The sequence below is a fragment of the Cricetulus griseus genome, chromosome 6 (assembly GCF_003668045.3).
Source record: "Cricetulus griseus strain 17A/GY chromosome 6, alternate assembly CriGri-PICRH-1.0, whole genome shotgun sequence".
NCBI lineage: Eukaryota > Metazoa > Chordata > Mammalia > Rodentia > Cricetidae > Cricetulus > Cricetulus griseus.
The window spans coordinates 61,179,067-61,323,245 of record NC_048599.1 but is presented as its reverse complement, the minus strand read 5'-3'; the positions used below and the strand labels follow the sequence as shown (position 1 = coordinate 61,323,245).

Genomic DNA, 144,179 nt, shown 5'->3' with positions numbered 1-144,179 from the left:
TTCATTCCAATACAAAGTATCATTTCTTTTTTTTTCTTTTTTTATTAAATTATTAATATTTTCACATATACTTTCCCTCTCCCTCTCCCTCCCCCCACTCCCATTCACAAAGTATCATTTCTATATCATATTCCTCCTTTTTCCTTTTAAAAGTGATTGTGACCACTACCATTTCTAACTGACCAAATTTAAGTGCAAACAAATATTTGGATCACCTGGGACACTGCTTCAGGGGGTCCTGCACCATGAAACCATACCACTTTGGAAGGAATCCACAGCTGTTCACCCTCCATGGAAATAAAAGCAGAAATTTCCTTCCCACATAACCTGTACTTTAACAACTGTTGCTCCTTCCCCAGCAATTAAAGGATTCAAAGACAACACAATAGCATTCTTTTGTTAACAATCACACATTTACAATCACATTTCATACATACATGTGTCCCGCGCGATAGCCTCGCCAGCAAGAACCACACATGACATTCGGATCCTTCTGCAGTAAAGCTTTAATGCGTCTTGAGAGGAGAGCATAAGCTTACCAGAGCGGAGACCCTGAGCCAAGAATCCCGTCCCCTAATAAAGGCTGGCAGCCACCGCCTGGGACGTGTCACCCTATGATTGGCTGCAGCTCATCAGGCCATGACGCCACGGAATAGGCAGAGATCAAGGAAGGAAAATTACCCAGCGCCTGCGCAATAATCTTGTTTACATTCAGTGCCTGCAGGCGCCATCATTGTAATGGAGAATGCAGGGACGGCTCCCTACATACATGTGTGGCCACACAATACATACAGAACATACATAAATCTTTTGAACAAAAGTCACAAAGGAGAGGAGGTGTCAGGGATGGCCATCCTTACCATAGCTTGGCATCTTTGGAGGGTCTTGAGGACTGCTGCATCTTTGTCCATTCCTGTATGGTCTTTTGTAGGGCCTGGGTCTTTTCTTTATCTCTTTGGACATATTCTTCTTTCTCATCCAATGCGACAGATGATGTGGATGGCTTGCGATGAGGGCTCTGGGAGACTGGCTGAAAGTACAGGGCTATGTAATTCACATTGCCAGTACTCTTTTTTGGAGCTTGACTGTTACTGCCACTGGATACAGTGGATGAAGACATTGGGCTCTGCATAGGGACATGATACTCCTGAGATGCACTGGTGGACAAGGCAGGCTGGATCTGTTTTGGCACAGGTAGCTGGCTAGAGTATGAAAGGGCTGAGGACTTTCTTGCTCAGAGCAAGTGATGACTGGAGCAGAAGAGTGGAGACTATGACTGACTGAAGAAAGGTTTCTCAGGGCATCAGTGCTCTCTTTAGTCTGACTGAAGCTGCAGATCTGGCAGATGCTCTGGACTCACCTATTCATGTGAGCCTCTGTTTCAGCCACCCAGTAGAAGGTGTGCTCATTGGTAATGATATCAAACATAAACGTCTTTTGGAGCTCTTGTTTGTTGAAGGTCAGGATTCTTCCAAGCATAGCGCCCCAAATTTTTCTCAGGAGGCAATTTCTCCAGCCAGCCTGTGCATAACACAACGTTGCTGGCTGACTAGAGCCCGAAACAGGCTGGAGTGGACAAAAGCACGGGCTGCTGGGTCAGCTGGCTGCTGGTGGGTAGCTCTGGAGGAGGGATTCCTCAGCATTTCTTTAATCCAAAATTAAAATTAAATCTTACCTTGTCTCTTTAAACTTTATCTGTGTGATTGACTGTGATCTCTATTCCAATCCAACTCTCTTAGGAGTTGAGGCACCTCTTCCAGTAACTTTCCAATCCAAGTCTCTCCAGAGTTGAGGTACCTATTTTCTAGTACCTTTTGCAATCCACCCTCACAACTCCTTACTTGCTTTCCAGCCTTCTGAGGGTGATCTCTCAGGGTCTCCTTTCTTTCCCGATCTCGGTGAAACCTCCATTTGTGGCTGCTCTTGGCCACTAAGTCCAAGGTTTGGGCGAAAGCCTGGAGATTTGGATGAGCCACAAGACTCCTGGTCCTTTTCTGAGAGAATGTCTCCCACCTTTATTGTGGAGCAGCCTTATATACAAACTTACAAAAACCCCAAGTCAGAGGGTTCACAACAGGATATTGATCCCAGTGGGGTGAGGTCAGGAAAACAGGAGGTACCTGTGGTTATGCTGGAAAACAACGCTTAAAGACCCCATGGGGGCTGGGTTCCAACAAAACCCTCATTATTATCATGAGAATAATGAGTGTGAAATATGTTAAGTACTCCAAAGAGAGCTTATGAACTGGAGTTGATAATGGTAAGTAGACCCTCATTTTAATTTCCTTCCTTCCTTCCTTCCTTCCTTTTTCTTTCTTTCTCTCTTTCTTTGTGGGCTATTCCTTGCTTTTGGAAGTTTTCATAATAATAGAAATGTACTCACTCTGCTTTCACTACCCAGTGGCGAAATGCAAGGGTACATAATGATTACCCTGAATACTTTTTAAAAAGCAAGTCCCCAGGCCCATGCCCCACACTTCCAATTTTCTGAGTCTTAGAGTGACACTGATGGGATCTACAGGTCAGATGAGTATTCCTGGTGATGCTGATGCAGACTGAAGCCTGTGCTTCATTCTAGTTGTTTCTTTTTGTTATCCTTGTAGAGGTCAAATCTGGAATATGTTCTTTCTGTGTCACTGAATAACATCCCTAAATGCCACAAAGAATGGTTCTTTAGACAAAGCCTTCTGCAAACACAGGAAATTGCCAGTCCTATGATGCATGGTCACATGGTTGCAGATACTAATGCCTTGAATTCATGGTGTTCTACTAACATACCACCACTTGATGATACATCAGGGTTGTATTATCAACAATATATAAGGAACACTCCACTATGCTGCTAACTTTGAAAGTGGTGCCTATGTTGGGAGGGAGCTGGCTACAGTCAGAGTTAGGAATTCCCAAGCCTTCATGATACATCAGCAAATGACCTCAGTTCTATTTTTCTTTGATAAATACACTGGAATGGGGTCAATTACTTTGACACTTGAAAGTAGTCATCCAGGACAGTGATTCTCAACATGTGATTAGGGCCAACAACAAGGAGAGGACTTGTCATCAGGGCAAATTCTCAGCCCTTCCCCTCCTCTGATCTACTGGATTAGGAAATCTGAGGGCAAAGTGGGGGCAATAGTATCTGTGTGCTTATGAATGTCATGGGTGACTCTGAGGTGTGTTCTAGTCTGATAAGATCTAACTTAGAAGAACAAAATTATGTTTGCAACAACTGTCTAATGAACAACATGTGAACACATGTGTAAGGTTTAGAACCATGTGTCCCAAGAGATGTTAAAATATATTTTTCAATAGTAGACATACAGAGACATGCTAGTCCATGCTAAAAGGCACTTTGGAAGTCCAGTAGAGACTCTGGTTTTAGGATTACCGATAAGAAAATAGGAAAGGATGATGAAAGGATTTGACCTTTCACTTAACACTTTTCTGAATTATCTGGCATATCTTCTTTTAAATATGTACATATCATCTTTTATTTGGAACTTTTAATTTATTAACAATGAAAAACAAATGAGAGGCAACTAAAAGAAAACAAAGATAAATTTTTTTTCTGATGGGGGTGGGACATTCAAAGAAAATAATTCCAAAGAAGAAGGAGATAGATTTATGTAAGAATGTCATTATTTTACAAATGAAAATACTATGAATATAAGCAAATGCCTGCAAAAAATGAGCAAAATTACTTGACAAATCACATAGTTCCTTGGCAAGATAAAGGGAGATTGGCAATAGATAGGAAAATGAAGACTATACTACAGGTAATTATAAAAGACAAGGGGAAATGTAAATCAAAGAAACTCTGAGATTCTATCTTACACCTATCAGAATGGCCAAGATCAAGAACACAAGTGACAGCTTGTGCTGGTGAGGATGTGGAGCAAAGGGAACATTCTTCCTTAGCCAGTGGGAGTGCAAATATATACAGCCACTATGGAAATCAATATGGTAGTTCCTTAGAAAATTGGAAATCACTCTACCCTCAAGACCCAGCTATACCACTTCTGGGCATATACCTAAAGGATGCTCTGTCCTTCCAAAAGGATATTTGCTCAACTATGCTCATAGTAGCTTTATTCATAATAACTGGAAACTGGAAACAACCTAGATATCCTTCAACCAAACATCTAATGAAGAAAAAAAAAACCAGTCATAAAAGAATTCTATAATCATGAACTTTCTTAGTAAATAATAAATGCATTGCACTTTCCAGTCTGTCTTGGGAGTCCAGCAGAGTCTCCATACTGAAGCCTAACAAAGATATTACAGAAAAGGCAATTACAGGCTAAGTCCTCTCATAAAAAGGAAAACAAAACAAAACAAAACAAAAACATGAACAAGAGATTAGTAACCAGAAGGTTACCATGTGACTGAAATGCTATCTGGGTTTCAACAAGTTTTTTAGAATTTGAAATTTGCAAATGTTAAGAACAAACAAAGACCCACCAGCAAATGGAGAGAATGGAAAGATTTATCATTGGGGCGGGGACACCAATAAATAGTAGTAAACCTGGCTGAAAGGGCCTTTCTTCATGCTGATGAACAGAGCTAATGTTTTGAAAAGTATCATTAAAAACATGTTGGTTGATCACTGGTCCTTCTAGGCCAGCATCTGGAAGGATTTTACAATCTCAAAGCCTAAGAAACTGACTGATTTGGAAAACAAAATTGGTCATCTCTTCTGTGCAGGGACAATGAGACCCAAGATGGACCTTAGCCTGGGATTCAGAAATGGAAGGCCTGTGCCCAGAGAGACCCATGGGCTATCTTTGGAGGGGGCACCATTTTCTGGAACTTTGTGTCCAAGTAGCCAGTGTTGCCCCTGTTTCTCATCTGTATCTTTTCCCTGTGCTCAGCAGAATAGAACACTTTCAAGAAACAACTGGGCAGGAAGTGAGGGAGGGCTGAATTTCATCCCGAGAGCGTTGATTCCCACAAGCAAAGAGCTGTGGTGGAAGCCATCAGGAAACCTTCAGGGTTGTAGTGCATTATGAACTCCATCTGTTTGAGCATCCAAAAGCCAGTGGAGTGGAGTTGGGAAAGATTCCATTTCATTTCAGCGGATCCCAGCTAGATGAGAATCTGCTGCCAACTGGGAGCCAGCTACAGATATCATATGTGTATCAATGCACTGCACTTGGAGAGGGGCCAAGGGCAAAGCACACAATCTGCGTGAAACTCACTTCAGTGAGGATAAAACAGGTGAAATGTGAAACTAAGCTAATGTTAAGGAAAAAGGAAAAACAAAACAAAACAACAACAAAACTTACATTGTTCTCAAAACCAGGAGTTAAGAATACACCTCTGAAACAGGGTTTAAGAACCAGAATAAACCTGTGCCAGGTGGTCCACACCTTTAGTCCCAGCACTTCCTGGCAAGACAGAGGCAGGTGGATCTTTGTGAGTTTCAGGCCAGCACCGTCTATATAAAAGTTCTAGGACAGTCAGGGCTACATAGTGAGGCTCTATTTCATCAAAAACAAAACAAAATAAAAAGCCTAACAAACAACCAAACAACACACACACACACACACACACACACACACACACCGATAAACAAACACAAACAAAAAGGTGATACAGACATAGAAACTTTAAGAGACTATGGAATGCTTAACCCTCAAGGAGATGTGACACCACTCCTCCCAATGCTCAGGGATCAGAGCCAGTGGACGACAATGAAACAACATTTTCAGGACACAACAGGACTGTGTGTATACGAACAGACAACAGCTGTGACAGTATGCACAAGACCTGTGCAACCTCAAGCCACTTGGAATCCCAGCATGGACTAGAGAGGAACAATTGGTACTCTGTAGGAGCCAGGAAAGGGAGACTTAGTTTTCTTTAAGGGTGTGACTTTGGTAGATCCACAGTGCTCCAGTAGATGGCCATGAGGCCAAGTGTATCTAGGCAGCACTAGTTGGATTTGATGAATGGGAAAACAAAAAGAAAATCAAACAATAAAAAAGGACACCAAGTCTTGTGAGTAGGGAATGAGGTAGATCTGGGAGAAGTTTGGGGATGGGGGGTGAATATGATCAAAATACAATGTGTGAACTTTTCAATGAGTTAACAAACAAGGATTAAAATTAAGATTGGTGTGATTCTAAGATGTAAGAAAGAACAAACTCTAAAACTTAGGTACAAAGAATTGAAAAACTAAATTCATTTGCATCTGAGATGAAGAAACAAGAGCATTGAATGAAAGAAGCATGGGAAGCTAGGCCAGGTGTGCCTGTCCTGTCATTCCAGCCACTCATGGGTAGAAGCAGGGAGATCACAAGTTCAAAGCCAGCCTGGGCCACTTGGTGAAACCCTACCCCAAAATAAACATTTTAAAAAGTGAAAAGATGATCTTGTAAATAGTTCAGTGGTAGAACACATGCATACTAAGGGAGAACCCCAGCTCAATCACTAATGGTGAAAAACCAAACCAAAACAACGAAACAAAATCATGGGAGAATAGATGACAGAAAACCGAAACCTGAAAGTTCTGAAGTAATCATTGACTTGCTATTTACTCATGAAACATTGCTAAGTGCCTATTTATATCAAGCACAGAGTAAATACAGTAAAAATTGAGTATAGATACCAATCACAAACTTGGGGTCTTTAAAAGAAAGGGCCAGGGAGATGACTTGGAAGGGAAATCTACTCGCCACCAAGCCTGAGAACCCAAGTTCGATCCCCTCCCCTGACAAACCCATATAGTAAAAGGAAAACATGAACTCTGGCAATTAAAACAATTAAAGAAATAGAGACCACTTATTTGCTTTTAAAAAATATCTTTAAAGTCCTTAAAGTGGTTTTGTTTTTTTGAGAGAGTTTCTCTGTGTAACAACAGCCTTGGCTGTCCTGAAACTTGCTCTGTAGACCAGATTAGCCTGAACTCACAGAGATCTGCTTGTCTCTGCTTCTTGAGTGCCGGGGTTAGAGGCATGCACTACCATCACCAGACCTGAGTGGCTTTTTAGTTTATAAATATACTCTTATGCAGAATAAAACATATCTAAAAGCACAGATGTAACTAACTCATCCTCTATTTTAAAAACTGCTTTCATTTTTTTTGAGATTATAATTACATTATTTCTCCTCTCTCTTTCCTCTCTCAAAACCTTCCCATGTACCCCTCCTTGCTCTCTTTCAAGTACATAGCCTCTCTTTTCATTAATTGTTACATACAACCTGCTCTGTCCAAATAAAGTGACTTGTATGTACATGATTTCAGGGCCAGCCACTTGGTGTTGGATAACCAATTTAGAGGCTTCCCCTGGGGAAAGAGGATTTCTCCTGCTCTCATCATTCCTTGGCTGCTTGTAGTTCTTTATCTAGCGAGGGTTAAGGCACTGTGAGACTTTCCCCACTTCCATGTTAGCGTGTCTAGTGTTGCTGCCTATGTTAAGGTCTTATTTAGGGCGCTGTGATGCTGAGACTTAATGGGAGTGGCTTCTCTGACATGTCCAGGAGATCCATGTACATAGCAAACTTGCTATTGCTCTGGATCTTACCCTCTTTCCACACTTGTGCAGGAGTGTGGGGCACTTGTCTCAGGTGGGGCTGGGGATCACACGATTTTGATCAGCTGTGGATTTCTGTAATGGTCTCTGTTTCAAGAAGACATTTCTTTGATGTGGAGTGAGGCCTATACGTATATGTACATTTAAAGATAAATGTTTAGAATGTAGTTAGGGATTATACTGGTTTAATAAAGTGACACCTGTAGGGTCTCTTCCAAGATCTATGTATGACTCATTCATTATTCTCGTGCAGTTGCTGTGCATGGTTTCCGTCTTGTTGAGTGGGCCTCAAGTCCCACTCAACTACTAGAAATTAGAAAACTACTGGTTACTACTAAGAGATGCATACTCTACTGCTCCCTTAGGGTTACCATATCATGCTGGTCACTGATGGGGTTCATAAGTGTCACAGCTGGGTAGTAAAGTTGATTACTTTCCTCCCTTTGAAGTTTGCATGACACCTTCTGATACCAGAAATCTAGTCCTCTGGGAAACCTAGGAGCAGGCTTTCAGGTCAGATTCAACTTATGTCCTCTAGATCCTGTGTCCAATGTGCATAGTGTCTTCAGCCATAGGGACTTAACCTTCAATCTCTGCGAATCAACCAAGAACAATAGCAATAGCATGTAACGTTTTGATAGTCTCTTGGACACCCCTGTGTTGGAACCCAGCCCCCATGGGATCACTAAGAGTTGTTTTCCAGCATAACCACAGGTACCTCCTGTTTTCCTGACCTCCCCCCACTGGGATCAATATCCTGTTGTGAACCCTTTGACCTGGGGTTTTTGTAAGTTTGTATATAAGGCTGCTCCACAATAAAAGTGGGAGACATTCTCTCAGAAAAGGACCAGGAGTCTTGTAGTTCATCCAAATCTCCAGGCTTTTGCCCAATACTCGGACTTAGTGGCCAAGAGCAGCCACAAATGGAGGTTCCACCGAGATCGGGAAAGAAAGGGGACCCTGCGAGATCACCCCCAGAAGGCTGGAAAGCAAGTAAGGAGTTGTGAGGGTGGATTGCAAAAGGTACTAGAAAATAGGTACCTCAACTCCTAAGAGAGTTGGATTGTAAAGGCACTGGAAAAGGGGTGCCTCAACTCCTAAGAGAGTTGGATTGGAAAGTTACTGGAAGGGGTGCCTCAACTCCTAAGAGAGATGGATTGGAATAGAGATCACAGTCAATCACAGAGATAAAGTTTAAAGAGACAAGGTACTGGTAAGATTTAATTTTAACTTTGGATTAAGCAATAATGCTAAGAAAATTATTGAAGAGATTCGGGAAATCCGCCACTGAGGAATCCCTCCTCCAGAGCTACCCACCAGCGGCCAGCTGACCCAGCAGCCCGTGCTTTTGACCACTCGAGCCTGCTGCGGGCTTCAGTCAGCCAGCAACGATGTGGTGTGCACAGGCTGGCTGGAGAAATTGCCTCCTGAGAAAAATTGGGGCACTATGCTTGGAAGAACCCTGACCTTCAACAAACAAGAGCTCCAAAAGACATTTATGTTTGATATCATTACCAATGAGCACACCTTCTACCTGGTGGCTGACACAGAGGCTCACATGAATAGGTGAGTCCAGAGCATCTGCCAGATCTGCGGCTTCAGTCTAACTAAAGAGAGCACTGACAACCTGAGAAACGTTTCTTCAGTCAGTCATAATCTCTGCTCTTCTCCAGCTTAATTCAGAAGCTCCAGTTAGCCCCTGCTCCAAGCAGGGTCTGTGGCAGATAGTGAGGATGTGTACACCTTCAAGGCACCCAGCAACACCCTGTGTATGGAATTTGGAGACCTCCTAATGGAGTCAGTCATAGCTCCCCCACCACAGCACCACAAGACACCTCTGTGGAGGTGTCTCTGGGGGCGTCCAGAGGTCTCCAGCCTCAACAGAGACCTCCAGTCAGTGACTACAAGTATCCAACATGAGGTGAAGAAACTGCCTGGTGGTCTGCTAAATCTCTAAATCTCTGCTAAGTCATGGGTCTTTCAGACACTGCCAGCTCTGATGACAACTATGTGCCCACAAACCCAGATTCTGACATCCTCATGAACACAATTCCCCATCACTTTGCCAGCCGAGGAAGCGAGATCCAGCCACCCCAGTCAATATCCACCTCAAGCCTGGCCAAAAAGCAAAGCCAGTATCAATGAGCTTCCTTTCAAGTCAGCTGTCACCAAGTCTTGGTCCACAGTCAACCACACCTTTAACTACAGCTCCTCCTAGTACTATCGTTCCATCTCCAATACAGACTCCGGAGACAGTGAGGAGAATTATGTCCCCATGTAGAACCCAATGTCTTCATCCCCTGAACCCACTGGCACTAACAACCCAGCTCCAAAAAAGAGTCCATCCACATCATCTGTGACATCAGATGAGAAAGGAGAATATGTCCAAATAGATGAAGAAAAGACCTAGGCCCTACAAAAGACCATACAGGGATGGACAAAGATGCAGCAGTCCTCAAGACCCTCCAAAGATGCCAAGCTATGGTAAGGATGGCCATCCCTGACACTTCCTCTCCTTTGTGACTTTTGTTCAAAAGATGTATGTATGTTCTATATGTATTGTGTGGCCACACATGTATGTATGAAGTGTGATTGTAAATGTGTGACTGTTAACAAAAGAATGTTATTGTGTTGTCTTTAAATTGTTAATTGCTGGGGAAGGAGCAACAATTGTTAAAGTACAGGTTACTTGGGAGGGAAATTTCTGCTTTTATTTCCATGGAGGGTGACTGGTATGGTTTCATGGGGCAGGACCATATTTGTTTTCATTTAAATTTGGTTGGTTAGAAATGGTAGTGGTCACAGTCAATCACTTTTAAAAGGAAAAAGGAGGAATATGATATAGAAATGATACTTTGTATTGGAATGGATCCTCATTTGTTGATACTTTGTATTGGAATGGATCTTCATTTGTTGATATTAGTTAGGTTTTCTAGATATATAGATATTTCCAAACCTTTCAAAGACCTACAGAAAATGTGGCATTTAAATGGTTTAGGGTTTTTCTTGACAGTGAGACACAACTGCTCCTGGCACACCAATTATATCTGAGAGGAAGATGGGCATCCAAGAAACTCGTTATAGAGTTTGACTTTGACATGGCAAGACCAGCCATTTGGGCAAGAAGCTACTCTTGCCTAAACTGTTTAACTGTTGCTTTATAAACTGGACATGCAGGACCCACAGGAAAATGCCTAAAGGGTTCCTGCTTCATGGAGGAGTACAAACTGCCAATGCAGGACAGTTTAGAATTTCCTGCTTCATGAAAGAGTCTGCCAGACATTCTACAGGACACAGAAAAAAGATGACAAACTGCCAATGCATGTGGACAGTTCAGAATTTCCTGCTTTGCTGAGAAGTCTGCCAGACACATTGTGGCCTGTAGGCTAAAGATGGATGCCCCAAGGTTACCAAGAAACTTTGGGTGACTGCCTAGGAAGCAAGGTGTCTCTGTCAGTTCTAATTTTATATATTATCCTTCTATGGTCTTTGATGGAGTTGAAGATAGATAGTTATAGTAACACACTAAGATAGAATGGTTAAAATCTTATAGTTCATCCTTGATAACTGTTTTGTTATATATAAAGAAGGGGGAGATGTTGGAACCCAGGCCCCATGGGGTCTCTAAGAGTTATTTTCCAGCATAACCACAGGTACCTCCTGTTTTCCTGACCTCCCCCCACTGGGATCAATATCCTGTTGTGAACCCTTTGACCTGGGTTTTTTGTATATAAGTTTGTATATAAGGCTGTTCCACAATAAAGGTGGGAGACATTCTCTCAGAAAAGGACCAGGAGTCTTGTGGTTCATCCAAATCTCCAGGCTTTCGCCCAATACTCAGACTTAGTGGCCAAGAACAGCCACACCCCTGGCCAACACAATCTAAAGGGGTCTTCTCATGCCTGGTGTTAGGCCATTGGTTGGTGGGCTGTGACTGTTTGGGGAAGCATTGTCAGCCCAATTAGGAGGTTTTCATTTAAACAATATATATTTGTATACACAGACTTATATGCATTATATATAATTTTAGGTAGATAGATAATAATATGGTTTGTTATGACTTTTTCAGATGTCCTTACTGTTACTTTGTCTTCTTCTCTATTTCTGTAGTTATCTCCCTCCTCCTCCCCAGTTAAAGCTCCTCATACATTTCCCACCTTGAAATCACTTGTATCCTACTATCATTCCCTTCTCTATTGCTCCTCCCCGTCTGCCATAGACCCCTTTTACTTTCCTGGTTTATGTAGTTACTGCAGGGTGTGTACTCACATCTAAAGATTTGGAGCTAGGAACCTCAGATGAGAGACAACATGTGGTGTTTGTCTTTCTGGGTCTTGTTTACCTTATTCAGTATGATCTTTTCTAGTTTTACCCATTTACCTAGCCAGACCCTGGCAAAAAGCTGTGCAGGAACTGGGTAGGCAAAGAGGTTGCTAGAGGACACTTTCTTAGTGATCTATGCAGGAAAGTGCATGACCATCTTCGTTTGGTGCACCTGTTATTTTATTAATAATAAGTTATTTATAAGGCATTAGTTTTTTACTGTTGTTTTTCTGTTGTGGTGACGTGAGAGCATCTGACTTAGAAATATTCCTAAACTCTCATTATTAGTTAGCTAATCCTTACTATAATGAAGCAGCTGAGGAAGGGCACTTTATAAAGACAAGAGGCTCGTTTAGTTCACACAGGTGGAGGATGGAAGTCCAGACAATATGGTTCAGGCTCAGCTAAAGGTCTTGTCAGCTGTGCCGTGTCATTGTAAAATAGGTGTGTGAAATTCTGTCTATGTATTGTCTCTGTCCTTCTGCCTCAGTCAGGGTTTTTATTGCTCTGATAAAATGCTATGACTAAGAGCAATGTGGGGTGCTAAGAGATCATTTCACTTGCACTCGCATATTACAATCCATCATCAATCGAAGGAAGTCAGGGCAGGGACTTAGGGTAGAAACTAGAGGCAGGAACTGAGGTGGAGGGCATGGAGGAGGAGTGATGTTTACTGCCTGGATGGCCATGGTTTTGCTCAGCCTGCTTTCTTGTGTCATCCATAACCAGCAGCCCACCCACAATGGGCTGTGTCCTTCCACTAGGCAAGAAAATGCACCACAGACTAGCACACAGGTAAATCCTATGGAGGCATTTCTAAATGACTCCAGCTTGTGTCAAATTGATAGCAAAGAAGCTAGGACCCCTTCTTCCTGTAAAGCCATTAAAATTCAATCTTGGAACTCCACCCTTGTGATCCTGTATATGCATGATCATTCCTCAAAGGATCCCTCTCTAAATATAGTCAGATCAAGTTTCTACTCTCTTAATATTAATTTTTTTAAAGATTTTATTTATTTATTATCTACACACCAGAAGAGGGCACCAGATCTCATAATGGATGGTTGTGAGCCACCATGTGGTTGCTGGGAATTGAACTCAGGACCTCTGGAAGAACAGCCAGTGCTCTTAACCTCTGAGCCATCTCTCCAGCCCCTCTTAAGGATTAATTTAGATTCTGGTACCCACGTCTAATAGTTCTGTAGTTTTCTTGTGCCAACCAGTTGCTGTTAATTTCACCTGTTTTGGTAGCTGGTCCTTGGAGACACACTTCCTCAGTCCAGGTCCCTGAGATCTTGGGCCTGCTCAGATTGCAGGAGTGTCCTCCTTACTCTTTGTCTATGCACAGAGACCTGCCGGTCCTGTCTTCCTGCTGGTCTCTATGGACTGCTTTGTGATGCTGGCCATGAGCAGCCTTATCTGCAGCAGACCATCTGTCTGTGGTTTTCTGACTACCGCTACTCTGCCTGTCTCAAAGCTCCCCTGCTTTTTATTGCTCTCCAGGCTCCTGGACTCATCCATCCCATTAGGTCCTGGGAGGAAGGCATTGCTTCTGAGAACAGCGTTGCCAGGGAGACTGCAGCCTAGAAATAGCAGCTACTTTTCTTAGTCTCTTTTCCAGTTCCCACTTTCAAAATCTTTCCCCTTTTTTTCACAGCTTCAGGCTAAGACACAAAACAGCTGTGCTACTGTTTGAAAACTGCAGCTCCCATGTAAAATGCCCGGATCCCGGCAGAACGCCTTCTCAGCACTTTTTGTTTTTAGAGAAGTAAGCAAAGCCTATCTTTTTATTCTGATGCAACTCTGCATGTTTTAATTGCGTAAGTGATACTTTCTCATTGTTAGAAATTTGGAAAATACAAACAAAAGAGGAAAATAACTGCTGATAACTCCCAAAATGAGTGTTGCCAAGAGATAGTATTTCCACCATCTCTAAATTCTCTAGTTCATACATTTTAGCAGCAAAGTTTTGCCTTCAACCAAATTCACACTCAGAAGTCTAATGTGCCTGAGTTGGATTAGAGGTGGGGGGTCAGGGCCCGCTGCTCACCTTGACTGTCATCTTCCCACAGCAGACTCTCAGCCCTCTCTGTGATCCTCTTAACATCTTCCATGACTGACCTGCAAGGCACTAGCTTGCAGACACACTGCCAAAGGGCCTGGAAGGTAGAACACATGATATTTTGGGATTGAAGGGTCTTTTATTTTTCCATATTCTACTTTTTTATTTTTAAAAACCTTGTCATTTATGTGTGTGTTATGGTACACACAAATGTCAGAGGACTTTTGTGGAGGTCAGAGGACAGCTTTCAGGAGTTGATTCTCTCCTTCAACCACATGGGGTCCAGGGATCAAACTCAGGTCTTTGGGTTGGTGGGGAGCTTCTTTACCTACTGAGTCATTTTGCTATCTGTCTGCTTCTATTCATGTATTTAATTATCTATTTTAAAAGAGCACCATTGGCCCTAGTCCAAAACAAGTTGATTAACTTGGGACTCAAAAATTCCTGAGAAATAAAAAAATAAATAAATTTAAATATAAAAGAATTTCTGAGAAATGTGTATTCACATAAACTTTAGTGTGAATCTCATGCAAATTATTTTTTCTTGATAAGTTATATTTTTGTGGATCTCAGCAATTTTCTGTTCAGCACTGTAGATGAAAACTAAAATTTAATGGTGAAATAGATTAAGTGTTAAATATTTAAGAACAAAAATAGAGGAGAAAACTATTTGAACAGATTTCTTTCTCCCATTACTTTGAAGTTTGATGTTTGGTCTTGGTGTGTCACACACACAACACTGATTGACATTTTGTTCCCTTACACATCCAACTTGAAATTAAAATGTTGTTTTAAATTTGAGATCTTAGCATCACCATTACAAGGCAGTCAAATAACAGGACACTAAACTTAGAATCAACCTGTGTAGTGAGATATCCACCACGCCTGAATCTGTAGCGCTGACCACGCCCACTTGGGCGTGGTCACTGGTGTGGCCTTGATGGAGAGTGGGTTTAGGTCTGGGGTCGGAACAGGTGGCTCTGTATTGCTTCCGGTTGGATCACAGAGAGCAGCCAGGGTGAATCCTTGGAGCTGGAACTTGTGGTGGTCACCCGCTTCTTTTGTAAGTGCATTCTCCCCTAATGAAGTTACATTAACCTATTTTGAGACTAGTCCCGTGAATCTTGATCCCTGCATCCACAAACATGGATGGAGATGGAGCTGAATTCTTAAAATATCATGCTTTACTTATTCTAGTATGATGGGGGATGTCCTTCTGTATGCTGTCTTATTATATATGTTTCTCTTATTGGTTGATGAATAAAGCTGTTTCGGCCAATGGACAGGCAAGGTGTAGCCAGGCAGGAAGAATAGGTGGGGCTACTAGACTAGGAGTATGGTGGGAAGAGGAATGCAGAGAGTGAGTCCCCAGGGAGACACTACGTAGCTACTGGGAAGGTAGGATGACTGGGCATTCTCCAGTAAGCCAAGACTACATGGAGATTAATAGAAATGGGTTAATAATTAAGAGAGAGCTAGCCAGTAAGATGCCTAAGCCATCAGCCAAACAATTTATAATTAGTATACACCTCTGTGTGTTTATTGAGGACTAAATGACAGCAGGACTGGGCGGGACAGAAACTTCTGTACACACTAGTAGGCCATAAACACTGCTGGAGTGTTCACTTTCTCAAGTTTTTATGGTTTTGAACACTAGCAGGATCCCCCCACACACACCACCCAATTATCCTCACTAAATACATTCTTTAAAAATGTTCTCATTGCTTGGGGAGATGGCTCAGTGAATAAAGTGCTTGCTTCAAAGCATGAGGTCCCGAGTTTGCATCCTGGCACCTACAACAAAAGCCAGGCACAGTGGCACACTCCTGCACTCTCAGGACTGTGAGGCAGAGACTGGCAGACTCCTGGGGTTCCCTGGCCAGTCAGTCTAGCCTAGTGAGTTCCCCGTTCAGAGGAAGACAGAGTCTTGTAAAATAAGGTTGGAAAAGACAGAGGAAGACTCTTAACACTGACCTATAACCCACCTGCACATGCGCACACATGCACACACTGCACACATACTGAGCACCACCACCACCACCACCAATAATAATGTGATCACGCTTTGGTAATGCATGTACTTTTCTCATGTGAACAGAGCTGGGTTATTTGTTGTTTACAAGTTCCTATCTTGTGTTGAGTTTTCTGTATGTGGGGCCAATTCTTGGTGGGAGGTTCTAAGCTAAGTGCCTGCTCTAGGCAGAGACAGTCCAGCCTTGTGCTTTTGAACTGATAGACAATCAGCTCATCCTTATTCCTCTCATCTCAGTCTTTGGCTGTGGTGAGACGGGGTGGGGCTATGACTCTGCCTTCCTATCTCCTGTCTCATCACCCTGCCTGGGCATTTTTGTCCCCAGTGAATACACTGAATACTTCATTGATCTCTTTTGTGGTAGAATTTATGATAGAGCTTGAATGATTAAGGCAGGACACTTGCCCTGCCCCATCATGGATCTCTGTTCCGTTAATGTGGTTTGTTTTCTTAATGTATGATTGCCGCAGTGTGTGCTCTCCCATAAATAAATGTTTCTGAGAAGAGGTAGAATCCCTACAGATGTGATTTTGAAATCAGCTACACAGTAAGTGATAGGCTAGCCACGGCTACACAGCAAGGCCCTGTTTCAAACAGACAAATAGGCAGACGAACGGACCGGACGGACAAAGGAGTTGTCAGAGACAGAAATTAAAGTGTAACAGGAAGCATTTGTTGGGATTCTTTGAATGGACCAGGGCAGATCCCTCTGAGCCTTAGAGCTGTGGCGCCCTCTAGTGTCTCCACGAAGCTTCTTCCGCTGGGTTTCAGGCAAGGAGATTATTCAATGGGTGGGCTTCCCCTGCTGCCAGCTGGTTACTTCTGAGTTTGTCACAGCAAGCTCTGCATGTCTTTGAAATCAGTGGGATTCTGGGATTTTATTCCTTTTTACATGGCTTTAAATGGAAACAGATCACAGAGCATGAAACCATCACTAACATCCTTCTTTACCCCGTGCTGAATGCCCACTGTCAAAAAGTGTTTCGGGGTTGAGCCCACCGTGAGATGAGGTGCACCGAGCTGTGGAAGAGGGTTTGTTCAGAGCATAGGTCTTCACAGGTTCTTGTGAGTGTGCATCTTGGCTGATGCACCTCAGCTACAAGCTGCAAGAGAGCTAGGCAACTCTGCAAGCTGCAAGAGAGCTAGGCAGCCTCTTAATCTCTTGTAGCAACTTGCACATGCCTTGAGACCCGGGAATGCATCCCACTGAATTGCACACAAGCCTGTGGAGGGCTAGATTATCTTTTGTCTTTACAACTTAGGTCTCAGCATAACCTTTTACATATAGTATGCAATTAACAAACACTAATTGATAAATTAATGAATAGGTTTTTGTGAATAGACGACACCCCAATCAACTCTAGTTTCATATTGGAAATTTGTTATTTCCCTTGGATTAACCTTGATGTGGGATGTCCTTCTGTGTGGTGTGAATATGTGTTGCTTTTATTGGTTGATGAATAAAGCTGTTTGGGCCAATAGACAGGCAAAATATAGGTATTCCCTATATGTGGGAATTCCCAAAAAAGATACAGACAGAATGAAGGCAGAGTGGGAAGACATCATGTAGTCGCTGGAGATCACTGGTAAGCCACAGCTACATGGTAACACACAGATTAGTGGATATGGGTTAATTTCTAAGAGAGAGGACTAGCCAGGAATAAGCCTAAGCCATTGACCAAACAACTACAAATACTTATTAAGTCTCTGAGTCATTATCTTTTAAGTGGCTGCAGGGTCCTGGTGTGTGGAGAGAAACCAGGCCAAGCGGGACTGGGAGAAAAGTCTCCTCAACATGACCATCTGTAGTGTCAATGCATACTCAGGAAGAGTCCTTGGGTAGATAAAAACCATGTTGAATAACAAAGTATTACTGTTTTTCACCCTTTCTTGGGGGAACAAACTGAATTCTTTAGATAGACCATGCCTGCTTAGAGGGCAACATTGCTTTAATTTCTTTTTTAAAAAGATGTATTTGTTTTTATCTTATGTGCATGGGCTTTTTGCCTGCTTGTATGTATGTGCACCAGGCGTTTGCCTGGTACCCAGGGAAGTCAGAAGAGGAATGTTAGGTCCCTTAGGGCTAGAGTTAGAAACAGTTGTGAGCTGCCAGGTAGGAGCTGGGAACTGAACCCAAGCAAGAGCAGCAAGTGCTCTTAACTGTTGAGCCATTTCTCCAGCCTCTCTGTTCTAATGTCTGATGGGCTCCTAGGAGCAGCAGTGCTTCGGAATCTTGCAGAGGTCCTAGCAGTCTGAGCTGCATGGGACATGACTTTGCTGGCCCCCAGGAGATGATGTATAAAGAAAGACCTTGGGTTCTTCTGGCAGGAGTACTGTAAATGGGTCTTAGCAGAGACCCTACTGAACTTGAAGCTCTCTACCAACTCAATGGCATAATATTCTAAATTATCTGATGCAAAGCCTCACATTTTAGGATAGTCGAGTTTTTTGAATCATTTGTCATAACATTGCTTTGAAGAGATATAAAGAGTTTAAGTGAAGGAGTTTGAATCAGTGCAACTAAGCTGTAGCCGGAGGCTCACTCCCCCTGGGAAAAATGGCTCCGTTCTTGTTCTACAAGTACCCCTTGAATGCTCCTACACTATGGTGCCCCTTCCTACTTCTCACCATGCTTTTCCTCTTTCCTGTCAAATAGATCTCAGTGCCAGGCTTTGCTTTTTCTGGACAAAGTGCACCTTCTGCTATCCCCAGCACCCCCCCCCATGTCTTTCTCTCATATTGAGTTGACCTTCTGTTCCTCCCTGACCTTCACCTGATTATATGAGGCAGGGATGAGTGAGAAAGGAAAGACTGTCATTCTCCAGCCGTGTATGATGGTGCATGCTTATAATCCTAGAAACTTGGGAGGCTGGGGCAAGATGGTACCTGTGAGTTTGAGGTTAGCCTAATGATTTCACTCTAACCTGTGTGTCATGATCCTGTGTGATTGTGGTCCTGCCTTTTTATAAATGAGTGAATCAGTGAATCAACAAAGCCGTTCTGTCTCTAAACCCTGGCACTGGGCGCTCAAGAGTTCCCTGCACCTTCTGATGTAGTTCTTTTCTGCTTCTGGATGTCTTGGTTTGCTGCTGTCTTGCAATGCTGGGAAAGAATTTGAACTAGCTAACAAAGTGAAAGGGAGTGTGTGTGCTCTGAGCTCCCCAAAGGTCAAAGAGTCTGGGTGTCCTTATTTTTCTCACAGGGTGAGTTTTTCACCATCACCCCAGAAAGATGCTTGATGGATGGCCATTGTTTCTTGTTTTCCTGCAAACTAAGCAACAGGGGTGGTGATACAGGCAAGACATCAGTCCTGTCGGGCTGATTACTACCTCCTTTTCTATAGTGCTCATTAAGCCCTCCATGTAAGCACAACCCTAGTGGACTGGCTCAATAGCCAGAATACATCTGTATTTGTAATGAATATGTATGTAGTTTAGGACCTGCACTGATACTCATGTATGTATGTATGTATGTATGCATGTATGTATCTATGTATATATGTATATATATATATATATATATTTATATATGTGTGTGTGTGTGATGTATTTAGCTGATATATATGCTGTGTATATATAGCTGGGGTGCGATATATGTATAAAGAAGCTATAGAAGTTTCTTCCTATATTTGCAGGTGCATGTGTACATGTGTGTCTGTGTACTCTAATATGTGTCTATGTGTTTATGTATGTATGTCTGTGTCTCCGTGTGTATTCATGCATGTGGGCAGTCCGCAGAAGTGTTTCTCCAAATGTGAAGCACCAGATTGCCTCTGCTATATCAGAGAGGCAGGACAGTGACTGTGGAACGAAGCTAAGGAAACTCCTTCCCCACCATCCACAAGCCTCTGAATCCATTCAGCTACTTATTTGATCTTCATAGGGCCATTAAGACAATTAAATGTATAATGCATAGCACACTTGTCTTAGTCAGGGTTTCTATTGCTGTGAAGAGACACCACGACCACAGCGACTCTTATAAAGGAAAACATTTAATTGGGGAGAGCTTACAGTTTCAGAGGTTTATTCCATTATTGTGGCAGGACATGGTGGCATGCAGGCAGACATGGTGCTGGAGAAGGAGCTGAGAGTTCTACATCTTTTTTTTTTTTTTAAGATTTTATATTTTATGTATATGGTGCTCTGTCTGCATATACACATGCATGTGAGAAGAGGGCATCAGAACCCACTATGGATGGTTGTGAGCCACCATGTGGTTGCTGGGAATTGAACCCAGGACCTCTGGAAGAACTCCCAATGCTCTTAACTACTAAGCCATTTCTCCAGTCCCTGAATTCTACACCTCTGTAGAAGGAGACTGTGCACCACACTGGGTGGAGGTTGCATATATAATACTTCAAAGCCCACCTCCACAGTGACACATTTCCTCCAACAAGGTCACACCTACTCCAACAAGGCCACACTTCCTAATAATACCACTCCCTATGGGCCAAGCATTCACACACATGAATTTATGGGGGCCATTCCTATTCAAACCACCACATTTCACCAACTGACCCACAAAGGTTTGCAGCCATACCTTAATGCAGAAATGCATTCAGTTGAACTTTGAAAGTTCCCATAGTCTACAACAGTCTGAACTCTGTTTAGCAGTAAAGTTCAAAGCCTCTTCTGAGACTCATGCAATCTCTTAACTGTAATTCCCTGTAAAATCAAAATAAAAAACAGATCACATACTTTCAACATATAATGGCACAAGTTATACATTACCACTCCAAAATGGAGAAACGGGATCCTATTAAGGAAATACTGGATCAAAGCAAGACCAAAAACCAGCTGATGTCAAAGTGCTCTTCAGATCTCCAATTCTTTTCAGCTTTGTTGATTGCAACACATTTCTTTCTCTTGGGCTGTTTCCACTCCCTGTTAGCAGCTTTCCTCCGCAGGTATCCCATGGCTCTGGTATCTCTAACATCTTGGAGTCTCCAGGTTTCATCTTCACAGGTTCACACAATGGCCTCTCTAGACCTCCATTCAGTGACACCCCAAACAGACACCTGGCTTTGGTAGCTTCCTTAGTTGTGGAGGCAGATCCCATAGCCCTTTTTTCTGTCCTTGACTCTAGAGCTAGAACCACATGGCCAAAGCTTGTGAGGCTGGAACATGGTCACCTCCTTCAATTGCATCTTTATCAGCTTTCTGTTTTTGATGGTTTCCTTCACTACCTAATCTTGGCTGTCCTGGAACTCTATCTGTAGACCAGGCTGACCTTGAATTCAGAGATTTACATTCATGTACACTTACATGTAATGTGCACCCACCCATGGGCCTTCAATATGACCATCTACATGTACACTTACTCTCTCTGTCTCTGTCTCTGTCTCTCTCTCTCAAATAAGCCTGGGATCCTCATTTATTTTATTTTAATGTTTTATTAGTTCAAATTAGGAACAAGCTTGCTTCACATGTCAATCCCTTCTCCCTCTCCCTCTCCTTCCCCCAACTCCCCACCATCCACATCCCCCCTCCGCTCCCCATGGAGGGTATGGCGGCCCTTTATGGGGGCTTCCCAAATTCCACAACATCATCCTGGGCCGGGCCTAGGCCCTCCCTCATGTGTCCAGGCCAAGAGAGCATCCCTTCATGTGGGATGGGCTCTCAAAGTCCCTTCTTACACCAGGGAAAAATACTGGGGATCCTCATTTTTAACCTGGATAAAAAGTTTGTTTTTTTTAGACACTGAACTGAATATTATACATTGACTACAACACCAGTTAGCAGCTTAAATTCACTAAAATAAATCACTATCTCCTCTCAACTTTATGCTGTATTTTTATAATCTCTCAAAGAAATACAAGACAATGTCATTAGCAGTCATCTACTCGATATTTACTTGTATAATGGTCACTTTTCATGTCTGAATCTATACACATGCATTCTGTCTTTGCACTAAAATTTAATGTTGAAGAGCAAATACAACATTGTTTAGGAGGATCTTTAGCTTGGGTTGTCCAACATCTGTCCTCTTTTTCCCAGTTGCTGCTTCAGTGCCCCTTTCTGCTTCATGTACACAGAGGATGCTAACTTGACTTCCAGATTCAGGGACGAGGTTTGCACCAGCTAGCATAACTTTTTCTTCTGCCACCTTCCCCACAATTAGTACAAGAATGGACACAGCACCCAATTTAGACACTTAAGAAAGAAGCAAGGGGGGTGGATGTCTGCCATTCCTTTGCAGCCACTTCCCTTCTCCTCCAAGTGTCATCAAAGTAAATCCTCTGCTGTAAAGGAGACAAACATCAGAAATGTCTTTGTCAGGGGGAGAGAGCTGAGAGAACTGTGGAAAGGAGAGCCAGGGCCTTGAAGACATTGTGAATGATCTGGGGCCCAAAGCATTCCTCAAACCTGGGGTATTCCTGGACTGTGAATTGACTCGAGCAGACACATCCCCACTTCAGCACTGGCCTTTTCAGAATGAACCTTTTGCTGCCTGGAGCACAAAGACCCTGAAGTGTGCTACAAGCATAGAATAGGAATCAGCTTAAGACAAATACAGAGGTCTGGCCTAGTCCTAGCAAAGGCAGATGAATGCATGGCTTCCTGAGACTGGAGAAATGCTCAGCAGTTAAGAGCACGTACTGCTCTTTCTTTGAGAGTTTGGTTCCTACTATCCACACAAGACCACTTACAACCACCTGTAACTCCAGCTCCAGCGACTACATTGTCTTTGGCCTCTATGGCACTGTATGCGCACATGCCCACCCACCCCCACATAATTTAAAATAATAAAAGTAAATCTTAAAGAGACAAAGCTTCTAGGCCTTTTGGCTAAGATCAGGTACAGAGGGCATTCAGCGGTTACTAAGAAAGCCTATTGGTGCCCAAGTTGGTTAGTGGTGGCTGCCATGCTATACCCATGCTACACAAATTTCCTGTTCTTTGTTATTGACATTTAAAGTTATCAGCAAAGGAATGGGATTTATTAATGCACTTTCATGCCTATGTGTCATTATACTTTGTTCTAATTTGTTCCCCCACCTCTTCTCCATGCTACCCCAGCCCTTTGGTTGGCTCCCTTTCTTTTCCCAAATCGTCCCCCTTGTGATCTCATGACACATGAATTCCATCACCCTCTGTCCCCTCACCTTAATGTCTTCCTTTCCTCTCATGATCACCTTTTGAGTTTCATCTTCTTGCCCCCTCCTCCACATATAATTTTAATTTAGGATCTGCATTTGGAGGAATACAGTATGTGTTTCTGGGTCTGGCTTATTTCACTTAGCATAATGATTTCCAGTTGCTTTCATTTCCTGCAGCCCAATCCGGAGAGAGCCCCAAAGCCTTAGTTGAGAGCCTAGTAACAGTGGAGGTGTCTCTTTGGAGGTTCCTGCAATTCCTCTTCCTGTGGTTTTGTCTGTGGCAGCCTAGCTAGCTGCTACTGTGTGTTGCCAGTGTGTGTCCCTCCACCATATGTGAACCTTGACAAAGCAGCCGGAGATATCTGCAGCAAAGCAGTGGGCTTTGGGCTGGGGAAGCTGGGTGTATAAGTCATGCAGTGGTGTGGAATTCTCCACATCTGGTTCATTTTTTAAAAAATGCTGCTATGGTTACTGCGACACTGGAGACTAAATATAAAAAGGGGCAACAGAATTGCAGTTGATGACCAGGTTTTCTAAGATTTGAAAACACCATCTGACACTACATTCACACCAAGCAAGGATGAAAAGTGCTGAAATCAAGTCTCATTAGAGCGGAGGATGTATAGACATTGGTTGTGCTGACAATGCATAGCTCAACTGTCTGGTTTTGAAGCCGGCTTGCTGGATGTCACATGACCTGCGTGACAGTGACAGATCAAAGCTGACACCGAATACCCTTGCAGTGGGCTGCAGGACTGGAGACTTTCAGCTATACACTAAGGTCACAACGAAACATTATTTGGAGCATCAGTTGTTAAGAAATTATGTGGAGACCTTGGCACTTCACTAAGCCTGTCGTGCACATCCATCAGGTGACACCTGCACTGTTTTTGGCGTCACACCTAGGTTCTATTTGCATCCCACTGTTTTCATTTCTGCAAAGTCCAACAATGCCTCCTTCATTGAGAAGGCATACTTGACTCCGAGGCCTCCTGTGAGGCTTACAGTGCTCTGCTACATAGAACGTGGTCAATGCTGGAGATCACAAACTTGGGCTTGCCTGAGATTGGAGGTTTAATCCAGCAGACAGAAACCTCTGGGAATAGCATACATCTTAGCCTTAATGTATTTCCACATGACCAGCACCCACCCCTCCCCACCAGGGTGACCAAAAACAAAGGAAGAACTGCACAAGACCTGTATTATATTCATTTGGACTGTTACTGGTTGTCTTACTGGCCATCATGTTTAAATGTATTGACTGCTAAATACATTATGCCATAATGAAACAGACCTTTTTGTAAAATTGTATTTGTGTACATGTTTTGTTTTATTTTTCCTTTAACATTCATGACTGCTGTTGAATGAGATGCATCAGTGGCTGTTTTAAGATGAGATTTTGTTTTGTTTTGTTTTTCGAGACAGGGTTTCTCGGTGTAGCTTTGGAGCCTGTCCTGGTTCTAGATCTGTAGACCAGGCTGACCTCAAACTCACAGTTGCTGCCTCTGCCTCCCGAGTGCTGGGATTAAAGGTGCGTGCCACCAATGCCCGGCAAGATGAGTTTAAAGACGTTTGTTATTTGAAACCACCAGTAGAGTTCCTTTCACAATCCCCAAACACTATAAATTATGAATTAAAGAGTGTACATTAAGAAACTAAATTGTTTTCAAAACTCTTTTACTGAACTACAGTGACACACAATAAATGAAACACACATCAAGCATGCAGCTTCCTAAATTTTGACATAGTTACACATATGTTCAGACACCAATCGTCTGCAGATGCTTCCTCCGCAGCCCCGCTGTCCTCATTTCGCCTGACAGCGCTGCCTCTCAGTCTCTAGGCAACAGCTGATCCCTTTCTGTCACCATGAGTTACTGTGTATTTCTTCAGATTTTATGTAAATGAATTTTTATGAGGCACTGTTTTTAAAACCAACTTCTTTCACTTTTTATTAGTTTGAAATTCATCCATATTAACTTAGTTATTGCATGATTTCTTTAACTGGTGTATTTGTGTGTTAACTTAACACAAGCTCAAGTCATCAGAGAGGAAGGAGCCTCAGTTGAAGAAATGCTTCCATGAAATCCAGCTATAAGGCATTTTCTTAATTAGTGATCAGTGGGGGAGGGCCCAGCCCATTGTAGGTGGTGCCATCCCTGGGCTGGTAGGCCTGGGTTCTATAAGAAAGCAGGCTGAGCAAGCCATGGGAAGCAAGCCAGTAAGCAGCTCCTCCCTTCATGGCCTCTGCATTAGCTCCTGCCTCCAGGTTCCTGTCCTGACTTCCTTTGATGATGAACAACAATGTGGAAGTGTACACCGAATAAACCCTTTCCTCCCCAAGTTGCTTTTTTTTTGTCATGGTGGTTTTTTTGTAGCAATAGAAACCCTAAGACAATTGATAAATCATACTCCGCCACCATTTGTTCATTCAATTTACATAGTAATGGGCATTCTTGTTATGAAGTCATTTCCAGTTTGGAGCAATCACAAATACTGCTATGAACATCTGAACACAAGTCTTTGGACATAGGCTTTGCTGTCTTCTAGCCATAGAGTGTAGAGATTTGTAAGACAGATGCATTTTCAGCATTCCAGGGAGCCATGAGCTATCTTCTGAAGTGCTTCAGCATCACTGGCTTGCATTTCTCCTGGTGATGTGTGACTTCAGGCCACTCCATTTCTGGTTTAAATTTGATATGGCCAGTCTTTTTGAAAAGCTTAGCAATTTTGAAGGTACATAATGGTCTTCCATTATTTTTAATTTGCACTTGTGAAATATAATTGAATACAGTTTTGTCTGCTTATCTTCTTTGGTGAGATGTATTTATTTAAATAATCTTTTGCCATTTTGGAGACTGGGTGTTCTTTCAAAAAAATCTTTGTGATTTAATGGTTCTTTTAAAAGGAAATTTAAATTCTTTATTGATTCTTTGGAAGTTTCCCATCAAGAGACCCAAGAGTTCTGCTTAATTCCTGGTTCCCCCACATCCTTCCCTTCATCTCTGCAATACCTCCCACACAGAAAAGAAAACAAAGCAAGCAAGCAAATAAACAAAAACAAGAACAAGAACAAAACAAACAAACAAAAACCTCTTTGCTTCTCCTTCTTCCCTGCCTTCCCAATACCTCTTGATTCATCCTGGTGCCATTGGAGCTTCAGTGTGTCACATCGTGTACCCCTTTGTCTTTCAACTTTACTAGCAGATGTTCATTACAATGCGTCACTGGTCTGGTTCAAGGCCTCTGGTTTCTGACACACCATCATCACCGGATCCTCACCAGAATTCCTCTGGGATATCCCACAGCATTACCAAGTCGTGGAGATCCTGCAGGTATTGTTCCACAGCACCAGTCCCTTCACAAGCCCCAGTGAGTCCTAGATGGTGTAGGTATTAGAGTGTGCTGTGGGCCTGGGTGGTAGCTGAGCGGGTCAGTCTGGACCATTGGAGTCACCTGCTTCAGGCAAAGGGGGGAAGTCAGCTCCCTACACCCACGCCCTCAGGGTCGGTTCTCAATAGCCTGTGGTGAGGGGTGGGGCCATCTCTCCTGAGTGCAGGGACCAGTTCTCCCATAATGGTCAGGGTCAGCTCTCTTGCTGTGTTGTCCAGTGAGAGGCAAGGCCAGCTTTCCCTGGGCCAGTGGAGAGCAGGGCCAACTCAGCATGGGCCTCTGATTTCATCTCTCATGATTCCTAAGGGCCCTTGAGGTGACAGGGGCCACAGACCCTAGCTGCAGCTGGACCATGATTCCAGACATAGCCCTCTGCAGCAGCTTGGGCCTGGATGACATCCTGTCTCTGGGTGGAAGCACTGACCACTCAGGTTGGGATGGTTCTGACAGCCATGTGGCCCCAGGACACCACCAAGGCCTCAGGTTGTGACCCGAACCCTGGGCTTCTATATGACCTTTGGTGGAAATATGGGATTCAGATTTCAGCATAGACCCCAGCTGTGGCAGGACTATGGACCCAGACATGGCCCTCAGCAGCAGCCAGGTCTAGATGTCACCATTGCCCCAGGTGGTAGTGGAGGTCACTCAGATCAGCACAGGCCCCAGCAGCAATGTGGCCCTCAGACACCAACATGACTCCAGACCTTGGGTATCTGCATGGCATTTGATGGTAACATGAGCCTCAGACATCAGCACAGAGCCTAGCTACAGTAGGATCATGGATCCAGACATGGCCCTTAGCTGCAGCTCTGGCCCAATGTCACCATGGCATTGGGTCGCAGTTCACGTCACTCAGCTCTGCATACATCGTGGGCCTTGGACAGCAACCTAGACTCAGGTGGAACCTGACCCTGGGCATCCTCATGACCCTTGGTGGCAACAAGAGCCACATATGTCAAACCAGACCTGGGCCACTATAGGGCCATGGACTGAGACATGGTTCTCAGCAGCAGACTGGGCCCAGATGACAATGGCCCTGGGTGGCAGCACAGGCTACCTAGATCTGTATAACCCCTGCTATGACATGCACTCTAGACTCCAACAAAGCTGAAGGCTGTAGCCCAGATCCTGGGCCTCTGTGTGGGCCCTAGTGGCTCCCTGGGCCACAGACTTTAAACACAGACCCCAGCTACAGCTGGTCCACTGACCCAGACATGGCCCCTGGCAACAGCTCAGCCAGGTAGACATCCTAGCTCCAAATGGTAGCCTTGGCCACTCAGATCAGAATGGCTCTGGAAGCAGCATGGCCCCCAGACACCAACAAGGCCACAAATTGTAGCCCAGACTTCTCGTGGCCTTTGGCAGCAACATGGGCCATGGACATCAACACAGACCTTGACTGCAGTAGGACCATGGACCCAGACATAGTCCTTGCCAGAAGCCTGGGTTTGGTTGTCACCATGGCCCTAGGTGGTGCCCCAGACCACCAGAATCAGCATGTCCCTCAATGACAACAGGAGCCTGGACATCAACACAGAACTTGGCTGATGTAGGATGAGGAACCAAGAAATGGCCCTTGGCAGCAGCCCAGCCCTGACATCACCATAGCCCCAGGTGGCAAGGAGGCCTCTAATACTAGCCTACTCCTCACCATCTTCATTCTTCCTTTCTGCCTCTTTCCACATGCATGAACCAGACTGCTTTTCTTTCTCTCCCATTTCTCCAACACCATTGCAAGTATTTTCTCCAAGTCTGTGTTTGCTTTTTATTTTCTTAACTTTTTTCTTTTTCTTCTTCTTTTTTTCTGTGTAGCCTTGGCTGTCCTGGAACTCAGTCTGTAAATCAGGATGGCCTTGACTTCAGAAATCCACCTGCCTCTGCCTCCCAAGTGCTGGAATCAAAGGCATGTGCTACCAACACTCAGTTCATTTTCTTAATTTTTTGAGAAGCAAAAATAAATATTGATAAAGCACAGTTCATCCATGTTTGCTTTCCTGAATTGTGCATTTAGTGATACATCTTGGAAATCTTTGCCATCTGTTCTCTTACAAGGTTTTGATTTTTGGCTATATTTAGGTCTCTGAGTCACTTTAAGTTTAGATTTGATATATGATAAACTATAGATTTCTGGATAGTTTAACTGGAGAGACAAATTTTAAGAGAATCTTGTGACAGAGACAATTCATTGTCTTACCCAGTCATGTATTATTCTTCCTAAGCACACAGGAAGAGTGCATCTCCCAGTTTTCTTACACATAGATAAATATGATTGTCGTATCTACACCAGTGGTTCCCAACCTGTGCATCTCAACCCTTTTGGGGTTGAATGACCCTTTTACAGGGGTTGTGTATCAGATATCCTGCATATTAGATATTTATTCTATGATTCATAGCAGTAGCACAATTAGACTTATGAAGTAGCAATGAAATAGTTTTATGGTTGTGGGGGCACCACAACATGAGGGACTGATTGCATTAAAGGATCACAGCATTAGGAAGGTTGTGAACCACTAGTCTGTATAATATTGAGAGACATAATGTGCTAGCCTTCTAAATTTCACCATGCAACTCTTTGCCTGATCGTGCACACTCCCCGTATATCTTTTAAGGCCGAACTCTGCTGCCATGTGTCCAAAATAGCAGAACCACAAAAGGATTTCAGATCCTGAACTAGCACACAAAAGACCATTATTTTAGTTGTTTACTGCTACATAACAAACTACCCCAAACCTGAGTGATTCCTATAACAATGTTTCATTATCTCTTTGATTATGAGTTGACTGTGCTTTGGACCTTGCACAATTACTGGCATTTGTGGCCTAGGACTACTGTTGATCATCTGATGGCTTGGCTGGAGATGCCCAAGATGATGGCTGTGTCCTAGGATCTTATCTGGGTTCACCAAGCAGTATGTTGACACTTGGTCTCTACGTGTGGCCCCAGAATTTCAGCCTGGTTGGTGGTTGGGTTTCTAGAGGAGGCATCCCATGCTCAGTAGCCTGATACATATATATGTATATATATATATATATATATATATTATATATATGTGTGTGTGTGTGTGTGTGTGTGTGTGTGTGTATGTATGTATGTGTATGCATATATGTGTGTACATATTCATGTATGTATGTATGTATGTATGTATGTATGTATGTATGTATATCCAACTATTTAAACCTGGTAGGTTCAATAACATCTCTACCATATTCTATTGATCATAGTGGTCACAGGGCCTGGATCAAAGAGGACAGTAAATGTTACTCTTGATGGAACAGTGGCAAAATCCCGTCGCTGAATAGCATGCATGTGTCACAAGCCTTTTAAGGGATACCATATTTCATGTCTTGTCATCAGAACTTTTTAAAATGTATTGATGTCAAGTGTGAAGCGAGAATTTATGATTGTTACAGGTTTCTGTTCTCTTCACTTAAAACATAATAATGCTCAACTTTCTCCACAATGCTTATTGTCCTACCACTTACATTTTCTGGCATTACTATTGCTACCCAGCTCTCTCTCTCTCTCTTTTTGCATATTTTTTTATTTGAATTAGAAACAAGATTGTTTTACATGACAATCCCAGTTCCCTTCTCCCTCCCATCCTCCCCTACCACCCCCTCCCAACTAAAACTCTCCCTATCACATATCCTTTCTGCTCCCCTAGATGGTGAGGCCTTCCATAGGGGGTCATCAGAGTCTATCGTATCCTTTGGAATAGGGCTTAGGCCCACTCCCATGTGTCTTGGCTCAGGAGTATTCCTCTATATGGAATGGGCTCCTAAAGTCCACACCTATGCTAGGGATAAGTACTGATCTACTACAGGAGGTCCTGTAGATTTCCGAGGTTTCCTCAATGAAATCCATGTTCCTGGGGTCTGGATCAGTCCCATGCTGGTATCCCAGCTATCAGTCTGGGGAGCAAGAGTTCCCTGATGTTCAGGTCAGCTGGTGGGTTTCACCAGCCTGGTCTGGACCCCTTTGCTCTTCACTTGTCCTTCTCTGCATCCGTTGCTTAGATTGTTAGCTGGTGTCATCTTTGCAGATCTCCAGACATTTCCCTAGTGCCTGATTTCTCTGTAAGCCTAAAATGTCTCCCTCTATTATGGTATCTCCATTCTTGTTATCTTCTATACTTCCCCTGACTCAACCTTTCTGCTCCCTCATGTCCTCTGCATCCCTCCTCTTCTCCCCTTCTCCTTCTTCTAGCTCCCTCCCCCCTCTTCCTGTGCTCCCAATTTGCTCAGGAGATCTTGACCCTTTCCCCTTCTCCAGGGGACCATGTATGTCTCTCTTAGGGTCCTCCTTGTTTACTAGCTTCGCTGGCAGAGTGGATTGTAGGCTGGTAATCCTTTACTCTATGTCTAAAATCCACATATGAGTGAGTACATACCATGTTTGCCTTTTTGTGACTGGGTTACATCACTCAGAATGGTTTCTTCTAGTTCCATCCATTTTCCTGCAAATTTCAAGATTCCATTGTTTTTTTCTGCTGAGTAGTGCTCCATTGTGTAAATGTACCACATTTTCTCTATCCATTCTTCAGTTGAGGGGCATCTAGGCTGCTTCCAGTTTCTGGCTATTACAAATAGTGCTGCTATGGACATTGTTGAACAGATGTCCTTGTTGTATGAATGTGCTTCTTTTGGGTATATGCCTAAGAGTGGAATTGCTGGATCTTGTGGTAGACTGATTCTCTTGTTGTATGAATGTGCTTCTTTTGGGTATATGCCTAAGAGTGGAATTGCTGGATCTTGTGGTAGACTGATTCCCATTTTCTTGAGGAGTTGCCATACTGATTTCCAAAGTGCTACCCAGCTTTCTTACATCATGGTTTAACACTTTATTTTCCATTTTGTTTCCTCTTTGATAGATATTTTGCTTTGTACCCCCTTCTCTTAGTTGTTTGTTATGTTTGATGGTTTACTGAATATGTTTATGATGCTGGTGTACAGTCTTGGTATACTACCATAAATTATTTATTTTATAATGATGAATGCTATAATTCCTTAACTCTATTTGTTAATTCTGCCCCCAACAGTCTCTGTATTTTAAATTTCACATGACATTATTGTTTCTGTTTTAAACAGCCAATACTTTTCCCATTTTTCTCTTCTTAAGGGTGCTTTCCATCACTTTTTACACTTGTGTGTTTTCACCTGTCATTATTTTCTTTTCACTCAAAGAACCCCGAGGTCCCTTTTGACATGAGTCTGCTGGAAATAATTTATGCTAATTTTTGCTTCTCAGATGTTTTTTTGTGCCTTTTTTTTCCCTTTTCTTCTTCACCTGCCCCCTTGGCTGTTCATTTGTTTTGTGAGACGGTGTCCCACTTTGTAGCTCTGCCTGTCCTGAAGCTCACTATATAGCCCAACTTAGCCTTGAGCTCACAGAGATATGCTGCCTCAGCCTCCAGGATTAAAGGTGTGTGGTGACCGTACTTTTATTTCTTAAGGTGTTTCTGCTGAATCTGAATTTGTAGATACAGTTGGTATTTTGTTACTTACACATTCATAAATGATCAGCAATACAACACAAATCTGAGTATGTATTTGAGGTGATTCTGGACAGATGAAAACAACTGATCATCTATTTGGTTCTACATTCATGATGAAATAATACTCTTTTTTGTTGTTGTTTTGTTTTCGAGACAGGGTTTCTCTGGCTTTGGAGGCTGTGCTAGAACTCGCTCTAGGCTGGCCTTGAACTCATAGAGATCTTCCTGCCTCTACCTCCCAAGTGCTGTGATTAAAGGCGTGTGCCACCAACACCCAGCAGAAATAATACTCTTGATTTCTTATTAACATCAGAACACTGCTGAAGATATTAGCTCAATGGGCTTATTTATACACATGCTGTTATTTTCTACTGGAGATCATTATTGTTTTTTTGAGAATTCTTGTTATAAAAAGGGAAGAGTGTGTGTGTGTGTTTGTGTGTGTGTGTGTAGGGAGAGCCACTGGAAAGTTGGCTCTTGGTGGCTTCCAGAGGACCTGATCTGATGCCCTTTGCAGTCCTCCAGGGCACTGGCACACATGGCACGTATATACACCATAAATAAAAATTAAAAATCTAAGGTGGGGGAGTGTCCAACAGCTAAGTTTGAATCATGATCTTAAAAAGATAGACTTTAACACGTGGATAAGATCTAACAGAAAAGAGATACCTTTTATGTTTAAAAAAAATGTCTATTGTTACAAACATGGGTTCTTGGTAGCACCAAGCTTGGATTGTTTCCAGGCCTGGGTCCCACGTGCTCTTCCATGGTCGCCATGGCTACCTGCCCCGGAACCTTGGCGTGATGACGCTTGTTTCCGGCGGGATTTTTAGAGTGACGAACAGTTTTGGTCCAAGCGACCATGAGAGGGCCAGAGCTCGGGCCCCAAAGTAGCATGGAGGGGGACGTACTGGACACCCTGGAGGCCCTCGGGTGAGTGTTCTCGCGGACCGCTTCCCCGGGGAGGTACCCTGGCCCTGCGCGTGGCCGCTAACGCCGGGCGCGCGCGCCTCCCAGGCCGGCGGTGTGTGGGGCGGTGCACAGGCCTCTGCGCTCCCGCTACCCGCGATCTGGTGAGCCGGCGGGACCGAGCGGCTGTGGCGAGAGCAGGCCAGGCTGGCGCGGGACTGGGTCCCGCTGTGCTGCCCATCGCCTCCACCTCGCGGCCGGCTCTCCCCGGGCTTCGAAGGCCTTCTGTGTGAATGTATAGCCCGCGCGCGCCGCACCGCACCGCACAGCAAGTCGCCTCTGGACCGTTGTTGTAGCATGCCAGTCAATCTTTGGCTTTCCCTGGGCTCAGGAGGACTCACTCCAGCTTCTTAGATTGGAGACTCTCTTAGTTGAGTGCGAGTCCCAGTATCGAGCTTTCTCTACTCCTGAATGCACGTTTGTGTGGTAGGCAGGGAGAAATGACAGTTTTCAGAGCGACATTAGCTGAAAGGATCTACTCTCTGTTGCAATTTAATAATTCTGGGCGCTAGGCGCTATGAGGGAGGACCCCAGTGGTGGCTGCGATGAGGCGGTCTGGACACGCAGTATTACTCCCTCCCATCCTGGTTCTCTTCACAGCGCTGCTCCTTTTTCATGTTTGTCTCGTGAACTTCATCCAGCTCCCGGAAAACAGGTTTTGTGTCAGCTTTCTGCACTGATGGATTCCTGACCGCATACTAGAGTGGGTCTCTCACAGGGAACATTGACTTGGTAAATGCGCGAAGAAGTAGTTTAAAGGAGGGTGCATACATGTAAGCAAAGGTCCAAACGGTTGAGGGTAGATAAAACAAATCTCTTACATCACCGTTTGCCTCTTTACATGCACTTTCTTTTTATGGTAACTGTAGTCCGAAACCTTCAGGCCCCGCCCCCTTACTTTTGTTCCCTCAAACTTCTTTGTTCCACTAGCAAGTGTTACTTTTTTTTTTTTTTAGTTCAAATTAGGAACAAGCTTGTTTCACATGTCAATCCCTTCTCCCTCTCCCTCCCCTCACCCTCACCCCTCCCACCCCACTCCGACCCACCCCTCACCCCATCCACCCTCCATTCCCCAGGCAGGGTAGGGCCCTCCACAGGGGCTCCGCAAAGTCTACCACATCTTCCTGGGCTGGGCCTAGGCCCTTCCCCATGTGTCCAGGGCAAGAGTGTATCCCTTCACGTGGGATGGGCTCTCAAAAGTCCCTTCTTACACCAGAGAAAAATACTAATCCACCACCAGGGGCGCCCCAGAATGCAGAGGCCTCCTCATTGACATCCATGTTCAGGGGTCTGGATCAGTCCTGTACTGGCCTCCCAGACAGTATCTGGGGTCGATGTGTTACCCCTTGTTCAGACCAGCTATGTCTGTGGGTTTCACCACCCTGATACCGACCCCTTCGCTTTTCATTCCTCCTTCTCTGCAACTACGTTCCAGAGTTCAGTTCAGTGTATATCTGTGGATGTCTGCCTCTGCTTCCTTCAGCCGCTGGAAGAGGGCTCTGAGGCTAGGGCACACGCCCCAGCCAAGTGCTACTTTTATTACACTCTGATAATGCATATTTTGCTGTTACCCAGCATAATGGAACCTTGCGTTTGTTTGATCTTGAATAAAATGTTTGTTAAGCGGGGCGGTGGTGGCTCATGCCTTTAGTCCCAGCACTTGGGAGGCAGAGGAAGGCCTGGTCTACCGGATCGAGTTCCAGGACAGCCTCTAAAGCCACAGAGAAACCCTGTCTCGAAAAACCGAAACCAAAACAACAAAGTTTGTTAACTGAAATAACAGAACCAGGGATTGTTTCAGGGCTATTTGTACTTTTGTGAAATTGTCTTACCTCTCCTGGGATTGTAATTATATACTAAGTTAAAGTAGCCGCAGTGTTTAAGCTCCAGTTTGGCTCCAAGTCCGACATTTGAAATTTTTGGCATCTTGTAAGTCATTTATGAAATGGGAAGACAGTTGTTGGTTTTATCCTTCTTAAGCTTATTGTTCCTACTATAGTGTTTAAGAAAGTGATATTTGCTGTGTTGTTGACATTTACACTAAGGAACATTTGTTTACATTCAATATGAGAAGTAAAACAGCTTGCACACTTTAGAATTGGGTTTTCCTGGAATGGTGAAGGACAGGATTGTGAAGTTTGAAAACTCCCTTTATGATGATGAAATGTGGAAATGTTACTGATTATATATGTTGAAATTGATCACCATCTTTAGATCTCCATGAAGATTGTGAATAATGTATTCCCATCAGTGAAAGTGCTTTGGGTTGTCATGTAAAGTAAGAAATTAATGGAATGACTGAAGTAGGAAAACTGGGAAGATGATGCAGCAGGTTACAAAAGAGAACCAGTTAGGAACCAGTTTCCTCTTCTGTGAAATGAGCATCCGCATGCAGATAACTCCATGCTTTTTAGTTACAGTGGTCTATGATTTTATCAAGAGTCCAGCTCAGCTAGTTGGTCTGGTTGTACATTGCAACCTTGCACATAGCTGATGAAAAGGTTCTGGTCTGGCATACACTACTGACTCCCCGAGTTCTCATCTTCAGAGGTATATTATAAATGTTACAGATGTTCCAGAACTTTACAGTCTAGGTTGAGAACCACTGTTTAGTTCAGACATTTATGGAGCATGGCTGTGTCTTGGACACTGTTCCCAGGAGTGAGTGGTTGTGGCTGCCCTGCATCACCACCAAGTCCGAGTATCAGGCAAAAGCCTGGAGATTTAGATGGGAAGACAAGAAGTCCAGTCCTTTTTTGAGAGACTGTCTCTCACCATTATTGTGGAGCAGCCTTTTTTACAAACTTACAAAAACCTCAGGTATAAGGGTTCACAACAGGATGTTGATGCTAGTGGAGTGAGGTCAGGAAAACAGGAGGTACCTGTGGTTATGCTGGAAAACAACACATAGAGACCCTGTTGGGGCTGGGTCCCAACAACTGGTGAGCAAAACAGACTGGTGCCTAGCTTTATGGAGCTCACAGCTAAGTGCAAAAACATACGCCTGTCAGTGCTTCAGAGGAAAAAGCAGGGTGTTAGAACAAACAGCTTATGGCTTAGTGATAGTTCCTGAAGAAATGATAGTTCAGCTGAAGTAGGAAGGATGAGTAGAAACTAACTCAATGAGATTAGATGGGGAAGAAAGATGGTATGTTCTGAATGTTAGAGTAGATATGAAGACCTTGAATCCTGCCGGATCATGCTGTGTTAGAACAAAAGGAGGTAATATGGCTGGGAGGCAGAGTGTGAAGGAAGGACTGAAGAGTTGGAAGAGGACTAGAGCATGCAGTACAGTACCTTTACAGCTAGCTATGTGGTTCCTTTCCTTTATCTACTAATAGGACCTCCCAGACAATAAGATGTCTAACTTGAAAGTTCTGTTCACCAGAACATATTTAATGGTTTGGGAAAGACATGATGCTGCTTAGAGCTAGTGGGTGCATCATAGTGTAGAGGAAAGGGCATTAGTGATGCATCCTTAGTATTCAAGGATTCGTTTCTTCAGTCAGATGGAATCACCATGGAATCAAACTTGGATAGGGAAGACAGTGACGATAGGAGGGAGGCAGGAAGTACGAAGAACACAGAGGAACTGACTGGCATGCAGGTAGCAGTGAGGTCAAAGAACGTTTGTTGATGAATGATGTAAAAAGCTGGAGATAGGAGGTACCGTCAGGGAGGGGCATGCTTGAGTTCATGATTTGGGAAGTATAATAATAGTTCTAGTGGTGGCAAAGTCCAGGGAGAGAGTGAGGGACTTGAAGTGGAGAAAGTTGGTAAAAAGGAGGTTAGGGAGTTGAAGGCTCAGGGTGTTAGATGGGTCTTGTTTGTGGGCTTTGGAGAGACCCAAGATAATGTAAGAACAGGGGTGGAGAAGAAAATTGACCAAAACGGTGTTAGATGCACCAGAGGCTCACAGCTGGAAACCTTAGGAGAGACTGGCCAGAACTGTGGACAGCAGGAGGTAGGTGTGAGAGCAAGGAGGCCAAAACTCCCAAGGAGCTGGGTGGTAAAGTAGTGAACACTTCAGGGCTGGGGTAGCCTGAGATGAGGTGGAGATGGTAGGGGAGCTCTTTACAGATTGGACAGCATGAGTGTGGAAAGCTAAATTGGCAGCAGGACCAGTAGGGTGGGTTAATGGCAGGAAAAAGAGGGCTCGTATTGCTTAGGCTGGCTGATAATAAATAAATAAATAAATAAATAAATAAATAAATAAATAAATAAGGGACTGGAGAGATGACTCAACTTAAAAGCACTGACTGTTCTTCCGGAAAACCCAAGTGCAGTTCCCACATGGGGGCTCACAACTATTTGTAAATATAGTTCCAGGAGATCTGGTGTCATCTTCTGGCCACAGGTACCAGGCATTTTCCTAGTGCACAATCAGTGCAGGCAAAACACCCATATTCATAAAGTAATAAATTAGAAAAAAGAAAAAAATAGGCCTGGGTGATGTCTGTTTGAGGAAGGTCCACAACATTTTAATGGACTAAAGCCAGGGTTCTTTTATCTATCTTGAAGCAATGTCAAACTAGGAACTACAGTTCCAGTGAGAGGTGGTGAGTTCTCTAGGTATCTGGAGTAACAGTAGCATTTCCCCAATTAAATAAGAATGTGAGAATGCTAGCCTCAGTCAGCAACAGAATTTCAAGAATAAACCTCTTAAATGCTTGCTGTAATTTCTCATAGAGTTCTACAACCGTAAGAAAGTACCCGGGACTCTGCTCCTACAGAGGGGCTGCTGGTGGAGGCTACCCAGAGACTAGGAAAGCAGTTTCTAGACTGCACCCAGCACTGCTGACTCAGACTGCATTTGGACGAGACACTCAGGAGGCTGCTCTAGTCAGATACACTGTTTCTTATCCAACTTTTTATTACCCCACAGAATACCCCACAGAATATTTTTAGATACAGCTGTGTGTGTGTGTGTGTGTGTGTGTGTGTGTCTGTGTGTGTGTGTGTCTGTGTGTGTGTGTGTGTGTGTCTGTGTCTGTGTGTCTGTGTGTCTGTGTGTCTGTGTGTGTGTGTCTGTGTCTGTGTGTGTGTGTGTGTGTGTGTGTGTGTGTGTGTGTGTGTGTGTGTGTGTGTGTAAGAACCCTGGGCAGTAGAGATTAGCCAGTTGCTATGTTTATGGCCATCCTAAGTGAGTTTCCCACTTGGCTCACCTGTAAAGTGAGCCCAACAGTATTATGCACACTTGGCACTGGCCTAGCATGCACTGAGCAGTTTACAGATGTTAGTCACTGATACGGTGCATTACTAATCCACATTCAGGTTTGCTCGATGAGTTGTTTTCTCTGTTTTTACCTATCCAATGAGCTGAGATGTTGAAGATTATGATTTTGTTTTTCCTTTTCTCTAAAGTTAGTATTTTTGGTGGTTTCATCAGTTTTTATTGAAGCTTATAATTGAGATTTCAATGAAAAGTGACCTATGTATAACTTAGATAATCACCTTATTGTAGAAATGAATGCAAGTAGGGAAATGAATGTTTACTCCTAAGTCTCAGTGAGAGAGAGGCTTTGTAAAGCCTAGAGGGAGGAGAGATATCTAGAGGGGCAGCCTTTAGCTGGTGCAGTGTCCCAGCCACAGCTCTGCCTTGTTTTGGCTGCATCATCTCAGTTACTGTTTATTTAGTTACAGGTGTTGACAGTGGTTCAAGAGTTTATGTAGAGTGTTTGGGGTCCCATCTGGGCTGAAATCTGAAGCCATCACTTACCTGTTGGCATTAAAGAATTAGATTAACATGGACTTTACAGCATTGCTACAGATATTATAATTTATAAATATGCATTTCTAGCCCTGTGCCTGACTTGTGTTTAAATACTATTAAGGCTTAGTTTCTTTATCTGCAAAATGTAGATTTGAAAATATTCTTCACGAGGGGCTGGAGAGATGGCTCAGTGGTTAAGAGCACTGGCTGCTCTTCCAGAGGTCCTGAGTTCAATTCCCAGTGACCACATGATGGCTCACAACCATCTGTAATGAGATCTGGTGCCCTCTTCTGGCCTGCAGGGACACATGCAGATAGAACATTGTATACATAATAAATAAATAAATCTTAAAAAAGATAAAATCTTAAAAAGAAAATATTCCTCATGAAAGACAACTCATTTTTGACTCAGCAGGTAAAAATACAAAAGTTTGGTAATTTTAATGAGTTATGGAGGAATGGGTATTGTTGATACCTTGATGGTAAACGACAGTAGAGAAAATTTATGATTTATTATCAGTAAATTTTGGATTTATATACCTACTTCACATACCTGTGTACTCAGGTTGCATAACAAGTTCTCTGTAGCAAAGGTGACAAATAGGAAAAGTGTAAGAAGCCTGCAGTGACATGTCTGCAGTGACCCTGTGTGTGTAAGAAGTCTGCAGTGACATGTCTGCAGTGACCCTGTGTGTGTAAGAAGCCTGCAGTGACATGTCTGCAGTGACATGTCTGCAGTGACCCTGTGTGTGTAAGAAGCCTGCAGTGAAATGTCTGCAGTGACCCTGTGTGTGTAAGAAGCCTGCAGTGACATGTCTGCAGTGACATGTCTGCAGTGACTCTGTGTGTGTAAGGAGCCTGCAGTGACATGTCTGCAGTGACCCTGTGTGTGTAAGAAGTCTGCAGTGACATGTCTGCAGTGACCCTGTGTGTGTAAGAAGCCTGCAGTGACATGTCTGCAGTGACATGTCTGCAGTGACCCTGTGTGTGTAAGAAGCCCGCAGTGACATGTCTGCAGTGACTCTGTGTGTGTAAGGAGCCTGCAGTGACATGTCTGCAGTGACCCTGTGTGTGTAAGAAGCCTGCAGTGACATGTCTGCAGTGACCCTGTGTGTGTAAGAAGCATGCAGTGACATGTCTGCAGTGACATGTCTGCAGTAACCCTGAGTGTGTAAGAAGCCTGCAGTGACATGTCTGCAGTGATGTCTGCAGTAACCCTGTGTGTGTAAGAAGCTCGCAGTGACATGTCTGCAGTGACATGTCTGCAGTAACCCTGTGTTTGTAAGAAGCCTGCAGTGACATGTTTGCAGTGATGTCTTCAGTGACCCTGTGTGTGTAAGAAGCCTGCAGTGACATGTCTGCAGTAACCCTGTGTGTGTAAGCGAGGTACCTAACAGCACATAGCAGCTATCTTTTATCTCAAAGAGAAAAAAAGTATGTTGATTTTTGTATTAAAAATAATTGCAGGACAGCCCCAAATGAATATATATGATTATCTAAGGGGTGGAAGTCCAGTAGAGGAGATAAGATTCAGATGGCAAACTAGGAATGTGGTGGCAGGCACCTATAGTTCAGCACTGAGGAGGCAGAGGTAGCCAGAGTAAGAGTTGATCATCCTGTACTCTGTAGTGAGTTCAAGGCCAGCCTGACCTATACACTGAGGCCCTGTTTAAAAACAGACAAAAACATAGTTGGCTAGATTTGTGTGGATGTACCTCATTTTGAAAGTTAGGCTTTAAAACTATATATTCTGTATAATTATACAGCAAAATCATAAAAGTGAAATGAAAACAAAAAGCAATTCCTAAAAATTACAAAGCAAACAAAACTGTGTTTATCAAACTATTGACTAGGTGAATGGTCTGGGAATGAACTCATATTGTATTTTGAATTAAAGCTACCTCCCTGATAGAGAAATGTCTTCCTGGATTGTCAGGAAAATAAGGAACTATTTACCAATCCTGGGAACAAGTCATAAGACTCACTGTCCATGTGAATAAGCTCCTACTAACCAGAGAGACAGGGCGATTTAAATCTCAGAGTGAAAGCAGAGTAGCTTCTGCTACTTTGAGTATGCTAAAATCTGTGAGTATATGATGCCTAAGAAAACCTTAGTTGCAGAGAGAATAAGTATAGAAAATTGATCTCTTTCTAATACAGTTGAGGTGATATATAAGGTATCTTGAAAATTTAGTGTCTTAGCTAATACAACTTGTGGAAGTATATAAATGATAAATCATGAAATAAATAATATATTTATATATAGTTAAGATCTCATAGGTCCTCTTTAGCTTTACTTCCTAAACTAGAAATTTGCATTTATGCTTTTTTTCACTGTAGTTCTTACTATTGGGACAATACAGGGCTATTAAGACCATTTGGTATTGTGTTATTTATTATATTTTAAATTGCTAGAAAAATGTGAAAAGGCCAAATACTAGTTACATAGAGTAAGAATAATCAGTAAATTGTACAGCTGTTCCACTCTGTCCTGAAAGCAGCTGTGATCACAAATCAGTATAGTTAATGTCTATATTCTGATAAAGTAATTATAAAAACAGACAGCAGGGCTTGGCAGAGAGGACTAGAGGGTTTCCCCCTAGAGAAAGCAAGAAATTAAAAAAAGAGGATTTAGAAGTAAATAAGAAAAATTAAGAGTTCTTCTGCCCTTCCCTTTCCTCTCTCCAGCCCTCCATATCCCACAACCTCAAAGTGATGGCCTCTCTCTCTCTCTCTCTGTTTACATACTAATATATAAATGTATCATGGGGTCCCATGAGATTTTTTTTCTCCCTTCCATGAGCATCACTGCTGGTACCATCTGTTCAGGTCTTATTTATGCAGCCATTTCTTTTTTTATTTTTAATTACTCATATTTACATATCTATCCCCCCATTCCCTCACCCTCCCATCCTCCCATGTTCTCCACCCCCCCAACCCCACTCCTCTCCAGGGATAGTGAGGCCCTCTACCAAGGACCTTCAAAGTCTGTCCAATTGTTTGGGGGAGGGCCTAGACCCTCCTTGCCTAGACCCAGTATGTATCTGGGCTTATGCAGCCATTTCTAAGAAGCAGTCTTACACCACCATTCCTTGTATTCTAGCTCTTATACTATGTCTGCCTCTCCTCCTTGATGTTCCTGAGCCATAGATGCAGGTGCATCTATTGGGGCTGGGCTCCTCCCAATCCATTACTCTCTGTGTTGTGTCCAGTTGTGGTTTTCTGTAGTGATCTCCATATGGTGTAGAGAGAAGCCCCATTTATCTGTGGGAATGAGGCTAAGAGTTAGAATGTAGTTAAGGAATTTTGCTGGTCTGGCAAAGTGATATTGATTCTAAGACTGACCTGCCAGGAGGCCCCAGCTGTCTAGGTTTTGAGTACCAGGCATGCTTTCCTTCCTATCGAGTAGGCCTTAAGGTTACTTAGACAGCTGTTGGTTACCACAGACATGAGTTTGTGCCTTATGGATATCTTGTCATGCTGGTCACTATCGTAGTTCACAGGTGTGGCAGCAGGGTAGGCCTATTGATTGCTGCCTTCCTTGGCAACTTGTCTATCTAGTACTTTCTGGTACTGTGGGAGCTAGGTTGCTGGAAGGAGGCTTTGGGTTAGATTCAGCTCTATGTCTTCAGCAGTAGGGGTTTACTTTCGACCTCTGTGAGGTATCCAAGGATAATAGAAACAACCTATATATTGGGGAGTTATCTGGCCTCCCATGGGGCTATGGATCTGAACAGAGATCAATGGAAGAAATAAAAATGGCAAGGACATAGCCCCCAAAATGTTCATCATTCTTAGCAGCTAGGGAAATGCAAATTAAAACAACTTTGAGACTTCCTCTCACCCTTGTTGGAATGGCTAATATCAAACAACTTTTCTTCATTTTTAAACTGTTGTTTCTTCCTTTCTAGGTATAAGGGTCCATTGTTAGAGGAACAGGCACTCTCCAAGGCAGCAGAGGGTGGACTGTCTTCGCCTGAGTTTTCGGAGCTCTGCGTTTGGTTAGGCTCTCAAATAAAGTCCTTATGCAACTTGGAAGAAAGCATCACTTCTACCGGTATGGCTGCCCTGCTGTGTCCACCCTTCTACTCACTAGGAAAGCAAATTGTAACTTTATCAATAGTGCAACCACTGTATAAGGAAAAATCATTACTATGATGAACCTCAGTACTGGGTTTTAAAAAGTTTGAATTAAATTTTAAAGCAGTCCAAAACTGATTCTTAAATTTGCCCCAAAACTGTAAGCCATCACTGCCTGTCTGGAAAAGGTAGTATGAATTTGCTATCTTAAAAACTGAAGCTTTTCACTATGACTCATTTTGAATTAAGTTTTAAAAATATGTATACTCTTCAATTTAGATATTATTCTCAAGTCTTTATCTAGGACATGGATTCACATGCCAATATTGTGATTATAAACTTCTTAGTATCTTATGCTGATCTTTTGCTTCATCGTCATCTGGTAACTGGAGTCTTCATGCATCTGGTAGAATTTCACGTAGTCTGATAAAGTGAAAAACGAGTAATTATTGGGTATTCACCGAGGTAAAAAAGCAGCAATCTTTTCCAAAGTGATTACTTTTTCAGTTAATTGCTTTCCTTGTCATACATGACAGAATTCATTTGAAATAAAATATCTCCATTTAAAGCATGATTCAGATTCCTCATAATTATATTAAAGATAGCAGTGAAGTTAAGTTCCATGATTGCTTTCATTATCTGAACACACAGAAGCAGCAGACTTGGACAGTTGCCCTTGAACCAGTTAATAGCTATTGCTCTTACAATGCTTTTGAATATTCTGGTTGGTATTACTCAAAATGTCCAGCTTATCGGATTTCATGGAGACTCCATTTGAAGAGACTTAGATGTAGAAATATTTCCAGTCCTATGATCATGTCCTTCATGTTCTTAAACCTACATGTCACTTTCTGTGTGCAGACAATTATGTGCTTGCTTCTCCCCAAGCCTTGCAGTTACCTATCTAAAGATGAAAGTGAAAGTGAAAATCTGGACCTGAATGTAAAATGGAAATCAACTGTGATGAGTTTTACAGTGGTGGATTATGTGCTGATTAAGCGCTCAGTGAATACCTGTGACTTCTTTTAAAGGGAGAGATGACCTAGAGAGCTTCCAGCTTGAGATAAGTGGATTTTTAAAAGAGATGTCCTGTCCATACTCGGTACTCGTATCAGGAGATATTAAAGACCGCCTCACGAAGAAGGACGACTGCTTGAAACTTCTGTGTAAGTTGTCTTCTCTTGAACATTTAAATGCAGGTGTTCAACGAATTTTTGTTATTTTCAGATCAGAATTTATACTCTGATTATTGAGACCTTAGATATCTTACATACTGAAAAGGCTTTTGTGTTTGACTAAAAGTATTGGACTGTCTTAGACATTCTTACATAAACAGCTTAAACTCTACTAGCATACCTTAACACTCACCGTATAGTCAGTAAAACCCCGTGTTTGTGCTTTATTTTAGTAAGTTGTTCTTTGCTTGACTCATCCCTGGCCATCTCTGCAGCCTTACTTAATTTTTAAAAATTCTTTGGAAAATTAGGCTGTTGTGCTGATTACTCTGCAGTGTGTCTTCTCTGCAGTGATGGGCACTGGTTGAAACATTTATTGATCACCTTCTCTTAAACCAGAAACTGCTCTAGGCACAAGGACTACATCACAGAAAATCAGATAAAATGTAGTGTGTGCCTTCAGAGTTCTTGACTGAGGCTTGTTTTTCCCAGGGAGGAGCATGTATCAATCTGTATTCCTAAAGCTGCTCTTAGGGTGCCCTTAGAGTATTTTGTTGGACTTTGTGTTGTTTTTAGATTCAGTGAACAATGGCTATTTGTCATTCAAGTTTGAGGTGTTCTATAGTTGCTCTTCTCATTGGTTCTTTATAAGATAGTCTTGATTTTGATATTGTTAATACTTGTTTATGTTAATTGGTTCAGCAATTGTTTTTCAAGAAATTCTCATGCATGTGTTAATGTTATGTTTCCGATTTTTTGTTACAGTGTTTTTAAGTACAGAACTTCAAGCTTTACAAATATTGCAGAAGAAGAAACATAAAAATTCTCAGTTAGATAAAAACAGTGAAATTTTCCAGGAAGTTCAAGCTGTGTGTGATGCCCTTGGGGTCCCCAAGTCAAACACTTCTGACATTCCACTTCTACTGAGCCAAGTGGAATCAAAGGTATTTTCTTTCTTTCTTTCTTTCTTTCTTTCTTTCTTTCTTTCTTTCTTTCTTTCTTCCTTCCTTCCTTCCTTCCTTCCTTCCTTCCTTCCTTCCTTCCTTCCTTCCTTGATTATCAATTTCAACAGAAACTTGTCTTACTAGAGGTTTATATTGATGGTAGATCCCTGGCCTACCATATGGAAGGTCCTGGGTGCCCTCCCCAGTACCAAAACAAAATACTCCCCCCCAAAGTTTTATATGTAAGCTAAGTTTTTGATTTATGTTTAATATGCATATAATTTAATTTGTAATTAATATTCAAGAATCATATCTTGATGAGTGAGTCCTAAGGCTTTGCCAGAGTTTTCCATGATAAAAATCACTTTTCAAATTCAAGGATTGCTTTCTTAGCTAAGGTTGTAATGCAATACACTGAAAGAAGTGGTTATTTTGCAAGGTGAAAGACACTCGCCTCCCCACACCCCATGGGATATTTGCACTCTGCTTTCTTTGGCAGTGAGCAAGCATACTTTGTTGATTGTTTAGTGTGTATTGTGTAGCAAATGAATAAGTAAGTACACTGATAGGGTAGTTAAAAGCAACTATAATCTTGTACCTCCTGCATTTTGCCTTATCGTGCCATCCAGACTATTTACCTAAAATAGCTCCTTGAGCCATTCAGTTCCTATCAGAAGTAAAAAATTCTGTGTTTTATTTTTTCTGCAAATGATGTTCCTACAAGATACTCTGCTGTGATTGAGAAAGACATTTTTTACTTTCTAACTTAAGCTGTTCAGTAATGTGACAGCAAATCCATGTCATTTACTGTTAATCATATTTACATGTTGTGATAATAGGTGTTTTTATTGCTTGCAACCTCCATGGGAGGAAACTGAGGTACTGTTTCCCAGTGTGGTAGAGCTGATGTTTGAGTGTAACAAATCTTTCTCTGTTCTGCTAGCCAGCTCCCAAATAATGACACAGAGACTTCTTATTAATTATGAAAGCTTGGCCATAGCTTAGGCTTATGTTTAACTAGCTCTTATAACTTAAATTAACCCATTTCTATTAATCTGTGTTCTGTCACATACTGCCCATCCTGCTTCTTCCATTTCTCTGGCATCTCTAATGCACCTAGATTCATCTTCTACTTTCTCTCTGCCTGGAAGTCCTGCCTGTACTTCCTGCCTAGCTATGGGCTGTTCAGTTCTTTGTTAAACCCATCTAAGCAGTATATTTTCCACAGTGTACAAATATCCCACATTTGAGTGTAGGCAGTCAGCTCCCAGAGCTGCTGCTCTTGGCTCAGTCTATAGCAAGTTTTTTTTTAAAGTCTCATTGCATTTTAGAAATCTAAAAAATTACAAATGTTTGTACATTTAGTGTCCTCTTGAGGGAGAGGTGGCAGCTGACCCATAGTTGTTAAGATATATAAAGTAACCCTACAGATAGTTATGGTGTTGGGAAGCTTACAGAAATATGTAACATGAATAAGTAAAAGATCCAGAGACTGATATTGGGATTCAAACTTTAAGTTGAATACCAGAAAAGCAAAGCAGCTGGCCACTAGTTCAGCCTGAATGGGTTGATCTGTCTCCACAAGCTCTCACCAAGCCTCGGACTGTACCCTCTCAGCATGGCTGGAGAATGAATGCCTAATACTGAATCCTGATACTGATTTATGTACCTCTCATGAGTCCTGGGATTAAAGGTGTGAGCTATAATTCTCTTTTAGACTGATTCACTTTGTGTAGTTCTGGGTGGCCTTGGACTCACAGAGACCTGTCTATCTCTTAATCCTAACTCCTAGGATTAAATGTGTGTACCACCACCTCCTAGTTTCTGGCTGCTGGGATTAAAGGCTTCTATGGCTTGTGGCTGACTTTGCTTTCTGAATCCTCAGGCAAGTTTTAATAAATCATAAATAATATATTACTACAGAAACAGCATGTTTTAAGAAAATAAATGAATTTGGAAATGATACCACATCCCATACAGTAACTATGTGGTCAGTGTAGAGGTAGATGGTTCTGAAGATGAGAAGGTTTAGAATTTGGGGCAATGCTGCAAGGTTCATTGTAAGCTAATGTTTAAGTGTAACTCTCAAGGTCCAATCTGCATGTCAAAATCTACCTATATTAATTGTACAAAGTAATGAATTTTAGTCTGTTTTCTATGTTGTGTAGCCATTATTATAATTATTGACTAATTTTAGAAAATTCTTAACACCAAAACCCTTGTTCCTGTTTACAGTCATTTCTTATTATCATCCCAGTTTTCAAGGTGATTTTGAATTTTTTTACATTCATTTACTTTGTTTTCCCTGCATGCGTGGATGTGTGCCACATGCATGCCTATTGTATCCCAAGGAATTGGGGTTACAGATAGTTGGGAACCACCATATGGTATCTGGTAATGGAGCCCAGATCCTCTGAAAGAGTAATGAGTGCTCTTAATTGTTGAGCCATCTCTTCAGCCTGATTTTGAATTCTTAAAGCAACATTACTGCTTCTGATTATTTGCTGTGGTTGTTGTATAAGACATCAAACCACTCTTTAGTTAGGAGGGCAAGCCCCAACTTAGAATGTTACTCTGCAGTCAGTTTCTTCAAGCTAAATTATTGTTATTGGAATGACCTGTGATGATACTAAAACATAATTGTCTAATGTCTCATTTTGAGACCCTAAATCAGTGGCCTTGTAAAACTGATTAACATGTTTGTGTCAGGACTGCAATAAGAGTTTATCCCATGTTGTCTTGTAGAGCAGTGAAATCAGAAGAAGTACAAATTACAGTATTTATTTGAGAAAAATTGATGGACTTAAATGTCACGGTTTCTCTCTTGAGAGTTTACGAGAAAATAAAGAGTTCCATCTTGAGAGGAAATTCCAACATGATTATACACACACCGTTTTAACTTCACTCTCTCTTACTCCGGCAATAATGCTCTGTGGTTCTTGTGCACTGGGGATCTGGCACTGCCAGGACCCTCTTTCCTGCTGGGTAAAGATTTGTTTTAGTTGTTTTCTTTAGCATGACTATTATTTGGTATTCAAAACAACACATCAAATCGGAATAAGATGGTTTTAAATTATATATGTGTATTTTTTTTGTAATCTTTCATATTTACTTTTAGGTGAAGGATATTCTCTCTAAAGTCCAGAAAAATCATGTGGGAAAACCACTGCTGAAGGTTGATTTAAGTTCAGAACAGGCAGTAAGTGTTCCATTTACTAATTTTGTAACTAAATGAAGGCATACCTGTGCTGGTTCATTTTTAACGTGTGTTACCATTGTGAAGAGGCCCAGCTCACAGCTTTAGACTCAACGTGTAAACCGCAAGGTGCCAGCTCTGGCAAGTGCACCTTTGGCCCTGTCACTTGCTGATGGGTAGGAAGGCTGGTGTGTGTGCATGAAGAACATACCAGATGAAAAGTCATGAGGCTGGCATCCCACCGTCCTCTTCAGGGTCATTCCTACAGTGCACATAAAACTTCTCCCTGCAGACTCTGTACCCTTTCCTATTCCCTCTCAACCCCTGCCACCTTGCAAACCAGACCTCCAACACAGGTACTTTCTAGGGGACAAGCAACATCCAGTCCATTGCACTGGTTTCCTTAGTATCTTGGAGAATTAGAACAGATATTCTAGAGTAATCTATCATAATACTTTATTCAAGTTATTAATTTAAAATATCTACTTAGCCCAAAATATTTATAGTGGCCAGTACATTAGCAGAGCTGTGATTTGAAAAGGGTAGTTTGTGAGGCCAGCAAGATGGACAGTTATTGGCATGTTATTTCCTTAATGAGCACTGCTTAGCAAATTGATGTTTTACTTAAATAAATATATATAATGAAAGGTAAACTTCTTTAATAGCTTCTGACCACTATAAATGTTTTATCATTAAATGTTATTTAAATATTTTTCCATATCCTCATAGGATCATAAAATAATCATTAAGTATGTTATTATTTAAAATACAATAATATTCAAATTTCTCTCAAAGAGCCTAATCTTGTGGTTTCATCACCAAATTTTCTAGGAAAAACTGGAAAGAATTAATGATGCTCTTTCCTGTGAATATGAATGCCGCCGGCGGATGTTAATGAAACGATTGGATGTGACTGTGCAGTCATTTGGGTGGTCTGATAGAGCTAAGGTGAGACTGCTTTCCCACTGGTGTCCTGTAGGTGGTAGTGTGGGGCAGCTCCTATCCTGCTGTCTCTTGCTGTTAATACCTAGGCCACTTTCACACTTCAATTCTATTCTGAGCCACATGTTCAGCTTACCACTGCTCTTACATTCAATGATTATAGTCTCATACAGGTTCATGTTTGCTGCTGAGTTCTTCCCTGGCTTTCTCCTTTGGTTTTAATTTGCACGGTTTTATTTACTTATTTTAAAGTTTTTAATTTTTAAAAAAGATTCATTTATTTATTAGGCACACAGTGTTCTGCCTGCATGTACATCTGCACACCAGAAAGGGCACCTGATCTTACTATAGATGGATGTGAAGCCACCATGTGGGTGTGGGGAATCGAACTCAGGACCTCTGGAAGAGCAGCCAGTGTTCTTAACCTCTGAGCCATCTCTCCAGCCCACGGTTTGATTGCTGTTAATGTAAAATGAGTATTTCTGTGAGCTCAACAAGGTAGAGATAGTGAGTAACTAATGAAGAAAACAGTGTGGAAACAGGGTTAGGTAGTACTGTAGGTGCCGGAGCGGGTTTCTTGTTTCTTAGGCTGGGTGATTGTGGCATGTATGCTCACTGAAGAGAGTTGTGGGATGAAGCCATTTCCAGCTAGCTTTCCAGATAGCTTAGTGCCTTTAATCTTTACCTAGTGTCAGCCTGGGGTTCTCTGCTCCTCACTCATCATAGTGTAAATAGGGGCAATCACAGGACCTTCTTTCCTTCCTTTAAGGACTGCCATCTTAGGCTCTGTGGTGGCCAGTACATGACAGTCATTGATTGCCATTGTTTGTCTAGCAGCTTTTAGTCCATACCCTTCAGAGGGTGAGTCTGGTGCCTGTTAATTCAACTTTGACCACAAGTGGAGTTCTGATTGTTGTTATTGTAGGAGCAATTGAGCAATTGAGTTGTGACACTTGGTGTCACATACCACCGTGATTCATAATCTAGAAGCTTGGTTTCCACCATGGCGGTGGTCAGAGGAGTCTAGTGGAAGATAGGCCATCCGACCTCATGAATGGCCTAATCCTGGTCTCAAGGTTTGGGCTTATAGGAATGAGTTAGTGGTTTGTTTACAGTGCAGCTGTCATGAAGTTGACCCCTATGTAACACAGTTTTTCTCTTTCCATGTTTTCTATTTCATTAATTCTCCCCTGATCTTTATATTCCTTGCCATCTGCAGGGCTTGGGATTGGCTGCTGGTTGCTTTTCAGGAGCCTTGAGATGCACCATAAGGTTGCTGATTTGATATCCGTCAGTTTTTTACTGTGAGAGGGCTGCCTTCCTTTTTAGAGCCCCCAGAGGTTCTGAGAAGTTGTCTTCTCATTGTCATTTATCACTAGGAATTTTAAATTTTCTTGTATTTCTTAGATGATCCACTGCTAATTAAACATGTTTAGTCTCCAAATCTTTAATTTTATTCCACTGTGTTCTAATAGGACATAAGGGATTCTCTCTCTCTCTCTCTCTCTCTCTCTCTCTCTCTCTCTCTCTCTTTTGTATTTGTTGAGACTTGAAATTTGGGTCCTATTATAGGATTGGCTTTGGAAAAGGTTCTATCTGCTGCTGAAAAAAAATCTGTATTCCTTTGTTAGGTGGAATATTCTATATATATCTATTATGTCGAGTTGATCCATAGTGAATTTTAGATCTGAATTTCTTTACTTGCTTTCTGTTTAGAAGACCTATCTAAATACGAGATGGGATTATTGAAGCCACAACCCCCATTATTGTGTCAGGACTTATGTGGCCTTTTATGCCTTTTAGTGTATGAAATTAGGTTCTTCAGTATATTCAGTGCATAAATGTTTACAATTATTGTATCTTCTTGATAAATTGTTCTCTATATAATGTCCCTTTTTATGTCTTCTAATTAGTCTTAGTTTGTTTTGTGGAATACTTTTTTACACTGTAAAGATGTATTTCTGCCTAAGGCACCTTTTGATTGGTTTAATAAAGAGCTAAATGACCAATAGTTAGGCAGGAGAGAATAGGCAGGACTTCCGGGGAGAGGGGGGACTCTGGGAAGAAGAGAGGTGGGGATTCCAGTGAGAATCTGAAGAAGTTAGACATACGGTAAAAAGCACAGGTAACTGAGCCACATGGCAGAATGTAGATTAATAGAGACAGGTTAATTAAAGTTATAAGAGCTAGTTGGAAAAAAGCCTAAGCTAAGTACAGGCTTTCCTAATTAATAATAAGTCTTGGTGTCATTATTTGAGGGCTTGTGGTCCTGACAAGAAAGTACTACTACAGGTTTGAAGTTTACTTTATCTCATATAAGGATAACTATGCCTGCTTGTTTGCAGTTTCTGTTTGCTTGGTAATTTGTTTTCCATTTTTCATATCTTTGCTAGTTAAGTGTTAGTTGGAGATAATACATAGTTGGTTCTTGTTTTTTTTTTTTTTTGTTGTTTGTTTTTTTTTATTCGAGACAGGGTTTCTCTGTGTAGCTTTTGAGCCTATCCTGGAACTCGCTCTGGAGACCAGGCTGGCCTCTGTCTCCCTAGTGCTGGGATTAAAGGCGTGCGCCACAGCTGGTTCTTGTTTTTTAATCCAGTCTATATCTTTAGTCTATATCTTTATAGTGGTGAATTGAGGCCATTTACATTTTAGGTTATTATAGACAGGGACTTACTATTTCTCATATATATTCTTAGTGATGTTCTGTTTTGCTGAATTATTGGTATTTCTTTTCCTTTTCCTGTGTTAGTTTCAAGGGTTTGCTGTGTTGGATATGGTTGTTTCTTTCCCAGCTCTAGTTCATTTATCTGAACTGCTCATGTATTCATGTTATGCCTGCCTGCCTCCCTCCCTGCCTCTCTCCTTCCTATAAAGTACTCTAATAAGAATTTTCTACAATGCTGGTATTTGTTGTGAATTGCCTTGATTTATATGAAATATCCTTATTTTTTTCCACTAGGTTTGGAAGATGGCTTTGCTGGGAATAGCATTCCTGGTTCCTTAATTTGTGTATCTGTTTCTTTGAACCTTTATATGACCATTAATTCTTTGAATTATTGCTCAGATACTCAGCCATCTATCTCTGTACCTTTGGATTGCCTCATAGGTGTGTTGGTCGGATGGAGATGGGTCCTGGATGGTGGCTGTGTCATAGTATTTGTGTTTCTATGTTGTATTATGTTCATCTGTTGGAGTGGGCTTGCCTTTATTTATTTGACTTCCTCTTCCTCCAGTCCATTTAAATGTGTTATATTCTTCCTAGAGCAGTGGTTTTCAACCTTCCTAATGCCTCAACCCTTTAATATAGTTAGTTCCTCATGTTGTGGTGATCCCCAATCATAAAATTACTTTTGTTATTTTATAGCTGTAATTTTGCTACTTTTATGAATCCTAATGTAAATATCTGATATTCAGGATAGCTGATATGTGACCCCTGTGAAAGGGTCATTCAACCCCCAAAGGGTTGAGATCCACATGTTGAGAGCTGCTGTCCTAGAGGGATGTCTCTGTGAATTCAGCTTTAGGGACTGGTGAAACTTGGTGTTGATTGTCCAATGGAACCTCTGACATGATTTCCATCTTGGCTGTACACCCCAGGACCAACGAGCTGCACAGTAGGCATGGAGACAACCATATGGAGTCAAAACTTTGGTCTGCCCTTGGAATCTATGAGCCCACTAGGGGAAGGATAGCAAATGTCAGACTCACTGAAGCCTGTGTACTGTCTGGGGGCTGTGGCTAGAGTACAGGGCTGGAGTAATGTTCTGGAACCACAGAAGTATTGGTTTTCATTCCTATAGTGATCACTGCAGAAGTTAAAACCTCACAATCATACTGACTTTAGAGACCCCTGGAGTCAAAGCTTAGACCCTGCATGGGTCTCTGAGGCTGCTGGAGATGGGAACTTGGTCCCATGGTACTCCTGGGTCCCTCTGAAGCATCTTTCTCAGGTACTGTCTGGACCCACTGGAACAGAAGGAGAAGGCCTGTATCTGGTCCCCTGGGAGATAGAGGCCTGGATGCACAGTGCTTTCTGTACCCTCAGGAGCTGGGTCTGGGTGCAAGGTGCACTCTCTCAGTGTCTTTTGAAGATTATTAAATTTACCTTATGATGCTACAATTTGCTTAACTCTTAATTTTATACCTTTCCCTATATTATTTAACATCAGCAATTTTTATATATAATTTTAATAACTTTCATAATTTACTGTAAATTTCAATGTATTATGGTGGATTCCTAAAATGGTGTTTGCTATGTGAAAGGTTATTAGTTTTAATACTTGAAGGGGTAAATACTCTCATGTCTCACTTTATCTTCATACTGGAGGTCTTTCTTGCTAACTTGATAGATAAAAGGACTAGCTTACTAATTTGTTTCTTCTTATCAGGAAAATTAAACTTTTTTCATAGACCTATTAGTCATTTGAATTTCCTGTTTTCTATTTGTGTCTGGATGCTATTTCCAGGTTTCCTTTTGATTGAGCTTTTTTTGTTAAGAAAGTTCACTTATCACTTTAAGAATATTCCCCAGTTTTCTCATGATTCTAGTTAAAACCCTTTGATGTAATAATATATGGAAACTTTAATCTGCACAGTGTGGTAAACAGCTCTGCTCTCTGGAATGTCTTTTGGCGAATGTGTACTTCACCGTTGATGTCATCACTGATGTTCTGAGTATCCACCAGCTCATACCACACCATGGGAAACAATCTTTTCTTTTTGCTCATTAATCTGTGTTGCTTCTTGGATTATTTTTACATTCACTTATTTATGAGCCTCTAAATATTCATTTTCTGTCTTGCTTCATCAATCTTTTTTTCTTCCAAGTTTCAGTTAATCAGATAGCTAAGACAGTCGATGTCCTTGTATTGTGTTCAGGGTGCAGTTCCTGCATTAGCATGTGCTACAAATCTATCCATCCCTCTTATATCTGTAAGTTAAGAAAGCTGCAGATGGGGGTAATAAAATAACAATTCTGGAAGGGTGTTTTGAGGATTGAATAACTCCTATCTTGAAAGCATTGCAGCACATTTAATAAATGTAAGAGTTAGCTTTAAAAATGATAAATTCAGCGGGGCGTGGTGGTCACGCCTTTATTTCTGGTACTCGGGAGGCTGAGGCAGGTGGATCTCTGTGAATTCAAGGCCAGCCTGGTCTACAAAGTGAGTTCCAGGATAGCCAGGGCTACGTAGAGAAACTCTTTGTCTTGAAAAAAACAAAAAGATGAATTCATATTACATTTTAGTATATGGTAGGACTCTTCTTTAAAAAAATACTTTAAGTCATTCTTCCATATTTAGGTTCTGGATTAACATTAGATTTTTGTTTATTTTTTTTTTCCTTTTTAAAACCATTCCTAATAGGGCTACAGTTGCTCTAAATGTGTAAGTTAAACTGAAGGAAACTGACAACAGCTAGTATCCCCATCAAGACATTTGATGGTCCTCACCATTTCTTCAATTTTGACTTTTGTTTCTGCAAGATTTATTGTCTGTTTTGTATTGTGTTAACATAATAGTATTATTTTGTTTTACTTATTTGTATTATTTCATTCTATTTATTTGATTACAAACATTGTGTCAGGTATTGGGATGCTTCCTCTCTTCTCTATTTCCTTACTTGTATATTATGAATTGTCTTCTTTCTAAAGATTATGATCTCTACTGCTTTTCATTCAGATTTACTTGTGCTAATTTTCCCCCTCACCATCATTTAGGCAAAAACAGATAATATAGCAAGAATTTACCAGCCCAAGCGGTATGCCTTGTCACCCAAGACAACAGTCACATTGGCACATCTGCTGGCTGCCCGTGAGGATCTGTCTAAGATTATCAGGACAAGCAGTGGCATCAGCCGGGAGAAGACGGCATGTGCCATTAATAAGGTCAGTTTTTTTTTTTTTTTTCAGCCTGCTGGAGAATGATTAACAACTTTCTGGTTTGCTATTTTAAAGAATTTAGTCCATTTTTTTCATTTATGTTCATGGATGAGAAAAGAGTGGCAGAGGGCTTATATCCATCTACATTTATTTATCACTTGTGTGCACCTTTCGGTTTTTGTAGTCACGAGGTTAACCAAAGCTTTCTGAATTAGAGGAATTGAGAAGTACTTTTTCTAGTAGATATACCAAATATTTGCTTTACCCATTTGATTAGTAAGAATCTGCAGGAATTTTTGCCACTACTTATTTGATTTATTAAATTAAAACCTCTTTAGCATTGTCCAACTCTTAATGACAGTGGTGTTCATGAAGTTCAAGATGTCTGTGATTTTGACTGAGTAATGGCAGAGCTCTCCAGACAAATCCAGAATGTCACCATCAGCTTGAGTAGAAAGATTTCTGTATCAAGTAGAGCATCCACAGGCAATTTTATGACTAAAGAACAAAAGTATCACTAACAGTGGTGCAGGTAGTTGATTTGAGATAGGATTGCTTGCCTATCCTATGGCATTTGGTTTCCCCTCCCTCTCCCCTCCTGCATGCTAGGTAAGTGCTCTACCAAACCCTCATTTCTGTCCCTCCTCATTGCTGTCCCTCAGGATGGGTGTTTAAAGACAGTCTTTTCTGAGTTTTTACTTTATAGTTTGATTATTTGAGGGAGAGCTTATGTGCTGTTTTGGGGCAGCATCTCTGAAGTGCTTGTGTTTTTAATGGCATTTAATAAAGATCTAAATTGTAATTTTTTAAAAATAGATTTAAATGCTATATATTATCTACTTTTTATTTATTTAGAATAGCCACATTATGATCTTAGGATGAGACCAGTGTTAAAACACAGAATTTGTTTTATGTGTACCTTATACACATAGTATGAGGGTAGTTTTGTGCCATATTTTTTTTGGTGTGCCTGTGCTTCTACTGTGCAAACCAGGATGTCATTTGTAGAATTTTTTACTGTGCTCATGTTGGTGCTCAAAAGTTTTCAATTGTGAAGTAGTCAAGTCTTGGATTTAGAGTTAGGTTGTCCGTGCTGTAAAATTATAGTAAGTGCATCACTGATCTTAAGTTCAGGAGAATCCTTCTCTCTCTGTCACTTGTTATGTGACAAAGGTACACCGATTTGGAGTCTGGACAGATCAAAGTATGGATACCATCAACTTCCAACTAGTGAGTTTTATTGGGGTTACTCACAGGAATATGAGTGAGGGTTTACTCACAGGAATATGGGTGAGCAGAAATGTCTCAGAAAGCTATATCACCAAAGCCCACCCCAGCATGGTGACAGCTCACCAAAGCTGGGAACCTGGAGCACACTGTACAGTCTGCGGGCAGCTCAACAGGTGTCACAGTTTGAGCCTTCTCACAGCACCTTGCTGGTCTTCATTTCCTCATACAGTGCTGCCAATCTCTGCTTCTTCAGGGCAGTCGGGCTTGTCTTTGCAGCTCAGCTCCTGAGAGAGATGCTCAGCACTCTTCTGTTTACATATTTTGGGAAGGAGGGACCTAGTGACTGGTTTGTTTTAGGGACTTCTTGCAGCTATTTCGAGTTGTTTATTTCCTGTGTTAATGAGCTTCCTGTAGGATGGAATGTCTCATTCTGGGAGGAAACTGCTACAAAACATATGACTTATGATTATTGCTGCATGTTATATAGTCTTTATATGCTGATGGACTAAACATATCTGAGGAATGCAGATAACCCATATCTGAGGAATTTGGATAACCCATTGCCAAATCAACCCTTGTGTGAAGTCAGAGTTGTATTAATAAGTGGGTATGAAGTTGACTAATGTAGGTTATATACTTTGTGTCTTTAAAACATTTTGCTAAAATAGTTCTTAATGTGACAGATACTGTGCTTGTCATAAATTTTGCTAAACAAATTTAAATGAGAGAAAATTAACAAGACTTTAACTGTAGGGAATACTGCTATAGTTTGTTTAAAAATAATACTGTACTCTAAGGAATTTTGTCAAACATCACACATATTTTCAGTCTTAATTCATACTGCATGCAACCCTTTAATGAATTTAGCTTCATTATTTAGAAAGAATAACTTTAATATCATCTGAAACCTTTATGTAAATTTTAACTTTGAAAAACAGAAACTTAACGAAAACTCTTTTTACACAGGTGCTTATGGGCAGGGTGCCTGACAGGGGAGGACGGCCGAACGAGATTGAACCACCGCCCCCTGAAATGCCCCCTTGGCAGAAGAGACAAGAAGGCGGAGGGAGGGGTGGTTGGGGTGGTGGAGGTGGAGGTGGTGGTAGAGGAGGTGGTGGGGGTGGAAGAGGAGGATGGGGTGGTGGAGGAGGGGGAGGGGGCGGAGGAGGTGGGGGTGGAGGAGGGGGGGAGGAGGTGGTGGAGGAGGGGGTGGAGAGAGGAGGTTTCCAGGGCAGGAGGGAGAGTGGTGGGAGAGGGGGCTATGGTGGGAGAGGGGGCTATAGTGGGGGGGCTATGGAGACCCATATGGAGGAGGAGGAGGGGGAGGAGGAGGGGGAGGGTATAGAAGGTACTAAGGACTGCACGTGTTAGAGCACTGCTAGATACAACGTAGGATAGTGTTCCGAGGAGCATACTTAAACATCACCCGGAGGTAGATCATGGTAGTGTCTCCGAGGATGGCTGTCTTGAATACAGAAGGCCATTTTATACCACCAGGTCACCCTGCAACATGATGTTTTCCATATTCTGTGTACTCAAGCATGCTGTGTCTTTTTAAAAAGAAAAAAAAAACACCCAAAAACTATTTTTAAAAATGTAAATATTTATTACCAGCAACTTGGAAAATGGAATGTATTTTATTGTCATGATTGAATTTAGACTGGTATTTTGTTCAGGGTTGAAACACACAAATGACCCCGACCTGAAACAGAAAGGACTCTAGACTCATGTTTCCTTTGTATTCCTGTGGTCCTGTCCTATATTGTTAATTCTATTTTACAAAACAGAGAAAGTATCTAATATTTGTGCTTAGTAGGCAGTTGTCATTTTTTTTAATAGGATGAAATTCCTGCCGTTAGGTTTTTATTAAATTTCTGTTAACTAAATCCAAAGTCATCTTTATTTCACTATGTATACACGGCTTATTTTCCAGTTGGATATGACACCTGTGTGAATGACTGAATCGTAAGACCCAGTGGTGGGTAACTACAGTGAAACAGTGTTCCCTGGGCACGGGCAGTTACACATATGAATTCATAGCAGTTGTGACGGCATTCACAAGACTTAGCTATGTAAGATCAAGCCAGACAGAATCCCAGCATGGGGTAGGGGGATGGTCCTGAAGTCCCACCCCCTAGCTGAGGAGCTGTTGGCAGTTTTCTTAATGGATGTGGGACAGACATGAGACATTGCCTACACTCCGGTAGATGTCCTAAGCATGCACATGGACACAGGACTAAGTGGCCTCCCTTAAAGAAAACAAAAACAAGCACATGAAGTTGAGAAGGGAAAGTATGTGGTGTTGGGTGGGTGGGTGGAGGGGGGAGATAGGAGAGGAATTGTAGGGAGTAGATTTAATACATGTGTAGAATAAAAGAATTGAGACCAAAATTACTCTAAAGGAACAAAGATACATACTGATTTTACTTGATGCTGTGAAAAAAAAAACCTGTTCCTACTAAGTACCCTTGCTTTAGTTCTAAAAGGCAGGGTGTATCACAGACCATCATCTCTAGCATTAGTATATCAGAGGGTGTGTTAAGGTATCCTTTGGGAAACACCAACTCATTGGAACAGCCAAAGGCTTGCCGATCAGGAGTTGTGAATTTGCATTCTTGGGGACAGTTCACCCACACCCCCATCAACAGGGTCAGTTTTACTGTGATGCCAAGGTGAGGACTGGGGCCTGCTCTCCCAAGTGCTGTAGCTGGTGAGGGTCTGGATCAGGTTCCCTGCTTGCCACAGGTGGCAAGAGGGTGGGGGGGCATTTTCTCACTCATGCCACCTTAGTGGTAGTTGAGGGGCAGTGCTGTAAGCATTATAGCCCAGATGGGAAAGTATTCTGGCAATCAGGAGCCACAGAATAATACCACAGGTCACAGTAAGCATAACAGCTTAACAGCCCTGCTCCAGGGAAAGGCTTCCCTAGTGTAACAGCTCTGCTCTAGCAGGGGAGGGCTTCCCTAGTGAAGTTGTTACAGTTCAGCTCCAGGAGTTTCCATTTTGCTAAGGAAAGTTTCCTAGGCGAAAGTGTTACAGTCCTGATTGGCTCTGGCTCCTGAGACAAGTTGACAAACTGTTACTTTTCTCCTCTGTTCCATTCCTGTAAAAGAAGGTCTCACCCAAATCTCATTCAAGAGATTTATTGGGAGGGAAGGGAGAATGGCTGCCTCTGCCAGGGTGGAAGAAGACAGCAGCAAACTGAACAGACACACAAGGTTTATATAGGCATGCCGGTCTCCTGCTCAGTGGTAATGGCTGGTGTCATCCACTTTTAAGGTAGGGTTTTCTCTCCATTTAAACATGACTTTACCTGATTACAGGCACACGCAGAGGTGTGTCTCCTAGGGGTTCTAAATCCAGTGTGATGGTCTGTGGAGATGTTCCATCACAGCTGCTCACTCGTGTAAACTCAGTGTGAGCTCCAGGGCACAGTTGTCTATAACTTTTTATCTGTGACAACACATAACTGGCTTAGAGACCCAGGCCTTAGCAGAACTGTAGCCATAGCACAAAGACCAGAGCAGGATGCAGGCCCTTATTAACCCTTTAGTCCGAGGGATGTGACTGCCCCTCACCTTAGCCTTAGTTACAGGAAGAGCCATAAACACCCGCAGCACAGGGAGACACCAGTCAGAAAGGACAAACAACTCCAGGTGTCCTTCTGCTGAGACTAAAATGTTTCAACTTTCCTACACCCAAAATAGTCAATCAGTTCAGTCCAGACATTCCTAATCAGGGTTTGATCCAATCCCAAATCTAACCATGCAGTTTTGGAATCTCCCAAGCCACTGGCCACCCCTTGTCTAACCACAACGAAATCCCCTGCTGCTCAGAGAGGCCCTGGTTAACTCACAATAAAGATTCTACTTTCGCATTGGATCAGATCTCATGGTGGTCTTTTGCGCTGGGGTAGGGGTGGGGGCGCGACGGGGATGGGACAGGAGGGGACGTCCAGACTTTGGGCACAACAGGCCTTTAATTGGCAAGTGTGTACTATTTTATCATATAGTAAACGATGATAAAATTTAAAATAATCTTCAATGAGTAATAGTAAGTACTGTGTGTGCCGCAGCCACTGACGTGTTTTCAAGCTAACTCTTTGAAAAATGTGGGGCAGAAAAACTGTTGTTGTCCCTTGTAAACTTAGAATTTCTATGTTTGTATTTAATTTTTTTTTCATTTGTGGTAACTGAAGCAAAAGCTTTTCCATAACTAAGAAAACACATGTATCGGTAGCTGTGTATTCTGAAAAGTAAAACATCATAAAAAATACTTATGCATGAGTAAAGTATTGTGGAATAGAAAAAAAAGTTTGTTGAAAATTTTTACATTTTTTCTTTTCTTGAACATTAGTTGCTGACAGGGATGACTTACAGCTAATTTTTATCTTTTTGAGAAAGGCTTTTGCTATTCAGACTATGCTGTTCTTAAACTTGACTCTCAAACTTTGCATCCTCCTGCCTCAGCCTCCTGAGTGCTGGGATTACAGGCCTATATCATCATGTCTGTTTTTTTACTTTTAACTCTAAAGATTTATTTGAATATGACAGAGGCATTAGTTTATTTCTATTGCACTCCTTTTGTTCCTTTTGTGAGTGCTGTTGGGGTTGTCCCTGCAGCCACTGGCACCCTTTCCTCAATTGGGCACTTCTGAAATCACAGTGGAGTGGAGCCAGCTCCGTGTACCCAGCCTGTGAACCTCGCTGCAGAGAGAAGCTCTGTTTTCTGCAGCCTAATAGCTTAGGTACAGTTACTATGATAGCCTTTGCTCAAAACTTGTTTTCAGACTGTTTGCTATTCAGTGACTGATGGGGAATGTCCTTCTGTATATATGTTTCTCTTGTTGGCTGATGAATAAAACACTGTTTGGCCAATAGAGGCAGGAAGATAGGCAGGACTAGGAGACAAGGAAAATTCTGGGAAAGGTAGGGAGAGAGAGACGGGAAGAGAAGCCTTGTAGTGGAGGAAGGAGTAACAGGTCCGGACCCTTCTCTGGTAGGATAAGATCACATGGAAATACTTAGATGAAAAGAAATGGGTTAATAATTAAGGCAGAGCTAGCCAATAAGAAGCCCTAGCAATTGGCCAACAGTTTTATAATGAATATAACGTCTGTGTGTTTATTTGGGGCAAGGCGATTGCTGAACCTGGTGGGACAAGAAACACCAGCAACAAATGCTTGTGCTGGCGGTAGGGTGACTTGGGACATTTATGGTGGAAGATCATCACATGAGAATGTTGTAAATGGATTGAGTACATGGAGACTGGTGATGAATAGCATTTCACTGTTCACTAAAACCTAATACCTTTTTAGATATTTTCTCTTTGTTTCTTGGGTTTTTAATTTCATGTTTTTTCTATTTTTACACTTTCAGCTCCCCTTTTTTCCATGTCTTTGTCCAGCTTGTGGCACCTATGAGCACCTATGAACATGATCTTATAGAACTGAATTAAATAACTGAACTTTCCTCTGGGCTGAGAACATCAGTGCTGTTGGACCACATGGACTGATGTCAAAGCTGTTCATTTAGCTGTTTCCTTGTACTCTGTAGATTTAGAAAAACTTGTCTTATTAAATAGAAAATACATAATATCTAATTCAAAAACATCTACCAGTACTTGTGGCAAACATCAAAAGGATTTATAGCCAGAAAATGTCCTGAGCAATGTATGTCTCTTTACCATGTGATTTGCGGATTGGGAAAGAGGGTGGATGAGAAGAATTTTCGTCTTTCCTGCAGGGTCAGCTTGTCAGGGTGATTTCATTATATCATATGAAATACTATGAGCTTTTTTTTTTTCCTTCCCACTCCCAAGAACACTTAATAGAATGGAGTAGTTTGAATTACAGTAAAAATTCAAATGAAATGCATGAAGTTAAGAACCACAAGTCCTTGAAGTTGTAGGGATCCAAATGTCTTTTATCATATAAATAGTAGACACAGAAAACTTACAATAGGTATCAAAAATTTTACAGTCTGTACACTTTTTTCTTGCAGCTTTTACATTATACATCTTTAGACAGAATTTCACAACATGGTCAGTAAGGAGGTGAGTCAGTCAACAGAAAAGATGAGAAGCAACATCGCTATTATTGACAGGATCTGTCCTTGTTTTGGCAAACACAGATCTGCCCGAACATTTCAAGCAGTATAGTAAACAAAACTCTTGTGTAGTAAGCCCAACTTTGTTCCGTTGTATCAGTAGATCACACCTGCTCCTACAGCTCTGCAGGAACAGAGCCAGTGCAGACTCCAAACATCTTTAGTCCTAGCTGGACCATAAGAATCTGATGCGATTACTGCCTCGTGCTGTCTTTTCTCTGGGTTCTGCAGAGCATAAGATCACCTAGCCGTGATAAATGACCAGAGCCCTCTGAATTCCTATGTTACAGGCTATTTACATAAAAACTCCTTGGAGGTCTTTACTGGGGACAAGGAATAAGAAAAAGACAATGTTTAAAATTTTGGCTATACACTTGTACTGGTTCATAGCAGAGGAAATTATCCATAGTGAATAATATAAATTTTGAGGTCTGCCTTTACTCCATATAATTGTTCCACATTATATTACACCTGCTAGAGGTGTATTGCCAAGGGGTAGCTATGCTTTGAGAATTTCTGAGTTTGGATGTAGAACAAGGATAAAATTGGGTGTAAAGTGGTTGGTTGAATTGTCTAGTGAGACTTTAACCACCAGCCAGTTCTTTGTCACTAAAACTCCACCAAGAGGGACACAAATGGGCAATTGCCAAGCAAACTTTAGTGATCTTAGTACTTTAGGGGCAGCACCACATACAGTTCCAACTCCTCTGGAGACTGGGTGCTGCTGGCTGTAGGTTTGGAACTCATTTTGTGAGATGGTGCTCTCGGAAGTTGTTCATCCTGTGTATGGACCACAAGTTAGCATGGTGCCAGACCTTCCAAGCATGGAAGCAAAGTCTCCCCCAAAAGGACAGGATCAGATGAAATGTGTTTGAAAGCTAAAAGGAAGCTGACAAGAGAGTTTGTGAATAGCTTCCCCGGCAACAAGTCAAACACACTGGTTTTTAACCTTCATGATAGAATAATCAGAGACCGTTACTCATGGGTTTGCAAAACAATACAATTTATATTGTTAGCAGTTTGTCTTATAACGAACAGGACTCTATTTGTGAATTTGTGTAAATGACTAAAAGGTGTTTGCTTCACGTCTGCATTCTCTAAAGGAGAAAGTCCAAGCTACATGCATGCCTGCTACTGTATATACATATTCTGTACATATATGTACATGCTGTCAGCTGTTTAAGCCATCGCTTCCGTTAGCTTACTTCTAGATAGTAAAAGTGAAGACAGTTTAAGCACAAATTCCGTTCAAAAGAAAACCTTAAGATAGTTTTCAAAAGAGTGAGAGAGAAACTCGAACATGAAGAATTAAACACTGTCCACAGACCATTTCTTTTAAAAAGTCACAGATTCTTAATTGTACTCACTAGAGAATATCTGGACAAACATGTTTATGTTGTCTTAGCTAAGTAACTGTGTATGACATGGTAATTGCTGTTTGTGGATAGTGAGATTTAGTTTGTATTTCATGATGACTAAGACCCAGAGCTATGAGTTGACCTGCAATTGGATAATGTCAAGTTCAATTAAAAAGCCCTGGATTTATAACCAGGCTACATCTCTAGGAGTTCACTTCTAGATAGATATGCTGATGTGCCTACAAGCAAGGGAGGGAGGAGGGGGAGCAAGTGAGGATGGACCGGGAAGGAGGCTCTTGATGGGACCTGAGGTAGTGAAGTGGGGATCCGTTTCACAAACAAGGCAGGCATGTCAAAGTCACCACTTTTAGGGTATTGTTTCTATTATGAACAGACTTTGGGTAGAACAAAGTAAACACCTCAGTTTGCAGAAACCCTGGGGAAGGCAGCAAACAGCTTCTCCAGGGGCTTTTTATCGACAACTCAGTAAACGACTCAGTAAAGCAGGCTGCCCGAGACACAACCAGGAAACTATGGTCTTATTTTAGCACTCGTTTGGTATTGGTTCCCATAAAGAAAGGAAAAGCTTCTAATACGAATGCTCAAAGCTTTACATACTTGAGCTTTTCTTCCCATTGAGTCAACTGGCTGAAAACCAATGACTATGTTAAGAATATTCTAGGTTAAAAAAAAATTAATGACACAATAGTGACTGCTTTTCCCCTTTTCAAGACTGTTAATCCGAAGTTGCCTGTACCTCTGCAGTCAGTTTCTGAAGTGAGATCCCAGTATACTCCTCCACAGATTCTGTTCCTTAGATTTCTGGATTAAGAACAATCACCCCGATCCATCTGTGCTATGACATGATTGCTTTTTGCAAGCTGAAGGGACTCTATTTTCTTCTGTGCGTACTTCAGTTGGATCTTCAGGGCATCATTATCTGCTTTCAGGGTATTTATTTCCTAAAGGGAAATGAGAATAAGGCATGTTAATAGAGAGGCTGTGAGTGGGAAGTCACTTACAGTATCAAGAGTATTAGATTTGATTGGCGTCTCCTATTCACTGTGGTTAAGAATTATAAACTATTTTCAAAGTAGTTATTTAGCTGTGAGTATAAAATACCACATTAACTATCATGGACATGTGCAAACAGCAATTACTCTTTGTCATGATATCACAGATGCAAGTGGCTAGCAGACAGAATAATCCACTCTTGGGAAGGGGGTGGAGGAATACACAACCTTTGGATAGTGTGTAGCAGACAGAAAGTGGTCTATGGTCTGGTCTGCTCTGAACTATGAAAGCAGTGCTTCAAAACTCTGCAAAATGAGATGTTATAGTTAATTTAACCTGGTTCAGCACCCCCACTACAGATAACTAATGTGCCTTTTTTGGGGGGAAGACTTGTTCTCATCCTCAAACTGGGATTTCGTGTTCTATTGGCAGTAATTTAACTATACAGCCATTGGTTCATCTCCAGGCTTCTGGTTTTGAGGGAAGTGTCCTCATGTCGGACTGACTTACATGGGCATCAGAAAATATAGGTGCAATGTCTGGTTAACTGGGTCCCCTCTGGGTTCTCAGTCTGAATCACCCAGAGTGCTCTCTACCAGCTTATGTGGGATTGAGCATTGCAGTGAGCTCACCACCGCTGTGTGATAATAGAACGCTGTCTGATAGTAGGGTAGCTTAATCCTCGTGCACACCCTGGAAATCAGTGGTGGCTTATAGGAGCAGAAAGTGCTCACACATAGTTCTAGAGCCCAGGCACATCTGACCCAAATGTCTTAATTTCCTTTTTTATTTGGTTCCATGCTGATTCAGTTATGGCATGAGCTAAAATAACACATTATTTTAATATGTATTAAAACACACAGCTGTAATCAGCTGTCCTTGTAGCATGCTATTTTAAATACTGGTTTAACGGAACTCCTTCCTTGTGGTGAGGGTTGTTGGATTAAACACTAGTCATTGCAGGTTCCTAATGGAAAAATAGGGCACACTGTTTCTCTAAAACACTCATGGAGAATTCTGGTCCTCGGGTCTCTGTGATTCAGGTGAAAGAAAAGAGAAGCAACTAATAAAACATCAGGAATTATGGCCCTGATGACTGGGTGGGGATTTTTTTGTCACCTGTTTCTCATAGTATTTTTCACAACTATATTACTACCCTTAATCGGCATGTCAGATTTGAAACCTCAGCATGGACTTCACAGAGGACCAATCAGGTTGCAGTATTTAACAACTGGCATAAAAAATGTCTGGGATTAGATCCTCACACTTAGGAGGCAAAAGCAGGCAGATCTCTGAGTTTGAGGACAGCCTGGTTTACAGAGTGAGTTCCAGGACAACCAGGGGGCTATATGGAGAAACCCTGTCTTGAAAAACCAAAACCAAGCCAAACAGCAATAAACAAAAACAAACAAAATGAAATGCCTTAGTGTCTCAGACCAAAGTTCCCCACTTATATCATGTTTCCTTTTCAAGATTTTTTTTTTATTCTTCTAAGAGGCAACATTCAGCAATTTCTCTTCCTAAGGTAACTCAAGGGTGGCTTCCTTCTGATTAACTTGTTTGCTAGCATGAATTTTAAAGGTACTTTGGGTAAAAGACATGCTTTCTTCCTGCAAACCTGTTGCTCTTTTGTCCTCCTGATACCCTGTTCTTCATTCCAGTCACCAAATCAAGTCATAGACATTGTCTAGCACACAGCTCTCTGATTCTCCTGGGGGCCTGGCAGGGAAGGAACCTCACTGGTAATAATGTTGAGCTGTTGAGTGTCCTGCAACCCTGCCGGTGGGCAACTTCACTGTCTATTATGCCAATAAGCACATTAAGCTAGGTCATGGTGGGCTATGTACTGTTGGGAGGACAGGCCTCCTAACATGATACAAATCTTGTTGTGTGAGGGGAAAAGGTCAGGAAAACATAGTAAAATTAAACACCATTAAAGCTAATGTCTCTTTCTTCTTTGATACTAAAATGGCTTAGATTACGTACATTTGGCAACTTTTCTCCCTTGTTTGCTTACTTAACCTGCTAGTAATCAGGTTCAATCTTCACGTTTAGGCTTTTCCCTATTGCATTTTACTTCAGCAGGAGAGAGAACAAAGGGAGGGGACAGTGAGAAGGGAGGCACCTGTTCCAGTTCTTGGTAGGTCCGGAGCCGGAGGTGAAGCTCCTGTTTCGGTTTTATAAGCGATTCTTTGTTCTCCCACTTGACAAATGCCCGCTTTCGGAGCAGCACTGGGCTGGGGCATGGTGACGTGGGACTGGGAAGCACAAAAAGAGCATCCTGTGGTGGTTTCCTTGGGGAAGACAGCACGAAGTGACCAGCAGGCACCTCGCCGCCCACCCAAGGGAACGACTCTGTCTGGGTGGTCTTGTGGGCAACAGTCCTCTTCAGCCGAACCGAAATCTTCTGTGAGGACACGCCCAGGAGCATGATGGTCCGATCCTTGCTCTCCTCACTGTGGTCCACAGCCTCCCCATTTTGAAATATAAAAGATCCCTCCTCAGGTGCTGTGGAGAGATACATTTGTTAGTGCTCTCAGACAATGATGAACTCAAGACTCTCAACATCTGTTTCAGATGAGACCTTTCTTATGTCAAGAGTTCCACTTCTAAGTGGTTTGTTTTAGGACATGCAATGTCAGGCATGAGTAGAAACAGAAGACTAGGGATTTTGTGTCAGGATCCATCCACACCAAGGAAAGAACATCTTTTCTTTTTCTCCTTTTTAAAAAAAAGATTTAAAAAATGTGTATGATGTTCTGCCTGTATTACGTATGTATGTGTGTGTGCATGTAGACCTTGGAGGTCAGAGTGAGTGCCCTTGGAGGTCAGAAGAGGGTTTGGGATCCCTTAGAACTGGAGGTACAGGTGGTTGTGAGATACCATGTGGGTGCTGGGAACTGAATCCAGGTTTCTGCAAGAGCAACACGTGCTCTTAATCTCTGAGTCATCCCTCCAGCTCCCAAAGCATCTTTTTCTATTTGCACAACAGTTACCTGGATAGTTACTGTTCCTGCCTCGACGTAGCAAGGTTTCCTAGCAAGTCTAAAGACATCAGGATAAACATATAGACAGAATGTCCTGTATGTGCTTTCTCTGGACTCTGGGGAGAGAGCTGTTACTCAGAGTTTGAGCCAGGTACTGGGAGTGCTACTCAAGCAGATGGACAGCAGGGACTCTGTGGGACTCACTTGTGTGATTGGTATAGATTAATGATGAGGCGGCAGGATTAGCTTTGTGGACGTGTATTCTAAAATGTATCACCCTTATTTGATTCCGCAGGGGTAAGGACAAGCCAGCCATCTGGTTTTCTTTTAGTCAATATTCCTGCCTGGAACTATTAACTGGAAGGAGTAATTTCCTGAGAAAGCAGAGAGTACTAGATGAATTTGAGATGGGTGGGAAGATAAATTGGAGGTCATCCAAGTTTATCTTTCGCAAAGATTTAGCACTAATTTGAGCTCTATGCAAAGTAATTAGGGTGCCAAGCAATAATACATCATTTATTAATAAACATATTTTGGATTCTGTTTATTTCATTGAATGGAGATGAAAATACCCTACTTTCCAGAGCTTGGGGAATAAAGTGATTTTATGTATAAGACAGGTTTTTGTATCTTTTGGACATACATTTGTATTAAAACCATACATTTTTTTATTGCTGAATTTAAAAAGGGATTGTTTTATGTCTGTGTGCAGAGGCATGTATGTGCCTGTCTGCTTCAGTCCTGGAGGCTAGAAGAAGGTCTAGGGCATTCTTTATTACTTTCCATCCAGTCTCCATATTCTTATCCTTTCTCATTCATGTGACAACATCCATCCCATACAATGCAGGACCTTCAGCAAATTTGACTCAAACATACTGAGTCACTCCACAGAACCAAGGCTGGTGCACAGGGCCACTTCCTGCTGACCAGTTCAGTGGAATGACTTTCAAATCCCAGAGACAGGAGTGATCAGGTGCTCTGACCCACAGAGCTGACCAAGGTCAGATGGCATGTCCTTTCTCCAGATGCCTTCTGAGTACAGCACCCCTGAGCTTCACAAAATGATGTGGGTTCTTTCCCAAAACTGGCTGCAAGTTAGTTTTGTCTAGTTTGGTAAAATCCTATGAGGGTTGTGTGATTCCACACCAGCCAACCTCACCAGAACCCCACTGGCAAGTTTGTCAGGACACTCTTGATTTAATGCTGTACAGAGAGACTCCCTTTCCTGTGGCTGGAGCTGGAGTATTAGGTATCAAGGCACCTCTTTCTCGTACTACACCCACCCCGGGTCTCTAAGTCTTATGTTCCCCTATTCTGCTGCTGTTTTCCCATTCAATCTAAAACTGTGTTTATATACCTGTTAAACAGTTATAAACTTTAGTGTGTGTGTGTGTGTGTGTGTGTGTGTATGTGTGTGTGTGTGTGTTCACCATGTGGATGTGTGGAGGTCATAGGACAACTCTGGATTCAGTTCACTCCTTCCATTTTTAAAAATTATTTTAAAAAATGTTTATATGTGTTTTGCCTGCATATATGTCTGTGTGAGGATGTCAGGTCCCCTGGCACTGGAGTTAAAGACAGTTGTGAGCTGCCATGTGGGTACACTGAAGCATCTATCTCTCCAGCCCCCTCTCCTTCCGTCTTTATGTGGGTCCCAGGGGTTGAACTGGGGTTACCAGGCTTGCATAGCAAGCACCTTAACCTCCGGAGCTATCTCACCAGTTGAGAAGCAGGTGAGAGTTAGGTACCTCTGTTCGGCCATCTTGAACTCCCCCTCTCCCTTTCCTGCCTTTAACACAGTCACACTTTAAACCAGTCAAACTTCCCAAATTATGCCCCCTCTATTGTTGAGATGGAGTCCTAGGCGTACAGAAATCTGAAGAGTGAATCTTGAGGATTCTACTCTCTTGTAAGATCTCTTTGTTTCAGAATATGAACAGTGCATACTCTTCCACCTGGCATTTACAACACGCCTGCCTGACTTCTACTTGTTTTCCTACTTCTCTTCTGCCACAACACCTCACTCATACCACAAGCACCACCTACAGCTTTTCTGCCTTTTGGCCCTTTGCTCCACCTGTCATCTCCTCATCTTCATCATGACCTGTACCACCTTTCCTTTGAAACTCGGCTGAAATTCCACCTCCTCCAAGAAGACTTTCCCAACAGCCCAGCACAGTGACCCCTCTAGTCTACACACTTGTCATTTGTGTCCCCACAGCCTACTTGGCCTTCACTGGCTTCCACTTGGCTCTGTGCTGGTATTCTGTCATTTCTCCCAATTAGAGGCGTTCTTCCTGCTTCTTTGCCCTCCAGACCTGGGGAGTCTCTGTTCTACTTGCTTCTTATTATTTCCTAATCACTCTTTACTTGCATTTGGCCATGTGCAGAGTTAGCTGCAATTCTGGCTTAGCCCTGGGTCGTCCTTGAATGATCTGGTTAACTTGGTGAATCCCCAAGCAGACCTCCAGGGTTTCTCCTTTTTTTCCCCCTGTATTTACTTTTCTGATTTTAGAAGTTTAGTCATTTTTCTTTGCCCGATTTCTCAAGGTTCTCAGTCTAGGGCAGGGTGTTAATTTAATGGGTGAGGCTCCTCTTTTGGAAGAAAACCAGGGATAATGCACATAGTCATTGAACTAGTAGGGGAGCCTACTTCCTGCTGCCAGGTCTAAGTGCCAGCCACATTGTTTTTCTGGGTTGTTAGCAGTGAGTCTGGTCACTTTTGGTGCATAATGGTCTCTGTTAAATTGCAGAAATCAAATTCTCAGCCATTTCTTTCTCCTTCTGGAAACAGAGTCAAGAAGACCTATGGTTTCAGCCTCTACTAATATTGCTTCAGTTTCTGCTAATGGTATGTTCTTTGGACATTTCTGAGCTATGGAGATGTTAGTCTTTGCTTCTGTTAGTCTTTGCTTACATAATATGTTACATTCACACTGCACATGTTATGCATGTTATACTTTCACTCTCTCTACCTCTCGCCCTCCCCATTCTTGGTTTGCGTTTAAGGAGAGAGGAAGAAAATTCACATGAGATGCTATCATGGCAAGAAGTCCATATCTGCACTTGGATAGGTGCCCAGTAGCATGATGATTGTTTTTTATTTTTTATTTGCGCAGGGTGGTCTAACTTCTACTCTGTTACAGCACCCAGAGAGTTAAAAATCCATGACCAGTCAGCCATGACATAGCAATTGAGGTAAAGGCTAACTGGAAATAAGAATCATGGGGTGATCTTCCTTACCCACCAAATTGACCCTTTCCTGTACATACCCATGACAAACGTCCCCAAGGCCTGCTTACCATGGAGCAGATCTTTGGTTCCCAGTGGGCAAAGGTTGGACATTGGCACCACAGAGCTGATGTTCTCTGTGGATACTGCTGGGCTCTTGATTCGCTTCTTGCACTCGAACACCACCAGATCTTTGCACTGTTTATGGCAGTTCATCCCACAGTCTGCGGACAAGACACCCTGCTCAGAAGTCTTTCACTCACTTCTCTAGCATCTCTCTCACAACCAAACTCATGCACTGCTCTCTTGTCAAACTCTGCTGGTCCAGCCTCTGGAGCTAGGATACCTGATGTTCCTAAGGGATCTATGAAAGAGCACCTCCTGATTCTTAACCTCCTGGTAAGCCCCAGAGCTTTCATCACTGCATCAATGAATCTCAGAACTAAGCAGCATCTTCTCATCATGGAGAGAAGAGATGCTGATCTGGAAAATTAGGTTCTGAGGTATCTGCTGAAAAAAAAAAAAAAAAAAAAAACGAACTGACTGGTCCTGTAGTAACCTTCCCCAGGGTGATTCCCTTTCCTTGAGCATCCGTCCTTCAATGCTTCTACAAGGAGCACAGCCATCCACAACTGAGGAAAGAGAGGTTCTAGTAGAAGGAAACTACCTGACTGGTCTTATAGGCATCCCTCTCTTGGCTGGCAGCAATCCCTGTTAGGGTGCTCTTTGGAAACCATTTTGGATACAAGGCTTTGAACTCTGCCAAGAAAGTTTGGACTGAATGGACAACTGCTATGCACAAGAAATATTACCAAGGAGAGCTCTTCAGACAAGGGAAGTGACCTCATTCCTCAAAGCTGAGACTTACCTTTACAGCGATAGCCTTGCTTGATCACTCCCCAGAGCTATGAGGCAAAGAAGACAACATGGCACAAGTCATTCATCTGTCTGCTGTGAGACTGTGCCTTGGCATTCATACTCTTTGTTCTACAGTCTATCAATGGGTAGACCCTAGTAGCATCCATTCTCTATTTTGGTTCCACCATCTATCAATGGGTAGACCCTGGTAGCATTCATTCTCTATCTTCACTCTACTGCCTATCAATAGGTAGATTCTGGTAGCATTCATTCTCTATCTTTACTGTCTATCAATGGGTAGACCCTGGTAGCTCTCTCATGTCCTAGTCCTCTGATAAGAATCCACTGGTCCGAGACAACTGCTACCTAGGCAAGAGCTCTCTGTACTCTGCACGATCCAGCACTCTGCAGGCCTGATATAGATGAACCCTGAGCTCCTGAGGACTGAGTATATAGTCCGGGTAAGAAACTTGGGTTTGGAGGAAACTATTAGTTGGATTAGGACATAGGACAAACAGCACTCAGGTAATCTCTGAGATAGTTTTTTTTAAATCAATTTAATTTTGGACAATTTCCCTCATGTATATAATACATTATAGTCATACTCATCCCTCCACCCATCCTCCTTTTTCCTTTTCCCATTCCTACCAAGCTCCACTCCTCCCAATAAGTCTCCCTCCCATTGCCATATCTTTTTAGTTTTTGTTCTGTGACATACTGAATTCAACCAGGGCTGCCATGTGGGGTATGGAGCGACCCCCTGGAACACAGGTAACTTAATTTCTTTTGAAAAGTGAAGAAAGGCATCTCCTATTTCTTATTTTCTAACATTGGAAACATTATGTAACACTTTTAAAAAGGTATATCTAATTCCACATTTCTGTACCATTTATCCCAGAATAATGAACCAGGGAAGAAAAAAAAAGCAGGAAGAAATTAGATACAGGCTAAACCCATACAATAGAAGACTATGTTTTCTGGGTGTTCTCTTGGGTTGTGAGCTGGAGTGAGAATGTAAGGACTTCAAGGACCATGCCTGTCTTAACTCATTTGAACTGTCCTGTACACACACACACACCAACACTTACGCTCTAAGTTCAACTCTGACACTCTAAGAGTAACTTACAAAGCCAGCACAGTTGTCACAGAAAGTGGGCTTCAGGTAGGTGGTCTCTTGAAAGTTGTGAGGAAAGCCCAGGCCGAGCTTGGAGTAGATGGAGCTGGCCCTCATGAAGTAGGCTGTGATCTCGTCCCTGCTGATGAGGCCTTCCCTGAAGCAAATGACAGGCAGGGAGGTGAGGAGGGCCAGGGTGGTTTCTAGCCTTTGAAACTAACCTTCCAATTGACCTTCCTGTAGCTGCTTCCTTGAGTTCTCCTCCATAGTAAGGACATGGGACAGCACAGAGTGACAATGTGAGGCAGTCTGACTGCTCGTCATACCTGGTAAATGGCCAAACGGTTCAGTGTGTTCAAGACTTAAAAGGGAAGTGTTGTGAAGTGTGTGTAAAGGAAAGCAAAGACCTCATGCTACAGTGTCTGACTTGAGACAGGAAGGGCACCTGTAGAACCTACTGGCCATGCATTTGGTTTTCTGTAGAGACAAAGCTTTTAGAGCCATGACAAAAATGCAGGTAGTATTGATAGAACTATGAATTGTTTCCATGATTTGTAACACCAAAGCAGGAAGGAAGGCCAAGTGCTTTCTCCTAAGCTGGTGGCATTGGGAGTCTTGGAGTGTGAACTCTTCAGAAAGCCTATGGATTTCATGGTCTGCTGCCGTCCACACTGAAGGAGTGAGGCCTTCACTTGATAGTGGCTCCTTCTTCCAGCATGTGTCACGTAAGCCTGGCAGTACATGTGTTCACCAGTGACCACTTACATAGTCCCACACACCGTCCTCACCTGTCTTTGTCCATCACACAGAAGGAGAATGGAAAGCTTGCAGCGATCTTTTCAAATTCCTCTTGAGAGATGTACCCATCCTGGTCGAGATCGTAGTTCTTGAAGACAGACTGAAAAAAAGAGTTTCTTCCGTTTACTGAAGGAAACCAATCATCTCTTCCTTTAGCTAAATGACAAGGCAATGGGTACATAAAAGCTTGGCAGGGGCCTAAGTAAGAGCAGACCTTGAGACATACTCCCTAAACTGTGGTACTGGCACAGCAGGGCACATCCCAGGCATCTGCTGTCCCAGCCACTACAGGGTGCCTAGGTGTGCTCAACCTGTAAACATCAGTTGTGCCACAAACTGGCTACAGCACACAGCTACTCCACTGGATAGAGGATGACCATTCTCTCTCCACTCTGCCCTTCCTGCAGGGCTCTGATCCCTTGTCTGGGAAGCTCACAGCCTAACCCAATTGGAAGCTCTCTCTTCCTTGAGTTCTGTGCTCCTCCTTGTTCTGCATGTGTGACTGGAGCTTAAAGACAGCATGACAATATATCCCCTTCCTCAGCAGTTAGCCAGACCGAGCACTGAAAGTTTCCTATTCCCCTTTTTAGCATTATTGTATGCTGACATTTACCACATATTAACTAATAACTTTTAAACATATGTTCCCCTGCTAGGGCTAATCAAGGCAAACCCACCCCACTGGAGACCAGTGTGTTGACAGAATTTCCTCTGAAACATTCTATGGCCACAGTGTGTGGAGTGAAGCAGCTTTGTGCTCCCTATCATCATGGCTCCTTCTCCTCCCCACATCCTGAAATGAAAGCAGGCTGTCCCATGATTTCGTCTGCCGAAACGGGTACTTACATCCACCATCCTCTGGACATGTTTGCTGATGGTCTTCGGGTCAGGTTTGGGAGATACTCCAGAGGCCCAGTCCACTACAACCGGTGGCTTTGAAGGTGTTAGTGGCTAAAATGGAATAGGAAAATCCTTGTGACTAATGTGGGGTAGCAGGGCTCCTTCTTCTCCTGATACCTGACTGTGTGCCATGGCAGGAGACGAAAGCACACATAGTCAGAATCTGTCTGAGCTCGGCTAACAGATTCTATAGTGCTTTTCCCGAACCTCAGCGGCAGACAACTTCACTTTTCAGTGGGCCTGACCTCCAGGTCCCTCTCCATTAAATCTCTTGTCAGACCTATGAACAAAGGCTAACATGAACACGGATCATGTCAGTTGTGTCTGTGCTGCAGTCACAGTTTTAGTAGAGATGGATAAAGAAAAGCTAATCAAGACGGCAAGATGCACAAGGAAAAAGTCAGTCTGCATATGCCAAGAGAGAGTCTATTGCTGATAATTTGAAACTTAGCTGCAATTAAAATCCCCCTGAAAACAGAAGTTGCTGACCCTTCTTTTGAAATGCCTCTAACGCCCTGGACGTGGACTCTCCCAACCATTCTGTAGAGGCAATGTGACTTTGCAACCCTAAACAAAAGAGCTGATTTTGTGTGTGTAGGCGACTCTCTTCCAGAAGTCCTTCTTGTTTGGGAGTTGGGGGCCTTTCTAGGAGATGGAAATAATTCTTCTACTTACTTGACAGTAAGACAGGCAGGCTCAGATAACCTGTAATGGTCCTACTGTGTGTAAAGCCAGGGCATGGTGCTGTTAGGAGCCCAAATGGGCACAGGCAGTCAAAAGGTCCGGCACCTTCCTGAACCAGAACATCACAGGCCAATGAAACTTTTTCTTTCTACCATGCAGAAAGTTTCACAAATTGTGTGTGTGTGTGTGTGTGTGTGTGTGTGTGTGTGTGTATGTGTGTGTGTGTGTATTGTTGTCATCACCAGTCTTGGAAAAGAGATGTGGGGGCACTTTGACGGGAGGGGGACAGCACCGTGCCTCATGATACTGCCTCCTCTCATTTGAAAGCCCCGACAGGTTCTACCCCACCCCTATTAGGCACACAGTCATTTCCTGTTCACAAAGTGGTTCCTTAGTCTTAACAATAGGCTGTTTATGGATAAGAACTATGTGTTACACATATGTTGAGAAGTTTTCTGTGCTGTGCTCAAATCTGAGCACAGAGCACAAAACATACACTTAATAAGCAACTGAAGGCCAGCTTCTTGAGAAGGAATCTGAGGAGCTTTTTTTTTTTTTTCTTGTTTGTTTTGTTTTTTTGTTTTTTGAGACAGGGTTTCTCTGTGGCTTTGGAGGCTGTCCTGGAACTAGCTTTTGCAGACCAGGCTGGTCTCAAACTCACAGAGATCCGCCTGCCTCTGCCTCCAAAGTGCTGGGACTAAAGGCGTGTGCCATCACCGCCCGGCTTAGGAGCTTTTAAAGCTCTGTCATACTCAAGCATTAGGATGAGAAACTCACGGGGGCTCTGTGGTTCCTTGGTTCTCGGGCATAGGAAAGCTCGTAGATTTCATCTTCTGTGTAGTATAGATCCAGGGATAACTACAGGGGTTGAAGCAGAACACAGTTAATTGTTAGGATTAACTTTCCCAGAACTGAAGATTTTTTTTATTCTTGGTCACTAGTATATGGGAAGGGAAGTAGTAGAATGGACCTGGTACATAGCTAGTACTTAGTCATTATTCTCCCGTGGGGATCTCACCGTTAGCAGGTGCACCAAGTCCTTGTTGGCATCCAATGGTGGGGCCACCTCTTGCAGCTGGACCAATTCATTAATATGATTGTAAAGGGCCAGGAGCTTCTGGACGTTCACCTTCCCATCCTCCAGATAGTCAGGCATGGCTTCGTATAGGGAAATGAGGTCCTTGAGGTGCACTCCCAGTATGGGGATTTTGAAGTGGGTGCACTCCCCATAGGCTCGCCTGTAGTTGTCATAGTTTCTGCAGGAGGACAGCAGTTCAGTCATCTCACCCAGAACCTATGAAGCAGAACAGACTGGTCACAGACCCTGTGGGCCTAGTACGCTGCAGCCACCTTGCTTACTCTCATGACTTTACCCCACCCCTAATTTGTTGGGCAGAGGATGATGATGCATCTCATTTGTGCCTATTGCAACTCAAATTAAAACTCCAGCTACGTGTATAGTCAAAGAAGTATGTGTTCTTCGATATCACTACATAGTTTAATTTGGAAAAGTTTCATCAGTGTATATTAAACTGATTTGCTTTTAGAACTAATATAAGCACTTGACACACCAATCAAAGATACAGAAGGATATAGGAGATATAAGTGCTCTCGTAACCCAAAACTGTAAGTTGCCTTCCCTGGTGTCCTTGAAAGTTTCCAGAAGCATTGTGTGTAGTAATGTCTGGCTTGGGAGGTCAGCAGGCGTTGCCTTTGCTGCTGGCCTGGGAAGCTATGTTTTACTTGGGGAGCTGCAGTGGTGTAGCTCAGGTTACTATTCTGTGGCTCAAGATTCTCAATGCTTGAAGGGAGCAGCCAGAGACAGTCTTTTCAAACGCTGTTGATGTCAGTCACAGAACCCCACTCCCCAAGTGTGATGATGCCAGCTTTTCAGAAGCGAAGATGTGGAGTGACTTTGCCCATTGTGTTTTCACATGTAATGACCATATCAGACACCATGCCAAATTCTTTTTAATAAAATTGTATCTAGCAAGAACCATTTTTATACAGTGAGGAAGTAGAGGCTTGGACTGTGCCCACTCAGAAACTCTGAAATAGCAAGAGACCCCCCCCCCCAACACCCCTTTGTCAAATACTGTTGGAGAGTGAGCTATGTGAACAGCAGGGTATAGGATATATTAACTTTTGTTAGTGTTTCCGTGCTTTCTAATATATAAGCGATCTTTTCAGTGTGGTCTCAGTAGAACTGTTAGGGAATGAAAAGGTGATTGAAGATGATTCTGTGTACCCAGCCACAGTGAAGGGGTTTCTCGAAGGTCCAGCATGGTAATGGAAGGGAATCCTTGGAAGAAAGATGAATACATGGGATAAATGGGTAAGGATATCGAGACCCAAGAATCTTTCCCTAAAAAGAGCCTTGCCCTTCTAGTTTAGGATGTCTATGGTTTGTGACTAGTAAAGTCCCATTACATCATTAGCAGCCCATGCCATGCATGGCACACTGTATCATGGTGGGTGGTTCTTACACTAGCAGTCCTCTGCCGAAGAATTTAAAGAATATCCTGTGACATGCAGTAAGAATGTGAAGCATGCCATAAAAATGCAGCAAATGGCTGGGGGTGTATCTCAGTGGCCTAGCTCTTCTCAATGATACTGTATCTAAAGTGTACGTTTCCATCTCTGGAAATTCAATTGTCCGCAAAGTCTGCAGGTATTCTTGTTAGCTAGTGTTCTGGGCTGTCACTGTCTAGTGCATTTGACACACACTATAAGCAATCGAACTTCTATCTCTTTGGGGAAAACATTCTAAAGTGAGGAGAGCCGGGCAATGGAGTTGATGACGAGGCTAGTAACTGAACATTTCATGACTTGTAGACACAAGGCACATATTATTTTAAGTGGTCTGGCAGACGGGGGCATAGTGACACTGAGGCCAGGTGGAATCTCTCACACACTCTCACGTCTGTGACTCACCCATCCTGATTTCCTGAGGGTTTGCCTCCCTGCCTCCCCGCCCCCCAACACACACACACCTTTTTTTTTTTTTTCTCGGAACTAACTCTTGTAGGCCAGGCTGGTCTCAAACTCACAGAGATCCGCCTGCCTCTGCCTTCTGAGTGCTGGGATTAAAGGCATGTGCTACCACTGCCCGGCTTGGCCATGTAGTCTTAAGGACCCCAGAGGAGACAGCGCACTGACCTTATTGATCTCATGTGGTACGTGTGAACTTGTCTCCTTGAGCCTGGAGATGGAGCTGTGACACAGTCCTCCTATCACAGCCATCAATGTGTTGAAGTTCTGTAGCTGGTGGAGCTTCTGTGATACAGGACAGAGTACAGCAAAATCACAGTACATGTCATTACATGGGGTGCTTAGAAGCTGACATCTCTATGCTGCACATTTCCCATATAATTAATTGTTAGACTAACAGCCAGGAGAGCTGGGGTGTTTTCCCTTTTCATTGACCTCCAGACCAGATCTGAGATCAGCAGGGAGGCCAAGTGCCCCTCTCCTGTGGCGTCTGATCTGTGGACTACCATGTGAACTGTTGGTTTCCAAAATCATTGAGGCCATGCTTAACAAAGACTTCTGAACCCATCCCCTACATTCTGGCCCCTTGGACTGGGGGTAGGCTTAGAGACTAGGTCTCGTCTGTCTCTAATGAATATCAGAGCAGGTGGGCCATTTCCAAACTTGGAGAAACAATGGTGTAGACCATCCTAAGTCGGACAACACAATAAGCACAGTATTATTGTCTTTATCCTATTGCCAGGAAAATATGTTATTCCACTTATGCCAGTAAAGGATAATTGCTGGGGAAGAGAAGTTAGAACCTCTGTCCCCCAAACACTGAATATGCTATTCACGGAACCTTGATCTGAGGACCTAAGATAACTCAGGCTGGCCTGGCACTGCTTATATGCTTGCCATATGGCTAGTTATGAGAAAATAATGTGTCTCATGAAAAAACATTAAAGAGCTGAGTCCTGATCTTGAGATGTCCCACACAGCCTTCCACATTGCTCTTGGGTGAGAAAGGAGACGAGTTGCATATCTAGACCAGGAGATAACAGAAGGGGCACAAATCCCATTGTGGGTCAGAGGGGACATAACTCTGACAGACTAGTCTCAGGGTGAAAGGGCTAAGTCATTTACCTCACGGCCTAGGATAATTGTCTCAGTTCAGCCACTCACCTGGGCCACGTGGATGAACTTGATGAAGACCTCTGCCCGGAGCTGCGGGGTGGGACGGCTGAGAACCATCAGTTGTACCCACTGGGAGATGCCATTGCACAGGGCAATGGACCGCTCCATGGTGGGGTTCTCCTTCACGCAGCTATTTACAAGGTAATTTTGATAATCAGAGAACTGGAGGGAAAAAAGACAACCATGAGGTATTCCTGGAGTTCTGAGGGGCACATCAAATCTTCTCAGTGGTGGCTGGGAACCAGTATGGGCAAACAAGCCTGTGGCTATCTCCTTGGCATCTTTGCTACCAGGCCAAAAAGAATGATGGGTGTCAGATCACATCGGGGCCTCATTATATGAAGTTCATTAGGCACACAAGGATGGGTACACAATATGAATCCAAATAGCAAACTGGTGTAGATGTGCTCTCTCTCTTCTGAACAGAGTAGAGCATAGTAGAAAATGTCTCTCAGTGCCTGCTGTGAGTCTCCAGTTCAAGGACACAATTCTCCTTCTAGAACCTTTCTCTTTCCATCTGTTGTCTACAAATAACTGTGTGGCCATAACCCCCCACACACTCAGGACATGAGTTTGCTATAAACATCAAGATCACACATGATATGGAAGCACTTTTTCACAGTTCCATGCAAATACAAAGTAGTGGTAATAGGAAAATCACTAGCCTGTCTGAACTACCTTGACCAGGGGCCAAGTGAGAAGGGTATCTGAAACACAGCTGAATAAACATATAGTGACCATGTTTTCCCAACCTGTCAGTAGCATTAGCTATGGATAACAATGGGACTGCATGTGTGAAGCTGAAATATCCTGGATGGTCTGGTCTCAGTGATGATTATAGCTGACATGTCTCTGCTACAAGAATCTCTCAGTTTCAAGAGTAAAGAAGAGCCAAGTCTTCAGGAATATTCCTATGGGAGGCTCTGGGGCTGTGTTGAACTCTGCACTCTGAAAGCTGGTGTGGGTGGGTGAAATAGCTAGGAGAATGTGAGTTAAACATCAGGACCAGTGTAAGTGCCAATGTGTGCTTTGCCATTCTGCCTTTCCAGTGCTCCAGAGACGGTGGGAATTCCAACCAGAGGAAGACAGGCCATTTCAACCAGCCTCTACTGACATCTGCTAGACTTCTAGTGTGGTAGAAAATAAACTTTCAAGAGAGAGAAGGGGGGATGTGAATGACTGCCTTGCCTAAATAAAACAGGTGCCCAGATGCCCGTTCTTTGGCCTCCATCCCATGGTGCTGTGACTGTTGATGGGTGGACACATCTGCGTGGGACAAAAGCACTCTTTGGAAGAGCTGTGAGACTGCCACAGAAAGCAAAGATCTTCCCGGTTCTAAGAGGAAGTGGTCACCCTCATTCCGATGAATACCTCATATTCCTTCTCACTAGAAATATGTTCAATCTATTGTCTCTTTAAAAGAGACAATTACCCATGTAATACAATTTTTCCAAACCACAGAAGAGATACATTTCCCCAACTGTTAGAGGGAAAATTATTATTTGCAAAAATTGCTTAGGAAAAATAAAAGCAAACAAGAATCCACTGAAGTAGCCTTCTACAAAGGGGCCATGCCACTCAAAAGATAGAAGGTGGAAGCTTTCATTTGTAAACAGAACATAGTTCAACTCAGAGATGCTGGCTCTGATTTACTGTCCTTCACCATCACTTCTGCTTCCCCGCAGGTAAACACTGGCATCAGCAGACATCATGCAGGCCTGGGACAGCTCTGCCAGCATCACTAGCACAGCTCTGATTTCCAAAGTGATAATGGTTTCTTTTCAGAGGCTTTCAGTTTTGTCTAGCCTTGGGACAGGGGAGGTGGGGTGAAAGAAAACCCTTGGCTGGAGTCTCACAATGGGGGCCCGGCACTTTGTCTGAGGGGTGCCCAGGAGGAAACTGGGTAGTTAGCATTGGGAGTGTTTGGAGCCAGCTCCAAGGGTAAGCTCCTGGGTCTCTGGTTGGGTGATGACAGTCAGTATATCAATGTTATGGGAGAAGCTATGATATAATCTCTGCAATCTGGTTTACTAGCCTCCATCCACACGCAGTTGAGCTCAATAAGTTGTTGCTGAGTGACTGGGAGACACGAGCTCTAACTTTAATAATGCTGTGCAGACCTTGCTCTGGCCCTCCATCCTACACCTGGGGAATACAGGTCACTCTAAGCCAGGCAGCGTAGTACTGACTGGTGTCAGAGAAAAACTGAAGATGGCACCTGTTGGTGGGAGGGTGGCCTGAGTGGAAAAAGTGTTTTAGGAAAGCACTTTGGCCAGTGACAGTGTGTTGCACCTAACATGGTGGCAAGTTCTCTTGTGTGGAAGAGTGTTCTCAGGTGTCCTGCAGAGTTAGTTGTGAGGACTGGAGTGTGGGCAGGATGCTCTGTGATCACTCCCTGTTGTTGATGGTTAAGTTGAGTCCCCCTCCCTTCATCTCTCTTCACCTTTGCTCTGCTTGGCTACACCAACAGAGTGAGTTAAGTCAGCAGTTTGCTTCCAGATTCATGGAAATGATGGCCAACTCTACCCTGGAATTCTAACTCTTAGCGAAGTTACTCCCACTTTTTCTTTTCTTCTCTTTTTTTTTTAAATTATAAAACAATTTTCTAAAGGTCTAATGCTTTTCAGGGATGAAGGGCATGGGCATCCTCATACACAAGCATGCATGCAGGATATCATGTGTGCCCGCAGTGCCATGCCTAGTGAGGCTGAGTGAATGCTAGAGTGGTATGTGGGCATTTCTAGAAGGTGTGACATGGGGAAGCAGAGCATGGGCAGCTAAAGGAATTCTGATGGCATTAGGTTTCCAGATCCCATGGTGCCTGCTAGGGAGGTCTCCTGGCCCCATGGCAGGGAGAGGGTCATGCTGGGTCAGGAGGGCACCTGGTTGCTGCTATTCTCTGCTCATGATCGTAAGTTCCCAGAGTAGGTTTCCTCCTGCCCCCTGGCTACGTACAGAAATCCTTCGGAAGGACTTGAATTCAAGGTAGGTGAGGTGCTCAGACAGTTCTTCAGGTTCCAGATGGTCAAACAGCAGGGAGACTTTCCGCTTCTTGCTGGTATTTGATTTTATCCTTTGAGTCAGTTTTCGGGACCAGTCTCGGGAATTACTTTGGTGGGTAAATGAGAAAGGGAGAAGACGAAGAATAAATCACTACTGCTTTTCATGAGCAAGCACACCAGCGTTACCCTCAAGAATTCTCAAGGCATAGTTAGCTAGCTTTGTCTGGCATAAATGATGCATTAACTGAGTTTCCCCATGTCAATTTTTTCTATAATAACAATTCAATGAAGTGAGTCTTATGGATGTATCGAGAGGGACAGGAGGGCAGCAGGAAGGGGAACTTTTAGGCATTGGTCCTGGCTCTTTCTACTCTTTCAATGCCTCTATGTGTTCCTTCATTCCTGTTAGGGCTATGGGATTGTTGGTGGAAATCATAAGAGGGAGCCAGCAGAGATCAGAGAAAAATAGAGAGAAGACACTATGCTGTAAGGCTCATTGGTAGGAACATGTGCTCACTCTGGGCAGAAATACGCATTTTTCTCCAATCTCCCCAGTTATGAAAACAACCACACAAACTAGCTGACTCTAGAATGACCCAGTGATTCCTCAGTGTCCTCACAGCCCAGCCAGAGGCTCTCTTAGTCTCAGATTTGCTCTAAACAGAGGAAAGCAGCTAGTGTTGGAAGGCAGCAGGGTGCAAGCCTGGGTTTCTAAACTGGCATTTCTGAGAGCCTCGGCTCTGGACATTCGGATTTCTGGATTTGAAGTTTGGGAAAGGCTACAAACTCTGTAGACCTCTTCCCCCTGTATTCAAGGCTTTCAAATGCAAAGGAAACTGTAACTTGCAATTCCTTAACTATATCAAGTCAGGTCATATCCTCAACTAACATGTTCTGAAGAATGGTAAAAAACCCTGGGGGAGGAAATCCACCTAGAAAATATCAGGACAGAAGACTAAGGTTTTCAAGTGGTCTGGGCTCTAGGTTTTTCATCTTTTTTTTTTGTTTTTTTTTGTTTTTTTTTTGTTTTTTTGAGACTCCTGGCTAGGTTTTTCATCTTAAAATGAAAAGGTTGTTACTTTGAAAAAAAATCTCTTTTATCTATGAAGTTGTATAATTCCAAGCAGGGAAGTAGAGAGGACCCAAATAGATGTAAAGATTGATTTGGGATTATGGAGTGTGACTTTGAAATAATTTGTGTGTGTGTGTGTGTGTGTGTGTGTGTGTGTGTGTGTGTCTGTGTGTCTGTGTGTCTGTGTGTGTGTGTCTGTGTGTGCATAGGTATTATATGCAGGGCTTGGAGTACAGCTTCTGTTTTGCCACTGGTGCATGTCACAGCTGTATTAAATACATGGCAGGGATAACAAGATGAGGGTTGGAGATTAGTCACAGATCCTAGACCAGACCAGACCAGACACACCCCAGGCCAGTCAGACACAGACCCCAGGCCAGTCAGTCACAGAACTCAGACCAGTCACAGACCCCAGGCCAAAACAGTATTTTGGGTGAATAAATCTCCTCAATATGCTGCAGTTCTAGAACTCTGTATTTTGGGAATTTGTGTTATTACAAAACAATTAACCACACATAAAAACCCCAGAATGTAAAATGTGTGACCTCCTTCCCCAAATTAAGAAAAGCTCATTTTCCAGAGTGAGCCAATCGTGTGAATAAGGAACTTCAAGTATGACGTGAAGCATCCCTGAGTTCCTTCTCGGCTCTGGGACTTTAATGGTCTTTTAGACATCTATCTACATGTGTTCTAAGTCTCTGGTTGGGACATTTTGCAATGGTGCCTGGTCCATTAAGTGCAGGGTGCCTGTTGCATCAACTATGAATGAGGCCCTAGTCCAGACACTGGGCTGTCTGTTTCTCACAGATTGGATACCTTCTAGCAAGGTCTAGCAACCTTCTGCTCTTTGCTCATGGCCCAGGCAGCTTCCCCACTGGGGCCTCTCTGCTTTTCTAGTAAATGTCAAGTTATCTATGGTGGGGCTCTCCTAACCTGCCTGTCTGAGCTTCTTGGAAGTAGAGGGAATGAGAGGCCCAGTACCACAGCTTGGGTTACTGGAGGGAGGTGGTTTCAAGGACTCATCAGGACCCTTAAACACTCACATTTGCGTAGTGTCAATCAGGCGGCAGTGGGACTCCTCACCATTGTTTTTTACCAGGTCCTGAAATTCTTCCATGGTGCTGGTCAAGCTGGCATCCATTTTGAACATGATCCAGAATTCTGTTATCCAATACCTACAAGGAGGGAGTTAGGAAGAACACTGAGCCCAGGGCTTCACAGTTAGGCAGATTCCCAAAGGAATTTGAGGACACAAAAAGTACTCAGAAGAAGACAGAGGGTGATTTGTCTGTAGTAAAAGATCTGGGGGTAGAGGGTTCCCAGGAGGAAAGAAAACCATCTAGCAGATGGCTGTCCTGGAACTTGCTCTGTTGACCAAGGTGGCCTCAAACTTAGAGAGCTGTCTGCCCCTGCCTCTCAAGTCCTGGAATTAAAGGCATACAAAAGCAAGGGGATGGAGAAATAGAGGAACATAAACAGAAAGAGATGAAAAGGAACAAAGCATAATAACATTTATGTTTGAAAATGCCATAATGAAACTACCAATTGTGTGTTAACTTAAAAAATTAGTAAAAACTCTTAAAAACAAAGAACAAAACAAAGCAAACATTTTATGAAGGATATATACAAAATAGTTATGACTGTTTATTATATTTTCAGAATTTTCAAAACGTTCAGTTACCACAACAATTAAGAACAAAAACAAAGAAGAAAACACAAGCCCTTGATTGTCTTTGTATCCAGCTTTTGTATTATTTGATATAAACTGTCATAAGACTAAAAGGAAAAAGGATAATAATCTTAAGGACAGGTACAAAAGAGGAAATCTACTGTATTTAGTTGAGTTTTCAACATTAAGTCCTTTTGCCCTTTTTTTCTGTCCAGAGGCAGCTTATAGTGTCAGAGGCAGGTTAAAGAGTCAGAGGCTGGCTACAATGTCAGAGGCAGGCTACAGTGCCGGAGGCAGGCTACAGAGTCAGAGGCAGCCTACACAGTCAGAGGCAGCCTACAGTGTCAGAGGCAGGCTACAGTGTCAGAAGCAGCCTACAGAGTCAGAGGCAGCTTACAGAAGGCTGGGAGGGAGAGGCTGGAAGACCAGAACGAGTAGAAGTCCAGAGAGCAGCTTTTCATGTAATCTCATCCCACTCCACATAGTCTCTAAATCACACAGACATTACCTGACAAAATAGCAGATTTTCAGGCAAATTCCTGGAGAATTCTTCTCCAAGGCATCCTTATATGTAGGGCTGTGGTTAAGGGAAATAGAAGCCACATTACAGAAACTTAAACTTCCATCTTTCGAAGTATTTACTAAACCAGCCCCTGAAATGTGGGTAAATCACCTCTTGCCTGTGCCCAAAAGACTAGGAGCCCAACTGAATGAGTAAGTTAGAAAGAGATCCCCTTCATCTTTTAAAAATTTTCCAGTAACTGATTTATGCAGTAACTATTTGGGCAGTGACTTAAGGAAATATGTATCCATATACATTTAAATATGTTGATAAATAAGAACAATAACATGAACATTTTCTCCTACACACACACACACACACACACATATATGTATACACACATACACACACATACACATACATGTATATGTACACACACACACACACACACACACTCACACCTGGCATCATAACCAACCTTGTGCATTGATTGTCATGGCAAGGCAGATAAAGTCATGGAATAATCCAAAAATATAATCAAAGAGTGCTTTAATGGTCTTTATAATTCTGAATATTTTGAAAGAACAAAAGAACATTCCTGCATGTACATGTCCTTTGAGATATAATGAAAGGGTATTTGCATATTTACGAATCTGATGAGAACTCTAGTCTAGTGGAAAATGTGGTCCTGTCACCTTTTTTTTCTGTTGACAGATTGAACAGTAAGCTACCTGGCTGTCTACCTCACAAGACCATAGCCTTTTTCTCTTTTAGCAACTGAGACATGATGACTGCAATATAGGGGGTCAGTGAACTACAGTTAGGCCAGTGAGATGGGTCTAGTTACAACCAGCCAAAATCCCATAACTGGGGTGGAAGTGGTCTTCCCTCAGTAGGTGTGAATATATTCCCCTTTGGGTAACATAGTTAAATACAGAAAAGGCAGGTCTCATCAGCACCCTGGTGCTGTACTTCCTGTGAAAGCCTGTGTGATTTTGAATGTCTTTGATCCACACACTTGAAAGTTCAGTGTGAGATATTTGAGTAAGTGAAGTAAACATGCATTTTAAGCAGAAAACTCACTGTATGCTCAGCTTTAGAACACATAAGATAATGTTAGCCCATCAGAGTGATAAAATCACAGCGAAAGAAAAATCCCTAAAATCTTAAATATGAACAAACTAAACTTGAAAACACAAAGAAATATGCTAAAATTTGTAATTTTAATAAATATAGGACTAACTTCAAAAATTAAACATGAATATATTAGTTTCTTATTAAATCTGTTCTTGAAATTAGAGCATGCACACATATCACACTTACACACACACACACACACACACACACACACACACACACACACACACCCCTCTTTTGAAAGAGCTAAGTGGAAATGTCGAATCAAAGGTGTTGGTGTGTTTTACAGGGCAGCCTCCTCCCTAGCCTCCTGATGTTTCTGCACAGGGGCTGAGTTCCCTGCAACCTCAACAACACCTGGACTGTGAGGCTTCCAAGCATCCTTCAGACAGAGAAAGCTCCCCTAGTCCTCAGCTGTTTGCTGCACCATGGCAAAGGCAGCCTGCTCAAGGTTGCTGTTTCTGTCAAACAAAAACAAACATGGGGGCAAGCTAACAAATATATTTGAATACCTTAAAATGTTAGCAGGACAAACTGGCCCAGACCTTCAAGAAAATGGTTTATGATAGAGAAATGGAAACTCGAAAGTCATCCTGGGTCTATAGAATGGTGGAGGAATCATTGTGTAAAACCATCCACATTGTATGAAGACAGCAGATGGACCCTGTGTGCAAGTGTGCTCAGGGGAGAGGTCACATGAGGGGAAGGGAGGCTAGGGAGGAGGCTGCCCTGTAAAACACACCAACACCTTTGATTCGACATTTCCACTTAGCTCTTTCAAAAGAGGTGTGTGTGTGTGTGTGTGTGTGTGTGTGTGTGTGTGTGTGTGTGTGTGTGTGATATGTGTGCATGCTCTAATTTCAAGAACAGATTTAATAAGGTCACATGGGAAGGACATGGGAAGGTACACTTCAGGAGTCCTGGGGGAAAGGCATTAGAGGCCTAGGCTGTCAAGTACTGCTGGGAGGAATGAGCAAGCATGGAGCAAAATCCACCAGGCCTGGGGCCTGAGAAGCCACAGTGGCAACAGAGGGAAGTCTGTGTATTTCAGTGGGAGCTTCAGTTGTGTTGAGGAATGAGTAGGAGTAGAGCTTGGAGCTTGTGAAGGCGGACTTTTTAAGAAGGTTTCACATCCAATTTCTAATCCTAACAGCCGAATAAAGGGGAAACAGGGCTGAGTTTATTTTTAGATGTAGGACATTTGAATGTATCGTGGCTGGGGAGCAGGTACTACTGAAAGGCAGTGTGGGAGCACAGGGAAGAGGGGTGCAGTGTGTGGGATGTGGCTGGGCAGGCAGTGTAGTGGTTGCTGCAGGAACAGCACCCAGTGGTGCCCCAAAGGAGGCCACTCAAGTACATTTGGTCCTGAGGCCAGCACATTTTTAGGGAGGAGTGTTTAATTGCTGGTATTGTTTACAATTACAGGTGTATGGAGTCAGAAAAAGCAGAGTGATTGGGTTTGGAATTCACTCCAGAGGAGGCACCTACTTACTGCAGGTATGTCTCATTAGGTGGCACTCTCCCTATGCTCTACCCTTGCCACACCCCTGGGAAACTGGTCTCTGAGATGGAAGCTACAGCTTTGTGGAGGAGGTTTAGAGAAGGGAGTCTGCCCTGGCTATTCCATCTCTCCTTTTCTTTCCCAGGTTGTAGTGTATCTTTTGTTTGTTCTGTTTTCTGGAAAAGGGTTTGCACAGTCACATGTCCTGGCTCATTCTCAGAGACCTAGGCTTCAGGTGCTGACTGGTCTCATGTCTCCTACAGCACTTTTCTCTTGGGGACTACATCTCACAGTATCACCAGCATTCTGAAGGAAAAATTGGGCACTTTTCTACATCCTGCCACAGGAGACCCATGTCTAGCAAGGACTAACTGGTCCACAGTACCACAACCTAGAGTAAGAAGGCAGTGTAGATTGTATAGCTGAACCTTTCTTCCGAGCCCAGGAGGGATGAAGAACTCATGCGAAGTCCATTAAGAAATGCATCACTCATTAACCCAGATCCCAAAGACAAATACAATATGTACTCACTTGTAAGTGGATATCAGACACAGAGCAAAGGACAAGCAGATTATAGCTTACAACCCTGGAGAACCTAGGAAACAAGGAGGACCCTAAGAGAGACATACATGGAAAAAAGGCAAGATCTCCTGAGTAAATTGGGAGCGTGGGGGAAGGGAGGGTGGAAGCGGCGGTGGGGGGGGCAAGAGGAGTGGGAGAAAAATGTATAGCTCAATAAAAAAAATGACAAAAAAAGAGAAATGCATGACTCAAGACTCACAACTTCCCTGGTCAGTCTGTGTAGGATGAATATTTGTGACTAATGTATAAGATTTTTTTTTTTACTAGCAAGAGATATTAATGTTGCCTGCATTTGTATGCTGATTTCTTCGACCATCTCCCACTCATAGAAATCAGCATAAATAATATTGTCCTACCTAAAAGAAGCTAAACACACAGGTGCACACATACAGGTTCATATACACACAGGTTCACACATACACTCACACACTCTCTCTCTCTCTCTCTTTCTCTCTCTCTCTCTCTCTCTCTCTCTCTCTCACACACACACACACACACACACACACACACACACACACACACACACACCTATACCCTTAAAAGGACAGATGAAGCCATTTACTGCTCAGGTTTATTCCAAACCAATCAAAATAAAAGCACACTTGAGGCTGCAGCCTCAGCTGATGCCCAAGGATATAGGCTCATGAGTTTTTGTAGCAGCTCAGCTGAGGAGATGATGATCCGGTGCATGGTCAGCACGACTTGTAACAGTTGGTTACTTCGACACAGGTTCCCATCTGCATCTGAAAATGCAAAGAGTGGCATGTGAGTCCCTCAGAGAGAAATGGTGGGTCCCCCGACTATCCGTCAATACTCCAGGGGACAGTCTAGAGCTGTTCAAACACTGGTATCTTTTGGCTGTCTGGTGCTTAATGTCCTCCCTCCTGGATTTGCCATCCTCCTGTAACCCTCTCACGTCACCAAAGGTGGTAGAGTCTGCATCTAGACTGAAAGCAGAGGCAGTTGTATGTTTTAGGGAACCCCAAGTCAATACGGTTTGGGGTTGAGAGGGACTTCCCTAGGGTCAGAGTAGGAAGTCACAGTGTTAAAGGACAATTCAAAGAAATATCTTTCAGGGTTTTTACACAGGCGCATGGCTAGTTAGATGTGTTCTTAGAGCTGTCTCCTAGGCCTTGGAAGGAGCTTATGCAAACGAGGAGCCTGAAGCACAAGCTGCCCCAATTCTAAGGCCTGCAATGAAATCAAAGAGGGATGGCTGCAGTAAACATTGCAGGCAAGTAGTGGCAGTGGATTTTGAGGGTGGATTTTGCAATGATTTGCAAAAGACACCATTTGCATTTTCCAAACCCATTGGGTAGCAGTCACAGTCTGTGTTCTATATAGTAGCAGTGGGTGTAAAGATGCCCCTAGGAGTGGTTTCCAGCATTGATTTGGTTTCTATGGTATGAAATATCAAGGACCGTGCTGCTTGTCACTACATATCTACTCTCTGACCATCACCATGAATCACATTTTTTGGGATAATCTTTTTGTATACTGTATGAATGTATCTCTGTCTTACCTACCTAAGGCACCTTCTGATTGGTTCAGTAAATAGCTGAATGGCCAATAGCTAGGTAGGAGAGGGTAGACAGGAATTCCAGGGTGAGATAGGAACTCTGGGATACAATCAGAGTTTCAGGAGATTCGCCAGCCAGGCATTGAGGAAGTCAGACATATGGTAATGAGGAGACGTAACGAACCATGTGGCAGACGTAGATTAATATAAATGGGTTAATTTAAGTTTTAAGAGCTACTTGGGAACAAGCCTGAGCTAAGGCCAAGTTTTCATAATTAATAAAAGTCTCCAAATTATTATTAGAGAGCTGGTGGTCCAAAGAAGGACCCGATAGATACATTAGTCAGGATCACTTGCCAGCTGGATTCTAGGCAAGCTTAGTCTTTTGAAACAACCAGCAAAAGATGAGAGGAGAACGAAGTCAGGTTGTTTCTTTCTCATCCATCTCTGCTTTGCCCCATTTCTACCTCTTAGATGAGTGGTCCTTCCCTTATGGCTAAGGTGCTCTCTTGGATCTCCGTCTTGTTATCTCCTGGCTCACTGGACTTTAGGATGGGAATGCCTGCTGGGGGTTGGGCAGTTCTGGTGTAACATCTCTCAATTCCACTCTCATCTCCATAAGTAGTCCTGTCTGTCTGTCTGTCTGTCTGTCTGTCTGTCTGTCTGTCTGTCTGTCTGTCTGTGTGTCTGCCCGTCTATCTTCTGAACTATCAGTCATCTATATATTCTAAAATATATTGTAAAAGGAGTGACCAATTTAATTTTTTTCAAGTTTAGTGAGTTGCAAATGAAGGACATATTCTCAAAAGTCCTGAATCCTCAAATGCTGACCTAAAGTCACATGCCGTTGAGAAAGCTTGAGTATTTATAGGCTCTCTCCAGCCCTCACTGCCTGTCCCCTCTACCGTGGAAGGTCCTGTGGAAGCCCACACCTCTTCTCTGTTCCCAGCTCCACTTTTCAAGGACAGCTAAGTTTGTCTACCCTGGTGAGACTGTGACACCAACATTTTCCCTGTTGATTTATGCCCAGTGACATTTCACTGTGCTCCTGTATCTTGTACTTGAACCAAAAGTAAATCAATCCAGGATCTCTGCATCTCTGTTTCCCTCTTCCTCAAGATCTCAGGGTCACCCCCTTCTACCTCCCTGGTCACTTTTCAACCATTCTGTTTCAATTTCTGTCTCCACTAGTCAGTTTGTTGGATAGTTGGCTCTATTCGATCTCTTACTTAGCCTAGGTTGGTCTTGAACTAGAGGTCCTCTTGCCTCAGTCTCCCAACTGCTGGGATCCTAGGTGTGAGCCACCATGACTAGCCCAAGTATCTAATTTTAAGGGTTATTGATCAGTCCCACTCTTCCAATCATTCTCCTGTCCTCATCTTTATGATTCAGATAATCTTCACTCCAACCAAAGCCAAGCTGATGAATCTCCTCCTGGAAGGCTTTCTTCTCTTGGCTCCACTGCTCCACACTTTGTCACGTCTCTCTCAGGCTCCTCTTCTGTCTCCTCTCCCTCGGCTAAGCTCTTAAATGTCAGCTTGTGCTACAGTTTAGTCCTCCCACCTCTTTCTGCTAACATTTTTTTTTAATTTAAAAGTTCTTAAATTTTAAATTAAAAAATTGAACTTTTTCCCTAGATGAATTAATCCAGGTTCTGGCTAAAACATCATCTCTCTGCTGATATCTGACAACTTCTATTTTCAGCATTTACCACGAACTTAGTATGCCCACCAGCTTAGTTTCCTTAGAGGCCTAAGTCCAAAAGAACTCTTTACTTCTCTGGTGCATTTCTCCTCCAGTCTTCCTCATCTCCAGAAATGGACCACCAACCATCCTGTGAGTTACCCCAGCTAAAAAACTAGAACTCACATGAGGTCCTTTATTTTCCTTTCATCTGATCCATCAGTGAGCCTTGATTATATTTCCAAAACACACCAGTGACCTGCCTGCCTCTCTCTAGCCTTGATATCTGTCCAGAGTAACCATGATGCAACAATCTAACTCTTTCTACTCTTACCGACACACAATCTCTTCTCTACCCAGCTCCTGAAACCTGGAAAATCAGGTCATATTCTTCCATTCCAATGAGCTGCATTGCCTTTATTGTGGCTGGCAGAGCTCCACATGCCCTCACCTCTTTTTTATTTTATTTTATTTGCAATTTTTTAAAAATTTGATTTAGAAACAAGATTGTTTTACATGACAATCCCAGTTCCCTTCTCCCTCCTGTTCTCCCCTACCACCCCCCGCAACTAAAACCCTACCTAGCACATATCCTTTCTGCTCCCTCTGGAGGGTGAGGCCTTCCATAGAGTGTCATCAGAGTCTATCGTATCCTTTGGGATAGGGACTAGGCCCACACCCATGTGTCTTGGCTCAGGGAGTATTCCTCTATGTGGAATGGGCTCCCAAAGTCCACACCTGTGCTAGGAATAAGTACTGAACTACTACAGGAGGTCCCATAGATTTCTGAGGTTTCTTCACTGAAACCCATGTTCCTGGGGTCTGGATCAGTCCCATGCTGGTATCCCAGCTATCAGTCTGGGGAGCAAGAGTTCCCCAATGTTCAGGTCAGTTGTTTCTGTGGGTTTCACCAGCCTGGTCTGGACCCCTTTGCTCTTCACTTGTCCTTCTCTGCATCTGGATTCCAGTTCAGTTCAGTGATTAGTTGTGGGTGTCTGCTTCTACTTCCACCAGCTGCTGGATGAGGGCTATGGGTGGCATATAAGTCAGTAATCAATCTCATTATTAGAGGAGGGCATTTAAGGTAGCTTCTCCTCTGTTGCTTAGATTGTTAGCTGGTGGCCCTCGCCTCTTTAAATATGGCCCTTCATTTTGAAATGTTTTTGCCCTTCTCTCCACCTGTTTCCACTTCAGACACTCAGAGGCTGTTGTTAGATCATGGCCTTTGAATTTGCTATGGCCCTCAATGTTATCTTTCTTCCAGTGGATCTTTTGTAACACATAAGTCTCATCCCATGAGAGGTCGTCCTCTGACTAGCCAATATAGCCATTACTCTGCTTGAATTTCTTCATTGCACATATGACCTGGTTGTCCCATTGGTCTCTAAAAATGTTTAGCTTACTAAATACTCAAAAGAATACAAACCTCCTGGGACCTGAGCCTTATGCATTTCCCTCCACAATCTATTTTCAGAGTCCAGATTAGAACTGACACACAGCAGATACTCATCATGGGCTGAATAATGTCATGAACGGTGTCAAACAGGAATCTCTTGACTTTCTGTGTCTCTTTGGTAATTCAGTTTGCTTTCGTCATTTGCCATTTCACTCACTTGGTGTAGTAGATGTACTTATTTTCTTCTTAGTCAATTTTTTTAACTTTAAAGTTGCAGATTGCTAAAACATTTTAATAAAACATTCATTTAACTTTATTATAGCTTTGTAATCCCATCCATAAATTCTTTAAAACTTAAATTCTGATAGATAGGATTAGATAGGATTAGACTTGCTTCTATATGTATGTTTCATGGCCCACATAATTTCTGTATAATTGCTGCTTGGCATAAAAATACCATATAACAAATTATCTTAAAAACATTTGCTTTTGCTCAAGAGCCTATGCTTTGGCTATGTGCTGGCAGATTCCTTTGTTGGGGGCCAATTCAACAAGTCTCCTAGCTTCTAGGGGACCAGTAAGCTAATGTGAGTATATTCTTCTCATGATGACAGGATACTGAAAGTGACATGGAAATAACCAATAGCCTCTTAAACCTATGTTTGGAAATGGCCTGCTGTCACTTGTGTGTCATTTTATGGTTAAAGCAGGTCATGCTTTTGAATCTAAAGTTGAAGGGCAGGAACTTCAAGTCACATGGGGATCATTAGACACACAGAGGAAAAAGAATTGAAGACAACAATGCAACAAAACCAAACTACAGGGAGTAACTTTTCAATGCAAAATTTGACAAAATTTGACAATTTTACAACGTGCTTTTCTTTGTAAAGTAGTAGTATTTGTATCCCTCAATACAGTGGTGAAAGACAGGAGAGTGTGAACTGTATTTATGAGGTACACACACTCTCATGTTCACACAAATTTATTCAGGATATACTGCCCCTCAGACATGCTATCCCTGTATTTCCTTATAGCTGACAAACACCTTCCCATGATGGTCACATAGGCAGGAAAGGGTCCTAGAAGTATCCTCAGTGAGATCAAACAAGGTCTTTGGAAGGATTCACATGTCTAAAAGGGCTCACCATGGAGAAGACTAGGGAGACACTAAAACTGTTCAAATGTTTTATAATTACCTGTTGGAACAAGTTTAGATTTGTTCTGTGGGATCATAAAAGGCAGCACCCAAATTGATGGACAGACATTGTGGGAAACAGAATTTGGCTTAATGTGTGACTGAAAAGTATACCTGATATGCTCATCCAGTGCTGAAAGCATTTGCATCACAGAGGACTTAGAGTCTGGAGACCATACCCAGTGAGCATGCTGCATAGTGATTCCCATTTATCGAAACCCTCTGAAGACCGGCACTGTGCTAAGTATGGCAACATGATTTCTAATTCTCAGAACAACCCAGCAATGTTTGCATGGTTCACAATTTGCAGGAGAGGAAATTCAAGGGTAGAAATGTTGGGTAATATGTTCTAGGTCAAAAAGATAATGTAACATTGAGGGAAAGATCTGGCCCAGTCTGCTTAATTCCAGAACCCGTGTGCTTCCCTCCACACCTGGCTGTGTGATATGTGACCGTCTGTCAGGCCAAAGGACTCCTGTATTTAATGGGACACAGACTCAAGTGAGCTCTAAGAACACTGTGTCCGGCCCCTCTAGCTCTAGGTTCTAAAAATGCTGCTAGAAAGCCTAGTTGGAGCCAGTCCACATATAGAATGACTTTTGTAATCCTGTGACTTCTAGAAGTCTCATATGTCATGTTGGCTCCATCTGAACTTGAATGTTGTCTTTTAGATACCAGGGAGTCCTGCCTAAGATTCACAAGCGTCTTCCCACTCCACTTCTCCCACCCCCAACACCTCTTTTTGTACAGTCTGAGTGACACACCCACAGGATGGTTTGTGAATCCCACATGCTTTCTGTGGGGGTGAGTGCTTGGCAAATGGCAAGTCCAGGAGGGGCTGACTCACTCACCAAGGATGGCAGAGATGAAATGAGGTGAGGAGCATAGAGGAGCACTTTTCTCTACACCTAGACAGGGTTTCTCATCTTCTCTCTTCCTGGTTTTCCTTTTTCAGTGGGATTGGCTTAGTGCAGTCTCTCACCCGCACCCTACCACCATCTCTCCCCCGTATGACCTTTGATGACTAGATGACCTCACTGAGGGATCGTTCCCTTTCTTCCATCATCCCACAGAACAAACGCACCTCTTCAAGATGCTGGCCAAGGGGGATCTAGCTACCTTGTAGGGTGCTAGATTTTATTTGGATATAATTGCTGTAAGCCGATTTAAATATTTCAACGAATAAGTCTACTTTGTTTTCATCTTTAGGCTTTTAAAAATGCAGGGTGTCATATGAAAAATTCTAATAAGCAAAATGTGCAATGCATAATAAAATGTGCATAATTTCACTACCATCTGCTGCTGCTTATTCTTAAAAGGGTTGAAACCTCAGTGGGGTGTGAAATGTCACTCTTATAGTCTCTGCAACTTGACTCATAGAATGATGGACATTTACTTCTTGGGAAACACACTGATGAAACACATCTAACCTGTGGACCATTTGTTTGATAGAGTGAACAAAAAGCCATGTGGGTTCTGGAGTCATCTGTCCATGAGATGACAATCTACTTTCCATCATTAGTCCCAGTATAGGCAAAAGCTATGCTTTATAGACACATATATTCTTGATTGTTTTCTATCTCCATTTTCTACCTAATGCACAATTTCCTTGTAAAAGCACTGCAGGTCAGTGGGTGGGTGTCTAGCATCTGCTTGTACCAATAAAGACACAGAACTCTCAAACCACTCTATACATCAACTTTTTTTTTTCACTGCTTCAATTTTAAAGAGTTGGGAGGATGTCTAAAGGTGCCGATCCTGGTAGAGTGTTTATTTAACATGTACAAGGCCCCCGAGTTCAGTGCCTAGTACTGCAAAAATATGTTTTTGACATTCTTAACCAATATTGATTATGAAACTATCCTGTGAGAAGCAACGTCCTAGGTATCAACAGGTGTCTGAAGAGCAGAGGATAGGCTGCCACTGAAGAGTTTTCAAAGCTAGCAGAGGAATGAGCCACAGTCAGTGGACCTAAGAGTTTTAGCAACCAAACATCAGGAAGAGAAATCACAGAGGCCATGATGGTGAGAGGGTTAGGAGAAGGGAGACACAGTCCCACATCTATGTGGTGGTTCAGGGACGACCTCATGAGGTCTCTGGAGAGGTGACCTGTATCCAGCTGTGTCAGGTCATCTCCCAGGCACTCTTCTTCCTTTTTCTTTTTGGCTTAGATTTAAATAAGCTTCTAGCTTCAGATGGATGAACTGCTTCCTTGCGGTCCAGATCCTGTGCAAAAAGCCAGCAAAGGCTGCATTCCAGCTCCCCACCTAGCTGACAGGAGAAGGGGTGGCTTTCCAGTGAGACTTGTCTGAGGGACAAGATGAAAATGCCACACTGCAAGGCTGACATGAAGCACAAGGCACATGACCGACACCAGAGAGAAACTCTAGCACACAGCCTTTTTGTCCCCTTTGTTTTGGTTTCCATGGAAATATCTTGATGTGTGAAAGATTTTGAGGGTACCAAAGGCAGAATGTCAGAAATTGGTATGTTGAGCATGAATAAGCATGGGGGTGGAGGTGGCTTGCATAACAGGAAGTAACATGTGTGCTCCATCCAGGGATCTGGAAAACTAGGATCAGAAATCCATGGGCAAGCCTGAACCTGTCAAAGGAGATCAGCATCCCAGAAATGAAGGCAGACTGGATCCAGGCGGAACCCAACAGGCGCACTCAGAAGTCTGAACATGTAACAATGGGGCAAGTGCTTCAGAGAAGCAAAACCTACATGATGGCAAGACAATAACATTCTCTAAACTCTGCAAAGTAAACCCAAAGCTCACTGGGTTTTGTGTGTTGGGTTCAGGCATTTTTAATGCCGACAGTGGCAACCGAGACAGCAAGCATATGTGCAGAAGGAATGTGTTTACATATACCTTCAACGTTCACAGCTTTTTACAGCCTCAGCAGCTTAAAATGTATAATACATGCCACCTTAATTTTTTCAAAAATTCTCCACCCTTCAAGACTTGAGAGGAAGAGAACAGTGTGGAGAAACCAAGTGCTGGTGACTGGGATCCAGGACAAGCTTGCTAATCAGCATGGCTGCTTTCAACAGCTCTTCTGGGTATGACAGGTTCTGGGTCTGCGGTGTTCCTGTATTTCTGTGGTGTAACTATTCTCATTAAGCCACAGCTGGGAAGCAGAGTTTGGAAGAGGTGCTGACAGTCAGCTCCAAGGATAGGCAATCAGGCAACCTCCACAGACCTGTGAGGTTTAAGAGCTGAAGCTTACTTAATAGGGTCCTCTTTTAGTCTCTTCTCTGGGATGACCATGGACTTGATATTAAGGATAAGAAATGGAGGCAACATGCCTTAGTCACAGTCATGGGGCTGGTGAATTGAATACCTGGCAGGAAGGGCCTTTGGTCCCTAGCACTGGGCTCTTTCCTTGGCACCTGCTTCTCCTTGGGGCAGTAAAATCTTAGGAGAAGGCACCCATGCTACAAGAATATTCCCACTAGTGCCTCTCCGTTCCCAAGAACTGCTACACACAAAGACTCACCCTTCTTTGTAGAACGACAGAATATGCTCTAAAGATTTCTCCAGCAATCCTAACCCTGAGACCTACCCACCATTGTTTATGAGCACATGAGACAGTTACTACTGGTACCATTTTCCTGGGTCATCTAGAATGCAGCAGCCTATGAGCCAATGGTCACTGGGTAAAAATGATGGCTGTCCTAAGTTGTCAGTACCCTGCATGGCCAGGTGAAGTATTCTCTATTTCTAAAGCAAACCAGGCACCAAAACACACCTCCCTCCCTCCTTCCCGCCCTCCCTCCCCTCCCCCCTCTCTTTCTCTCTCTGAGAATACTTTCCTTCTGAGGCACGAAGCTCAAGGTAAAGAATGACCCAGATGAGTGATTGCTGTCTACAAACGTCTAACCAAGGGCATAGATTGCCTAAGGTGAGAAAGGGCTTTTTAGCTATGTTGTCTCTGTTGCACAAAACAGCTATTTGTCCTAGGAGGCTGCTTGCCACAGTCTAGAACTGCCACATTTGTGGAACCAAGGACCTGAAAAGTCATGAAGGAAGTTGTTCTTAGCAATTCTGCAAATCAGACACAGTTCTGAGAGTGAGTAGGCAGAGTGCAAGGAACTAAAGACTGGGCCAGGGTGGAAGCGGGACAGGAGGGAAGACCCAGGGAGCTGACTCTAGTGCAACACAATGGCTTCAGACTCCATAAACCACTGTTGGAAGCCTGTACCAGCTTCTACTCCTGGCACCTATCACACAGTAGGATTACCTGGTCGATTAGTATACTGCAGTTTGATTTGATTTGAAGGAAGTTGCCTTTGACACAGCCTCATTGGCCCACAGCCTCAGTGATCTATCCCACTATAGTCCCAGGGGAATGCAGCTAGGCCAGGGAAACGGAACAAGAGGCCAGGTCCCAGCTTCTCAGAGGACCCCAAAAAACTGCTAGAAAGTGGCTGGTGGAAGGCTGGGCACAAGTCACGGGATTTGAAGAAGACAGAACGGCAAACAGACTGTGCAGGAAATGTAGGGCAGTACTATCACCTTGCTCATTGCAACTCAGTCCTGCCACTTCTTTCTTGTCTATTAAATCCTAGGCATTTCCAACACAAAACAGAGTCCAGTGTAAGCTTGCCTTTTGCTTTGTTTTGATATTCTCTATCTTATTGTGGGTTTTTGTTTTGCTTTTTTTGACAGAGAGAGAATGTACAGAGAGGGTGGGTAGGAGTAAAGGGAAGATCTGGAAGGAGTTGGGGGAAGGGAAATAATATGACCAAAATACATTGTATGAAAGGAAAAGATTTAAGTTGTAAAAAAAAATGTAACTGTGGGTTTTCCTAAATAAAATAAAATAAAACTCTGGGCTTGGAGAGGAGGGCAGCATGTCAAGCAGGCACTAAAAAGGGGAACTTTCTACATACCGACACAGTGAAATAATGCAAAGTCCATCTGTGAATTACTGGCTAGCCATGACCTCAGCCTTCTTCAGAAATGTTTTCTGTGTGTGTAACTTGGATTTATCAGATCGACAAGCCCAGAGAATGGATAGTGCAGGACCACCTTACAGCAATCAGGCAAGCTGATTTTAACTAGAGAGGTACCAAATGCCATCTTACCTCCCCAAATAGTTCTAGAGAAAAGACAAGCACCATACCATGAAAGGCAAAAATCACTGAGCACTGTCTACCATAGTCAGAAACTCTTCTGAAGGCCCTGCTCCCTTTGTAAACCATCAGCGATAGGTTACATTTCATGGAGTATTTACACATGCTTTGTAAACTGTGTAGCACCATGACAATGGTGAGTGGTCCCTATTTCTCTGGCCAGATTTAAGACATTATTTGTTCTCTTCATGTGCTTTTATCACTGCTTGACTATTCTGGATCAGGGCAGTGATCTTCAAAGAACACTTAACAGAAGCTGCAATCCCAAGAGTGACTGTCCATTGTGGTCTGTCACACCATCTGAGCCACTGAGGTTGTTCTTAGCTTGCCTTTAAATGTGGACTTTATAGCAGTTAATTCCTTGCCTCCCAAGAGTCTTCCCAGAGCCAGGTTTTACCTGCACCTTCCCCTCCGCCCCTCAGAACTTGAGAGGTACTGGGAAGAAGGCTTCATGAGGATGTGGGCAGCTGATCTGAATGGGGAGACTGCATGGGTGGGTGGGAATCTCTTCCATAGAAAAGAAGACATTGGCCACCAATTCAGTTAACCAAGAACCCGTGAGAATGTGGCTCACAGCATTCTGAGTAATGGACCAGTGTCATGGGACTGCATTGTGGAAACTACAGAAACACAAAATTGAACATCACTGGGCACTGTTGGAAGAAATTCAGCTCTAGCCTTTCTTTCTTTCTTTTTTTGCTTTCTGGCTGTTGCTGCTATTGTTAACATACCTGGGTTTCTCCCTGTGCTCCCAGTGCTGTACCAACACATCCTTTCCATATTAGCCCTGTGAAGACTCCTAAGTTGTTTTAATGCCATCTGGCAAAGGGACTGAAGTTAAGGGGACCAAGTCACCTGCTCAAGTTTATATGGTTTGCAAGTGGTAGACAGTGGGTTCTGACCAGACTGTCTAGCCCTGAGAAGGCACTGACCATTTCTGAGCCCCAGCTTGCTCATTGTCAGAGCCTGACATTGTCACTGTCACCCCATATCAGAGACTCAACCAGGAGAGATGGCAGACATTTTGGGGGCACCCAAAGTCCTGGACTAAGTGCAAACTCTTATGATGTCTCTTTGATCTGTGGGTCTCAAGCGCAGACATGGCCTGACAGTTGTCACATAAGCATATGAAACCCTCACTGAGATGTTGAAGCATAATCACCCTGCCCCAGCTATGACTGACAGCCACCTTCTCCTTTGATGCTGTCTCCTCTGAGTTTCACAAAGCTTCTGGGTGGCTGGTATTATTTTCATCATTTATAGGTGAAGAATGGGGATGATGAGATGTGACCTGCCCAAAATGAGATGTCTAGTGAGTGGCAGCATGGGGATTTGAATTCATGGTCAGAGTTGTGAGATGAGAGTTTCTGAAGCTGGCCCATAAAAGAGCATATCAACATGATGGATGATGGTTACTGTGGCCAGATGTGGTCTGTGCACAGCCCAGAGAGTCTCAACTACTGCACACACAGTGCATGTTTCCATGAAGGAACACACTCAAGAGTGGTACAAATAACACACCAATGGTCCCGCTGCTGCAAGGTGACTGCAAAATACTGTCCTAAGGAATAATTGTTATTCTGGTTCTAGATTTTAACTTATTCATGTTTATTATAATTCTGTATTGCCTTTTCGATGGGACTTCCTCAAGGGTAAAGAGAAGGGTCATGCTTACTCTTCTGTCAATTCCCAATGCTCTCTAGTACCCTGCTATATGTACAACATTGAGACCATTTCTTTCACTGAAATCCAAAGGTACAAGAACAGTCAATGATTGCAAATGGCTAATAAATACAACAAAGCAATCAGTGCTTAATGGGAAAGAGTTAATGCCTTCAGGAGACGGAAGTAGTTAATGATTTGTATTCCCACAATTTAGAGATGGGAGGAGATATTGGAGGAAATGAAATGGTGAGGCTCAATCACAATTCTTAAGGAAGAACACATTGGAAAAGGGGCAGAAAACTGTCAAGACGATAGAACTATGGTGAAACCTCAGTTTCTTTTAACTGGTGTCAATCCTTTCACAGATCTAGGTAGAGCACTGGACATGTCCAGAAATCATTAAGGATCCTGGACTCTAAGGTCAAAATACAATAGCAAATGGTATCCTCATGTGAGCCAATTTACAGTAATGTTCAAAAAGTCTTCCTAGGTTTAAATTTTTGATGAGATTGCTCAAAACTCATCTACTGAAAGTATTTAGCCTTTAGCCTAAAAAGGCAAGGGGCCCAGCTTGAAGAAGATAACATTAAGAGATGAAGGCAATCTAATGGTTGATTCTAAGAGCTCTCAAGCTTGTGGTGTCCTGATCAGTTGCTCAACAGCTCTTTGGTTTGCTCTTGGGAGGTGGCTTGGGGTAGAGTGGAGCAGCAGTCAGGATGATACTAAAGGTCAAGGAGGCAACCCCACACTGGGTACTGGAGTTCCCACATCTGCAAACCACTTTCTGCTCCACAAGGACTCTGGCAAGCACATTATCTCATTTGATCAGAAAAGACTTGTGGCGGAAGGGAGGGGGCCATATTCATCTAGAAAAAGCACAGAAGCAGGGCTGATACTCGGGCTGTCCCAGAGGCATTTGTTCAGGTTGATAGGAACTGGGCTGTCCCAGTTACTACGTGATTTGAATATCACCTCTGGCTAAATAACAACCCACAAATAGTAACGGCCTACCACCAAGTAACAGAGATGAAGTTCTGTGCTTGGAACTAGTCAAAATCTCTTTGTTCAAAAAGGCTGTGATAGGTGCTGTGTGGCTGCAGGGATAATGGAGATCCTGCTGTCCTGGAAAGTGAGCTTCAGGAGCTACCAGCAGTAACAGAGTGCAGGAGACACCGAGGGCCTTCAGGGAACTACGAATAAAACACTAAGGCAGGTCAGAGGAAGGGAAAGCAAGAATTGACAAAAAGCAAAAAATGGCCTTCAGAAAGATGGTGACAATGGAGTGTGGCCTTGAAGGATCAGTCAGGTTTAGACATAGTAAGATGGAGGTAAGTGTGTTGGGGAATAAATGATTTCTATATTTGGAGATGACAAGGATAAAGATATGTTTGGGAAAGGAAACCCAAGCTTGTTGAATTGGGAATTTTTGATATGGAGGGAGTGATGGATGGATAGGAAGGGAAATCAGGGTCGTAGTGTTGGGGACCTCACAGACTAGACTGAGAAGCAGCCCTTGCTTTGATCTTTGTCTTGAAGCCTGGAAAATCAGACGGTCCTCCAAGTGAAGCAAACAGCAACCTCTGACCTAGTATTCTGTTAACACTGATGGTTTGAGGCTGTGGCTTGATGGGAAAGTTTTTGCCTAGCATGTGCCAGGCCTTGGGTTGGATCCTCCGTACTGTAAAACAAAACAAACAAAAAAACCCCAAAGGCTGTGCACTTTACAAACCAAGCCCTAAGGTTTTTATTTATTTATTATTTTTTGTTCGTTTATTGGAGTGAGTATGTCATATACATGTGCAGGTGTATGTGTGTGTGTGTGTGTGTGTGTGTGTGTGTGTGTGCACCTGCATGTGGAGGCCAGAGCCTGATGACCTCAGGAGTCCTCAGTCACTTTCCACCTTGTTTGCTGGTCTTTCTCAGAATCTGGAGCTCAGTGATTCCACTTGGCTGGGTGGCGAGTGAGCCCGGGGGTCCTCCTAGTTCCACCTCCTAATTGTTGAGATCACAGGCTTGCACTGTCACACCCGGCTTTTTAAACTCGGGTCCTTCGCTAGCACTTCACGAACTGAAACATCTCTCAAGCTTGAGAGGAGTCATTTGTAAAGAAACCAGAGGTCGTTTCAATTTCTGCATGTAGACCTTTCCTGGGCTGCACAGCTCCTGAGACAACAGTCACCAAGGGAGGCTGAAGAGTGTGTAGGCATCCCTACACTCATGTACTGCAGTAACTAGGAAAACAAAGGGTGGCTTTTGCTGAATTTAGCTAATTTTGTTGTTTAGAAAGCTCAGCCACTTGAAGTTGTGACTCTGGTCCCTTGGTATTCATCTCTGTCTTGAAGTTTGTCCTTTACAAAATGAGCAAGCATAATAGGCGAATATTGAAGGCTGCAGAGAAGTAAAGGACCTAGGCCTCCCCACATCCATTAGTAGGAGCAGGGTCATTTATTTGCTAGTGGACAAAAGTCATACCCCCAAAGATGTACGAAGGCAGCAAGGGTGGAGCTTAAAGTTGGCAAGGCTTTGGCTTCACGTGCCTGGCAAAGTGGAGTAAAGATGGTTATTTCATTTTCAGTGGCTTGGTAAGCACCACTTAGTACCTCTACGCGTGATCCACACAAAACAACCTCAAGTCCCAATAGAAGATACTACAGTGGTGTCCTCATTTGGTACATTTTTTTCCCTTCTTCTTTCACCTTTGAGCACCAAAATAACGCTTATCTATACAAAGTGAAGGAAGGGTGTGTCTGTGATTATGGTATTATAGACTTAATGCTCCAGAAAAACATACATAGTAACCACAATGAAAATGACTTAAAACAACAAAGAAAGCATTCACAATAGGTAACAAATGGGACTTTAGTGGGTGAAATTTACTTTCCTAATGATAAAGTAATGACAATATTCTGTGGGCTACTACTCAATCACCATATCAAGACACCCCAGTTTGCCGGCTGGTTTTACATCAACTTGACAATAGCCTAAAGTCATCAGAGAGGAAGGAGCCTCAACTGAGAAGATGCCTCCATAAGATCAGGGTGTAAGCAAGTCTGTAGCACACTTTCTTAATTGGTGGCGTAGGTATAGCCCATTGTGGGCAGGGCCACTCCTGGCCTGGTAGTTCTGGGTTCTATAAGAAAGTAGGCTGAGCTGGCTATGGATAGCAGGCCAGTAACTAGTACTCTTCCATGATATCTGCATCAGCTCCAGCCTCCAGGTTTCTGCCCTTGTTGATTTTGATGATAAAAAGATTACATGGAACTATGAGTGAAATAAGCCCTTTCCTCTCTAAGTTACTTTTTGTTACAGTGTTTCACCACAACCACAGTAACCAACTAAGACACCCAGGGATAAATCAGAGATTTTGTAATTTTGAAAATTCTACAGTGGGGATGTGAAGATCAGTCAAGTTTTGTTGGGCCTATCTGAACCATTTAGTTCATGCCTTAACCCTTGGATAGGTCTACATACTACTAAGTGGCCCCACGGAGACCCTCCCAGATTTAGAAATCAGTGGAATTAACTGAAGGGTAAATGCTTAAGTGGGTGATTTTTTTTTTTTTTTTTTTTTTGCAATACTAAAGACACTGTGGTGGGGCCTGGCCAATTCTAACTGGTAAAACATAATAAGAAACAGAAATCAAGTTGGTGTGTCAGAGAGCCATAGTGGAAAGTAACTCATCTTCCTGGGTCAGGCACAGGATGAGTGAAGTGTATCTCAGTGGTAGTTTGATACCCCAAACCAACCAGACAAAACTCCAAAAGTAATTAATCTGGGCTTCAGGAAGACTTCCATTTTATGTTAACATGATCAAATGTTCCTGTAGGAGGTATAAATTGCCCTCTTCCACTGTATAGTGTGTATATTCATCTCTTCAACAATTCCTATTGAGTAGAACTTTTCGATTTCTATGAAGTCCAATTTGTTAAATATATTGTTTAGAGTTACTTTATATCCTGTCTAGAAATCTCCTCCTCAAATATTGCATGAATACTCACCTCTATTTCCTCCTATGAGCCTTATTGAAATCAAATATGTTGGATCAGCTCAAGTTATTTTTCATGTATGGCATAGTTTATGTACCTATGCCTGTGTGTGCATGTGTGTATATATGTGTGAACATGTGTGAGAGCATGCACTTGTATGTGTATGCATGCATACAAACATGAGTGCATGTGTATGTGTATGTGTATATGTGTGTGTGAGAGAGAGAGAGAAACAGGGAGAAAGAGAGAGAGAGAGAGAGAGAGAGAGAGAGAGAGAGAGAGAGAGAGAGAGAGAGATCCGTTCCACCAGCATTATTTGTGGAAAGGACAGCCATTTTAATAGACTTGCTTTGGTGTCTTTGTGGAAGAGCAATTGACCATGTGCATTTATCCCTGAACCTGCTCTTCTGTCTCTCTGCCCTATTTGCTTTTTTTTCTCTTTTGTTTCTGTTCATTTTAACTAAACTGCAACTTTACAGTAAGTTATGAGAACAGGTAGTATAATGTTTCGCAACCTTATCCCCAGCTATCCTACATCCTATCACGTCCCTGTGAGCCCTGGTTACATTACCTGAAATTTGAGTTGATTCTTGCCAAGTCTTTTCCCTTTGAAATCAGGGCCTGCCTTTGACTTAACTGATCGTTCCATTTTCAGCATTCAGTGTAGAATTAAACCGATCTAGTGAATTTTTCCTTTTGATACTTTCTACTTTTCAGTTCTAGAATTTTTCATTTGGCTCCTTCTGTTTCTCTCTGCTGAAGTTCCCCATCTGTTCATCTTACTTTGAATTCTCCAACATATTTTTAAGAGCTGTTTAAAATTCTCTGCTAATTCCAACACTGTGTCATCTCTGAGTTCACTTTTATTGACCTTTTATTCTATGGTTATGTCACATTTTCATGCTTTATTTATTTTAATTAATTAATTTAATCAAAAAAACATGATCTTTCTCCCTCAAACTCAGAGATCTGCCTGCCTCTGCTTCTAGAGTGTTGGGATTAAAGGCATGTGCCAACACCTCCCTGCCCAATCTAACTTTTTACATCTCACTTATGTGTCCAAAGTTCTGTCTCTCCATTCTCAGGTCAGAATTGCAGCATTCTCTGACCATTGGGCCTCCTTAATTCACATATTTACAGTAACTATTCATTGCCTTGGAATGACAGTCACAACTGCTTAGTATTTGGTCAAGATTAAGGGAGATCCACTTTCTCTTTTACATCACTGCACATACCCCTGCCATCCCTGGAAGTCCTGAACATGTCTCTCTTTCACTAGGCTCCAGACCTTGCTCCGTGCTATGTTAAGTGGTTACAGACAGCAAGCCAAGGTGACTTGAGAATTCATCTCCTGTATTTCATTAAATAATTAATCTCCATTTTGGACTGTTTTCTAATACATGAAAACAGTTGCTTTAATCCAACATTCAGTATTCCATTGAGGTCAGAAACGGATTCCTGTCTTGATGTTTATACTTTTGTAAATGGGGAATCCCAATTCTTGGTCCATTTATTGGTAAACACACTTACTCTTTATGTGATAACAGAAGCTCTTGCCCACTTACCCAGCATCACGTTATCAACACACACACACACACACACACACACACACACACACACACACACACACACACACTTGATAATACTAGATGTTGCTGTAACGTATCTGCCTTCCCTTGGGAAACAAAATGCTGCCTCCCCAAGTGACTCTGCCCCAGTGACCACAGGTGACTGAAGCAGTAGCCACCAGATCCAATCTGAAATAGTCAAAATTCTCGGCATTTGTTAAATTGAATATAGGATGAAAACCCATGAAATCTCTGAGGGTACGAGATGCATGGTGGCACCATGTTCCCCATCTACAGAGAGAATTTGTATTTAGTGAGAAGAGAGGGCTGACAAGCTAAGTGTGTGTGGGAGGAGATGCTAATCCTCTAGGATGCCCCAGGCCCTGCTTTTGGAGCCTCCCATGTGGATGTCCTGTCTCTCCCTGGGCTTCAGGTGTATGGACCATCCTCTCACCTCCAATAGCTTCCTAGAAAAGTCATAATATTTTCATAATGGTTTGAAAATTGAGAAACTTCTACAGCACATTAATATAGCTCAACATCATGTCAAATTTAAATGACAAAATGACCTGCTGGGCCTATCCATACTGGGCCCAGGTTTACTATGACAATATCCAGTACCTTTATTTTAAAACACAGTACTCCTATTTTTTTTTTAAACACAAAATTGCTACAGTTCAACACTGAGACTGGACCTTAGGAGACAGTTGGGAAAAACACTCCCTTAACATAGGAAGTTTTCTACTGATGACCTTTCAGGCCTTTTAACTTGCTAAGAAGAAGCTAAGTGACCACATGTTGTGAAAGTGCAATGGTCGCATCCAGAGCTATGGCTGTCCAAGGCATGGCTATTTTACCTTCCTTAAGCATGACTATTCACCAGCTGTGAGTCCATCTGGGTTTGTACAGAGCTTGTACCTGTCCACTAACACGTACTGGGTGGGCATCAACTTTTTGACTTTGTAACTGAGTCTGCAACTGTGCACCTGCCAACACTCAGGCTGTGCCATCACTGTGTGCACTTTCTGAAGGTGGCTTCCACCAGACAGTTTTCTCTGGCTCTTTCCCACCTTCACGGGTGTGCAAGACTGGATGGATATTCAGGAAATTTAACATCTCTTAGAAGCAGCCCATAAGCACTGACTGGGGGACATGGTTCATAACACCATGGATTGTGCACCCGAATCTCTTGGATTTGGGACGGTTCTACATCTTCTATATCGCCTACCTTGGCTTCCAGAGTAGTAGTGCTCATGTGACCATGCAGCATGCTGAGCATCCTTCTCTGGCTACACCAGCTTTTCCCAAGTCCTCCTTCCAAAACACACTACTTGTGCTCAATTCCTGCTCTCAGGATCTGCTCTGGGACAGCTGAAACCAAGGCAAACTTGTTTTTGTCTAACCTAAAACAACCTTTAAAACTTTGCATCACTCTTAACCATTTTGCAGATGAGAACAAACATTTTACAATAGTAAAACAATTTGTCGAGGGCAATGTTTGGTAAACAGCAGAGTCAAGATTACTGTCCCAAACCCACAGAACCATGTGACCTCCCATGGCCCCCTGCTGCAATCTGTTCTCTGCCTTGCTGGGAGCATGCTGTGCCAAGGCCATGGCATTTCCATCACCCAGACTGGGTGAGTGGGGAGGGAAGTTCTGTATTATTTCTTACTTAAAAAAACCCAGAAAATAGAGCCTGTAATGGGAAAAGTCAACATTAAAGCTTCTGGTTCCTTTTCTTTTTGGATACCCAGGAATTCACCATGTGAGTGTGGACAGAAAAACAGGCTGATTTGACATGGGATGCCTAATACAGGACATCGGTAAGTTATTTTCATGGTGTCTTTCCTCTCCCCTCTTTATGCTAACATTATTAATGTTCACTAATTGTGCAATATAATAGGTTTCCTTCTGAAGTTTCCATGCCATAATGTATACAACATGAATATAACACACTATGGTCATATTCATCCTTAGATTTCCTTTTCTTGTCCCCATCCTTCCTCCCACCTTTCCTCTTCCCAAATAGTACCCCCTCCTCCTTTTGAGACAGGTCCTCACTCTGGAGCCTGGAATTACATGTAGATTAGGCTGGCCTGCACTCAGAGACATCTGCTTGTCTCTACTTCCCAGGTGCTGAGATTAAAGGTGGACACCACTACACACCACTCCCCTTTTTCTTTTCATGCTGAATGCAGATTAGTGATAATAAGTAGAGGTTGCAAAGGGGGGATGAGGAGGTGAATAAAAGGAGGTGAAAAGGGATTTGAAACAGTGTATATTGTACATATGTATATATGGAAATATACTAACTCCATTAATATATAATAATTAATGTCAGTAAAAATCTATAAAAGGTTAAAAGTCCATGAACAAAATAATTGTGATTCTTTAATATCAAACTAAATATCCAAATTTCAATATATATATATATATAATTATCAAAATATATTGAATTATATAATGTGAGCCTATCTGCATACATACACGGCCATACATCAAACTGATCTCTTTTAATCTGGAGTCCCTTTCTCCATGTTTTCCCCTGTGACACTATGAAGGCACACTTCCTAAGTTAACTGAATCTATATCCATCTCAGGTTGACACCAGTGGTTGATGACAAGGTAATGGGACTCTAAGCCACTGGGCACAGAGACAGTGACAGTCTACAGGAAGAACAAGTGACTGGGTGCCTTTGTAGAGCAGAGCCAAATCTCGAGTTACCACAGAGACAGCACTCATCCTTAGCAGGAACTGAAGACAGCTGGGGAACCAGCAGTGTGGTTCCTGTGGCCGACCTCTGCAAAGCACTGCATTAGATGCTGAAGTCTTATTGTGTAGCCCGAGTTACCCAGGACTGGAGAGAAACAGCGATGCAGGCTTGGATGAAGCAAAGCTGGAGCCCAAGGTGAGAAAGAAGGAAAGGACGTATGGAAAAGTTCCTAAGATCACGCATGAAGTGAGGGATGTAGGATTAGCCACTGCTCAGCAGATTTAAGGGCTCTGTAGGGTGTGACCTCATGCTAACAAGTTATACGCACACACAATAACTAGGGGGACACCACTTCCTGGATGCTTTAGTTCCTCTTTAAAATGGGGCTGTTCAACATTGTATACCAACAAGTCCTAGGCTGTGGTTAGACAGATCACTGAGAGGAGACAGAATAACTCTCTGCGCTTGCACTTGGAATTCTCACTGTCTGCCCATTTGTGAATCTTCACATGATTTCATCTGCAATGGTCACACTGCTCCCATGATTCCATGCTCTCCTTTAGTATAAACTAGCAGTCTCTGCTGCATCTTCCTCTTGCAGTGCCTACATTCTTTTGTCCGTTTCAATCAATCATTGGTGTACCCCCAGTTCAGGCTCCATCCTGACAGCCATGTCTGCCAAAAATAAAGGTCCTCACTGTAGGAGACAGACCAAGCAGGCTGCAGCCTTGTCTAGGCTTGGCCTTAAATCCCACCAGAGGCTCCATAAGACTCCTTAAGGAAGTTACAATGAAAGCAAGAGATTTTATTCTTTGTTTCTGACAGCAAATCTTTAACTCACTTTCACCACACATAACAACAACAACAACAAAAAAACAGCTCACATCTCCCAGGTTCAGTTAGTAGAAGTAATTTGCCCCCTCATTTATTCTATCTGTAGTCAGCCCTGAGTTACTTAATTAGCTTTTTAGCATTGGAAAAATAAGTAATTTTCTTTTCTGGAAATGCCTTTAATTCCTCATCAGCATCATTTTAGTTGCCAAGCAACCCTCAACTTTATGTCCCATATTTGATGAAATTATGCCAAAATTTTTTAAATATCAGTTTTAGGATAGAATAGCAACTTTGTATGGTAGCATGTCTCTTAGTAAATACTAACGTCAATGACAAGATCATAATTGGTTAAAATGTGAATTTTGAACACACAGAGGTATGGATAATCTATTATTAAACATTCAATAGGTTCACAGTATCTGTGAATGTTCATAGGAATCAATTTAGAAGTCCAAGAAATAACTGAGAATGTTCATCGGCTAATATTATTTGTGGGGGTGGGAATTTGTGACTGTAATTTTCCTTTTGTTATTCTATATTTCTAAAGTTTTCCAGAGTGAAGCAAATGGTTTTTTAAAGTCATTAAAAATTTCCAAAAATATGAGCTCTGAGTTTTAGTTAAATCTTTGTAGGTACAAGAACATAGAAATGTGAATTAAATAAATATATGAAACATTAGCATAAACACTGTACTGTTCATAATAACTCCTCAGCAACCAGTTATTAGTGAAATAATACTCTGAATTCTTAAAAAGACTAGGTAAATGTGTGGTAATGTTTTTATATCTCACCACAAAAGGCCTAATTAAGAACAACATGGTCTCAGTCTATATCAATAATTTAGAAACATGGGATTTAAATGTGGCTGAGTTTTCTAAGGGTATTGGTTCTGTAAACAGTTAAAAGCACTTAATATATAAAAACACTTAATATACAAAAGCATTTTATACTTCAATTCTGAAGGGTTTCCTTCAAGGTTACACTCAATATCACATATGAGATCATGTATTTCTTCTTCTAGACATTGTGTGGTGCCAGAACTGATATTAATGTTCTTTGACAGTACCAGGGAAACCAGGGCTCTGAGTGGCAAAATGACCTGTGCACAGCATTTTGGTTTGCAGCCAAAACTAGATTTAAGTCAGAAACAGAGCCCAAGGCTTTTTCTCCTCCACCAACAACTTGCAAACTTTACTCATCACTCCCAGGAGTATATGATACCCATTATCCACTGAATGTATTAAAATAACTGTGATTTTGATTATAATGACAAGAAGATATTCCCCAAGTGTCTGGGATATGGATTTTAAGTTTAGAATTAATAAAGGATTAAAAGTCAAAGACAAATACATAAAACACACAATTTCTACATATTGTGATAGTGAAATTAATGAAGGGATGGAAATGAGGGAAAGGCCATCAGCAAATGCTGTCCAAGGAGTCAACAGGCTCAAACCTCTAGAAATAGAGACCATTAAGTGGCAGGCAACAAAGAGGCAAGGGACCTCTTTGTTGGGAGGGACCGTTCATGATCAGGAACACAACTACACACAAACTCATTAAAAACAAACAACAATAACACACAAACACTTAGTCAAAGCTTATGTCACACCAGTAATGCTGTCAGTATACAGTGGGAATTAAGGCAAATGAGCAACTGGGGTGGAACCCAGAACAAATAGAGACAGCATGTAACACATGAAGTTCAGAAGTACAGGAAATTGAAAAAATAAGGAAAGGCTTAATCATGAAGAATACTTAGAGGTGAATTAAGAAAAAAAAAATACGACATCGGAGTAGTCTGTTAAAAATTCCAAATGAAAATCTCTTGGATTTAGTCTTTGTTCCATAATTATTTCTTTAAGAAAACCCCAGGTTTGCTGATTGATTTCTTCACCTTTTTAGTATATCTTGTCTTGACCAAATTGACAGTTTGTTTCTTAAGGTATGAAAGAGGCAAAAACCACGGTAGCTTTATTGCTAACTGTGATAAAGAACAAGATCGTTAGTTAGGTTTATGGCCCCCTCCCCCTGAACACCACCCTTCTGTTAGCACCCGTGGTTCAGTACTGTAGACAGTGGCATGCTGTAAAAGTTTAACCATGGGCTCCTCGGGGCTGGGTGAGGAGGATGCAAGGACAGGAGTGCTGCTCTTCCCACGGTGTATATACAGCAGCAAAGCCAAGCTTAGCTCCCAGCCCTGCCTTGCTGCAGATGGAGCTGTGGAGATGCTGCACTGCACGGAAAGCCTCTATAGCATTTTTACCATGCAGACGTTATGGATACACCCTCAAAGGCACATGGAGTAGTAAACATGATCACCTATGAGAAAGTGATCATTTTGGATTGCTTGTCTTTTATGAACTTATTCATCACACAGGTATATAACTTAAACTTTAATGGTGTCTGTGTTTAACACCTGGCTTGCCAGATTAGAGAAAATGGAACAATTTTGACCTTGTGAGCTGGATAATCATGCAGCATATATACATACCACTGTTAGCAGATAAGACTACTATCTCCCCCTCTACACACACTTTCATATCCATACAAAAGAAAACAAGCTTTGCCCCATCTCGTCCTCTACATCTTCAGCAAGTTATCCTTATCCTCACCCATTCCTGTGATTCTCATGCTCATGACTGGCCATGTGGTGTTTAAGATCTAAGAGGCATGAAAAGGTGCTTCCTCTTCAACAATTTCAAGACTGTGGGTAGCCTTGGAGTTCTATCCTCCAAGGTCCTGTCTACAGTCTTACTGTTTCTTTGGCTTTTCCTTCCATGTCCCCTAGGGCCAGAAGCCAGGCTTGGTTGTATCCTAAACCCTACCACCAGGCCTCTGCAAGCATTACAGGCACAAGTCAGCAACTGGAAGGCCAGGGAGTGCGTTTGCCCCTGAAGTGCCTGCCCTTCTCCAGGGCTCTCCGAGGTCCAATCAGTGTCAACAGAGCACACTGCTTTTGGATTCATACAATTCCACAATGAAAGCCTTTAACAACAACCTGTTGGCAAACTGGTTTGTTTAGCTGGTTGTTCAGGGAAAAGTATGTCTCCAGTTCCTCCCATCACAGCCACTTCTTGAAGGTCCCTGAATCCTGGAGACTGCTTGGAGATGAGGGTGGAGACCTTATTGCAGCACAGGAAATGGGACTGCACATCACAAAAGCTGCAAATGCAAGCCTGAAGACACTGTCTCTGAGAGCAAGGAATAAAGCTGTGGGCACCACAGACATCTCCTTTCTGTTTATTTCCCCGAGTGTGAGATGGACAGGCTGTACATTTTGTAGACAGCATGCTGCAGTTGAGAAGAGAGAGAAGTTCAGGGTAATCCACAGCGGTGTTACTGGGATTTCCAACCCTCTCCCTGGAGCAGTGTATCTCTAATTAAGCCTGGCTGGATTGCTTTCATGCTCCCATGAGGCTGGCTTCCCTGAGAGCTTTACCGGTTTGTAATTGAAAAACCTATTTGTACCATTGCTTCTCAGAGATGTTTGTTTTTCATGTTTTCTTAGAAAGCCTGAGAACATGTCCTGGGACGTCCAAGGAGCATGTGTGCTACAAGGCAGTGGCGCTCAGTATCAGTCCATAGTGAGTCCTGGGCAGAAAAAACTCTCTGGACTTCCGTGTCAGGAAGCTGAATCTGACATAGTCCCCTAATGATAGCCAGAGAAAACACAAGCCTCAGAGAGCAGCTCAGAGCTTTGCTCTCAGCAGCTGGCCCAGGACTGAGCTGGATCACATCCCATGTGCCCTTTCCCTCTCCTGAATTCCAGTTTCCTATTAGTTCAGAGAGCAAACTAATAATCCACAGCGCTGTGGGGAAGCCCAGTGGGGTCAGTTCAGGTAAAGGCTCCCTCCCTATTGAGACCATGGTCCCTTAGTGCTCAGCCACTGTGCATCGCCAATCTTCCAGGCAGCTGTAAGATTCATTTCTCTGGGCACATCTAAAGAAAAGTACCCAGAATTCCTGAGAAACTTCGGCTCTTAGGCATCACTGTTTTGAAGACTGATTTTGCCCCAGCACACTGGGAGGGTTCCTGGAGATGATGCTACACAAGAAAGTTCAGGGTGGTGATAATTTAACCCTTTCCTTCCTCAGGCCCCAGAGGCACCAGAACTCACACTCATGAGAGAACAGGGGCATTGGGTGACACCAGCTCAGTGGAGACATAGTAAAGGGCTCTTTAGCATAAATGGCATGCTGACCAAAGAATGTCAATTCTCTCCAGAGGACTAGGAACAGCCATGCTGGGCACTTCTGTCAACCCCAGCTGTTTAAGCCAGGGTGCCCTCATGACTGTTTTTTTTCCCCTATGAGAAACGGTGCAGATCTGGGGAGTGCTCCTGGGGAAGCATCAGGGACAGCTGTAGCCATCACATAGGGCCTATTATCAGCAGTAGCAAAGCCTTCATATACTTGACATTATATACATAGCTTGGCTCTTGCAGTTGCCAGTTTTAAGTACCCATCTGTGTGGTGCATAGTGCCTGTCTGTCTCCTCTATACCTTGTCTTGGGAGCCAGAGTTGAAGCTACAGAGAGTTGAGAAAGGTCCAACCTTCCCTTTGTTGTGGAGGGGACTGTGGTTCTAACAAGCACCTGTTTGCTTTCATTGAGCTCCCATTTTAAAGACTGGTACAGTGTTTTACTCATAACGTCTGTAAAGCGCTTAGTGGCCAACTAGCCCATAGCACAGAAACTATGGTTACTGCTAGTAGGCTCTTTCTAGACTGGGAAACATTGGTATAATGCACACATGGTAATTTATGAACATAAATTTGACTCGAGAATTAACTACCAGTCAGACATTTGATGGCATATAGGTGGAGTTTGTGAATATTTCTTGCACTGAGTGGAATTTGGTTTCTAACTGGGGAGACCAGGCCTGCAGATTGGTAAGCACAGGATGCAGACCTACTCTAAGCAGCACAAAGCCTTTCCTGAGAATATGAGGCCTCTTTTGGGGCGAGAGCTGCACCTGCCCCAGCTCAGGGTACACATGACTGCTGGAGGCAGAGGCAGAGGGAAAAGGACAGCATGTTTTCTATTTAGATTGTGGGTACAAGAAGTGTTGTTTCAGCTCTCAGGTGCCCCACTTTTTTTCTTGTTCATCCAATGGAGATAATAATACCCGACCTATTTCAGGTTTGTTTTGACTATAAAAGAAAAATCAATGCATATGGAACACTAAGAAAAAAGTAACACCCCATAAATATAAGCTACTCAGATGAACTGTCCTTGGCCCTGACAGCCCACCCTGGACACAGGGGAGCAGCTTGCCAGGGTGCTTGCTCGGGCATGCGTGCAACTGTTCTCTGATGCTATCAGAAGTTGTCTTGCACAGAAAGGAGACATGAAAGTACTTTGTAAATTGGGGTATTTGATTTTTTTTCCCACTTGGCCCCAATGCTGGTAGCCCTCTTGCAAAGTGAAAAAGAAATGAAAAGTTTAAGTGATCTCAGAGGCCTTCAAGCTCTGTAACCACTGGTGTGATCCACATACATCAGACAGAAACGTTCCTGGCTGTGAAGATCCACCTCATTATGCTCAGGGTCAGAATGAGTTAGCTAGCAGGCACATGTGGGGTCTGTAGCTTGCCCTCTGATTAAAACAGAAGGTGGGAGGGAGCCGGTGCAGGGTTAAGGCAAATGGACCAACTGCAGGGTTGTGCTTCTAATCACAGGTCTGTTCCCTTTCTGACACTGGGAGGGTTGCTGGGGGCCTTCCACAGTACCTTCATTTGCATGTGTACCCTCAAAAAACATTGTAATCCAGCCTTCCTCCAGTTTCGGGAGGGGTTTGACAATTGATGCTGAATAATGCTCAAGAGACAGCTTTCCTTACAGACTTTTTAGTACCCAGGAAGTTCTAAACAACATTTAGATTATCCCTTAAGTACACCTGAGAAAGAATGCAAACCCAGGTTCCAGAAAAATCTACCCACTGCTTCTCCAGTCAGGTCATTCACCTTCCCTCGCTAGCACTGTCAGGCAGACTTCCTGTGACCATGGACACCATGTCTGTTTACTTTGTTCAGTAGTAATAATCACCACCTGAGGCCATCACACACTTGAAGACTGGCTATTGAGGCATCAGAACTAAATTTTACACTTGATTTCATTTTAACTAATATATATATATATATATATATATATATATATATATATATATCAATAGCCCCCATGTGTTTAGGGGCTTCTGCCTTGGACAGCAGTGCACAGCCAGAGTGAAACACATCCTAGGTGTCTGTATGAAGGTGAGGGAAAGTAAAGAAAGGGATGAATCTCATATCTTCTTTATCTTCAATCCAGCTTTTCATAGGTCAGTGTGAAGCTCCTCCTTGAAATAGATAAGTCAGCTCATAACCAAGAGAAGGCAGACTCATAAAGGCATACTCTCTGACTGTCTCCAACATACACTAGATTTTGCTGTACTGCCTTTTGCGTAAAATTCTGTGACAAGAGATTCTACAACCTATAATACAGAACTCTGGGATTTTGTCCATAGCATTTCCATATTCCAGGGGCTGAGAGTAGTGGCTGGTTCTTCCCAGGAAGTGCCCTTGTTCAACGTCTACATAGTAAAAGGATCTTGTTCCTGAATACCTTTATCACCTTCACTTATTATCATGGTGTGTGTGTGTGTGTGTGTGTGTGTGTGTGTGTGTGTGTGTATTCCTGAACAGGATATTTCACAGGTGCTATAAGTGAAACAGGTACTTGATCACTGTCATTTTTCTAGGGTGCCATGCAGTGCAGGGTCAGGTGTAATTAGGAACTTAATAAATGCTTCTTGGTAATGACCCAAAGGACTTTAGCCTCAGTGGGGCTTACACAGCTTACACAACATTTTAAGGTTCTAGTTTCCACCCTAACATATTCCAGAAAACAGTGTACCACTGCCTTTGTAGGACTGGCTGGGGTGAGTAGGTTATCATTGGTTATTTTCGGAAAGAACTCCAGAATTGGCCATGTGTTTTTGAGGTTGAAGCCACAATTATTTGAAAGCTAAGAAAACCGTCTTTAACTCATCAGGTGGTTGTATGATTGGCAGAAAAAGGATAAAGATCACAGGATAAAACATCTATGGTCCCAGGGTTCTCAGTAGTGAATAGAGAATGAAGGTCCTTGTTCATGTAATACTTATTCTATGCTCTCTGAAGGTCTAGGAAATACAACCCGAAGCCAAGGAAAAGGACATCTGTAGCCTATCTAATATCACTAGCTACCACCTTGTTCCCATGGGTCTCCACCAGCTTCTAGCTGTCTCCTTGAATGTATAAATTTTCTAAGATGATTATGAAACACAAAGTTATTCAATCTGGGGCTGAAAATGTAGGTTAGTGGTAGTATTCATCTCAAATCAATCTTTCAGGTAAGGATAAATCAAGGATAATCAGGGATAGATAGCATGCACTCAAGCCCCTATGTGCCACGTGAGCACTCTATCACTGAGCCACACACCCAATCCTCTCCCTCTTTCCAAGGGCAAGAAGTCTAGAACAAACAGTATTTTAAAGTAGTGATTCTCAAAGTGGGGTTCTGGGAGCAGCTGCCTCAGCCTCACCTGGGACTTGTTAGAAATGCAAATCATTGGACCCCACCCTAGCCAGACCTACTCAAGCAGAAACCCTGGGGCTGCAACCCAGCCATCTGCATTACTAAAAAAACTCCACATGACTGTGTGTGCAAGGATGTTGAAGAAACACTTTTTTAAACCAAAATTGAGACAGTTGCATGAAATGAATCTCCCCAAAAGTGCCAGGTCTTTCCCAAGTCTATAAATAAGGTCTGAACAAGCCCTACACATTAGCAGTTCCCACTTCTGAGAGCTGAGCACACCCCCCTTCCACTCTCCAGGAGGCTGGGGCTGGGGAGGGCAGATGCTTCAGAGCTGAGCCCTACAAACTCATCTGCTTCCCAGCAGGATATGCAGGAACACAGAAAGGGGGCACAGGGCAAAAGATGCTGAAAATCTTTGAATTAATAGATTTCACTGAAATCCATCAATTTTAATTCTGCACTTCTTGAAGCAAACCCAATATCTAGGACTTTCAAATCATCATTTCGCAGGCAATCATCAAAAGAAAATGCTTAATTAAAAATAAATCTTTTCGGGTCATTGCTTGCTGGCAGCACAGCTCTGCATGTGTTGGTTGACAGAGAGCAGCACCTGGAACATACATTGCTGGCCCCTGTGCCCACCTGCTCATTTCTAGCTGCTTGACCCCGCCCCCTCCCCCCCCCACCTTGCAACACATGAACTCCTGGCTTTTAGTCACAAACAGCACATTTCCATATTGTAAGGGAGAATTATTGAGATCTTATTTATTCAAATGACCTGAATGTTTTCAAATTCTATTTGATGGTTTGAGACAGACTTATTTTTTCTACCCCAGGAAGGAGGACAGAAAATTATCACAGCACTAGAGGCCCGATATCATTTTATGATACCCCCCCACCACCACCACCACAAGACAAACCTCCATGCAAAGAAAATGGCAAGTCCCCTCGGTAACTTTTCTCACTTCAGATTGCAGTGCTCATCACGACCTATTCCACCCACATAGTCATGTGCCATAGCAGTGCAGACTGTCTCCAACATTTCAAAAGCTCAACAGCTATTTTTAAAGCCCAAATACAATCTAGGTTGCTCTTGTATAAGACACTTTTTAAGGAAAAGAAAGAAATAACGCAGCAATTTCTATGTATGTGGGCAGTCAACCAACTCACCAAAAGATTGAATGCAGCTGTCAATAAGATCATCCAGGCTGGCTCCTTTGGCCAAATGTCCCAGGGACACCATCATTCGGAACTGGGTGATCTGGGCCAAGCTGGGCTGGGCAGGGAGAGGGTTGTTGACTGATTTGGCCTCTAGTCTTGCTTTAGGGCCAGTTCTGGAGCCATGGGGAGGTTTCCTGGGTGGGGGGGGGAGAGATATTCCAGTTAGGATAGACAGAGCAGCTGGGATCTCACTGGCAGCTCTAGGCTCTGAAGGCAGAGGGAAGAGGAGACAGGGCAATGAGTCCCTGAAGCTGGGCTGGTAGAAGGCATACCCCTCCCACTTGGCAGAAGCACTGAACGGACTGGTTGGCTGTTAAAGAGACATCTCCCCAGCAAATGACAAGGTGAGATTCCAGGGCAGCAACAGCTTTCTCCCCACTGATAGAAGGACTACTCTATGCTGCCGTCTCTCTACCAGAAGGAGAGAGGCAGAGGGAAACGGTACCTTGGCAGCCCTTGGCTTCTAGCTGCTAGGCTACTGATGTGGGGTCTCAAGGACTGGTTCAGTTGGCTTCATTTTCAGCTAGTTTCATTCATTTGAGCGAGCAATGCCTAAGATGCTGAAGGGCAGGGGGCCTCGGAAACACCTTTAAGAGCCTTGCAGGAGAACCCAAAGACTCAAGGGTGGGGAGAAAGTGGGGTTTATAGTGGTGGCATTTAAAGTTTTCAGCCATCTCTGCCTTTCTTACAAACCTTGGTTGGTTTTAATAAATAGTTTCATTTTTGATAACGCAAGAAATCACTATGAATCATTCATACCCGTGAACATTCTATCAAGTCCTTACTTGGGTCCTTAATGAAGAGAAAAGAGGGAGGGGTTGACTCTGAGCTGAACTGCCTGCTCTAGAGCTGAATGTAAAATGGCTATTTGTACCTGGAAATGGCTTAGGAATCTGGTGGATCTTCATCTACCATGCTTAGCTTTATTGGGCATGACCTGGTTGATACAAGTCATTCTGCAAAGTGTCTACACTATGTTTTATTTCCCTCTACTAAAAAACACACAGAGACCCACATCTATAATCTTTGAAGGTTCAATAATGAAAGGTGTTGTTGCTGGCCACTTTTTGGCATGTACTTAGTTTCTTCCTTTCCTGTTGCACCTTTGGCTAACTTATAGTTTACTGTCAAAGAAACTGTTTACTGTGAAAAACACTCTAGAACCATAACACATACTATTAGCATAAACCATCATCGATTAACCAAGTACTTATTACATGAGTAGGACATTCCAGTAGGCTAGAGGAGACCACAGTAAAATAGCCTTTGTAATTACTCTGTAATTGCACCACATGTCCCTTGCATGTTAGTTATTCTTGTATAAAGGCATTGGGAGTTCCTTCATACAAACAGCTCTAGTACAACCTGAACAAGACAGTGAGTATAACCACATAACTTCTAGGTCAATGTCCAAAGAGTGCCGAGGGCAAGAAGCACAATGTTCTCTGAGGAGGGAAAAGCACTTTCCAGGGACTGTGTGGAAGAGTTGCTCTGACACTGTAAAAACCTCATCCCTAAGGAGCCAACCATATACTTGGTTAAAAGAATAAAAGCAAACAACAAACCAACAAAGTACCCTGGACACACCTGAGTTTGGAGAAATCAGCTTGCACAAAGACAGTAAGTACTCTGAACATGGGCCACACCACACAGCCAGCCTCCAGGGGGACACCGTGGCCCTTCCAGTTCTGTCCTAACTTCAGAACATCCATCAGTCAGCGGTGTGCATGGGGCTCTGTTCCAAAGCGGGACCAATGAAGCCTAGTCACTCTGGTTACTGGGAACCTGCTAGTTCAAGCTACTGACTCCCAAAGAAGAATCAGGTTTGGGCTGAAGAGCTCCGTCAAACTCTTGGCCATGGCTGATCTTTATTCAGGCCCGGAGAGAGTCAGATGAAGTCTGAGAACAAAATGGTGATCTGAAAACAGTAACAGCCTCACAAGTGAGTTTCCATGCTCCAATGACACTGTGCTGGAATCTGCACTGTGTCTGAAGCTACAGACCAGAAAGATGTTACCATTCGGTGTGGAACCTGCGTCCTAAACATCCTGAGGCTGTTCATATGGAGCTATCTTGGGGGACTAGTACCTGGGGTCTCTCTAGCTCTATTCATTTAACAGGCATTTTTGGAGCAGCACAACAGTCAGATCCTTCAGAGAGATGGCTGATAATGTAGAGGCAGTCTCTCAGTTCTTGCTTGTTCAGCAGGTCCCTGGAATGGTCCTCAGGACCTGAGTGCGGGTCAGCCTCTACAAAGCCCTTTTCCTAACATCCACAGACACGAGACACAAGTGCAGAGCAGGCCAGCATCCAGCTTCCTTAATTCATGCCACACTTCCTAGCTTTGCTCCCTTCCCTTCCTAGAAACAATCACAACCTGGTCCAGTGCTGAGGGATTGGGAGGGTGTGAAATAACGGAAGGGGAAGTGTTAAAAGGCAACAGCGCCCTCACCCTCTGCCCAGACTCCTGACTGCTTGCCCTGGAAAACTCTCAGATCATGTTCCCCTCTCGTCTTTCTTTTTAAGAATATTTTTTTTTTTTAAAAAAAGAACTGTTTTTGAGACAGGGTCTTACTATGCACTCTAGAGTGGTCCAGACCCCTCTACCTTATATCAGCCTTCTGGGCCTGGGATTGCAAATATGCCTCATCACATCTGGTTAAAAAACAATCCTACCACCCCACTAGGAAGCATCTAAAGGAACTAAAAGAAATAAACTGTTTTCGTTCATGATGCTAGGGACCAAATCCAGGGTTGGCACATGCCAGGCAAGCCTCTTCACTGAACTACAGCCCCCAGCACCTGCTCCCTTTCGCCTTCTCTTTCTCCCCCCACCTCCTAGTGGAAGGGTTATAGATAAGGATTTACACCAGCAGTTCTCAACCCTCAAAATGCTTTGATCCTTTAATACAGCTTCTCATGTTGTGGTGATCTCCACCCATAGAATTATTTTGCTGGTACTTCATATCTGTAATTTTGTTACTGTCACGAATCGTAATGTGAATATACACGACACGCAGGGAAATCTGGCAAGCAGCTCCAGGGGATTTGAGACCCTCAGGTTGAGAACCATTGACTTAATAAGGTGCTATATTATAGGAAGTTTCGAGAACATTTTCACCACCCACAGAACGAACAGCTGCTAGTTCTACAAAGGCGTATTTTAAAGGGCAGTAGACACATAGTTCCAGTTTAATTTGTGAATTAAATAAAATAAACCAACAGCAAAATCTTGAAATTAACACATTAACTTGAAGACGTTTCCTCAGTCCCACAGTGGTTAGAGACCCCCCCACCCCACCCCAGGGGGGCCTGCTGAAGGAAGTTTGAATTGGTTTGGGGGACTTGGTCTCCAGACACAGATACCCTCAGGACAAGGGATAGCGGAGACATCCCGTGGTCTGCTTAGAAGGAAAGGCGGCTTTCACTGGCCACTTCTGCTGAGTGCACCTTCCAGTCCTGCCCCACGCTGCCCACAATACAGAGATAATTTAATGGACAGATCCACTGCAGTGTAGCGGAAAGTAAGGTGGAAGGCATTCGGGATGACACACCCGGGATGGCCTGGCCGGGCAGGGAATTAGAGTGGGCATAGTCACATACATAGATCGGGCATGGTGCACTCACATCTGAGTCCACATAAATGGCATTGTGAAGGGCACAACCTGCTCAGCCCCAACCAAGGCGAAGCGGTGTCCAGGCAGCTGCAGGTTTCTTGGGCTTTGAGGGCAAACGCTAAATTCCTTGACCCCCTAAAGCCCCTTATTGCTTCCAAGAGTCGGACTGTTCATAGGCGCTCTTCCTTCACTTTCTACCATCCCAGGATTCTCCCAAATATCTCTCTAGAATATGGGGGGGGGGGAAGTGCAGACTCAGACTCACAGACACAGACCACTGATTTGGAAACTTTTTTTTTTTCCTTACGGGGTAGCCAAGAACTGCCACCTCCGCTTGCAGCCATTGCTGTGGGTCGCTCCAGAAAGGCCTGGAGAGACCACCAGGTGGCGCGCTCCGCGCCGCGCGCCTGGTGCCGCCGCAGGTGCCAGGGGCTCAGAAAGTATGCGAGTGGGAGTTCCCGGGGGTGACCTGCCGAAGAGCATCCAGGGAGGTCTACTGTTGTGGGGTACTGTGGAGGTGAAGGCTTCGGCCCAGACCATTCCAGATCTGGCCAGGCGACCTGTGGCCTCGCCACCCCAACAGCCCGGACTCTGTCTTCCCTCCTGGTCCAAAGTGCTAGGCTCCGGGAGTGTCTGCCTCACGCCCCTTCTCCCCCGACGTCAGTGGTCTCCGGCCATGATCCACCCCGGAAAGCACCTGTCCTCGGAGGGAGTCGCCTGGTCCTCCGATCCCGCGCGCCTTACCCATTGGGAGAGGACCGCAGGGACACCACTCAGCATTCACTCCCCACTAAAGATGCCGAGCTCCCCGAGGAACCACAGCTACTCACCGCGGAGGCTCTCTCGCCTTGCCCAGGGTGCCCATGGCCGCGGCGTGCTGCTCTCCTGGAGCCGTCTCACCTGGAGCGGCGGGACCGGCTCGGCGGAGAGCGGCGCATCCCTCGGCCGCCGCCGGCCCTCGCAGCCCGGCGCCGGCCACTCTCGGAGCCAGGCGAGCCGCACCAGGCGCACCCGCAGGCACAAAGTTTGTGCGAGCGCGCTCCCTGCGCTCGCTCTCGTGTGCGCGCGCACTCTCTCGCACCAACCACCTGACAGGCGCTGATGTTATCATCAGGCTGGAGGAAACGTGGGGCGCCCTCAGCACTTCTTCGAATCCTGCCCCCATTACTCGGTAGCGCCCCGATGAGGGCCTGCGCCGCCCTCGCTTCTCCCTTCCTGCCAACCATTCATCTCTCCCAGCCCAAAGGTTAGGTCCGAGGGGTGCAGAGTGAGCTGCCCTGAAATTGACCCAGTTAGAGCCTTGCAGAAAAGTTGCTTCCACCCAAGGCCACGGGTCCCCTGGGGGCTCTGCTGAGACCCCTTCCGGGATCGCAGGGCTGTCTTGTGTGTACCAGTGAGGGCGCACACGTAGGGTCCCGGCAGGGAAGGCAGAGAAACCCCCTAACCCTGCGCACTTAGTTCTCTCTGGCACATTTTACAAGAGAGGACATAGATTTGTGCTCTGCATCCTAGAAGAAGTGGTGGGTGTGAAGGTGAGCTCCGGAGGAGGTGTGATCCATGTCGGGCAAGAGACAGTTGCTTGGAGTCTGTGGGTGTGGGATACCAGGGGAGCCAAGCGGGAGATGCAAGGCTGCGGGAGGCAGCTTTCTGACAGTGCCAGTGTGCCAGCAGGCGTGGCGGAGAGGGGAAACCTACCCGTCTGGGGCACGGCGATGTTAGTAATAACAGCAGCTAAGGCTGTTCTAGTGCCGATCTATGCGTTTCCCACACATGACTTTGTTTAAGCCACCCCTCCAAATGCAAAGAGGTCACTACTTAAGATTTAAAGAACAGCAGTTCTCATAGCCAGTAAACAGAGAAGAGAGGTGGCCCAGACTGAGATCTGCCTGGCGCCTGTAAGTCCTTGTTGGCCTGGCCTAATAACACACTCCTTATCGTTGTCACATCTCATAATCTTCTCAGCCACAAAGTTCTGGACCTTAAGAACTACTTCTGCTGTATCTTATGTATTTCCTCATGCTTATGTGCTGCGTTGTCCTGGAAAAGAATTGAAGATCATTTACAAAAATACATAAACTACAAAAATAAGTGTGTGTGTGTGTGTGTGTGTGTGTGTGTGTGTGTGTGTGTGTTGAGGGATAAGGCTGATAAAATGGGGCCAGGAATGAACATTATTCTAAAAATCATGTACCAATATATACTTAAACATTAGGAAAACAGATACCAATACACACTTGTTTCAAGTGGGTCAGGCAAGAGGTCAAGTCCAAGAGGAAGACCTGTTCTCTAAGCAATAGTGGAGAGGCTACCTTAAATGTCCTTCCCCTATAATGACATTAATGACTACCTTAGATGCCATCCTAGAGCCTTCATCCAGTAGTTGACTGAAGCAGAAGCAGAGATTCACAGCTAAGACTGAGCCAAACTTCTGGAATCCAGTTGTAGAGAGGGAGGAGTGATGAGCAAAGGGGTCAAGACCATGCTGGAGAAACCCACAGAAAACAGCTGACCTGAACAAGTGGGAGATCATGACCCCATTCTGAGAGCTGGGGAACCAGCATAGGACCTTGTGAGGCCCCCTGAATGTGAGTGTCAGTTGGGGGGGGGGCAGTCTATGGGGCCTCTGGCAGTGGAACCAATATTTATCCCTAGTGCATAAATGGATGGACTTTTGGAGCCCATTTCCTATGGAGGAATACTCTCTCAGCATAGATACACAGGGGAGGGCCTAGGTCCTGCCCCAAATGATGTGACAGACTTTGATGGTTCCCCCTGGGAGGCCTCACCCTCCCTGGTGAGTGGATGGGGGGTGGGATGGGGAATCGGTGGGGGGGAAAACAAGGATGGGAGGGAGAGTGAACTGGGATTGGTATGTAAAATAAGACTTTTTAAATTAAATAAAAATTAAGAAAGAAAAAGAAAAGAAAAATGTTTGAAAAATGTGCAATTCTTGTCATGGAGCCTGGGAAGAAGTGTCTCCTGAGGGTGTGCTCCTGAACATTATGAGGCGACGGCTGCCTCAGGGTCATGCAGGATGAGGGCAACAGTGTGCAGGTTGGTGCCAGTGAGTGCCATCCTGGATGGAGTGAGGGTCTCACCTTACTTTTCTAGTAAGGATGGAATACCTGTGGCAGCTCGAGAACGCACTCACCCGAGATCGCCTATGAGTTTCTTCTGTCTACTCCTTCCTTCTCTACCCTCCTAAAAATCATACTGGCCCCATCTCCCTCTTCATCTCCCGGGCATGGAGAACTGCTGACTGGAGACCAAAGGTCTCCTTTTTTTGTATCCCATCTTGCCCTTTTGTGCTGCTGCTTCCAACTTTCTTGTCTGGTACAGACAACGCCTCTCTGACAGTCAGGCTCCATCTGGTCTTTCTTCCCACCCTCTGCAAGGCCATTCTTCCTCTTCTCACTCAGGAGCTCTTAATGAAGGTCCACGGACCCTTTACTCAGATGAGGGGCATAAGGCGTGACTCCTTCGCAATTGTACCTACATTTTTTGTACATGTTTTCCTGGGGAAAATGGTTTTACTTCCATTTGCTCTTCTCCACGATCTACACTTCAATGAAAATGGTTTACATCCGTTGGCTTTTCTGTATGATCTACACACCCAGTGAAGTGTTTCCGTGTTCTTCCTTGGCTTCAACAAGACCCACAGGACTCCTTCAAGAGTCACATTTACATCCAATACTCCCTTTTATTGTCACTTCCACTCTGTCTCCAAACCCACAAACTGGTGTGTTTTCCCGTCGTCTCTCACCAGGACATATGTCATAGAGTTGTAACTGGCCTTCCTAATTTTGAGATTTCCTTTCTCTTGAATTTTTTTAAGACCCTTTCCATGGTTATATTACCATGTTATTTCTCAGCCTCCAGATTTCACGAATTCCCTATTACCTAGAAAATAAGGTTCAGACACCATAACCTGCGTATGTTCATGTGTGGACCCTCCTGTCTGGTACCTGACTTCTTAGGTTGAATCACTCCTGATACCCGCTCCTTGCTATACACTATGAAGCACTGCACTGCATTTGGTTGTGTGCTTGCTGCTGCCTCTCATCTCTCCTGGCCTGATAAACTCCACACAACATGGAGTTTTACCCAGGGTATCTAGAATACCAGGTCACCCTAGAGGGCAGATATGGATACAGGGCACACACACCTCTCCTCAGACCTGGCCTGATGACCAGCCATGCTTGAATCTACATGGCATTGCCTAAGACTTAATCACCCTTTAAAGATGTAATTGCTAGCTACATACCCTGTGTCAGTCATATGCTGTTCTTACTACTGAGAGTCTGGGAGGGAACAAGACAGGCAAGATCCTTGTGTTCATGAGCTCCCATGTCTAGCACATGGACAGTAACCATGTCGGCAAATAAACGAACATAAATATGTTGTGACTTTAATGCTCTCTTGTCCAGGGATTGGCAATTCAATGCCAGAACACCTCTATCCTCCTGGAGATACATGGAAGTATACCTGTGGAGGCCTGCACATAGTCCCATGTACCAGTCAAGAGTTTATGGGCCTGGAAGACAAGGCCGGTGTACATGGGCATTCATCTCCTGACGGGAGTGAAGAGATGGAGAGTAGAATGGAGTCAGGTTATGTCACTCTTTGCTGACCACAGTTCTGACCCAAGGCAGAGATACTTAGGCTCATTATTTGTGTGATTGTGATGGTTGTTCTAGAGTTTGTTAATTTGTTCATTTGCTTGTGTGTATGTTTATGCATCATGTGCCTGCCCAGTGTCCTCGGAGATCAGAAGAGGGTGTTGGAGCCCACGGAACTAGAGTTATGAGCACTTGTGAGCCACTATATGGGTGCTGGGAACCAAACTCAGGTCCTCTGCAAGAGTCATAAGTCCTCTTAACCACTGAGCCATTGCTCCAGCCTCTAACCCATGGGTTTTTATTTTATTTATTGCTTTCTTAATTTTTCATATGATAAATTTTGTTCATATCCTTTCCCCTCCCCCAACTCCTTCTAGATCCTACCACACCCTACCCACCTAAATTCATGTTCTTTCTCTCTATTAAAAAAGGAAAACAAAACAAAAAGACAAAACCAAACCAAACCAAAACAAAACAATGAAGCACACACAAATCATGGCATCTATTTTTGGGTTGGCCATCTACTCCTGAGCCTGGGGCCTGCCTGGAGTGTGGTTATTAGATTCTGTGCACTCTACTGGTGGAAACTGATTTTCCTTCTCCCAGGAGGTATCACTTGCAAATAACTTCTTGGTTAGGGGTTGATCTTTGTACCCACTTTCCCTTCTGTCCTGAGATTTTCCTCTGGCTTGAACTTGTGCAGGTCTTATGTGTGCTGTCTCAGTCTCCACAGGTTCATATATGCATCAGCTTTGTTGTGTCTGGAAGATGCTTTCTTTGGAGGCATCACTATCTCTGGCTCTTACAGTCTTTTCACCTCTTTCACATAGATCCCTGTGTCTTGAATGGAGGACTTTGATAAAAAAGATTCGGTTTAGAACTGAGGACTGCAAAGTGTCCCACTCCCTGCACATTGTCACTTGCAGACCCATAAGTTTATAAGTGCCCACATTCTCTACTGTGGCTCACCTTGGACCAAGGTTAGGAGGGTGTGTCTATGTGAGAGGTGCTCACTCCTTTGCTTCTGTCTTTCAGACCTGAGTTAGAGTTGGACATTGTCCTTATATACATCAGAGGCCAAGGTAGTCTCTGTCTGGAGGAGGGCTTGGGGAGCTCCACTGCTCTGAGGTGTCTTCTCCAAAGAAGTGGTGTTGTTTGTATTTTAGTAGGTCCATGTAGCTCAAACTGGCCTTAAATTTACTATGTAGCTGAGGATGACCTTGAACTTTGACCTTTTGATCCTCCTGTCTCCATCTCCAGAGTGCTGGCATTACAGGCACCTACTGATATACCTGGCTTATGCAGTGTTGGTTTATCCAGAGCTCAATCAAGCTAGGCAGTCTTTCTACCAACTGATCTATTCCCAAGTCTTCAATGGGGGTTTTATGAAGGTTATACATAGTATTATGTTAGACCACTCCAAGTACAGATCCTAAATGTGGAAATCTATTCTTGTTTTTAGCTGCTTTGAAGATTTCTGTCTGATTCTGTGGATTTCTTTACTAGAGTCTGGCAAATTGTATTTATTTACCCCACAGAGCACATAGGCAGAAACAGTGTCTCTAAATAGTTTCAGCCTTGACTTCAGTACTTTTTAAGATGCTAACATGATAAACACATGATAATGCAATACACTGTACTATAATATGAAGAATAGAATACTATATATTATATGATACCATACTGTCTCATATCATACTGTGCCATACCATACCATACCATACCATACCATACCATACCATACCATACCATACCATACCAAAGAAAAGGTCTAATGATGTCTGTTCCTGGAGAGAGAGAACTTCCTGGAGGGAAAGAACCAAGGAGGGCTGGGACCCAATTACTGCTTTACCAGGCACACACACCCCTGTACAGGGACTACTGGTACGAGGATCTAGGAGAAGTCTCCCTCATGATGCTAACTCAGGGAATTCACTTTGTTCAAGTAGCACGCAGTACCACCTTTTCTTACCAATGAATGAATTCACTGGTTAAAAGTATGAGTTTAGAGTCGGACTGAATCTGACTCTCATCCCTTAGATGTCTTAGCTGAATGACTATGAGTAAGTTAACATATTTTCTAATCCTGTTGACAAAAATGGGCTCTATGCCCACTTCAAACGAGTTTTCAAAGAATCAGAGCATGCAGCATGAACTTTGCCCCGGATGCAGTACTACTAGTGCTGTGGCTGCTTCCTCTCTGCCCAGGGCGGCTGCTGCTAGAGTGGATGTTCCAGTACTCTGGCAAGTTGCTGTGTTCACACCCATGGAGCACCAACTCCATTTGTTGGCTGAGGAATGGCCCGTTTCTCGGAGGAAGTAAGGTCCAGGCTAGTGACACAGAGGGTCAAGAACGGTGCACTGAGCCAGAAGGGAGAGGAAAACCAAGGGGTGGGGTGGGAGATGCTAAAGAAAAGGGACATGCAGAAGTTAGGGAGAGCCAGCGCTGAATCACAAGGGTGAGGGACACTCCCCGCCTCACACCCTGCCTGTGTATCAGCCTGCTTCTTCAGCCTTGGCAGAGGCTGGGCGGTTCTGCATCTTCAAGAGTCCCCTCCAGTTCCTTCCATCCTCCCTCCCCTTCGGGTGTGATTCAATTAGCACACACCCTCAGGTTTGCTAGTGGGTGCCTGGGACGAGTGGGACTGAAAAGAGGGCTGCAGTGATTAAAATTCAACACCGGGCCTCTTTCCAGAGACCGACAGTACAATGACTCCAAAGTTAAAACCAGTTTGGTCACAGACACTATTTTTAAAGCTTGTATGGTATACCTTGCTGAACTCATTCTGCTTAATCACTTAACACCTGCAAAGGTACTTGAGCAAAAGCTGGAAAAAACCAGTTTATAGAAAGATTCAAGTGGCCAGGATCAGCCAAAGGATGTGGTTTTCTGGGTGAAAACAAAGCAAAGCAAAACAAAACACCCCTAGCCTTTTGTAGACCAACTTGAATGTAAGCAGCAGAGCAAAGCACTGTAAATAAATGTGGGGAGAAATCCTTCAGACTGGGTTCAGCAGCAGGTGTACCCTGAAGCTCTGCAAGGGAACATTTCTTTAAAGGGAAGCCACCCCCAGTGTGTTTGTGTGTGTGTGTGTGTGTGGTGTGTGTGTGTGTGTGTGTGTGTGTGTGTGTGTGTGTGTGTGTGTGTGTGTGCCCATGTGCTCATGTATGGTGGCCAGAAGAGGATGCCAGGTGTCCTGATGTATCACTCTCTGCCTTATCCCCTCAAGCCACAGTCTCTAGATGCCCCTGATGCTTTTCTTTTTGGCCAGAGACTTCCTGGATCCTCCAATGTGCACCTTGAATCACTGGGGATACAGGTACATGTGCGCCTGTGCAGAGCTTTTACTAGGGCGGTGGGCACCAAAACTCAGGTTGTAATGCTTGGACAATAGCCCCCGACTCAGAGCCATTTCCCCACCCCACTCATTCTTCCTCTTATTCAATAAAACCTAAAGGAGTCAATTTCACACCCAAACGCAAATGATTTTCCTACTTGATTTTGACATTGGCAATCTGATAAGCCAATCCCCCTGTTCTTATGCTAAAATGCATCTATCCTATATAAACTGGAGAAGTCTTTGTTATTGTTGTTCTTTTCGGTCTGATTCACTATCATGAGAACAGAGGGTGACATTCTCAAGGGCAGACAAAGTCCCATGAAAATACACCTTGGGTTTGACGGATCACTTTTCTATGTTCACTTCTTTTGTGCTCTTTGGCTTTAGAGCAGAAAGCAAAGTCAGAGTGAGGGCAGTTATCATGGAGCAGGTACCCGTGTTCTTTATACATAGTGCATGTTGTACAAATAATAGAGTTGATGCAAGGCTGGACTGTGCAAATCAGAGCTGCATTGTTTAGGGGCACAAAAATGCTGAATGGCAGCTACAGTTTGTTGCAAGAATAAATCAAGACAAGTCTGTGGGGCTGCTTAGTTTGCAACTGGTTCAAACATTTTGGTGGAAATAATTTCTCAATATCAGCGCCCCCCAAATTCAATGTAAAAGGAAACACTATCATTTTATTTGTTTTGGTTCTTTAATTTTTTCTCCTTCATATTGTTTAAGATAGAAAATGCTAGAGAAGGCTTCATTACAGCTTCCTAGTGTAGATGGAGACCAGTGTGGGACCAGGTGTCAACCAAGTGTTCAGTCATTGATCTTGCACGTTAATCAACAAAAAAGCATGGCCATTGGCTGTGAGAAGTGTGATCACTGTTGCTAAGTGTGAATCATAAGCGCCTCAGAAGTGAGATCTACTCCCAGAGGAGAGCTACCTCATGCCAGATCTTAATTTGACCCATGCAGGTGTGACCCCACTGTGCTGTTAGTTGCTGTGACATTGTTAGCCTGTGTCTGAGATGGGGGTGTGAAAAATCTGGGAGAGGCTTATGATGGGCACACGAAATAAACAAGATCTGTATAATCAATACTACTAGTTGCTTAAAAAGAAATCCTTGTGGAACTTAATGTGGCTGTGGCTTTTTCCTGGTCATGGCAAGAGGAAGAAAACAAAAGAGTAAGCACAAAGTGGGAAATAACATCACCAATTCAAGTATCTTAAAACCTCCTCCTAAAGCCCCTCCAAACTCAGCATTCTCATTTTTTTCTATAAAAATTCAAAAACACATTTTGTAACTACATTGGCATAAAGCTGATATAATCCAGATTGTGCTCATTATTAAATATTCTTGTGTGTGTTTGTTTGTTTGTGTGTGTGTGTGTGTGTGTGTGTGTGTGTGTGTGTGTGTGTGTATAAGAGAGAGAGAGAGAGGTGGGGAGAGAGAGAGATGGAGAGAGGGAGAGAGAGAGAGAGGGAGAGAGAGAGAGGGAGAGAGAGAGGTGTAATGCATGTGTGATGGGTGTGAGTGAGTATAGGAGTTCTGTATGCGTGTAGAGGTCAGAGAAAAACCTTGGCTGTCAGTCCTTCCTTTTCACCTTATTTGAGACAGGGTCTCTTTGTTGTTCACTGTTGTGTAAACTGACTTAGTTGGCTTCTGATCATCCAGAGATTTCACCAGTCTATATCCCTTGTCTTGCCAGAGGGGGGCTGGGACAGTCTTCCTAAGGGTTCTGGGAATTTGAACTCGGGTCCTCATGCTTAGGCAGCAAATGCTTTACTCACTGAGTCATCTATCCGACCCCAAATACACATTTTGTCTGTTTATTAAAGTAGTGAAATTGGAACGCTTTTTGTGGATGCTGTGACTGCCGTGGGTCCTGGGCCCTGAACACACCTGGCAAGTGTGCCTGGTCATTAGACTTGTTCCTTCATGGAAAATTCAGTGTTCTCACTTGACCTCAGAAGAACTGTCATTAGCAGGGGCCATTGTCATTGTCATAGTTGAAATTTAGAGAGGAGCCACTATCTGGTTCCCTTGGACTCACAGGAAGGACAAATACTGAGCAGTTATGGGATATGGGGGGAGGGCTTAAACACACACTCTCTTTTTATTTTTACGTTTTTATTTTCTTGAGACAGGGTCTCATGAGCTCAGGCTGGCCTTGAGTTCAATATAGACCTTAAACTTATCATCTTCCTGCTGTTATCTCCCAGATGCTAGGATGACAGGCTAGTGCCCACAAACCTGCCTTGTGGCTTCTTTAAAATGTGTGGCTGTAGCAATGACTTTTTAGGACAATGAATCTATTTTGTAAGACACTGTGATGTGTGTGTGGGGACAGTAGACATCGAATAGTCATTCAGACTTACAGAACTCCAAGGCAAACTATGACATGTGGGTGACAATGATCTAGGTTCATCAATTGTCACACGTGCACTATTCTGGAGGGAGATACTGTGCACATGTGCAGAAGAAATGACTGTCTTCAACACAATTTTGCCTTAAAATTGCTAAAGATTGATCTTTAAAAATGAAATATATTTTAAAAAATTTCAACACTCAAAGGATTGAGGCAGGAGGATAGTGAGTTTGAGGCTAGACTCTGACAACGTGTAAACAATCTAAGCAAATTAGAGCCCAAAATATCATTAAATACTAGAGACTCTCATTTAAAGGGGCCCAAAGAATCATATCTACTGCACGACTACCTGCTGGCATAACAACTCCTAAGTGTTTGTCTGGATCAGACATGTGTCTCTTTTGTTCCATGTCACACTCGGAGCTGTTTTACCAGAGGGTCAAACAAAAAGGACATGGCAATCCTGGACTACTGAGGAAAGGCAGCTGCACCATCAGGTGAAATTACTAGGAGGCAAAACCAACCAAAGAGATAAACCACAAAGACTGACTGCATGCTGATTTACACTGACCTGGGTGCTGTGATGGAGCAGAATATTTTAAAATATTTACTAATGAATAATTGATTTAAAATCTTTGATTGATTGTATCTCCTTGTTTTCTGTTTCTCTAGCCCTCATGAGAGAATGACTCCCGCACATCAGAAGCTATTCCAAGGAAGGCATGTCTATGACCTCATTTACCCTCACAAAACACTGTTGATTTTCAGTTGTCATGGTCCCTGCTTTGTAGTTGAGGAACTTAAGGCTTAGAGGGGCCGAGTCACTCATATGAACAGAATTTGTGAGAAGCTAACCCGGAACACAAGCTAAACACCCCTCTGCCATGGCATTCACTCATGACAGCTTAGATTCTGTAGCCAAAACATTTGAGTTTGTCGGTCATTTGTCATCAAAAGGTACTACATAAGAAAAAAGGATAACTAACTATGCTTAAATAGATGGCTGGTGGTCCCAGCCAAGTGCTAACCTCTGAACTATCTTGTCGACCAGACGTTTCTGCCCTGAGCATGATGGAGATCAGAATCTTGTCTCACTTATAAACTATTCCTTGCTGTGTCTCAAAAACCAAGCGTCTCTACAATGGCTAAGAATATTCACCACCTCAGACTTCTTTTGGCCTTGTCACTAAGTTTTCACTTTCACGTTATTTGAAAAGTGAAAGAAGAGAGGGAACTAGGAGAATGAGAAGGGGAGAAGAGATGGGGTGAGGAGGACATGATGGGGCAGGGAGGTTGAGTTGGGGGAAGAACAGAAGAGAGCAAGGTAAGAGATACTATAATAGAGGGAGACACTATAAGTTCAAAGAGAAATCAGGCACTAGGGAAATGTCTGGAGAGCTACAAAGATGACACCAACTAACAATCTAAGCAACAGAGGAGAGGCTACCTTAAATGCCTTCCCCTGATAATGAGATTGATTACTAACTTATATGCCATCCTATAGCCTTCATTCAACAGCTGGTGGATTTAGAAGCAGACACCCACAGCTAAACCTTGAACTGAACTGGAATCCAGTTGCAGAGAAGGAAAACTGATGAGCAAAGGGGTCCATACCAGGCTGGTGAAAACTACAGAAACAGCTGACCTGATAGCTGGGAAACCAACACGGGACTGATCCAGACCCCCTGAATGTGGGTGTCTGTGAGGAGACCTTGGAAATCTATGAGGCCCCATTGTAGTGGATCAGTACTTATCCCTAGCGTAGGAATGGACTTTGGGAACCCATCCCACATGGAGGGACACTCTCTGAACCTAGACACAAGGGGGTGGGCCTAGGCCCTATCCCAAAGCATGTGACCAACTCTGAAACCCCCCTACAGAAGGCCTCACCCTCCCTGGGGAGCATAAAGGGTATGGGATAGGTAGGGTGTTAGTTGGGGGGGGGACAGGGGAGGAGGGGAGGGAGAGGGACCTGGGATTGACATGTAAAATAATCTTTCAAATTCAAATAAAAATTAATAAAAAAGGAAGTGCTCTCAGTATGCTGTTGATGTGTTGGTTGGGTCATGTTACTTTAATGCATCAGTTTTCACAGGTAGGTACATTGGATACTTTCTGTCTCTGTCTCTGACTCTCTCTCTCTTCATATCTCGCCTTTCTTGCTCTCCATTTTAAAGGACAGATTGGGCCAGGACATGTTTTTGTTACCATCTCTTCTCTACGATCTTTTTCTTGAAGGCTTTGGTCTATTCCAGGAAGGAAAGGGAAATTCTTAGATGAAGTGACCTGGGTGTTAGTCCTTGGTATTGGGTCTTTCTAATAATAACCCAAGAAGTTTTGCTTTTTAAGCTGTTTGTGTAACAGGATTTTGGAACTTGGTTGTGCATATGTGTACACCCATACCACACCCCCACATCCACCCTCAGCATTCACACACACAAAGGGGGCAGGGAATGAGAGAGAGAGAGAGAGAGAGAGAGAGAGAGAGAGAGAGAGAGAGAGAGAGATACACATATATAATTTACTCTTATGACCAAGCTGTTTAGAATTGTGGTCTGGGTCTCAAAATCTACGTTAAACAGGTATGGATGTTTTGGTTTTTTTGAGGTGCTAATATAATTTCAGATACTTGGCCTGACCCGGTCCGAGTAAAAATTAATACCTAAATAGAATTTTCTTTTCTTTGTCTCCTTATGCCTCTAGTCAAGACCTTTTTTTCCCACAGAGGCCTAAACTTAGGCATTCAGTCTCTTCCTCCTTGTTCCTGTGCACATCCTGCTTGCAGCCTCTGACTCCGATCTGACACCCAGGAGTGGGGAGCCCTCCATGCACTGCACTGCCGAGGTGCCTCCATGAGGCTCAAGCCAACACTTCTCTTCATTGCCGTTCACTCCAGCAGTGCCGCAGTGCTTTTTTGCCCCTTTAGAGAACTTGTGGCTCATTTTTCACTTTTATTTTCTATCTACTGTGGCTATCTGACACCTCAGTCAGCTATTCAAGTGCACACCAAACTGTTCTCTGAACAACAGCCTCTGTAAAGTGCAATACGTGAAAGACCACCCTGGGATGACTGTAAACGGGCAAGATGGTAGAGAGAAGACGGGGCCAGCAGGTAGCCAAGTGCCTATTGTTTTCTTAGCTCTGCTAAAAAGAAGCGAGGTATGTCCAGGGTCCCAGGAAATGAGTTGACTGTGTCTCATATTAAGTAACCTGGTGAAAAGTTATTTCTCTAGCTAGGACTTCTATTTCTGCCATAGTGTCTTGAAGGCAGGAGTAGCTTGAATTGCCTGAAGTGAACAACTGTCTCTGTATTTTGAATGCTGTTAACTTTTCTAAGGGGTGACCGTTTCAGACCTGGGACAGGTTTCAGAGAGTCGGAAGTGACTCTCAGAGAATTGGATTTTCAGGTCCTGATGGCTCTGGCAGGGGTAGCTCTCTTTGTGGGGTAACTTGAGTAGGACCAGAGTGAAAGCAAAAGACATGCCAAAGAAGTATCAAAACAAAAGCTTGCCCAGTTCTGGGTTTAGAAAGGTCACTCTGCACTAAACCAAAGTTGCTCATTTGCATAGAGAAAGTTCAGACAACTGCTATTTGAATTCAGGAAGAATTTCACTTTGACTGATAGGCCAGCCACCATTTAAAGATGTCTAGTACTCACTGTTGAGCAAATAGCCCATCTGGAAAGGGAGGGGGCAACCCTTTTCTTTGTTCTCTGCCATTATTCTGATTGTGGACTCCATGAGAGCCAAGGCTGTGGTTGCAGGAACATAGTGACCAGAGAAGAGATATTCTAGGAAGGAACTGCACCAGGGGAAAGACTGTCAACAGCACCCCTTTGTTATTCTTAAGTAACCCAGATCTGTCAGTGTGGATGTGAAGAATACAGGAGGGTCATATTAATTTTCATGTCAACCTTAAGAAGTGAATCTATCCTCAGTGTAACAGGTGTATTGCTGGCATCCTGAGGGTGCCATGGACAACAAACTGGTTGTGTGTGGGGTGGGGGGAGGGGTTGGATTTGTAATCATGAGCATTCTCTGGAAACACAGTGACTGGACACTTGCAACTGGAGAATGACTGTCAGGGCAATTCCAGGCTTCCATGTCCGAGGATAGGGGAAATCCCTCATCTTCCCAGAGATTTGAGTATACAGTGGGGTAGTTCCTCTTACAAGAGGACTTCCCAAACCTTGTTCAATATGCACAAGAATGCTTCACCAGGCTGAGAGATAGGTGTCCTATAGAGTGAGTCATTGACAGGTTCTGCCTTGCATCATGTCTTTAAAATCCGGCTTGGCCTTCTGACCAAGAGAACATCTTGTTTTACCTGTAGAGATTACATCATAGGTGGGAAAGCGGCCACCTCGCATCAACCCCTTTGTTCCTGGTTTCTAGCAGGGATCTGAGGTGCCTGACTTCATAATTGATGCACATGCTACAGCGGGATTTTCACACATTGCCTGTGTGTTTAGTTATTTTATCTCATTAAAAAAAGACAGGAAGTCGGATTGTTTTTCAAGAACTGGCTTGTGGAAATTTCCCACATCTTAGACACAATTTCCATGGTGCTTCTTGTTCAGTTTTATGTCTAGCTTTCTAGTTAGGGAAGAAAGTGCTCAGCTGGGCCCATAACAGAGGTGTTAATGCTGACCTTAAATATGTCATTCTCCATCAGGGGCTTAAAAAATATACTGCAAATACTCATTTTTAAGAAGCGTTGAATATAGATGTGAGCAGTCTTCTGACTTGTATGTCTTGTTCGGCCGAGAAAGTAATGTGTAAGAACATTGGTCGGGACTGAGGTGAATTTCTGAAGGGGGCAGCTACCCTCAGGCTATGGCCTTTCTCCTCACATTCTTGAGAGATGCCCCAACCAGGACAGCCCCACACTAGTTAAAAAAGAGCAAGGACCTACCTAAGAAGGTATCAGGGGCTATCAGGCATGCACTCTATAGTTCATTCAGCTGCTATATAAGGATTTTTATATTCAGAATGTTGGTTCACTATTTCTTCTCCTCCTTCTCTTCTTCCTCGTACACTGGGTTAGTCCCTCACCTCTGACACCTTGGGCTTCTTAGCTGGGTCAGTCAGTAGCATTGCTCACCATTGTCATGCAGTTAAATTTCCACTGTGTTCCATGCTTTTCAGTTAGATAGGCAATATTTATCCACATTCAACATTTGGGAGCCTGGGGATTCCAGAGAAATGAAGAGATGCTCACTACATTAAAAATATATGTATAAAGCAAACATTAAGCCCAAACACATGATTGTTGGAGCAAATCATGACCTATTAAGAGGAAAACCACCTTGAATGATTCATATACTTTTTACAATTCTACCAATTACAGTTAAGTTTAGCAAAGTAGACCACGTGGCATTTGAAAGAATGGTCAACTAGTGTACATCCTAGGATATTAAAACAATACCTTAAAATCCCATATCCTTGAAGATAGCCTGTAGATGTTTAAAAATGTGACATTATGTTTCTTTTCACCAAAAATTTAACCAGATGTCACAAAGTTAAGAGGCTTGGGGTGACTATGTGGCTCATGAATTTTTGAGGACCATCTGAGGACTTCTGGTTTTTAGTATGATGCTTCTACATGTGGGTCTCTTCAGGTGTGTGTGTGTGTGTGTGTGTGTGTGTGTGTGTGTGTGTGTGTTGGTGAGTGTGTGCATACATGTTATGGTAAATTTTTAACATCAGAAGGATGGGAAATAAACAAGGTCTATAGATGTAGCAAAGCGTGATGAACCTTTGGACTTAACAGGCTTCACAGTCAAAAACAGAAGGAGGAGTAGGGGCCAGAATAACCACTTTACAAACAGATTATTTGCAAAATAAAAGTTGGAACCTTGGAGCACAGAGTCTGAGACAGAAAGCTGTTTTTCCATTTGCATAGCTTTTTTCCTTTTTGTTAGTGGGTAAAAAATATTTTAAGATTTTTGACTTAGAACAAAAACAGTCTGTATTTTCTTCTTGACTTCTCAAACAATAACAACAACAACAACATCAAAATCAATACAATTCAACTAGTCTCTGGAGCACAGCTGTGATTTGGGTTACCTGGGGCTTTGGCTAATAGAACATTTCAGCACGCACAACATGCTTCTGCTTTGTCTTTATTTTGATCTTTGGTGCTTTACGAGATTATGCTTGAAAAATTGCTATAATGATTGGCATTTCACACTTTTGCAGCTACTTTTAGGTATTAATAGCTGATCCCCCTAATTGCACTTTCTCTGTGGTTCTTCCAAGGGATCGAAATTAGGCCATGTGTCCAGCTGTGTGGAATGCAGAAGCCCACTGGATCAAGAGGGCCCAGGATGCAGGCTTAAGAGCAATGTGGTCACGGACACATAAACTCTTTTCTTTATAGGGCAGCCAGGTTTAGGTATTTTGTTATATAGCAACATGTAACAGACTAATTCAGTCTTATTTCTTTTAGTTAGAACTGTAGTATAGTATAGTTGTTACAAACTATATGGGGCTGTTGAATACTTAAAGTATGGCTAATATAATATATAAATACATAAACCATAATGTACACATCAAATCCTGAATATTTAGTGTGAAGTAATAAATAATAGATAACTCAATATATTTTAAACTTTGAATGCATGTAGAAATAGTTTGATTATAATTCAATTAAATGAAACATACTGTTGAAATTCATCTCACTTCATTTACTTTTAATATAAGCACAAGAAGATTAAAAATTGCACCATATCTTTTTTGAGTATAGCTATTTCTAGAATGTGTCTCCCCCTTTCACGCATGACCATGAGACAATGAAGTGTCTGTGACAGTTGTCTTTATTGGATGGAAAAGGGTGAGAAAAAGTCCCAAGAAAGGGTTATTTCCAGGAAGGGCCTGCATGGAATGTTCTGGTAGGTAACTCTGCATGGCCTTTGCAACAGGGACTGTAAAATCCCCTGCACTGTGGTTTCCTCCTGGTAGGCTAGTCCATTAACTTTGTTGAGACTTCCTTCCTACAGAGCTGAAAAGAGCAGCAATTTGTCACTGTATTTATTGTCTGAGACTCACTTTCGCTTTCATTTAATAGCTTGACTTTTCTTTCACAGCCCTCCCCCAGTGCATCCCGCTGTGTGTGTGTGTGTGTGTGTGTGTGTGTGTGTGTGTGTATGATGTAGTCAAGATGACTTTGAACTTGTTATGAAGTTGAGGATGACCTTGACTTCTTTGTCTTCCTGACTCACAATGTTGGTCTTAAAGGCATCATCCTTGGATCCTTTTCAGTTTTTCTTTTAAATCTCTTTCTGTGCCTGGTCACTTCTAGATTCCCTTTTTCAGTCTATATTTCGGGAGTGCTAATGCTCCTGAGTGCTGTCCTAACCATATCCTCAGATTACCTGAACACCAAGTCCCTAAATGATAAAGGCTGTACTTCAGACCTCACACCTGCCCCTTTTGATTCAGGCCCACCTCCCACCCCAAAGCTACAGGTGTAATTCTAGCCCATCAGCCTTCCAGGACCTTTAACATTCCAGCACATTTTCCTTGCAGGACCTTCCTATAATGCTTCACTATGATTTCCTTTTTGAAAATGTTTCAGTTTTGTTACAAAAGTTACAGTGACTAAAGACAGAGAATATAGTTAAGGAAAAGTTACTCTGACTAAATACAGAGAATATAGTTAAGGAAAAGTCATTCTTAGTGCCATCCTCATCATTAACAATGGGGCAGGTTGGCTGTTCTCAGAAGAAACATCTTACCTTTTGGATGAGTTTCCTAAGTGTTATAATACAGTACCCAAATTTCACTACTTAAAACAATACAAATGTGTTGCTTTGCTGGTCCAGAGTTTGGAAGCTGATATGTGCACTGTGGAGCAAGAATCAAGACAGCCAGCAACGCTCCTCACCAGTGACTGCAGTAAGAAGTAGTGCTCCCCACCAGTGACTAAAGGAGAGAAGCAGTGCTCTCCACTAGTGACTTCAGGAAATAAACAGATTGTTTGACCCTTTTGGCCACTGGCATTCCCTGGAGTGAAGGAAGGAAGCTGTCTTGTCTCGTGGCTAGGATTCCTTCTTCCAGCTCTGTGAACAGAATCCAGCCTCTACCTCCATGGTCATATATCCTATTGTATGCCACTTTTAGAAGTCTATTATCTGTCTATCATATCTTTCCAACTCCAAGACGCATTCCCTTATTGGTTGTCCCATACTAACTACAGCTATTTACACTCATACAAGTGCTTAGTGTTGCAAAGTGAAGAGTAGAATGAAGGTTTTTGTTTGTTTGTTTGCTTTTCTGGTGGGAGAAGAAAACAAAATCAGAGAGGAAGAAGTTTCCTTCTTACTGAGGAACCGGATTTGACGCCTGTTAGACAGAGGTTGATGGCCAGAAATGGAAGAAACTATTCAAAGGAGATGAGATTCTGGGACATTCATGAACAGTTCAGGATTAGGAAGAAAGAATGTGGTCCAGAGTCACCAGTCAAGAATCCTGCAGTTCTGGTGTACCAGAAATGGAGGAAGGGAGGTGGCACTACAGCATGGAGATATTTTTTCATGCAGCAGCAACAGCGGAGGATGTCATGCAGAGAGATCTGGAAGGGTCAGGCCAACCCCACAGGCCAACTGCTGACCATTGTGGATATGATGGGACACCAGCTGGACACTCGGAAGAATGCCCTTCAATGACACAGAAGGAGACAATTAGCTACAGAGCAAAGTGTGTGTGTGTGTTTGTGTGTGTGTGTGTGTGTGTGTGTGTGTGTGTGTGTGTGTGTGTGGTGTTCCACTTAGAAATCAATTTATTGTGAACATTTTCCCATGTAAGTGCCTTTCTTCCATGCTGTCTGGGACTTCCCAGTGTCCCACATCTGGGGACATGATGCTCGTTCAGCCACTTCTCTTTCTTGCCTGTGATTCCTGTTTCCTTCTCTACTGTAGAGTGCAGTGGGATGATGCTCTCGAAATTTTCATAGATCTAGAATGACTTTCTTAGGCAAACTTACTGAATGTGTGCAGGATCCATTCTGAATAAGGGAAGATAACACTGGTGACTTTTAGAACATTTCTTTCTAGGCAGTAGACACTTCCTACAGAAACCTGGGAGTGTATGAATCAGAGGTGGACCCGTTCTGGTAGAGTTGAGCTGGCCCATTTATTTCTGTCTCCCCACCCTCTCTGCACCAGAGCCTCTGAGGAACGTTCTAGTCTTACAGGGCCACACTTTACAAACCTCAGGACCAGGGGACTCTACATTCTATTCTGTTGACTTGTTTGTTTGCTCTAGTGCTCTGATTGAACCTTAGACTATCTGACCATGTCTGGCTGCTGGCTCTTCTGTAGATTGTTATCTCTGGGTCCTCACTGCACCTCTTTCCTGAGTGGTCAGTAGGTATGTGTTATTTTCAGAGATCAGCATTGCACAACACCTCAGAAGCAGGCAGGATCCTGCAGATAAAGTTGAAAGGGAAGAATGGACCACACCTTGATGAGGGAGATGGCTCCGAGCCTGCCTGAAGCTGATGGAATTGGGGAATTCCCATGACTCAGAGCTTGGGAAATATAGACAGTAAATTGTGTTTAAAAGCAATTTTAATATATAAGTGATTTTGAAAATAGAAAATCTTTATTAAGTTACTTTTCTTGCTACAGTAACAAAGTATCTTGCAAAAGTAACTTAAGGGGGTTTTATTTTGATTTCAGTCCTTCATGGGAAGAAAGTCAATGTAGCAGGAACTTCAGGCAGCTGGTCACATCACATTCACAGTCAGAAGCAGAGAGAAAGATGAATGCTGGCCCTCAGCTCATTTTCTCAGTCCAAGCAATGGTGTTGCCACATTTAGGGTAGGCCTTTCACATCAATTACCCAAATCTATAGACCCTCTCCCAGTTATGCCCAGATATTGGTCTCCTAGATGATTCTAGACCTGTGATTCTCAATATTCCTAAAGCTGTGGCCCCAACCATAAAATTATTTTGTTGCTACTTCATAGTGTAATTTTTCTATTGTTACAATGTAAATATCTGATATGCAGACCCAAATGGGGTGGAGACCAACAGGTTGAGAAACACTGTTCTAGACCCTTTCAAGTTGAGAGTCAATATCAACTGTCACAAAAACCCAAGTTTCTGTTTGTATACATGAGAAATAGAATCCAGACAAGGCAAAACATTTGACACTGGTCACACAGCAGCTGGTGGTGTAATCACATACCATGAAAACCACAGACGATATTCTGTGCTTTGACTATTATTTTTTTTAACTCCTTTTTGTTTTCTATAGTGGAGAAAGAAGAAATAACTAGCATTCAAAACAGTGGCTGTGTGTAGACACTGAGAGCAAGATATCTTATTCTTTTTGTTTTGTTTTGGTTTTAGAACTCTGTCAGCATCAAGCACTCTTTCCCGTATGGACTTTTCTTCAGAGATTCAGTCCTGGGTCCAGGGGAACTCGCAGTGATCACAGAAATGGTTTATACTCCATTGTTTCCCAGCCTGGTTATTTTATTAATTTTCCTAATGTCAGATTGCAGAGAAATATGGGGAGAAATTTCCAGACTAGATAGTGTAAATGATGACGAACAAGATGCAGACCTGCTAATAGTCAAGGTTCTGCTTGGGTTGGCAATGAATCAATTCTGTTTAAAGTTATCACTGCCCACGCCTGCCCAGAGTATGTTCTGGAAGGTGCCTTCTTGATGATAAAATTGGTGCTGCAGAAATAGGTGAAACAAGGGTTGTTGCTGGGAGAGACCATCTGGGTCTGCTAGTGTTCTGTGACTGGGAATCCTTTTGCAGGAATCTGACTCAGGCTGGCGTACTGTAGGGTGGAAACATGACCTTGGAAGGGGCATGAAAACTGGGGATAGGCACACAGTTCTTTGAGGCTGAACATCAGCACTCTCCACCCAGTCAAATGTATCTGGAGATAGCCCTGACTCAGGGTCAAGAGGGGTAAACTCTTGAGAGTTCATAACATTGTAGATTGGGGTTCATAGGTCAGGGATAGAGGAAGAGAGAAGAAGGAA

At 43.2% G+C, this 144,179-nt stretch overlaps 2 protein-coding genes across 4 annotated transcripts; one reads left to right on the top strand and one right to left on the bottom strand.

Annotated features, from left to right (window-relative positions):
- Positions 1 to 32,728: 32,728 nt before the first annotated feature.
- Fam98b (family with sequence similarity 98 member B) lies at positions 32,729 to 57,951 on the top strand. Its single transcript, XM_027422232.2, is given in 11 exon segments — positions 32,729 to 32,871; positions 42,532 to 42,677; positions 43,732 to 43,866; positions 44,641 to 44,819; positions 47,938 to 48,018; positions 48,847 to 48,963; positions 54,674 to 54,841; positions 57,032 to 57,248; positions 57,251 to 57,279; positions 57,281 to 57,350; positions 57,353 to 57,951. Coding segments are annotated over 11 exon segments (1,281 nt in total). The 5' UTR covers positions 32,729 to 32,800; the 3' UTR covers positions 57,421 to 57,951.
- A 6,406-nt stretch (positions 57,952 to 64,357) lies between these two features.
- On the bottom strand, positions 64,358 to 123,716 carry Rasgrp1 (RAS guanyl releasing protein 1). Of its 3 annotated transcripts, XM_027422231.2 has the most exons (17): positions 123,682 to 123,716; positions 119,184 to 119,368; positions 89,386 to 89,491; positions 85,535 to 85,597; positions 84,401 to 84,532; positions 82,239 to 82,392; positions 79,272 to 79,445; positions 78,276 to 78,392; positions 76,135 to 76,410; positions 75,894 to 75,974; positions 74,379 to 74,483; positions 73,523 to 73,632; positions 72,747 to 72,891; positions 71,631 to 71,667; positions 70,834 to 70,986; positions 66,670 to 67,052; positions 64,358 to 64,492 (listed from the first exon to the last, which is right to left on the bottom strand). In XM_027422231.2, exons 1-17 carry the CDS (start codon positions 123,714 to 123,716, stop codon positions 64,358 to 64,360), a joined length of 2,391 nt encoding a protein of 796 aa, XP_027278032.1. The 3 variants fall into 3 exon arrangements, with proteins under 3 accessions (XP_027278032.1, XP_035302673.1, XP_035302674.1); XM_035446782.1 differs by lacking the exon at positions 74,379 to 74,483; XM_035446783.1 differs by lacking the exons at positions 66,670 to 67,052; positions 74,379 to 74,483 and having other exon boundaries at positions 64,467 to 64,492.
- Between the last annotated feature and the right edge of the window lie 20,463 nt (positions 123,717 to 144,179).

Bases quoted from the DNA above. Each gene is read 5' to 3' on its own strand.
- Rasgrp1 (XM_027422231.2), bottom strand. From the start codon at position 123,716: ATGGGCACCCTGGGCAAGGCGAGAGAGCCTCCGCG. The intron at 85,598-89,385 runs ATATCCTTGGGC...CCACAGCCCTAC, and splicing joins CTACAAAAACTCATGAGCCT to ATATAAGGATGCCTTGGAGA. The intron at 79,446-82,238 runs GTACGTAGCCAG...TTTTCCCTCCAG, and splicing joins AGTCCTTCCGAAGGATTTCT to TTCTCTGATTATCAAAATTA.